Genomic DNA, 144,179 nt, shown 5'->3' on the forward strand with positions numbered 1-144,179 from the left:
CATACAGCACAAAGGGCAATCTCATCAGAAACTTAGGTCGGAGAGGATCACAGAACTCCACCTCCTACCTCTCTTTTTCATAAGTAGGTTTACAATATGGTGTTTCTAAATATTGGTCAGTACGTTTGATTGAGTGGAGTGGCTCACAGAATAGGTTGGCAAAATGTATGATTTTCTGTGTATTTCCCACATGTTTGATTAACAATATGCTCCACTTTCCAGCACACATGGCACCAGTTTGTGAGCACTCTGGATTGAGAACTTCCACAGTGGTGTAAACTGTATGGCAACAGCTGAAATTTTTTAACATTTAAAATGTTTGCCATGATTGGGTCAATCTTTGGTACTTGTTCAGATATGTATATTCCGGCTGTTATATGAGTAGTTGCGCATGCAAGGGAAGTTTCTAATAACAGGGAAGGTTGTGAAACTCTAGTAGGAGGGCCAAGCATGTTGAGCAATAGCTGCAAAATAGAGTTTCATATGTAAGGTCTGTGTGTGAGAGAATCGAGTCTCACTGTCACCAAGCCGAGGCCACCCTGTAAGTTAGCATCTAAAATGTCAGCTGCTTCATCCATCAAAAATTACGGTCATGTACAATGAATTCAGAGACTTTATTCAAAATTAAATAACCACAGAAAGCACAAAATACGTTTCACTGACGAACATGAGAGATTGAAATAGAAAGTCCTTGCAGTGACCTATTTTGTCCTGTGTTATTAGAAAAGTAGAATATCCAAAGAGGGGGACTATTGGGGGGCTTTTTTAATGAGGTCCACAGTACGAGCCCAAGGAGACTGCATGCAAACAAGGTACAATGTTCCTCAGATCTATAAAAAGGACAGAGAGAGAGGGTGGTATAGTGTTCAAGAAAAATCGCGAGGGGTGGGGGGTTCCCCTAGGTGGAACTAGAGCTCTCACACACCCAGCGAGCTAGGTGTCATGCTTCATCATATGAGCTATGCCCCTCGCCAGGTCGGCGCTGTAATACCCGACGGGTTCCCGAACCAGGGCTCTGTGGCGGGGATCTTTTGTTCCTGCCGGTTGGTGCAGTGGGGTTGACGGGCCTAGTATGTGTAGATGTGAGTGGAAGTGGATTAAAACAGGTCAGTCTGTCCTAGCCATTATTTTATTCATAAGGTAAACTGCCTGATTAAAAGGGGGGTGGAGAGTAGCAGAGTACTAGCTGTAAGGTGTCTAGTAATGTAGCTCTACTCTCAAGATCAACATGTTTCATGCCTCTTCGGTCAGGAGGATCCGGGCACTTCTTCAGGATCATGAAACAGAAACCTATCTACACTACATGGTTAAGTGAACTCTACATACCACGTTCACAGGTCCGTGACCTAGTCTGTTGCATTGAAATGCCAGCACCAGTCCTGGCGGTAACAAAAATGGACACCGATTGGGTCCAGCGTATAAGTTAAGCCGAGCCTAGGACCTACCCTGCCGCCAGGAACCGGGATGGTGTGAGAGAATCGAGTATCACTGTCACCAAGCCGTGGCCACCATGTAAGGTAGCATCTTAAAATGTCAGCAGCTTTAGACATCAAAAATTACAATCACTGTACAATAAATTCAGAGACTTTATTCAAAATTAAATAACCACAGAAAGCACAAAATACATTTCACTGACAAACATGAGTGATTGAAATATAAAGTCCTTGCAGTGACCTATTTTGTACAGTGTTTTAGAAAAGTACACATAAGAGAGCGCGGCACAGGGAGAATTTAGTACTAGAGAAATATTGAAGATCCAGCTAGTCCTATCTTTGGCCACTAGGGGAGAGTCCCTTAGTTGGAAAAAGAAATAGTATTTCAGTGAGGTGAGGTCACACTTTTTTAAACAATAAATAAACAAATAATAAATAACAATAAATACAAATTGCATTTTACAGTCCTTACAAAGTACTGATGAGGTACTAGGAAACAAGCATAATGCTTCTGGCCAGCCAGATGTTTCTGTATTTGTATTAGGTTAAAAGGGGACCTCACTGTACTGTGAGACATAACAGCACCTTTCATGAAAAGAGAGGACATAATTGACGCTCGTTGTTTTATAGAATGAATTGGTAACGTCCCTCTCCTTGAGTCGATTTTCAATCTTGTGTAAAACTACTTAATGCTAAGATAATTGCACCTGGTGGTTCATTTAAAGTTTTACTCCCACTTTGTGAGAGGGATTAGTTTTGATTGAACACGTTTACTGCAGGGAGGATGCCAGTTGTGAACAGTCCGCAAGGTTTTCTATCTCCTTCACCACCTCAATAATTGCTTGGGCCTGGTCTTGGTGGAGCACATGGGTTGCATTGGAGAGGAACTTCTCATGCAGTGGTTCTTGACTGAGGGGCTTCCTCCAGTGTCCATAGAAGGTGTCACATCTGCCTGTCACGATCTCACCGCTCTCCAGGAGCAGCACTACTTTTCCGTACATCTTGTCAAAGTTGGCCACATTGTCTTCAGGGTGCTCCACTACCACCTTCTTCAATAGGTTGATGAGGTCTGGTCTCCTGAGGCTGTCTTCACTGAAGGAAGAGATGCCCACCTCGCCATCCAGGAGGGCTGTGCAGGCGTTGAACTGGAAGGAGTGTCGTGCCTCGTGCTCAGACTCTGGGAAGGGCCTGTTGATATACTTGGAGACAGGGACCCTCAGAAGAACAGTGCGGATGGAAGCAGGGTTAAATGAGCCCGTTATATTGGTGACTCGGTTTCTGACTGAGATGGCAGCATCAGCCACCCAGTGCATGCCCAATGAGCTTGGAACCTCTTGAAAGCGATGTCTTGCTTCTCCAAGAGAAAGCTGTAATCTTGATCTGGCATTGCCAGCGACGAAGGCTGGTAGTCATCATAAAACGCACTGAACCCTGAGCAACCAGGCACATCATCCAAGATAAGTGGGTTGGCTTCCATCCCACGGGCAGCAAGAAGTGCTGCTTCCATCCCAAAGCGAGTCGCATTGCCAATATGGAGAGGCTTGGCAAGAGTTGCAGCATTGGCCATAGGTGCCCCTGCCAGAGAGGCAGCGATCACCAAAGCATGGGCACATTGTTCAGTATTCAATGAAAGGAGTTTTGCTGTAGCAGCAGCACTGCCCATAGTGCCAACAACTGAAGGAGGGTGGAACCTGAAGGAAATACAAAGATCTGCGTCAGACATGGAATAATGATAATAGCAAAATAGATTTAAAAGAGGGGTAATGTTAACAATAAGTGTGAACTACGGAAATATACTTAAAGCATGCCAGACAGTAATGCTATCATGCAGTACAAGGAAACAGAAAAAATTCTAGGATCTAATCAAGCATTTGACACAAACAAATAATCTAGTTACAATGAACAGAAAAATAAATGTTACCATGTTTACATTGTATTGTGTGATATCCACATACATGATTTTGTTTGAATCACAGATTCCTCTTGCGGATATTTCTGCCCTTTGCCCCCATCAGGCACACATCATAACATTCCCTCTCTCTATGGATCTCAAATATAGAACATGGAATATTTCTACCCTCTTTCAGCATCATAACCATGCCCGGGAGATACTGGAGCCCCCTATGGGCATCGTGTCTTGGCCATAGGATATTTCTGCCCTTTGTGCGCATCAGACAAACCTTTTAGGGATATTTCTGGCTTCATTGGAGAAACGCATGAGTCTTGCTTGCACCTCGATGCCCACGTTGAATGCCAACAGGAAGTCTGGGCCACTGGGTCGGAAACCCACGGGCAACATCTGGGTGGCAGCCATTAGAGCAGGCAGCACAGCACCTGACGGGTGAGTGGCAGGGTGCCAAGTGTCATCAAAGTTCATTGAGTGACTCTGTTAGAAGAGGAGTAGAGGATTAGAAGGTCTTTAAAGAAGGGTAGGTCAGGATGTGATGTTAAGCAGAGAGATTGTGTCATTGACCTATGGAAACAATTTACAGAAGTGTAGGATTCATATTCTAAGATTTGGTTGAGTGACTGTGCCTTTGCCCAATACAGACTGTTTACAGAAGTGGAAGCAGACAATATTTTACATTGGCGGAGACAGCATTTAAGTAATATTCTCACAAACTCATCGCTCTTAGTCTATGATTGATTGATAAATTGTTTTGCAGCTTTCAAAATCCTTACCGCTACTCCATTGACATATGCAGCCAGCGTAGGCGGGAGTCTTAATCCTTTCCTTCCGTACACAGAGCTGATGGCAGACAAGGAGTAAATGTCCTGTGAGAGACAGAATTAAGTTAGAAATGGACAGTGTGCCTAGCTACCTAGTGGTGGAACAACAGAGCTTGTGGGGATGTGGGTTATTCAACTCTAAACACAGGATGATTCAACCTCATACGTTGTGGTGTGTCTTAGAAGAAATGCAGGAGCAGGTAAGGAGTCTCTGTGAGTAGATGTAGTGTTTCTGAAGGACAGTTGTACAGTGGATCAGAGGTTGCAATGTTTATTTAGGTACCATAGTCCACAGTTAACGGCTTAACATCTGAAGGCAGTCTGGGGTGTGATTAGTGGATGAGTATTTCATGGTGGATGAGTAAATCATGGTGGATTTTGTGACTTTGGCTTTCTCTCTTGTTATTCCAGTGAGATGGTCACACTGTTGTTCTAGATGGTTATTTAAATGGGTGAGGAGTTCATGGTGTGTTGCTTGGTTAGATCCAAGATTCGGGTAACCTGGCAAAATATCATGGTGATACTGAACAACTAAAGTCTCAAAGGGGTTTTGATTAAGGGATGGTTTGAATCAAGAGACGTGGTTTTAAGTCAATGCCTCCTTTTCTCTTTGAGTAGCTCAAAGCTATGCAAACTTTCTGGGTTAATGCAGGGTGTTTAAATGCTTGTGTGTTACAAGATGTGTTGTTCATTTTGCTACCAGCCTCGCTTAACTGACATGACTCCTGGGTGATGGTGCACTCTGCTGATGTACAGGGTTTTAATGGACGTGTAATATTTGGTGTGCTTTTTGGCTCAGAGCCTGTCTGCTTTTAACTCATAAGGCCTCAAGGAAATTATGGGATAGTAGGTTTTTAATTGCTGGGTTGCAAATGGTGGGCTTGCTTTGGCCCATGTCTCAGGCTGGATCAAAGGTAGATGGTGTCCATTACTGGAATAGAGAGCTTTAATGGATGGATTTTACATTAGTGTTCTTTGGTGTGTTCCATGCTGTGGTGACTGTAGCCTTTTACATGGCAGGATCACGGGGATACAGTCACACTCTTGGCCTAAAAAGGGTTTGTAATTGTATTTTGCAAGGTGTGTTGCTTAGTGTGTTCAATGTCTCCTCTTACCTGGCAGTATCCCAGGGCGATGTTGAACACATGTGTTGTGCTTCCCACCAGTCCAACGCCGATGCTGTCCCGGATCATACGCTTGCTTCGGTGCCGCACAGTTCGGGACAGGTGATCTGTCTGGACTCCATGTATGAAGGAAGCAAAGCTGCTAGTGACCGCCTTCTCCCGGGGGCTCCCCTCCAGCACTGAATGAGTAGAAAAGACATGATCAGAACTACAAGCATTCTGGGCTGGCTTCAGGCACAAATCCATCTCATTTAGACCAGAACCAGATGATGTTTATATGGGACAATCATTACCCAGGACTCTTGGAGTTCTAGACTGATAGCAAACTCAAACCAGTGCTAGCAGCTCCAAAACAACACACTAAGACCATGGCATAAGGAACCCAAGTCAGGGTGAGTGACAGTAGAACCTATAACTTGGCCTTTAGGATACAGAACGGTCCGGGCACGAGGAGAGTGGCATCAGAACAAGTAACTGGGCCCAGGGTATACAAAGTGGCATCATAACAGGGAGAGTGACACCAGAACCAGTAACTGGGACCAAGATATAGAGAGCTGTCTCAGACCAGGGGATCGGACATTGGAACCAGCAACTGGGCAGAAAAGATACAGCGTGACCTCAGACCAAGGGTAGTGCATGCACCAAACACTTACCTTCCAGCGCCGCTGTGTGCACCTGCCTGTACAGTCTGAGGATGGCATTTGGTTTCTGGGAGAAGGAAGAAAGCAATATTAGCCAAGTTGTTTCATTGTATAAGAGCGTGGAAGGGAGTGGACAGGGCTAAAAGAGAGGAAAACAAGGCAACAGAGTCGAGAAAGGGAAGAGGACAGGGAAGGGGAAATAACAGAGGAGTGATTTGAGGGTTTTCACAGCTAGCAAGTGCAATCTGTCAAACTACAGTCCAAGACTGGCAAAGGAGTAACTTCAGCCTGGCCCATGGGCAGCCTCAGCCTGGCATATAAGTAATTCAAGGTTAGAGCATGGGATTTCCCAGCATGGCACATTGCTTGGCATATCAGCAGGTAGAGCATGTTATATAAACAGCCATAGACTGGCACATGAGCTGCAGCACTGGCACCACAGTAACTCCATCACAGGGGGGGACCAATAGCAGAGCAGCACCCGGGGAGGACTCTGATAAATGATGCCAGCGCCTTGGCATATGAAGTCAGCACACTGACATATGATGAAAGTACCCTGACATTACAGGAACCATCCTGGCGTATTATGCTAGCACCTTAAGTTGGCATACATCTGATCGCAGCACTATGAAAGGTGATGCCAATATTTTGGCTTGTGATGCCAGCAGGCTGTCGTATGATGCCAGCGCCTTACCACATACAACAGGCGGTCTCTGTTCTGGTGCAAGCATTCTGATTGGATGTTGGCAGAGAAGCCGTGTGAAGCATGATATCAGCTGGCACAGAGTGAAACTCTTTATTTTGCTTCTGCCGTAGATGCGAGAAAGACAATGTCTCTTGGGCCACAGTGTCCCTCCGAGGCACTGTGCATCAAGTGGCACATGCATGCCACCCGGGACACCGTATCTATATGGGCAGTTTTTTGATCGGCTAAAATTGTTTGTTTGAAAATTCCTCTTCAAGGGTACCTCGAGAACCTCTGACTGTAGGTGAACACTGTTTACGTTGTGCATTATTACACCTACTTTGAGAAACAGATACTTACAATAAAGTCCCAAACTCCTTTTAGTGCAATCTGCTGCTGCTAATACTGCGTTTTAACGAGCAGTTTATGCTTCACAGGCTGTGCTTGATAACAGCGACAGCGCTACAAACAACAGAACTGCAGCAAAACCCGTAGAGGCTTTAAATATTACTGTCTCATTTCTGAGAATTATCCAGCATGATAAAAGCCCCTGTCAGTGAGCATCTTTTAACAGACCTTAACTACCCGGGATGCTTCTGCAACGATCACGGTAGACAGACGCTGATATCATGAACATCACAGAAACACACGACAAATGGTCTCAGAACTGGCGACATTAAAACACGTGACAAAGTAAGAATACAAGGTGCTCTCCTTTTATTCACAAACATATATTGAAAAATCAAACAAATACGTATTAAGAAGTATGAGAATGTAAAAAATACATAAAAAGCATGAGAATGCCAAGATGAATAAAACGAATACATAAATTAAGGCAGTAATACAGCCACATACATTATCTAATAAGTGAATTCACTGTCTGTTGTAATTTAAAAGATACCGCTCTATAAAAACCAATACATGAATAGCGAGATCGAGAGAAAGGCTTTCAACCAATTTATTTGGACAAGGGGAAAACATTATGCCCCCAAACAGACGAAAAATATATACAAATCCAGCCATTAGAGGGGCCAAAACCTGATGCCTGTAGCAGGGGCTCACCTGGAAGGCGCATTGACAGATGGTGGCCGCCGGAACTTGGTGTGGCTCCAACTCCGGTTATGGAGTTGAGAAATTTGGGAGTGTGGCTGGACTCTACTCTCAGCTTTGTGGGGCACACCAAGAAAACCGCGGCATGTTGTTTTGGAGTCCTTCGGGGCTTAAGGCCTGTCCTTAAGTTTTTTGACCCCTCTATTAGGCAGATAGTGGTCCAGGCAACAGTTTTATCTCGCCTGGACTATGCCAGTTCGCTTTTGTTAGGGAGTAATCAGGCAGAAATTGTTCGTTTTCAGCGCGTTCAAAATGCCGCTGCCAGAGCCATTGTCGGCTTGCCTAGGTCTTGCTCGGCTTCCAGCACCCTTCGAGCATTACATTGGCTGCCGATCAAGTCGAGAATTCAGTTTAAAGTTTTATGTTTGGCTTTTAAAATTTTGAAAGGATCCGCCCCCCAGATTCTTTCGAATCTTATGTCCGGTTATGTACCGACCCGTTCATTAAGATGCTCGGGTCAAGCGCTTGCAGTAGTCCCGAGGTTCAGGCTCTGCCGAGTTGGTGGGCGCTCTTTTCGGATAAAGGCTGCAGCGCTCTGGAATTCGCTCCCGCTTCAGCTCCGTGCAATTGATGATCTTCTGTCGTTCCGGAAATCCTTAAAAACTTTTTTGTTTTAACTGCTCCTTCTGTTCTCGGTTTTGTGTTGGTTGTGTTATATCTTGTTGCGCGCCAGGACGCCCCTTAGCTGGGGCAGCTGTGCGCGTTATAAATGCTATTAACATAACATAACATAACATTGAAGCATGTTCCGCACTGGTGTCTGCCTCTGTCCTGGGAGAAGTTTTCCCTGTCTCTGCAATCAGTTTCTGTCTTTCGAGATGGACCTCCTGAGCCCCGCAGTCTATCTCTGTTGACCTGAGAGGGGTCTCTTTTGTCTCTGTCCTGGGACAGTCCTTCGCTCTGCCTCGCTCTCTCTGGTGCTGACAGGCAGGGGCAGGTGAGCTTCTAGTGTTGGAAGATGTTGTGTCTCTCTCCTGACAGAGGTTATATCCGCTGAAGAGGCGCGTGGCGTGAGATCCCCGCCGGGGAGCCCTGTGGAGAGTGACGCCACTAAAAGGGGCGGACGAGGTGTGACCAGCTCCAGGTGTAATCCTCTGGGAAAGACCACGGAGACATCTGGGAAATTCCTGGAGGAAACATCGTGGAAAAGACCAAAGAGAGGGGCCTATGGGAAATCCATGGAAGACACTCCAGGCTAATCCGCAGTGTGTCCGCTTTACCCTCACCTGGCTTACGAAAATGGAGGATGAATTTAGATCCTTCTAGTAATCGTGATATTAAGAGGCGTGCGCGCCCATATCAATCAAGGGTTTTGTAAAACGCGACATTCACACATTTGAATCCAACATAGGAAATAGTTCATGCGATCACCAGTTTAAGAATTTTATTTAAGTTTGCCATTTATCTTCGTGAGTGCGTATGTGTTTGTACGCAATTCTTCATCTCTGTCTCTATATGACTCTGTACCTATAATTCTAAGCATCTCTCTAAGAATCGGGGCTTTAAGTGGGCCGGGTCTTGCCGGTGCTGAGCACAGGCAGTTCTGAAAAGCAGGTGCTGAGACGGGTCCCTATCGGACTCTCCATTCATCAGGATAAAAACATATAAATCGTACCTCTGCAGCAGAACCATCCTTCGCCTCCTTTGGTGTGGCTTCAACTCGTTATAGTTCTTTTACAGTCTCACCATTTCAGAACTGAAGGATTTTTAACATGCTATAAGTATGAAGCCATAGTTGTTGCTTATTTATGCTATGCAACTAACAACCTTTGACAAGGCCAATAGTACTGGCTTGTTGTAAGTGTAATGTTACTTGCAGTATTATATGTTTTGATGTAATGACAGAAGTACCAAAACACCAGTCAGTTGACAAGCTAAGTATAGAATGTCAGCTTATGTGCTTACGTGCTTTTAAGCCACGCCCTTAATTATATCGGCCACGGCCCTTTGAAAGACCCCCCTAGTTTTTTCATTCTACTTACAGCTCTGCTAAAAATATACGGCGATTTTAGTTTACAAAAGAAATAGTTACATTCACACATTCAAACCCACATTAAATAATTCTCGCAAACCTCACTCTCTTAATTTAAGGGAATCATACATCATTTTTGTAAGGAATAACTAAAAAAATAATAATCATTCTGTGCTTTCCAAGGTTGGAATCAGTGGCATAGCAAGGGGGGGAACCCCCCCCCCCTTCTAATAAGGCTGCCACAGGGCGTCAAACGTAGAGACCACCACGGAAGGCCTAGCTACGTCACTGGTTGGAATGAATTCTTAATAATAATAGACTTTAAACAGTAAATGGAAATCATTTCCCCTTAGAAACCTATGACGTCATATCTCAGAAACGGAAGGGTAGCCGTTTGGGAGATGAAGATCCTACTTTAATTCCCCATAATAACCTTGACAATCCAAACAGGAAGTTCCGTCTCCTTTTGAGGGGGCTGGAGGCGGGAGTTCTCTCCAAGTAGCGCCCGCCCTGAGCCCTGCAGGGAGCTCCACTCACTTTCGCTGTTTCCGAAGTTAGGAAATCCCGGAAGTTACAGACAATAAACACCTCTCAGGGGTGTCCTTGTGTAGGGCACATTTCATACCAGCTCCTCCCTGTCTCCCACAGAGCTGGTTCCACAGGTCTGCGAAGGACCTGGAACGACAAATGACAGCACCTCGGTCTAAAAAGAGACAGTCTGGGATCCATTGACAGCAGAGACTTCAGAGCAGGGTGAGCTGTACCTCAAGTCCTCAACACAACCCCACACTCTAACCAGCGGTACCACTGGTCTGCAAACGCATGAACACGTCACATTATTGAGCAATGACAACACACCTATTTGGGTTTTTGAGCAGCCATACACAGCCCGTTATGCTGTGTCAAGGCGCTATGAGATAAAAGGTAAACAGAAAGATAGGGGAGCTGGTTGGACTGGGTGGCGGACAACAGTTCTAAAAGCGAGTCAATGCTTAGTGTTCCTTAAGAGAAGGAGGCCTTGAGAGGGTCAGGCCCTGCATGTGTCGGGATCTTCTGCCACATCCTTGCACTTGTAGAGCGGGTGGTTGGACTCTTCTGGTTAGCAGATCTCAGGTGTCTACTCAGGAGACTTTGGTTATATAGCCGGGAACCTGTCCATGGACAGATATATGGACACGATTAAGGGTATCAAATTGGGATCTCTTTTTGACCAGGAGCCAATGGAGTGACTTGAAGATCACCGTGATCTGGTCCTTGTGTCTATGGCCAGTTTTGGGTCTAGCTTTACAAGTCTCTACCACACGACTATGATTTTGAGGAAGACGGGGTTTCCCTGGCAGAAGCCTATCGAAAACTAAAAGAGTCAGAACTATGCTTTTTCAAACCCACGACACAAAACAGGCAAATTTGTTTGTATCACGGAAGAAGCAAAACCCATCTGATATAAAGTGTCGTTAGACAGAGAAGGTGGCAGTGGTTTAGAGCAACACAGCCAGACCCTCTGTTAAGTTTGCAATGTAAGACCTCAATATGTTTATATGGCGTGCTCAATGCAAATATTGTGCCACCCACATTATTGCTTAGTACAAGGTCAAAAGATCCTCCAAGTACATCAAATACAAAAATTCAAAGAGCAGAGCACAGCACATTAAAAGTTCCAACTGACGGACACACAGTCAGTGATAAGTTTATTTTCAGATGAAGAGCAATAGGTATGACACAATCTTAATGCAAATTGTTGACACATAGATGAAGCAAAATGACAGCCGACATGTGTTTCGTCGTTACACAACTTTTTCAAGGCTCAGACGCAAAATCCAACGGTATGTAGACTCAACACGACCAACATCATCGTAATGTTATATAGTGGATTGAAGTGCTACACCATCCCTCTGACCTTCGCCAAGTCCCATCTCTTGAGCTATTTACAAAAGAAATATAAAAGGTGATGCAATCCACTTTCCCTAAAGAAAATGACAATAGGCTGTCTCAAAGGCCCATCCCTAAAGCTCTTTCAGTAAAATGCTAATGCTATGCAGACACTTTCCCTACAGTAGATAACAACGATAAGGCTCATCCCTAGCAATGCACACACACATTTACTGTCAATCAAGCAATAACTCTAGATATACACCCTCACCAATTGTTGCAATTAGTTCATTTACACATTCTTTACACATCCAAACTTCTTACCATCATGTAAGTCCTCTCTCTCTCCTCATATTTTCCTTTTCTTTGTTACGCTAATCTTCATATGTTTCTTATTATATGTGTGGTGTGTGCATTTTGTTCACAGTACAGATGCTACAATGACTCAAGGGGCCTAGTTAGCTCTATATAAAAATGTATTAATACAGCCAAAAAACAGACATCATCAAATGAACAGGTATTGATTAACTGAAGAGATCTGTCTCACACTGCTGGACAATTCAGAGGACTTTAATCTAGTCGACCACTTCAAGTCACAAATAACTATATGAACTTACCCCTTCTTTACATATCACAATGAAACTCAGATATGGGATGGAAGTAACAAAGGCATATCCCATCAGATCTCTCTTGTCCCAATCATGCCAGCAAAGGACCACAAATATACAAACAAAATTTCAAATTGGACAACCCAGTGCAGTAGCCAGCAAAGCAGACTACAATCATAAGAAATAGAATAAAGGGACCTGCAGAACTTTTCAAAGTTGCCAGCTTACTGAAAACCATAACATTGCATGTCTGTCTCTCACAATTCATCATCCACCACACTGCTATGCACTGCATCCTGCAGCACGATAACCACACCTTGGTGGTCCTCACTCATCACATGGAAACATTTCCCACATAGGATCACAAAACAAGATAACGCCTTTGCAACCATACACTCTACATGGTGTAGCTTGATGTACATTTAGGTAAGCACTCAGTGCCCCACAAAGGGGCAGCTAGCACTATATAAATACTGCAATGCAGTACAATATATGAACCTATTAATAGCTTATATTAAAGCCCAATTTTATTTGCTTAGTAGAAGTATACCTAATAAAATGGCATTGGTTGTGTAACAGCATTGGTTAATGAAGCTAATTTGTAATACCATAATAAGTAATGTGATAAGTCCAAAATGTATTGAGCTCCATGTCGTAGTCAGAAAGCCATACTACATTTTTAGGTCTCGCCTACGCAGTGCGCATGCGCTACCTAGGAAAAAGACCTTTAGCCATTGAGTCGGTTTTGAGGCCAAAAACGTGCACGCGTTGCATTGCTTTCAATGGCAACGCGCGCACGTTTGGTTATTCCCTTGCGGGAGTGAGCATCTGGCGCCATATGTTCTCAATTATCGCGCCTTGCTGCTTGCTCCCACAAGGGAATCGCGCAGGCCCCCTCCCCTCTCCCCTCCCCCTGCTGCAGCACATGCTTGTGCTTGTTTAATCTTATGTTCTTACTTGTGTCAATTGCTAAAAGTCAGACCGGCCCAGTTTAAACAGTTACACGTGGCTCTTTTTTTGAAGGTCAATGCATTAATGTGCCAATCGCAAGTCACGCATGCCACTTGAAAAGTAACAGAGAGGTGCCATACTGAACCAAACATACCAGTCCCTGAAAAGTTCAAATTCACAAGCACATACGTTGCACAGAGTAACTGGGCGATGGAGGGTTACACCTGCTCTGTGCTGAGGGACGCCCTACCTACCGCCTGTGATTCAGGAAGTCCAGGGAGAAGGCTCCCGTCTAAGGACAGAGCAGAGGGACGGGCTTACCTGCGCCGTATCAAGCTGGAGCCGACTCGAGGAGGGGCATGCCACTCCGGGGGTCTCCGGCACGCGAAGGGGGCCTCAAGCAGCCGTCAGCGCGTGCCCATGGCGATACCTCGGGCCCTTCGCGCCACCTGACCCGGGCTCGAACAACCACCTCCCGGCCCAGCGCTGCCACCCGGCGCTCTGGACAGGAATTACCTGTTCGACAGTGAAGCTAGATAAACATCCACCGACTCAAGCCCCTTCAGGGGACGCGTGCGGTGAGCAGGGCTCATGCAGGTGAGCACACGGCAACGCCAGCACTTATTGGACACCCACGGAATGACTCAGGCTCTAAACACCACCACACGGACCGCGCTGTAAAGCCTGCGATAACGTGGCTGCGTTCTCTTTATAGAACAATTTAAGTCTTCTTTTTTTCAAGTATTTTCTTCCTTTTTTGTCTATATCATAGTTCAAAGTTTAAACCCAACCATATCCTACTTTGTGCTCTCATGAATCCTGGCCTCACACAACCAGCTTCATGTGTTCTCGCTGTGCGCTCACTAGCGGTGACGGAGGTTTATACAACTACGAGCCTATAGAAATGTGAATCAGGGACGATACAAAGATGAAATGTATACAATAGGCACGTAAAATGAACAGCACCACTTTTTTTATTATTAGAAAAGGATTAGTTCTTGAAAGCGTTAGAGTGGAGAATTATACTCTATGCACAAAGTGCACAACAACGCGTAACTATCTCTCTAATGACACCACTTTTAATGACATTTCGGTGCATCCGCTTCAAGCACAGGCTGGCAGTGCTAAGACGCTTGCATGATATTCCAAATATGCAAGTGCAACACTACTTTTAGAAGGAAACTCCAGCCTTAACAGGGTTCCCGAGGCTGAAAATCACCTGAGTCCATGACTCCACCCCAACATGACAACACCCCCAGAACTCTAACTTGTAGACCACAGTCCGTGTGAACAACTTCAGTAAGTAAAGCTAGCGGAGAGCTTATGAACGGACAACCTCTTGTTCAGGAAGCAGCTCTTCGTAATATAACAAATATGGAAAAGGTGGGGTCAGGGCACATGTTCTAAACAAGCATTGGCATAGCCAATAGGTCTCGCCTTTGGGACCTTATAAGTGTTAAGTTATCAAGCACAATATTCTAGGTGCAACAACATCAACTGTTGCATGGATAAACACTTATAAGGTCCCAAAGGCGAGACCTATTGGCTATGCCAATGCTTGTTACTATTAGGTCCACACAAAGCATTTCAGAACAGAACCTTTAGGTCAGTATTAAAGTCAAGAGATAGGAGAAGTAAGCATGCTGATGAATTATTTTACACAATTGGAAGTCTAATATCTTCCCTACCGGCTGTTGATGGTGGACATCCAATAATTTTAAAACATTTCTGTAAAATTCAAATGTAAATATGCGCAGAATCCTATTATCATAGAAATATGGTTTAATATAAATGGCCCAGTACCATCCTGACAGCAGGCAGATACAGCAATGACCAGGTTCTAGCCCTGTTTAGAATCTATACAAAACCTGGCAGGTGCCAGAACCAAATATATACAAAAGGCTTAAAGGAAAATGAACAAGGGATAACAGAATGTAATGTAACACATTTTCCTTCTTTGACAACATTAAGAACAAACATCTGCACTTTTGGCCACCCTCCTGACATTCCATACTTTACCATCCTGGGTAACAACACTGTTGTGAGGAACTTTTATGACCTTTATAGGTCTTCCAAATTTTGTCTCTGCAAAATGAGGTTGCTTCACCTTCATTCTAATGTCGTAATAGTGTATGCATCTCGATTGTTTCTCTTGCACTCTCAGGGCCACATCTTCTTTGTTCTCCACACAAAAACTTTCAAAATTCTTCTTCTTGAACCACCATGGGCACAACTTAGAGATAGGCTCCCTGCCTTTCAACAATTTGAAAGGAAAAACCTCAGTGGTAGAATGAGGTGTTATGCGGTACAACCATAACTTCTCTCTCAACTTATCCTTCCATTCCAAACCAAAATTACGTGCCCACAGAATATCCTGTTTCAAGACTCTATTATATCTCTCCACTTGACCATTACCTTGAGGGTCGTATAAAGCCGTGGTGACATGAGGAATGTTAAAAAACTTAAGAAAATCTTCCATTGTCTGTAATGAGAACTTCGGATAGCCTTCTTGGGCGAAAACTTCTTTGAAAAATTCAATCACGTTACAAGTATTAACATGAGGTACAAGCTTGATTTCAGGCCATTTAGAGTGGTAATCAACTATCACTAAAGCAAATCTGCAATTACGAGGTAAAAAATTAAATGGACCTGCAATGTCAAAACCAACCTTTTGCCACTGAAATTCAGGCCATTCCACAGATATAAGAGGAGCAGGATTACACTTGAGCATTTTTTCACTGATAACACAATCAGGGCATTCCCTTACAACTCTGTCCACAAATCTGTCCAAACCAGGCCACCAAAACACAGTTCTGACCATTGTCTTCATGGAAGACATTCCCAGATGACCTTCATGAGCCACAGACAAGATGTGATCACAAAGGGATAAGGGTGGAATGCATTTGCCTTGCCTGAATACTAGATCCCCTTCCATCTCTAATTCATCTGAGATTTTCCAGAAAGGAAACAAATCTTCAGAAATTTCACTATTGGGAGGCCATCCGATTCTCACATACTCAATTACCTTAAGAAGGAAGTCATCACACTCCATAGCAGTTCTCTACATATCTTTCGAAATGGTACCAAATCTCCCAGACACCACTTCACCAATATTGGCTACAACTTCTTCATCATCTCTTCCTTCATTTAAATCACAAGACAACTGTAATAAGTAAGATTCAGAAGACTGGAGACATATTCCAAATAGGATTTGTTCCAAGTTCCATACATATAGACCTCATACACAGGGGTGTTCCGAACAGCAACCAACAGGACTACAGTCTTCAGTTACAATGACATCAGGAGCTACTAGCTCCTAGGATACAGAATGCAAGTTCCTAGGTTACAGAACCACAAATGGAGATGGTTCTATAACCTAGGATACCACAGCAACCTAGAAAGACAATCAGCCATTCCATTGATTTTTCCCGGTACATATTCTACCATAAAGTTGTTCTCTTGTAACCAAGACATTAACCTAGTTATATGGGCAGTTGCATTCTGACCACCCCAGGAGACAAAATGGTTACAAGAGGCTTATGATCTGTTCTCAAAATAAAACGTGCTCCCAAACATAGTTTCTGAAATGTTCAACCGCCCACACACAAGTTAACAATTCTCTTTCGATAACTGCATAGCGCCTCTGAATCTGTGACATTAAGAGTGCGGGAAGCGAAGGCTGCATTCCACTCTTCCTTTCCAGCTTGTTGTGACAAAACCCCCTCCCCCAATCCATATAAACTTGCATCTACTGTAAGTATGCACATCCTATTCATACAATACGGTTTTAAAGCAGGCACAGTCACCATCTCAGCCTTGATACTCTCAAAAACCTTTTGCTGTCTTTCCTCCCACACAAATTCAACATTCTTTCTTGTAAGTTCTCTCAAGGGTTCCATCTTGGACGCAAAGTTTTTAATGAATTTGCTGTAATTTGTAGGTACCACTCCTTCTTTAGATAACGTGGGTCCCAAATATTATACTGAGTCTCGATAAAAATTGTGCTTATTCCTTTTGAGGGTTAATTCATGTTTTCTCAGGACATCACACACTTTTCTAAGGTGATCAGAATATACTATTTTATCACAAGAAAATATAAGAATACATCTTGAAAACATTTGACGAAAGATTCCATGCCTTTGAATAAATAACACATGGACCTTTGGAAGGCAGAAGCAGCAGAAGCAAGTCCAAAAGGCATCCTTTTGAATTGGATTAAAACCTTGAGGAGTGATAAAAGCAGTCATGTCACATGACTCTTCTGCGAGTTCTATTTGATGGTATGCAGAACGAAGATCAAGGGTAGAAAAAATGATGGCACCTCCAAGTATGCTCAAGACCTCATTAATATTTGGTAAAGGATGACAGTCTACCAAAATATTAGCATTCAAAGCTCTGAGATCAATGCATAGTCTCAACGATTTATCAGGTTTTCGTGTTAAAACAATTGAAGAAACCAATTCTGATGATTCCACTTCCTCAATAATACCACCTTCTAATATTTCCTTTAGAACACCTCCCAACTCTTCTCTTACATTGATAGGAACGTTCCTAAGCTTCTGTTTAACAGGACACACTACTTGCTTAAGTTTAATCAAATAAGTAAAACCTTTAAGTTTTCCCAACTTCTCAGAAAAAACTTCAGGAAATTCATCTTCAATTACCTTCCCACCAGTGTTATAGTCAATTATAAGAACAGATTCTTTGCTGGGAGGATTTAGTATTATTCCTTATCTTCACTGGTCTCTCCAACCCAAAACATTAACATCTCTCTTCGCTACATACAATTTTATGAAATCTGTCCTCCCTTTGAATTAGACATCCGAAGCAAAATAACCCATGAGATCAATGATAGAACCATCAAAACTTTGGGCAATGACATCCGAGGCAAACAAATCCTCATGGGTTGAAGATTTACCAAACTTTTCATTGAAATAGTTTTCAGTAATAATTGACCATGGTGATCCTGAGTCAGCCATAAGTTCTAAATCCTTGTGTAAAAATCGAACAACACACTTAGGAGACTTCATGACTTCACCTTCAGTAACACAAACATCATCAACTGATACAACAATCCCAGTTTCCTTCGTGGATTAATTGTCTTTATTACAGGCACATCTCACACACAAGACTTCATTACTTCTCGTGGGAAACATTTTCCCTTTGTTAATCACTCTCTTCTTATCATCTTTTCACACTCTGGCAAAATGACCTATCCTTCCACACTTAATGTATTCTTTACCAATGGCAGGACAGTGTTGAAAAGACGCTACATGGTTGAGACTCCCACATCTATAACAAACAACATTTTTATCACTTTTCTTCCCTGGTTGAGGACATTTCTGAGAAGTATTTACGACACAGACGTCATTTATAGTTTTGTCATTTTTAGGACTAAGTTCTTCAACAGTTCTCATCCATCTTTCAGATTGTTCAAAAGCTTTTGCAATAGCAATAGTATCATGCAAATTAGGATTACCCAATATCCAGAGATGTTCCTGTGTCTTTTTACTCTTGACATTAACTATAATTTGATCTCTGATCATTTCATCCGATATAACTCCAAAGTTACAAGAAACAAGTGATCTAAGTGCAGTTAAGAAATCATCAAAGGATTCAGATTCCTTTTGTGAACGAGCATAAAACCTATATCTATTGAGTGCAAAACTAGTTGTGGGTTTAAAGCTACACTCCATATGGGCTTGAGCTTCTTCAAAAGTACTTATTTCCCCTTGGACAATGAGTAAAGTTCTAAATACAGCTTGACCTTCTGACCCTAAACAGTGTAATAGTATATTTGTTTCTGTCATTACCCATTCTGTCTCCATCAATAGCTTTCATATAGGTTAAAAATGTCTCTTTCTATTTAGACCATGGACTGGGTGGATCACCTTTCGCTTGCAAACATTTTGCAGGAGGTTCAAACTACATTTTCACCCCTTCAAAATACTCACTACTGCACTAAATGTACAAACATTCAATAAGATTTAGGAAAAGAAATAATGAAATGAAATACAGATATATTAAATTATACAGAAAACTTAATAATCTTTAAACTAAGTCACCTGTGCACATTCATGTGAAAAATAATACAAACTCAAAAGGGAAACTAAAAAAAAAGAGTTTCAGCTGTGCACATCAGCGTGGAAAAATGTACAACTAAAAAAAAACTTTAATAATGTCAATACAACGTGTTCCACTCGTGTCCTTTGATATAGAAATGTTCTTAGCCGAGCACATCGGCGTGATATGCACAATATTAATCCTATGAACATTATGTGAGACACAGTCGTGAGTATCGACGAGTCGAACGTTGTGTGCAGTCGCGCGTAATGGCGAGCAAAATAATTCCATGAAACACATTGTGTGCAGTCGTGCGCATCGTCGTGTAAGAATCCCAAATTAAGATGGCTGCCAGGCACGTAACTTGATGACGGAAGGTCGTCAGGCGTCAAAGGTCAGGCATCTCTAATCAAGATGGCTACCAAGCACGTAAAATGATGACGACGAGTCTTCAAGCATCAAAGGTCAGGAATCCGGCGTCAGGCATTAGATGTCCTCCGACTAGGGATTCTTCTCTAAACATCCAGGTTCACCCGTCGTCAGACTTGGAACTCCTCTTCATTCCTGTTGCCATGCGGTGTTGCCAGGGTAATTGGAAGGAAGATGCGAGTCGCTTGTGCAGCTGTTAGGCAATTTTGAAAAGCGCGGTGAGCAAAACTCAACAATTGTATAACATTTAAGTATTCTCACCCCTGAAAATGGTAGAAATACGAGAAAGAGATCGTAGTAGAGCAAATAAGCAGAATAATCCAAAGGTGAAGTAAATCCAGCAGCAATCCAATAGTTTGGAAATCCAGTAGTTCAGAAAATAATGAAATTACATCCCAAAGTTAGTGGTACCACTCCTGTGCCAAGTAGGGTAGCAGGTACTCGTAGGATTACCTCGTCGCCAGTTTAAAATTCCACTGTAAATAAGCGCAGAATCCAATTATAATAGAAAGATGGTTTTTAATATCAATGGCACATTACCATCCTGACAGCAGGAAGATGCAGCACTGACCAGGTTCTAGTTCTGTTTAGAATCTATACAAGACCTGGCAGGTGCCAGAATCAAATATATACAAAAGGCTTAAAAGGAAATGAATAAGGGATAACAGAATGTAAGGTACCGATTTCCACAAAGAGTTTTAAAACTGATTTCCCTCTAATTTTTTATCCAACTATTTGAGAAGTGAGAGAGCTTAGAGAGTGTGAAGATCTTGTTGATTTGATTTCTGTTGTTTGGCACTGGGTATGTGTTTTATCCCCGTGGGATAGCTCTTCTGCACTTGTTACTTGCCAACTCCCTGGGCAACTTTGGTAGCCTCCTCTTGTGAGTATTAATGGAGAACCTCTGAAAATGAACACATTACCTAATATGGTGGATTAGATTACAGCTACAACAATATTCATGTCTCCTGTTTGGACTATAGGAACCTGCTTTAATCCAGCTCTTTGAACATACCAACTTCACCAGACTCAAAACAATACATCTGGGTTAGAAGATCACACATTTGGCCACATGTTCTATCCCATCAGTCTGGTATACTGGCTGCCTATTGAGTAGAGGTTAATTCACAAGACCTTGAATAGCAATAGTCATGCGTTCCTGAAGGATCAGATCTCAACCTATTGCTCTTCTAGGTTCCTACATTCCAGTAGGACATAACACACTGAAAATCCCCACCTTGAAGAGTGAGTGGAAAGGGGATTGAACTTTCTTGTGAAGGTTCTTTTCTCTCGATATTCCTTATAAACGTCTATTTTAAAAAACTGACGTTCATTCTCATCAGAATAATATTGGATATGATATTACTAGCATGCTGTTGATATCCAGATGCATATAACTCAACAATCACAGGAAAGCTGCAGCCCCACTAACAATTACATGTTTCATGTTAAACAATTGATCGGTCGTGGATTGCTCTGTATGAAAGAGTAAGAACAAACTACTCTACCTAGGCTCCGGCGATTCCACTACATGGGTGCCCTCTGTTATCATTAAGCTTTGTCATACGTTGTGGAGTTCTCTCCGAGATCAATCTTTCACCGGGCAAGTCAGCAATGTGACCAAGAAGATATTTGTTTACCTACCTTGCATTTGTGGGATTGTACCTAGACCCATTACTTAATCTCCTGTGGTCTCCCTGGGCCCTTTTATGCATCGACTACTATAATGTTATGTATTGAGTTCTACTCACACAAATGATGGAAAAATTACAAAGCACCCAAAACTTTGCTACCAAATTCATTTTCAGCTAAAAAAACATACCACCACATTTCACGTTTATTCATTTCACTTCACTGTACTGGTTACCAGATAGACAGAGGTTGGAATAGATTGTAAAGGTCTCTATCTGATGCATAATACGTTACATAGGAAATATCTGGACCTCCATTCTAAACTGTATATCCTTAATCAATCAACCAGATGTGTAAGATTGGATGGCAGAAGTGTTCATATCTCCTAGTAGCTCAATGCAAATTGTTTGGGGGAGGTTATGGTATTCTCATGGCTCTACCCAATGGAAACGTTTGCCTTTGTCTTTCCAATGCAAGGAAGCCTTTAGAGAATTCATCTCCTCCTTCAAACATTGAGCCTTGATTCCACTTAAATATCTTGGCTGTTGTTCCTCTTTCTTCCAGCAGCTGCTGCAATGAGCACTTAGGTTGCGCTTGCGCGTAACCAAAATTATAAATAAAATTAAATTAACTCACATTTTGATTTTAAATAGCCGTATAACTATTGGAGGGTCCAGGTTAATACGCTTAAGCTGTAGATTTACCAGTGGGGCTTGTGAGGATCCTTGCTTTTGAGTTCCTTGCCCCATTGGAGGCATTCCGAGGTTGTATGAAGCAGATTCTGTTGCTATTTTTATTTAAATGGACTATGTTTTGTGACTTTTGTTTAATATTGCACAACAAAGTGTCATTGAATTTTTGCAAAATGCCCTTTAAAGTAGGACTACTGTTGGTCATTAGGAAAACAATGTTCAGTTTATCACTTCCTACACTGACTGGCAGTGGGAAGAGTGACACTGTGCACAGGAGAGACACACTGCATAAATAATCCACTAATAAATAGCCTTGTTGAGCAAGTGAATCTTATTTTATCTGAGAGTGAGCAGACAGCAATTACTCTTGTCAAACATATAAAAAGTAGTTTGAGGGGAAAATGAAGAAAGTCAACTCAGGGGCTCTCACAGACCCCTGCCCCCACCATATCTGTAAACTAGGAAGAGCCACAGTCAGTGCTGCACTCGCTTCCATCATCAACACCTCCCTCATAACAGCCACCTTCTCAGGTAGCTGGAAACACAGCAAAATCAAAGCCCTCCTAAAAAAACACAACAGCCAACCTCGAAGTCCTCAGCAATTACCGACCCATCTCGCTGCTCACCTTCCCAGTCAAAATCATTGAGAAGACCATCAACAGACAACTCTCAGACCACCTAGAACACCACAAACTACAATGACTCGCAATCAGGATTCTGAAACGACCAGAGCACCGAACCAGCCCTCATCACATATATAGACGACATGCGCACCATCCTTGAACATGGATACATGCCAATCTCATCCTTCTCAACTTCTCTGCTGCTTTCGACACTGTCTCCCACCACACACTCGTCACCAGACTACACACAGTGGAAATACAAGGACCAGCACTCAAATGGATAGCATCCTTTCTCTCCAGCAGAACACTATGAGGAAGTCTTTCGTCGTTCACATTAGAACCCAAGGACCTCATCTGCGGTGTCCCAAAGGGATTATCATTCATCCCCGTACTGTTCAGCATATACATGACCCCTCTGGCAAACTTTATCAGATTCCACTAAATCAACCTCATCTCCTATGCTGACGAAACCAAGCTCATCTCTGCCCTCTCAGACGACACCATCACCACCAAGACAAACTTCAAACACTGCATGACCAGAGGGGCCAACTGGATGAAGAAAACTGCCTCAAGCTCAACACTGACACAACTGAAGTGCTGACCTTTGGGAATAAGAGCTCGCCTTGGGACTCCACTTGGTGGCATGCCGATCTTTGGCCCAGACTCACCCCAAACCAACTATGTTAGGAACCTAGGCCTCATCCTGGATACCAACCTCACAATGAAGTACCAGGTCAATGCCGCCACCTTCTCAGGCTTCCACATGCTCTGCATGTAACGTGAAATCTTCAAGTGGCTCCCACTGGACACCAGACATATTATCACGCAGGCTCTAATCACAAGCAGATTGGACTATGGCAACACAACCTATGCCGGCATCCTAACCCATCTCTTTCATGGACTTCGAACCATCCAACAAGCCACCGCCAGACTCGTCCTTGACCTCCCGCTTCAAACCCACACCACAACACACCTCAGAGAGCTCCACTGGCTCCCCATCCAGCAGTGCTGCCAGTTCAAACTTTTCACATAAACATTCATGTCATTACACAACACGGGCCCGCATACCTCAATCACCGGCTTCACTTCCACCAATCCACCAGAACTTTTCGCTCAGCATCATTTTCATTCGTACACACACCCTACATCCACAGAAGCAGAATGGAAGGTCGATCATTCTCCTACCAACCCGCCAAATCCTGGAACGACCTCCCCCTAGACATCAGGGCTTCCTCCTCACTTCTTGAAATCTTCAAGAAGCTGAAGATCTGGCTATTCAACTATTATTCTTTTGGGACCATTGAGACTGCCTGTATTTAGTCCCAGCCTCACCACACGCCTAAACTCACCTACTCAGCACCTGGATACCCTCATGGTGACAAGCAGCGCTCTACAAATCCAACTTCCATCATATTGCCAAGTCTTTACAACACATATGTATCTATCTGATCATCTCTCTAAATCAATATGTACAGATTTATCAGTCAAAACCTCTTTTTATTGATCCATAGTTCTAGATATCCAGACAATGCTCTGCAGATCTACTTATCTAGACACCGGCCTACCTGCTTACGTATACCTGAGTCTATATGATCATATACATCCGATCATGGACCCGCGATGGTGTTCATGTAACCCTTTCTTCCAACCACCACTATCAAGTCAAATCAATGCATTTGTCATAGCTCCATTCATATCTACTTACTGTTTTTTGCCATTTATTATAAATGTAGGGATCTTTGTAGTTCCTCAGCTAACGAAATTTGGACTCTAAATTCCCTTGGTCCCTTCCTCAGGAGAAGTACATAGCCTCAGGTTCCATTAACTCTCTGGTGTCTGTTGTAGGGAGCAACAATCATCTGAAGACACGTAGTTGGCTGGGAGATGCGTCAGCAGGCATGCATCACGATTACTGCTGGTATGCTGGACTCAACCAAGTTTATATGGCTAATTTACACTATGCGTGTCCCACTCCCAATTTACTCACCTGTCTAGTTTACCTACTGCCTTTTTAAAGATTTATTAAACATCAATCCTATTTACTTAGTCACATTATTATTTTCAAACTAAACACCATGCCTGAATTATTTCAATGTTGTTAATCCTATCCCTTTCTATTTATCCAGTTTAGCCACATCTGTAAACATACCCAAACTTCATTGTCTAAAAGGTCTTCCAGAGTGAAGACCATAAGAAATTTGGGGTTATCTTTGCAGTTCTCTCAAATAGGCTGGTTTTGTATGTGCCAGAAAAATACTTTTAGATCAAAAACTGGGATCCCAAGTAGATGGTGAGTGACAGAAACGGATCAATGGCATGTCACCCAGGGTCTTTTAATGTGTATGTTATTTATTTAGCTGTCTTCTGAAAATGTAGATGCCTCTCATAATTTCCCTGAAAGTGCTTAACAGTCCAGGCAGAGGTTGACCATAAGTCTCAGATGATATGGTTGAAGAAAGGCCTTCCAAGAACCAATAAGTAAATGCTGAAAAGCCGTGGAGAAGAGGGAACACACAATCCAGTAGGGAAGGAAGAATACTACCATAAAAAGGAAGAGCTAAGTTTTGAGACAGTTAAAGAAAGTGGGGATCACAAATAGCAATCTTGGCTGGTGGAAAACAGTCTTGATAACTTTGTTCACTCGAATTACAATGGGGATGTTGCTTTAAAACGTGTTGGTTGTGTGTTTTTGCTTTTCTGTAAAGGCATGAATGGGAAATCCAGGGCATATGGTTTGTTGACGGGAAGAGGTGTTGGATTGACCAGGCCAATGAATAGAATTTCTGTTTTATTGCCGTAAATGAAATGTGAGTTGTGGTGGACCCAGAGCTGTATATGCGTAGGGAAACTGCAGTCATGCTCTGATCCCTATGACTGTTGTCTAGGTTCAGATGTGGATGAGTGCCAACTGCATACATTATAACTTTGAACTCTTTAATGATGCAGCCGGAGGATTTGTGAAGCCATTAAAAATGATCACCAAGAGGGCAGATTCCCTAAGTATTACACAACTGATGTTATTGGAGTTGGAGAGGAAAGGGCACATTTTAACTTGGAGTGTTGGGTGTTTCAATAAAGAGAAAGTCAATCAAAGACAACTATCTAAATACCCGCTGACGTTTTTAGCTTGCCGTTTACAACGTCATGGTTTATGTTATCAAATGCTACACCTACATCTTCATACATGCCCATTAGTGTGAGCATGGAGGCTTGGAATCCATCTCAATGGGCAGGAGCTTTACTCTAATGTTTATTAGGGTGGATTTTTGCCCCTGTAATGAGTTCAAAAGCTAACTTTTAATAGCCCCTTTTCCAGGTGTGAGGAGTAGTAAGGTGCCATTGTTTGCAAGACTTTTCCAGTCTGATATTGACTTGTAGTTAGACAGATTCTCAGGTTCCATGTTCATTTATTTTATGAAATAGGCAGTGATTTATGTTTGAGAACTTCCTCTTGAGGCCCAGATCTACTAAGATTTTGGTTTGGGGTTGCATCACTTTTTGAGATTTACAAAGCTACATAAATCTGCGTGCAAATTTGCATGGCTTTGTAAAAAAGAAGTAGTACAAGGCAGAGCATAGTGCTCCCTTGCTTACCATGGATCCGATATGCGTTACATTGTTTATGAATGGGGTTCCCATGCACCTCCCTTTTTATTTTGATGCAAAACCATATTTACAAAAACTTGAAAACATGGCTTTGCACCAAAATGGTGCGCCTACCTGAGGCTGCGTAGCAAGGAGAAATATCTTTATTTCTTCTTATTTTTACCTTTTTGCATGTCTGGTGCATTCTGCAGAAGTAATGCAAAGAGGAATAGTTTCAAAGGAGAGTTTTTGTGCAGGAAGTTATCCTTCCTGCACAAGAACTATCCTTACTACAAAGCAGAAACCCTTGCGACATGATGTGAGGGTGCCTGCATTGGCGCTAAGAAGCCACAAGTGCGTCAGCGCTAGGAGAGAGCAGAACTGCGCAATATCTTTCAAAATGTGGTGAATTTCTTCTCTTTCTCTTTCACTCAGCGCACCGCAGCAACTTCACCTGCTGAGCTGCGCTGCATGGAATGTCAGTAAATTTGCCCCGGAGTATATTAGGCGATGGGAGTTCAGTTGGGGTGTCTGATTTGGAACTTTTGGAAGCCTGTAATACTTGTGCAAGTCATGCATTTACCTAACATTCTTTATGAATGACCTTCATTAAGTGGTGCACACCAGTAACTGCAACAGGTATGGACAGAAACGTTTAAGCACATTGAGTTAAGGTTTTGTGGCTACATGGGCCCTCATTTTGAGTGTCCTGGTATACAATTTTTTGTCTGAAACGCTAGTTTTTTGTTGGAATAGGAGTGCAAGTGGCTCATTAATATCGGGCACAGATCCACCTCATAAAAGAAGGTGGAACTATGCCTGGGAAATAGCAAGAATCAGTGTGTTAAAACCGATTTCAAACCGAATATGCCAAACTCATAATGGCCAGATAAAAGCAGGGAAATTCCTGTAATGCTGTGTAGGATTATTAGTGTTCTGTATTGCCCAGGCTCAAAGATTGATTGGTCTCCTCTCAGTTCCTTATTGCTGTATTTAGGTGTTGAACTACTAGTAACAAACATTTGGCCAGAGTTAACATATCAAAAGTTCAAAATAATGAAATACTATCACAAAAATGTGCCACATTATGCAGCATAATGTGCGTTTTCTTGATGCACAATTTGGTCAAGCTTGCTTCATAATTTGGCCGGCTCCTGCCCAATATTCCAGTGGCCCTACATATGTACAAATAAATCCTGGAAGAAAAATCCAAAAACGATAGACTGGGGCGCTCACGCCATCAAGCCAACAAATGATTTACTGGTGCAGTGCTGCATTTCTTTGAGGAGCTCCTAAAAGAATGAAATAGGTATCAGGAATTACACTCCATCTTATTGTAGTAATACAATTCCCATACTGTGCGGCTAAGGGCTACTGCACCCAAACACTAGATCAGTGTTTCCCAAACCTTTTCAACCCGCAGCTCCCTTGTCCCATTGGCCATTGCCTGTGGCTCCCCACTGATACTTTTTATGAAGGGTGGGGTGGATGTAAGCCCGGCCTTGAGGGTACTTGCATTTTTTCCCCTGAAAATAATTGGGATGAAGCTAATGAAGGTATTATAATCATCTACGCAGGGTGTTTCTTATTACTAAGGCGGCGCCTCTAATAAAATATTCCTAGTTACATTTCTCTGCCCATGCCTTTTTTAGAGTACCCTCTCAAACTTTGTTTATCCCACTTACAGTGCTAGATAACTCCCCTATGCATGTAGGGCCCATTGCCAAAGTGTTTGTGCACTTGAATAATATTTGCATGCACTTCTATTTCTACCTATGTCATGCGTGCCAACACACCTGTCTCAGCAGGGCGACTTATGATTTTTTAAACACATACAGCTTTATTTTTGCTGTCTCCTCCCTAAAATTGCCTCCAAATCAATGCAAGTAAAATAAATTCCTCTGATTTCTTTTTTTTAAACATCCCTCTTTCCTGCATCCAAATATTGGCATTATGCCGTATATGGTGTTTTACTTCCCTGGGCTCAAGGAGAGAGCAAGCCTGTCTAGAAATGTGTGAGTACTGAAAGAAATGAGTACTGGAAGTACCTATGATTCAAGTACAAATGTCAATACTTAATAATACTCAGTGTGTTTAATAGACAGGACAACTGTACTTTCCTGATAACTTGCATTGGTGGAAAAAGCATTTGGAAAAAAAATGAAACTATTAACGAGTGTAACAAAATAAATCAAGCATCATCCCCTTACTTTGGGAGTGTTGGAACGTGGGGATCCAGTGAAATATGGAGGTCGTCTACCTCGACATTCCAAAATTAAGCACTATGTTTACAGCTTTAGGCATGTCACTTACAAATCATAGACATCATGAGTTTAAGTCTAACTATTTTAACTGAAGCCTACAGACCCTTCAACATTAAATGCATTAAAGTGCTTGGTGCATGGCTCCCCTGGCTTGGTTTCACAGCTCCCTAGGGAGCCACACCACACAGTTTGGGAAACCACTGCACTAGAAAGAGGAATTTTATAACTGCATGGTACATAATTCAAAGCAAGACTAGAAACAAAGAAAGGGCTATTGAAGACATGAAGTTGCACCTGTAGGCAATGTGCTGGCCTGGTGGTGTGCTTGCCACATTCTGTCGTGTTTTTTCAACCAGATCCTGATTTGTAGACAGCACAGATGAACGCTGCCCATTCTAAATGTGGCACTCACTATTAAGCCTGTGCTCACTAGCAGTTGTTTTGCATACAGAAAACCCCGAAGAGTGACTCGGGCTGCAGAAGCTAATTTGGATTTACAGGAGACAATGGCGAGGACTATAAGAGGCCCAAGGCAAGAGCTGGAAAACACTGGCGTAGACGTTGGCGGTCTGAAAGGAAGCCACGCTAATTAACTCCCGCTCGCCTCCACCCCCTGTCTGGAGACCTCAAGGGCCTGTCACCAGCGCTGACAGGCATATTACCATTTCTCGGTTAGGGCTTGAAAACAATATTACACATTTTTCATCACGTACATTCAGCGCGAAGAATTGTGGACGGTCTGCGCTGCTCGAATCTTATTCGCCAATTATGTGGTGTTTTGAAGTTGTCGCCTTTCTCGCTGCCAGCGAGCGCGCGTGAGAGGAGAGAAAACGGAAGAGGCCCTTGCATTATTTACCGCGCGTGCTCTAATTTCTTCGACTCAGCGTGACTGGGGACGAGGGGAGATGAGGCAGGGAGGGTCGGGCTCTAACATGCTGCGCTTGTATCTCTCAGTCAGAGCAAAACAATGGGGCAAAATAAACGGAGCAAAGGGCTAGACATTGTGGGGCTTAAAACGGTGCATCGGTGAGAGCTAGACACATCTTGAATAAATAGTAAATATGAAGATACAGCGACGTGGCATCGCTCCCAGGCCACTGTTAATTGTTAAAATTAATGCTTGTTTTGATCATTCCTAGATGCGCTTTAGCCAAAAGGGATATTTTTATAATGATTGCGTTGAGGCAGAGGATTAATGCTATGAAATCTGTGACGCAAGAAAAGTAGCTCAGTGAGATCTACCTGTAGGCAGGGCCTCTGGAATTATGCAGCAAGGTACGGCCAAATTATATAGCAGGGTTGGATAAAGAGTGCACCAAGAAAAGGCAAATTATGCGTTCTAATGCGGCGCATTTTGTGATGGTAATGGAATTATTTCATTGTTTTGCACTTTTTACAGTGCGTAAAGGGTTCATCTAATTAGTACTAGTTTAGCAACCAAATACAGCAATAAGCAACTGAAAGGTGACCAGTAAACTCTTATGACGATCCTTCCACAGTGTGTGAACACGTTGCCACGTTTTTAACAACTTTTGATGCGTATGTGCTAAAAACACATTTTTAAATTTGGAATCTGCAGATTATGCAGCAGATGGTGGATTGTGTGGCAGATTCATGATTACGAAAACAGGGGTGCAGCTTCAGGAGTGTGTTTGGGGTGTGACACAACCCATATATATGTATTCTTAGCTTGGTAGTTGGGTGTGGAGGCCCGGAGCTGGGTCTGCTATGTCTGTGTTGGTTTTTAGGTCTCGCCTGACCCAGCGCTTTAGCGCTGCTCTGGCGAGACTTACAGTAAGCGACTTTTGGAAGTGGAAACGAGTGCATTTCAGGCCGCCAACTACAGTGCATGTGCTCCGGGCGCGCGCACCATTTGGCAGCCTGAAAGCATTTGTTTTCTTTCACTTTCGCGGCCGCACGGCCGCCCGCGAAAAGTGCTCACCATTTGCCAGCCTGCATTGCCTCTCTCCCCTACCCCCTCCCTTATCCCACTTCCTGCTTGTTTTTTATTGCGATTCTTGCAGGCTGGGCTCCTGCAGCCCGTCAGATTAAGAAGGGACCCTTAGCTGCTAATCCAAAACTGCCCTCGACCTCCTGCCCCCACACGCACCACCACCCTCTTTCTTGCCTTTCCCTCAGGCAGATCCATATTCTAAGAAATATCGCAGGCATACCCACACGAGTGCACTAATACTTAAAATACACGCCAAAAACCCAACCCAATTACACCCCCCTCTCCCCCCACCTTGCACTAACAAACACCAGAACTCGCGCTTCTCTCCCCCACCCCCCCACCATCGCGTCTCGCGCGTCCAATGCTTGTTCCTATTTCTTTCTGCTACTTTTATCCACCCTCGAGAACGCCTCTATTCTGAGTGTTGTGCCCCGTTTTGTTACTGCCGCTCCCCCGCCCCCATTGGCGCCTGCCTGTCCCTTCCTATCCCTGGTCCCCTTCGCTTTCTGTTTGTACCAGGCTGAGCACCGCTCTCTTCTGGCGCCCCTTCTCTCGCCCCCTTGTTTTTTGCTACCCCATAATCTGTCCTGTTCGCCTGTCTCTCCCTTGTCCCTCCGTCATATGCACCCCTCGCTCCCCGTGGCCCCATCTCATCCAGAACCTGGGATATCTCCTGCGGCCCACTGTTTTTTAGTTGGGGAATTTGAGATTCACACCTCCCGAATCTGTATCAGGATGTTAAGCAGCGGCAGTCGGTAAAGTTAGCAAGGAGGGGGGCTGGTAGGCAACACACGTGCACCTCTATATTCACACCCATGCATTCACGGATGCGCACACACACACACTCATTCACAACGCTCATTCACAACAAATTCATATTTACACTCACGCAATAAAAATTTTAAAAACATAAACGTTTACCTGTGCTGCAGCTCCCGGAGAGGGAAGCCTCGATAGTCCAAGAATGGTTGGGACTGCTGCCTCTTCTCATTGACAGACCTTAGGCCAGCCAATGAGAAGAGGCAGCAGTCTCTCACTCGTCATGGAGTGGGGTGAAGTCAGGGAGACTTCTGACCCCACCCCACTCTCTGACAAAGTTTCACTGAATGACATTCGGCCCTGGGCACTACAAGACTAAAGCGCCCAGGTCAGAGGCAATTAGTCACGCTCCCCCTGGTCAAGAGGGGAGGGCCCTGAGGCACTTTTGCCAGGCTGACGAGGTCAAGCCCACAGGGCTCATAAATCCTCAACCTGGCAAAGTTCAGCTCAGTCAGTTAGGCGCTTTTGTATTTAGAGCACATCTAGCTCCTGGCTGCCTGACCTGAACAAGAAGAGAGTCTGTCAAGCTGACCGTTGCTCAGCCTGACAGATACTCTTTTTGTCAGGAAAAAGGTGGGGGGCATGGCCCCTCCACCCATACGACAGACCATGACTGGTGTTAAGTACCTACTGCTGATATCTGCGTGAGACCTGCATGTTTCAAGTTTGAAACCTTCCAGGGCCAATTCAGCCTGTAGCCTTTGCTACATTGATAAACTTAAAACCATTAGACTAATATATATCTACTGACAGGACTTTAGGGTTGGCTGTATGACATTACAATGCATGCTTTACCATGCATGCCTTTACCATTCATCTTTCACATTGCATATGTTTACCACGCAACTGCCTTTACCATGCAGATATGTGTAGATAAGTATATATTATCTACTGGCGGTCGCCAGTAGATAGTTATAGTTAGGACCCTGTTTCCATAGGAAATCCGCAACATTCTATTTGGAATAACTTTGGCGCCGGTCGATGAATCCTAGCGAAATTTTCAAAATAGGTGGGGCGCTACGCTCCGCTCCTACCCTAAAAGTCTCGGGGGGATTCGTCAAGCAGGGGCTGAGAAAAAAGGGGGGTCCCAAAACGCGTTTTTCCCATGCATTTTTCCATAGGACCTTTAGACACAGCTACAGCCCGAACGGCTGAACAGAGTTACTTGAAATTTGGCAGAGAGGTAGTCCTCAGGTCAAGGAAGTGCCTTTTGTAGGTCTGGTGTAAATCTGTTCAGTAGTTCCTGAGAAAATAGCATTTAAATCAATATATATATGTGGGCGGAGCCTAACCACACATCTCATCCTGAGATCTGATTGGCTGTCAGCACTTCATCCAAGAAGTGTTGGCAGCCATCTTGGGACCAATATACATGATAGCACCTCATTAAAAAGCATTGCAGTTAATAGAAGGTTTTAAGACTTTAGTTACATTATAAATCATTTGTTGATGGTACCATACTCATTTTAGGAATTGTGGTATGTTCTAAGGTGATTTCACCATGTGAAAAAGCCTTCTGCTGGGATATCATGATTGAGAGAAAAATATTTTCTCATGCTTTTACCACAGAGGTTTGGAAGGTGATCTATAAGCTAAACTGAGAGCTTATTTTCTGTAAATTCACATTATCTTTCTCAGTCATGTGAGAATGAAGTCTGACATTCTCAGTAAAACATGTACATCCAACAAGGGCAGAGACTGTCAGTTGATTCCTTTGTGTTCTACTGCAGCTTTCCAGAGTGTTCCAAAGAACTACTAGAGCGCTAACCGTCCTACTTATGATAAATGTATGGCACACCTGAAGCCATCTTGCTTGGATTAAAGTGGTAACTCTTAAAACATTTAATTTAAAAAGGAACAAAATGAGGGGGTTCATTTTTCCATAAAAGTATGATTAGTGCTGCAGAAAGAAAAATTAGGGCACATTTTGAGTGACTTCTCAAATCCTCTTCTATTTCATTAAAAAATTCTGACATGCAGACTGAAACATGCACTTTCAATACCAGCAGCAGTTTTCCCTGGTGAGCAGTAGCTTTACTACAGTGATCTAATGAGCAAAAAGAGTGCTAACATTCTGATTTTATGGCAAATGTGTGACACATTTGAATGCCTTCTTGATGGAATCAAAGTAAAAAACTGAAAGTATTTCCTACTGAGGAGACTGCAGTAAATGAGGAAATTAGGAAACTTCATAACAAATAAGTCTCCCAAGATGGCCACCAGAGACAAAAGAGCCCAAATGTAGCCCAAATATCACCCAGATGTAGCCCAAGTATAGCCCAATGACAGAATGTCCAAGAATGTTCTTAAAAACAACTAGAGCACTTACTGTCTTCATTATGACAAAAGTATGGCACACCTGAAGCCATCTTGATTGGAATAAACTGGTAACACTTAAAACATTTAATTTAAAAAGGAACACAATGAGGGGGTTCATTTTGCCATAGAAATTATGATTAATGCTGAAGAAAGAAAATGAGGGCACATTTTGAGTGACTTCTCAAATCCTCTTCTATTTCATTAAAAAATTCTGACATGCAGACTGAAACATGCACTTTTAATACCAGGAGCAGACTTCCATGGTGAACAGTAGTTTTACTACAGTGATCTAATGAGCAACTAGAGTGCTAACATTCAGAATTTATGGCAAATGTGTGACATATCTGAATACCTTCATGATGGAATCAAAGTAAAAAACTGAAAGCATTTCCGACTGAGGAGACTGCAGTACATGAGGAAATTAGGAAACTTCATAACAAATAAATCTCCCAAGATGGCCACCGGAGACAAAAGAGCCCAAATGTAGCCCAAAATCACCCAGATATAGCCCAAATATAGCCCAATGACAGAAGTGTGCAAAACACTTATTATTTTGTGTTTTTGCAGTGTTATATAGTGCAGACTTGTCAGGTATTGGAGTGCTTTACATGAGCATTGGTTACATCACAAGAACAAATTCATTTTGGTTGTAGACATGGGGAGACTAAGTGATTTGACCAGAATCACAGAATGTCGAGCTGAAGCAGAAACTTCAACCTGGTTCCCCAGTTGCAAAGTCTGCAGTTCTGGAAGTAACACCACATCCTCTCCCCTATGTGCAACATTTAATCAAGTTGTCAACTAGATAAAAAAACATAAAGATAACAAATAATTTAAAAGTGCTTTGTCGCTATTTGAAAACTCAGAAAATATGTCCTTATTTTAGTCTTTTAGAGCACTAACCATAATTTTGAAGCCAATAAGACCCTCTCATATATGTAATTTCTAAAGGAATGCTCTAGGTATTACAGTTTTGATTACATTAAGATGATGTCAGGCGTTCCACACTTTTGTAATAAATATAGAATGTTAGCAATCTAGTTGTTCATTAGGATACTGTTGAGAGGCAGAGGCCAGGGGCACGGACTCTGAAAATTGAAGGCAGGTAGGAGGGTGCAAAGGCAACAATTTAACCACACTGAGCAGGCAGGAAGGGCCGTGGAAGCACAACAGACTATGGAGGGCAGTGGAAAGGGGGGCAGGGGCAACAAACCATCAATACAGGACTTGCAAGAGAGGCTGTTGGATGGAAGATCTATTACGGGTCAAGGAAGCTAGGGGCGGTCCCCAGAGCCCCGGGAGCCACCACAGAACTGAGCAGGAGAGTGAGTCAGGGACAAAAGGGGCACCTTAATTTGAGCCGGGGTGCCTAGGAACGCTTGCTCCAAAAATGAAGAAAACAGACATATGAGACATGGAATTGGAGGCAGAATACAATGGCAGTTTAATGAGAAGATGCAACTTCAAAGAAACCGCAGAATAGAGACATAAAGTACAAAATACAGAATCCAGATAATCATACAGCTGTCATGATATTCTCTGTATCTCAATTAATGGACTGACAGAGAGAGAGAGAAAACACATCTATAAATGCATCATGAGAAACAAGTTACACCAAGGAAAATGTTACCTAGGGACACTCACATTTACTCTTAGAGCAAGCATTCCTGCAATTACAATACAACATCTTTTAAATGCAAAAGTAAAGAGAACAATGGTTAAACATAACATGACATTTCATATAGGTAAAATAGAATAAGATACTTCAAGCAAAGCAGAGCAAGACATTTTAAGCAAAGGAAGACAAGAGCTCCCAGTTCTTGGGGAAAACCTGCACAGCCTGTTAACCTACATACAGACGGCGAGGTTGTCCGTCGATATCTGTGGGTGCTCCCTTTTTATATCATTTTGTGGGCTCCTTTGCACGCTACATCTACCTACGTATGCTACCCAAAAGCTTCGTCTGCAGATTTTACCAGACATTTCGTCATTTACCCACTTAATGCTGACAATGGACTGGGTGAAAAGGTCAGTCTCTCAGGCCAATCGCTTATCGTACGTTCCATAGAGCAAGCAGAAAATAATGGGTATTGTACAGGAATTCAATATATTCATGTATAAAATCTCCTCAGTTCTCCTAACTTGACGCTCTGCGGTTGCCACTTCCTTAAAAGCGGGAAACCTGCCCAGGAAGCAAGTACCAGTCCAGGATGCAGCCTACTGTATGTCGACAGCTTCAGGGGGATGTTGAACTTTGATAACGAGCACGGAGCACTCGGGTAGGGTGGGGGCTACTAGTTTGGAGCAGAAGGCCTCGCAGACCTGCCTTCAGACTGCTATACACTAAAATTGCAGAGCTATGGTCAATTTAACAAAGAGGCCTACATATTGAACAGAAGGGCCTACACAGGGGTTTTATGCTGGCTGAGTGGTAAGGATGTCTCAGGATAATTATATAGCAACACAGGACCCGCTGGTCAATTTAATACGGCCTACAAATGCGGCTGGCAGGGCAAGGACAAGGGTCTCATACTTCAGGTGTGGACAGAACGGGCCAGGGGCCCCCTGTGATACAAAATCTACCCTCCTTCAAGGCTGTGGCAATGTAATAGATCATTGTGGGCAGAAGGAAGAGGCAATGGTAGTACAACCATACATGCCAACAGACCCGATACAGCCAGGAAACGTCCAATGTTTTTAAGCTCAAATGGGCTTTATTTGATCTGTCTCCTGTCTACAATATCCTCTTTTTCAATGTAACTCAAAGGGGAAAATCAATACCCCAGTTTTTTTTCGAAATCTCCCTCTTACCAAGTTCAAAATGTTCGCAAGTATGGTACATTGGATCATGGAAGGAAATGGGATAGGGACATGGACTTGGATAACAGAGGACAGGAGAGACATGGAGAGGTGCACCAAACTGACCCTGCAGGGCAGGCATCAGGGTTTGCAGCAGCACAATACACCACACAGGGCATGCAGGACGGGAGTGCAGCACAACAATCCATAGAAAGCAAGAGGGAGGGGACAGGACCATGCACATGGACAACAGAGAACAGAGGGGCAAGAGGCAATGGTAGCTAGCTGACCATAATGGACAGACAGGAGAGAAGGCTGCAGCATAACAGACCATAAAGGGCAGGAGGGACGGATCAGGGGCATTACAATGGAACAGACAAGCCAGGAGGGAGGGAGTAGGGGTCTGCACATGTAAACAGAGGGCTGGGGGCAAGGGGGCAGGGCAGGAGCAGCAAGATAGCCATGGAGGTCAGGCAGGATGGGCACTAGAAGCAAGACACAACATGAAGAGCAACAGCGAGACTGTGATGGCATACACACAGACCATGGAGGGAAGGTGGGAGGGGGTCAGGGGCAGCTAACTGACCACACAGGGAAGGTGGGAGGGGCCATGGCAGCACAGAAGACCATGCATGGCAAGTGGGAGTGTTAGTGGCAGCACAATGGCTATGATGGGCAAGAAGGAGGGTGCAGGGGCATGCACAAAGGACGATGGAGGATAGAAGGGAGGGTCAGGACCTGTGCACAGACAAGAAAGTTCAGGGGAAGGGGCCTCACAACAGACCACACGGGGCAGGCAGGAGGAGCAGTTGCAGCACAACAGACCAGGGAGGGCAGAAGGGTGTGGCAGTACAATGGACCATGTAGGACAGGAGGAAGAGGATAGAGGCATGGCATGTGGACAGGCAGGGTGGAGGTGGCAGGGACAGGTTACAGTCATCTGACAATGCTAGGCAGGTGGGAGGGGAGTGGCAGCTCAACAGAACACTCAAAGTAGATAGGAGTGGCAGGTCCATGGGACATGGTGGGCAAAAAGGATGGAGCAGGGGCATGCACAAAGACATCGGAGGGCAGGGGGAAGGAGAATAGGGGCAGCAAGCTAAGCACAGAGTTTAAGCAGGAGGTCAATGATGGGGCATAGAATTGGGCAATGGAGGGCAGGATGAGTGGACTGGTACATCATACTAAATTGAGGGCAGTGGCAGCACATCAGACCATGCATGGCAGGAGGGAGGAGGCTAGTCCATGGATTCACACAACAGAGGATAGGGAGGAGGGGGATGGGGCAGCAAGCTAACTGTTCAGAGAAGGCGGGTATTAGAAACTTTATTGTTTTTAAAACATTTTGTCTGTGCAAACTACTTAAAATATGAACAAGTATGCAGCATAATCTCACTTTTATTCAGGAAGAAGAAGACGTTAGTGACTGTGACTCCGGGCTCACTTGGCAAAAACACCCCCTGACCCTCCACCCCCTATCGCAAAATGTAATGCCCGTGAAAAGGGTAGGTGAACACAGTGTTATATAGAACATAGTCCTGAGAGCACGATTGAAAATGAAAACTAGATATAGTGTATGGTATAAACTATGCACCAAAAAGTGTGATATAAGATGAACCAGGCGTGAAATATAATATGCAATACATTGTGCGCAATGACAGATATATTGGAGAGCGCGAGATAGCACAGGCACTAGCGCGTGCTATGCGATATGCGCCTTGGAGTGTAATATGCACAGGGCAGTGTTGTGTAACCTAACTAGTCTCTAAAGTTGTAATATAAAATATGTGCTGGGGAGTGTAACGTTGCATATGCACTGTGACAAAGATATGGATCCCAAATTGTAATATGTATGGCATAGCACTGTGCGTTATAACATAGGCATCGAGGAAGGCACGTTAGATAGGGCAATATAACCCGTGCGAAGACAAGTGTGGCATGACATTTTCACGGGGTGGTGTTACAGTGCACATGGGCTAGAGAGTGTCATAGCATATGCACTAGCTAGTGGAATACAATACAGAGGTGTGTGGCACTCGGCAGGCAATGGTGGGTGTAACACAGCATTGGGCTCTGTCAGGAGCGCGCTGTGACTCGCAAGTGATGTTCGTCCCCTTTCCAGAGAGTAAAATAAAAAGTATTACACATCCGGCAGTGGATGTGTGTTTTATTAACTGTGAGGGGGGGTTCTTGCATTGTTTTGGTCGAATTTTTGTCGAATCCCCTTTGAATGGCTTAGTGTGCATGTGTATTAAATGTGCCCGTCAATAGCTACCCATGTTTGTATAAATAAACGACAAGGGTGTCTACCGGGATTAGGCACGGTAGAGCATCAGACATGTCAGAGCTTCACTAGTGGTGTAAATACATTCCACGTGGATTAATTGCATGCATAGTCGCCTTTTAATGAATATCACGCAAATCGTCATGGTGATAGGTACGTACGGTTTGTCCAGCATGTCCTAGGTGTGTCTATAAATATATATTTTTTAAAAATAATAAAAAACAGTGGCCGGCCCTGGGGATTGGGGTCAAAAAAATATAATTAGGAGACAGGCCCTGGGGGATGGGGTCATCAGGGCCAATAAATTAGAATAAGAAGGGGAACCACACAGCCCCCCTTCTTAAAAAAATAAAATAAATAAAAGACTGGCATCGTCCCGGAGGCCATGCCCCCTCCATGCAGCACTCTGCAAACGCGCCCCCAACAGGCATCTCCAGTATGCGCCAGGGAGCTGCGCTGCAGACAGGTGTTCTGAGGCCAAGCCCCTTTTTACACCTCTCTGCAACGCAGCTCTGTGGCGCTTACTGGAGGTACCTAGTGGTCTAGTGTGACCCTAGGGACCCTTAGGATTCAAGGGGACTTAATCTCTCAACTTAGAACAGCCACAGGGCGCGTTTACACAGTGGTGAAGGGAGGGGACGGGGCCTGAGGTGACGTGTGCAAACACGCACCATGGCACGTTTTAAATTGGGGATTAATTTCCCTTCAATACTGAGGGCCCCTGGGGGCTAACTAGCCCACCAAGTGCTTCCAGTAAGCGCCACTGAGCTGCATTGCAGAGAGGTGGTCCAGGCCGTGCCACGTTTTACACCTCTCTGCAACGCAGCTCTGTGGCACTTACTGGAGGTACCTAGTGGGCTAGTTGGACCCTAGGGACCCTCAGGACTCAAATGAACTTAATCTCCCAACTAAAAACAGACACAGGGCGTGTTTACACAATGGTGAAAGGAGGGGACGGGGCCTGAGTTAACGTGTGCAAAAACGCCCTGTGGCCTGTGTTAAGAGGTAGTTTTAATCCCCATGCCCTATTATATACTAGGGGCTTATAGAGGAGGTAAGGCTAATCACAGGGGGACCCCAACGCATAATGTTTCCTAGTGTATGTAGGTGTTTTCACTGTATTCTAAGTGTCTTTGAACATAGCACTGGCTCTAGGACTGGTTAGTCAGACTCAGTTACCACCAGTATCCGTCAGAAAAAGTTGAGGGTACAGGATGATTTTGCAACAAGGCTTCTTTCTGCTCTTCTTTTTGTTCTTTCTGCACGTTATCCTTCTTCCTGCACTTATCTTCGTATTTGAGGACTTCTGTTGCTTCTTTCTGCACTTCTTTTGTTTCTTTCTGTGCATTTTTTCTTCTTTCTTCACATGTCCTATCTCTGTAGGCATAGTTAGAAATTAGAATTTAAAAAACCTTTGAAATTAACAGAAAAAACCATAGGTTTCAGGCACGTTATAGTTAGGAATTAGCATTTAAAAAACCTCAGAAATTCACTGAAAAAACCATAGGTTTCAGGGGTGTTATAGTTAGCTGGACTTTTCACTTGTACAAAACCATTGAAATTCCCCCGTTATAGTTAGTTCAGCTAACTATAACTCGCGCGCCCGCAATGCACTGCTGATGACGTCACATATTACATCACTCATGACATGGTCAGTGACATCACTCATGACATCACTGATGACATCTCAAATGACATCACTGATGACATCACTGATGACATCATCCTTGTGATAGAGTGGCAGACCTCCTCTCTCCCTAGTATAACCTTTGATACACACATTCAAAAATAGAGACTAAAATTTTCAAAACAATGGACATACCAATACCAGTTACAACAACCTCTTCAGTAATTCTAAGATCCACATACACATCCACTCATTCACCAACAGTCCAATACAGTCACTCATACATGTACTCACTCATCATATGTACTCATACACCTATACATCCTGTTACACAATGCCACTCATCCATAGAGTTACTCACACACATAGTCACTCATGCTAATAAAGAATCAAACATACATTTACTTGCATATACAGTTATACACACACCACCACACTTACTTCTACGGAAACTTACACATACTTAGTCTTTTAAACAATCACTTATAGAAACACATAATTATTCATACAGGAACTCTTTCAATCTCTCACTCTCACATATACTCACATATATACACCAATGGTCACATATACTAGTTTAAAACATATGTAGTTACTCATAAAGACACTATTGAGACAGTCATTCACTCACTAACACACCCATACACACACTCATCCACCCATACAGTCCTGCACACATACTGTGTTCAACACATACAAACAGTGAGTCACTCATTCATGCACCTATGCACTACGTAATACCCCCCACCGAACCATGCAGACACTCAGACTGATACTCAAAAAACCAACTAATAACCTATATAGACACCCATGTAGCTACTCACCAACCCATGCAGCCACTTATACACAAAGTGAGAGACTGATACAGATATTTACATATTTAAACATTACTCACTAAGCCATGTATTCACTATGATACACTTAATCAGTCAGTTACACAATCAATTTTTCAAAAACAAATCATCCATTTAGACACTTATATACCCATTTATTCTTCCATCGACCTTGAGATATACATATATAAAACATATTTAATTTTCAGAATAACACACATTCACTGGATGATGTCATCAGTGATGTCATCAGTGATGTCATTTGAGATGTCATCAGTGATGTCATGAGTGATGTCACTGACCATGTCATGAGTGATGTAATATGTGACGTCATCAGCAGTGCATTGCGGGCGCGCGAGTTATAGTTAGCTGAACTAACTATAACGGGGGAATTTCAATGGTTTTGTACAAGTGAAAAGTCCAGCTAACTATAACACCCCTGAAACCTATGGTTTTTTCAGTGAATATATATATATATATATATATATATATATATATATATATATATATATATATATATCGCCACTCGACCACTTTCATCTGAAGTAATCCTAGGACACAGCGGGGTAAGTTTCAGGAGTCCTTTATTCACTGCAGATAACAGCATAATGCATTTCGGCGACTATGCCTTCCTCAGATGCTGAAAACCGCCGAGTAACACCTTCTCCCTCTTTTGAATCTCCTTAGGCACTCCAATAGGTTGGAAGTCAGCTGATCCTGCTGTAGTTCAGGCAGAAGCAGTATAATGTCCAACTACCTCCCCCAGCATGCACCAGAAATTATCAGTGTGGCAGCCGGATCATGCTCATGTGAGCGCTGCGTTTTGCCATGCAAAAGCGGGGCCGTGTTGCAGCAGGCAAACTCGTGTATCTTGTGTTCAGGGCCCCCTCCAGTCCCCAACGTCTCAGCCCCAAGAAATAGAACAAGCCGGGCCGTGAAGCGGGAGGGATTCAACCCGCCTCCCCGTGCAGTCACGGTCTGCCATTGACAGCGGCCGGTGAACAAGCCCGTTCCTGGGGCGGTCCTGGGAACTATCGATCCCTCGATTCCACAACAGTTTCTTTGCCAGCAATGTCCCTGGACACATGTGAGACGGGTCCTAGTACCGCGTTCCTGGCAGACGCGGAAAATATCGCCACTCGACCACTTTTATCTGAAGTAATCCTAGGACACAGCGGGGTAAGTTTCAGGAGTCCTTTATTCACTGCAGATAACAGCAGAATGCATTTCGGCGACTATGCCTTCCTCAGATGCTGAAAACCGCCGAGTAACACCTTCTCCCTCTTTTGAATCTCCTTAGGCACTCCAATAGGTTGGAAGTCAGCTGATCCTACTGTAGTTCAGGCAGTAGCAGTATAATGTCCAACTACCTCCCCCAGCATGCACCAGAAATTATCAGTGTGGCAGCCGGATCATGCTCATGTGAGCGCTGCGTTTTGCCATGCAAAAACGGGGCCGTGTTGCAACAGGCAAACTCGTGTATCTTGTGTTCAGGGCCCCCTCCAGTCCCCAACTTCTCAGCCCCAAGAAATAGAACAAGCCGGGCCGTGAAGCGGGAGGGATTCAACCCGACTCCCCGTGCAGTCACGGTCTGCCATTGACAGCGGCCGGTGAACAAGCCCGTTCCTGGGGCGGTCCTGGGAACTATCGATCCCTCGATTCCACAACAGTTTCTTTGCCAGCAATGTCCCTGGACACATGTGAGACGGGTCCTAGTACCGCGTTCCTGGCAGACGCAGAAAATATCGCCACTCGACCTCTTTCATCTGAAGTAATCCTAGGACACAGCGGAGTAAGTTTCAGGAGTCCTTTATTCACTGCAGATAACAGCATAATGCATTTCGGCGACTATGCCTTCCTCAGATGCTGAAAACCGCTGACTAACACCTTCTCCCTCTTTTGAATCTCCTTAGGCACTCCAATAGGTTGGAAGTCAGCTGATCCTGCTGTAGTTCAGGCAAAAGCAGTATAATGTCCAACTACCTCCCCCAGCATGCACCAGAAATTATCAGTGTGGCAGCCGGATCATGCTCATGTGAGCGCTGCGTTTTGCCATGCAAAAGCGGGGCCGTGTTGCAGCAGGCAAACTCGTGTATCTTGTGTTCAGGGCCCGCTCCAGTCCCCAACGTCTCAGCCCCAAGAAAGAGAACAAGCCGGGCCGTGAAGCGGGAGGGATTCAACCCGCCTCCCCGTGCAGTCACGGTCTGCCATTGACAGCGGCCGGTGAACAAGCCCGTTCCTGGGGCGGTCCTGGGAACTATCGATCCCTCGATTCCACAACAGTTTCTTTGCCAGCAATGTCCCTGGACACATGTGAGACGGGTCCTAGTACCGCGTTCCTGGCAGACGCGGAAAATATCGCCACTCGACCACTTTCATCTGAAGTAATCCTAGGACACAGCGGGGTAAGTTTCAGGAGTCCTTTATTCACTGCAGATAACAGCATAATGCATTTCGGCGACTATGCCTTCCTCAGATGCTGAAAACCGCCGAGTAACACCTTCTCCCTCTTTTGAATCTCCTTAGGCACTCCAATAGGTTGGAAGTCAGCTGATCCTGCTGTTGTTCAGGCAGAAGCAGTATATATATATATATGTGTGTGCATCCACGAGGAGTTTTCATCTGAGGAGCATGGTTAATAATATTCCTTATGGGAGCTCCTTCAGATTAAGAGAAACTGTACAACACAAGTAGAGTATGACAGAGCTAAAGGGGATGCCTTTAATAGATTCAGAGCTTCAGAGCTAGAGGGTACTTCTCTAATGTCTTCCATGAAGCCAACTCCAAAGCAGAAAAAAAGTAGATAGACTTCAACTCCTGGTACCAAGAATTTCTAATACTGAAACTGGGTCCAGTGCCACTCCGGCCAGATGAATTACCCGCCACAATGTGAAGTCTTCTGAAGTACTTCAAATATTTAAGAAAAACTGGCATATTCTCCGAACTGACAATATTCTCAACAAAGTAATTCCCATGAAGTCGCTGATAACTTATAAGCGTTGCAAATCTATTGGAGACCACTAGGTGCACAGTCATTTGCATCCCACTACATATAAAACAGAGAAGGTGAAGGGCTTATTTCCCTTTTTAAAATGTAAAGCGTGTATATATAGCCACAAGGTAACAAATTATAACATCTCAGAAAGTGGTACAGAAAGAACGAAAATCATTAACCTACTTCTTAATTGTAACTCGGAATTCACTGTGTACTGTCTGGAGTGTCCATGCCCAAAAAGGTATGTGGCTAGTACTATCGATCCGGGAAAAAAGCACATACTCGAACATATGCGTGCTATTTTAAAAAAAGATGCCACCTATCCAGTGGCTCGCCATTTTGAGAATATGGGCAACAGTAACCATGATCTACTAAAGTTTTTCTGCATTGATCAAGTCCCCAAAAATGATAGAGGTGGGGATAGAACAAGATCGTTGCGGGCACTTGAATCCAAATATATTATAGACTTACAGACCAAAGCTCCTCTAGGCCTAAATAATGATGAGGAACTATGGGCTAACCTAGAACGATCACAACCGTTGTTCCTTTTTCACTTTCAATGTTATATCTGTTTTAGATATCAATACACATATGTGTTTATACATATAGGAATGTTCCTCATATTTTTCTTTTTCTATTTCCGTTTAGTAGGTTCACCCATTCAGGGCTTAATTGTGGGAACCTTTTTGTACTCCTTAAAACGAAAAACATTGTTTTTGACTTATGCGAATCAAATGATGAAATACATCTAAATATTATCATTTAAATTTGTAACATGAATTTGAAAGGCAATAACAAATAACTAATTATGTACGTATATATCAAGTTTTTCTCAATACGAATTGATTGAATTTACATGTTTTTTATAGGACTTCTGTCAGGAACATGTTCAAAGATGGCCGCCATGAATTTTACATTATGTATCAATGTTATCAGGCCGTCTTTGATGTCAATAGTTTTGTTTCATGTCATGCACTAATGTACTTTAAAATGGTGTTTATCAAATGTATACACTGACATCGATAAAGGCAGAGTGCCAAAACGCGTCTGTCAGAGCGGGGGTGCACCAGCACATTAAAAACAGCACTTTGATCAATATCCCGCGAGTGCTCTCCTTTTTGATCCGACCGGATTGGGTTTGGACAAGTGGAGTTTTTCAAAGCGGCTCACCACCGCAGGAGATTGTACCCAAAGAAAGGAGGAGCGGCGACGGTGAATTCCTATGTAATATATATATATATATATATATATATATATATATATATATATATATATATATATTCCAAAGTCCAGGTTTCACCCTGTTGCGCTCTGCATGGAAACGCCAACACAGTTGAGCATAAGAACCTCCTTTAATGTGGGCAGCAGGCACAGCACGTAATCCCTTCCACAAGTGAAATGCCAAACATGTTTCGGGCGCCAAGCCCTTGTTCACTGGCTGCAATCAAACACAGTCCCGATTTGCACGACTATGTCTCCTCAGGCTTCCACTATGGCTATTGAAGGACTACTTACCCCAGAAGGCTATTGGCTAAAAGAAGTCCCATTTGGGCGGGGACAGTGAGATAACAGTCCTCACAGCTGCCGGGACTGTGTTTGATTGCAGCCAGTGAACAAGGGCTTGGCGCCCGAAACATGATTGGCATTTCACTTGTGGAAGGGATTACGTGCTGTGCCTGCTGCCCACATTAAAGGAGGTTCTTATGCTCAACTGTGTTGGCGTTTCCATGCAGAGCGCAACAGGGTGAAACCTGGACTTTGGAATATATATATATATATATATATATATATATATATATATATATATATATATATATATTCACTGAAAAAACCATAGGTTTCAGGGGTGTTATAGTTAGCTGGACATTTCACTTGTACAAAACCATTGAAATTCCCCCGTTATAGTTAGTTCAGCTAACTATAACTCGCGCGCCCGCAATGCACTGCTGATGAGGTCACATATTACATCACTCATGACATGGTCAGTGACATCACTCATGACATCACTGATGACATCTCAAATGACATCACTGATGACATCACTGATGACCTCATCCAGTGAATGTGTGTTTTTCTGAAAATTAAATATGTTTTATATATGTATATCTCAAGGTCGATGGAAGAATAAATGGGTATATAAGTGTCTAAATGGATGATTTGTTTTTGAAAAATTGATTGTGTAACTGACTGATTAAGTGTATCATAGTGAATACATGGCTTAGTGAGTAATGTTTAAATATGTAAATATCTGTATCAGTCTCTCACTTTGTGTATAAGTGGCTGCATGGGTTGGTGAGTAGCTACATGGGTGTCTATATAGGTTATTAGTTGGTTTTTTGAGTATCAGCCTGAGTGTCTGCATGGTTCGGTGGGGGGCATTACGTAGTGCATAGGTGCATGAATGAGTGACTCACTGTTTGTATGTGTTGAAGACAGCATGTGTGCAGGACTGTATGGGTGGATGAGTGTGTGTATGGGAGTGAGAGATTGAAAGAGTTCCTGTATGAATAAGTATGTGTTTCTATAAGTAAGTAAGTAAGTAAGTTTCCTTAGAAGTAAGTGTGGTGGTGTGTGTATAACTGAATATGCAAGTAAATGTATGTTTGATTCTTTATTAGCATGAGTGACTATGTGTGTGAGTAACTCTATGGATGAGTGGCATTGTTTAACAGGATGTATAGGTGTATGAGTACATATGATGAGTGAGTACATGTATGAGTGGATGTGTATGTGGATCTTAGAATTACTGAAGAGGTTGTTGTAACTGGTATTGGTATGTCCATTGTTTTGAAAATTTTAGTCTCTATTTTTGAATGTGTGTATCAAATGTTATATTAGGGTGAGAGGAGGTCTGCCACTCTATCACAAGGATGATGTCATCAGTGATTTCATCAGTGATGTCATTTGAGATGTCATCAGTGATGTCATGAGTGATGTCACTGACCATGTCATGAGTGATGTAATATGTGACCTCATCAGCAGTGCATTGTGGGCGCGCGAGTTATAGTTAGCTGAACTAACTATAACGGTGGAATTTCAATGGTTTTGTACAAGTGAAAAGTCCAGCTAACTATAACACCCCTGAAACCTATGGTTTTTTCAGTGAATTTCTGAGGTTTTTTCAATGCTAATTCCTAACTATAACGTGCCTGAAACCTATGGTTTTTTCTGTGAATTTCAAAGGTTTTTTAAATGCTAATTTCTAACTATGCCTACAGAGATAGGACATGTGAAGAAAGAAGAAAAAATGCACAGAAAGAAAAAAAAGAAGTGCAGAAAGAAGCAACAGAAGTCCTCAAAGACAAAGAAAAGTGCAGGAAGAAGGATAATGTGCAGAAAGAACAAAAAGAAGAGCAGAAAGAAGCCTTGTTGCAAAATCATCCTGTACCCTCAACTTTTTCAGACGGATACTGGTGGTAACTGAGTCTGACTAACCAGTCCTAGAGCCAGTGCTATGTTAAAAGACACTTAGAATAGAGTGAAAACACCTACATACACTAGGGAACATTATGCGTTGGGGTCCCCCTGTGATTAGCATGACCTCCTCTGTAAGCCCCTAGTATATAATAGGGCAGGGGGATTAAAACTACCTCTTAAAACAGGCCACAGGGCGTTTTTGCACATGTTAACTCAGGCCCCGTCCCCTCCCTTCACCACTGTGTAAACACGCCCTGTGTCCATTTTTAGTTGGGAGATTAAGTTCATTTGAATCCTGAGGGTCCCTAGGGTCCAACTAGCCCACTAGGTACCTCCAGTAAGTGCCACAGAGCTGCGTTGCAGAGAGGTGTAAAAAGTGGCACGGCCTGGACCACCTCTCTGCAATGCAGCTCAGTGGCGCTTACTGGAAGCACGTGGTGGGCTAGTTAGCCCCCAGGGGCCCTCAGTATTGAAGGGAAATTATATCCCCAATTTAAAACGTGCCATAGTGCGTGTTTGCACACGTCACCTCAGGCCCCGTCCCCTCCCTTCACCACTGTGTAAACTCGCCCTGTGGCTGTTCTAAGTTGAGAGATTAAGTCCCCTTGAATCCTAAGGGTCCCTAGGGTCAAACTAGACCACTAGGTACCTCCAGTAAGCGCCACAGAGCTGCGTTGCAGAGAGGTGTAAAAAGGGGCTTTGCCTCAGAACACCTGTCTGCAGCGCAGCTCCCTGGCGCATACTGGAGATGCCTGTTGGGCTAGTTGGCCCTCAGGGACCCTCAGTATTGAAGAGGAATTAATTCCCCAACTTACAACTCGCCAGGGGGTGCGTTTGCAGAGTGCTGCAAGGAGGGGGCGTGGCCTCCGGCACGATGCCAGTCTTTTATTAATTTTAATTTTTTAAGAAGGGGGGCTGTGTGGTTCCCCTTCTCATTCTAATTTATTGGCCCTGATGACCCCATCCCCCAGGGCCTGTCTCCTAATTATATTTTTTTGACCCCAATCCCCAGGGCCGGCCACTGTTTTTTATTATTTTTTAAAAATATATATTTATAGACACACCTAGGACATGCTGGACAAACCGTACGTACCTATCACCATGACGATTTGTGTTATATTCATTAAAAGGCGACTATGCATACAATGAATCCACGTGGAATGTATTTACACCACTAGTGAAGCTCTGACATGTCTGATGCCCTACCGTGCCTAATCCCGGTAGACACCCTTGTCGTTTATTTATACAAACATGGGTAGCTATTGACGGGCACATTTAATACACATGCACACCAAGCCATTCAAAGGGGATTCGACAAAAATTCGACCAAAACTATGCAAGAAACCCCCCTCACAGTTAATAAAACACACATCCACTGCCGGATGTGTAATACTTTTTATTTTACTCTCTGGAAAGGGGACGAACATCACTTGAGAGTCACAGCGCGCTCCTGGCAGAGCCCAATGCTGTGTTACACCCACCATTGCCTGCTGAGTGTCACACACCTCTGTGTTGTATTCCACTAGCTAGTGCATATGCTATGACACTCTCTAGCCCATGTGCACTGTAACACCACCCTGTGAATATGTCATGCCACACTTGTCTTCGCACGGGTTATATTGCCCCATCTAACGTGCCTTCCTCGATGCCTATGTAAATGTAAATGTAAATGTAAATGTTGTAGACTTGTAAAGCGCACAGCTGCCCCAGCAACGGGGCGTCCCGGCGCTGTAGACCGCTGGGGAACCCGTCCTGGCTATCCCTGTGAGATGGTCCTTTTCTGGGTATCTCCAAGGTGAAACCAGGCATCCCCGGCGTCTGTGGGGGGCCGTTGTAGAGATGAGGCAAGCTTAATGCCCAGAGTTGCCGAGTGTGTTCCTGGTTAGAGTAGGTACCGAGGCGAGAATTATCAAGTCCGTTTTGACCCTGGTCCACGACCCTGCCGCGTCGGGAAGTGAACCCTGGTCCCTGGCCGATTCTCTGCTTACGGGTCTGCCGCCTCTAACTAGTGAGCCACACCTCTCCACCTATGATATAACGCACAGTGCTATGCCATACATATTACAATCTGGGATCCATATCTTTGTCACAGTGCATATGCAACATTACACTCCCCAGCACATATTTTATATTACAACTTTAGAGACTAGTTAGGTTACACAACACTGCCCTGTGCATATTCCACTCCAAGCGCATATCGCATAGCACGCGCTAGTGGCTGTGCTATCTCGCGCTCTCCAATGAATCTGTCATTGCGCACAATGTATTGCATATTATATTTCACGCCCGGTTCATCTTATATCACACTTTTTGGTGCATAGTTTATACCATACACTATATCTAGTTTTCATTTTCAATCGTGCTCTCAGGACTATGTTCTATATAACACTGTGTTCACCTACCCTTTTCACGGGCATTACATTTTGCGATAGGGGGTGGAGAGTCAGGGGGTGTTTCTACCAAGTGAGCCCGGAGTCACAGTCACAAACGTCCTCTTCTTCCTGAATAAAAGTGAGATTATGCTGCATACTTGTTCATATTTTAAGTAGTTCGCACAGACACACGTTTTAAAAACAATAAAGCTCCTAATACCCGCCTTCTCTGAACAGTTAGCTTGCTGCCCCATCCCCCTCCTCCCTATCCTATGTTGTGTGAATCCAGGGACTAGCTTCCTCCCTCCTGCCATGCATGGTCTGATGTGCTACCACTGCCCTCAATTTAGTATGATGTACCAGTCCACTCCTCCTCCCCTCCATTGCCCAATTCTATGCCCCGTCATTGACCTCCTGCTTAAACTCTGTGCTTAGCTTGCTGCCCCTATTCTCCTTCCCCCTGCCCTCCGATGTCTTTGTGCATGCCCCTGCTCCATCCTTTTTGCCCACCATGTTCCATGGACCTGCCACTCCTATCTATTCTGAGTGTTCTGTTGAGCTGCCACTCCCCTCCCACCTGCATAGCATTGTCAGATGACTGTAACCTGTCCCTGCCACCTCCACCCTGCCTGTCCACATGCCATGCCCCTATCTTCTTCCTCCTCTCCTACATGGTCCATTGTACTGCCACACCCTTCTGCCATCCCTGGTCTGTTGTGCTGCAACTGCTCCTCCTGCCTGCCCAGTGCGGTCTGTTGTGAGGCCCCTTCCCCTGAAATTTCTTGTCTGTGCACAGGTCCTGACCCTCCCTTCTATCCTCCATCGTACTTTGCGCATGCCCCTGCACCCTCCTTCTTGCCCATCATAGCCATTGTGCTGCCACTAACCCTCCCACTTGCCATGCATGGTCTTCTGTGCTGCCGTGGCCCCTCCCACCTTCCCTGTGTGGTCAGTTAGCTGCCCCTGACCCCCTCCCACCTTCCCTCCATGGTCTGTGTGTATGCCATCACAGTCTCACTGTTGCTCTTCATGGTGTGTCTTGCTTCTAGTGCCCATCCTGTTGCTCCTGCCCTGCCCCCTTGCCCCCAGCCCTCTGTTTACATGTGCAGACCCCTACTCCCTCCCTCCTGGCTTGTCTGTTCCATTGTAATGCCCCTGATCCATCCCTCCTGCCCTTTATGGTCTGTTATGCTGCAGCTTTCTCTCCTGTCTGTCCATTATGGTCAGCTAGCTACCATTGCCTCTTGCCCCTCTGTTCTCTGTTGTCCATGTGCATGGTCCTGTCCCCTCCCTCTTGCTTTCTATGGATTGTTGTGCTGCACTCCCGTCCCGCATGCCCTGTGTGGTGTATTGTGCAGCTGCAAACCCTTATGCCTGCCCTGCTGGGTCAGTTTGGTGCACCTCTCCATGTCCCTCCTGTCCTCTGTTATCCAAGTCCATGTCCCTACCCCATTTCCTTCCATGAGCCAATGTGCCATACTTGCGAACATTTTGAAGTTGGTAAGAGGGAGATTTTGAAAAAAAACTGGGGTATTGATTTTCCCCTTTGAGTTACATTGAAAAAGAGGAGATTGTAGACAGGAGACAGATCAAATAAATCCCATTTGAGCTTAAAAACATTGGACGTTTCCTGGCTGAATCGGGTCTGTTGGCATGTATGGTTGTACTACCATTGCCTCTTCCTTCTGCCCACAATGGTCTATTACATTGCCACAGCCTCTCTTGCAAGTCCCGTATTGTTGGTTTGTTGCCCCTGCCCCCCTTTCCACTGCCCTCCATAGTCTGTTGTGCTGCCACGGCCCTTCCTGCCTGCTCAGTGTGGTTAAATTGTTGCCTTTGCACCCTTCTACCTGCCTTCAATTTTCAGAGTCCGTGCCCCTGGCCTCTGCCTCTCAACAGTATCCTAATGAACAACTAGATTGCTAACATTGTATATTTATTACAAAAGTGTGGAACGCCTGACGTCATCTCGATGTAATCAAAACTATAATACCTAGAGCATTTCCTTTAGAAATTACATATATGAGAGGGTCTTATTGGCATCAAAATTATGGTTAGTGCTCTAAAAGACTAAAATAAGGACATATTTTCTGAGTTTTCAAATAGAGACAAAGCACTTTTAAATTATTTGTTATCTTTATGTTTTTTTATCCAGTTGACCACTTGATTAAATGTTGCACTTAGGGGAGAGGATGTGGTGTTACTTCCAGAACTGCAGACTTTGCAACTGGGGAACCAGGTTGGAGTTTCTGCTTCAGCTGGACATTCTGTGATTCTGGTCAAATTACTTAGTCTCCCCATGTCTACAACCAAAATGAATTTGTTCTTGTGTGATGTAACCAATGCTCATGTAAAGCACTCCAATACCTGACAAGTCTGCACTATATAACACTGCAAAAACACAAAATAATAAGTGTTTTGCACACTTCTGTCATTGGTCTATATTTGGGCTACATCTGAGTGATTTTGGGCTACATTTGGGCTCTTTTGTCTCCGGTGGCCATCTTGGGAGATTTATTTGTTATGAAGTTTCCTAATTTCCTCATGTACTGCAGTCTCCTCAGTAGGAAATGCTTTCAGTTTTTTACTTTGATTCCATCATTAAGGTATTCAGATATGTCACACATTTGCCATAAATTCTGAATATTAGCACTCTAGTTGCTCATTAGATCACTGTAGTAAAACTACTGTTCACCATGGAAGTCTGCTCCTGGTATTAAAAGTGCATGTTTCAGTCTGCATGTCAGAATTTTTTAATGAAATAGAAGAGGATTTGAGAAGTCACTCAAAATGTGCCCTCATTTTCTTTCTTCAGCATTAATCATAATTTCTATGGCAAAATGAACCCCCTCATTGTGTTCCTTTTTAAATTAAATGTTTTAAGTGTTACCAGTTTATTCCAATCAAGATGGCTTCAGGTGTGCCATACTTTTGTCATAATGAAGACAGTATGTGCTCTAGTTGTTTTTAAGAACACTCTGGGACATTCTGTCATTGGGCTATACTTGGGCTACATCTGGGTGATATTTGGGCTACATTTGGGCTCTTTTGTCTCTGGTGGCCATCTTGGGAGCCTTATTTGTTATGAAGTTTCCTAATTTCCTCATTTACTGCAGTCTCCTCAGTAGGAAATACTTTCAGTTTTTTACTTTGATTCCATCAAGAAGGCATTCAGATGTGTCACACATTTGCCATAAATTCAGAATGTTAGCACCCTTTTTGCTCATTAGATCACTGTAGTAAAGCTACTGCTCACCAGGGAAAACTGCTGCTGGTATTGAAAGTGCACGTTTCAGTCTGCATGTCAGAATTTTTTAATGAAATAGAAGAGGATTTGAGAAGTCACTCAAAATGTGCCCTAATTTTTCTTTCTGCAGCACTAATCATACTTTTTATGGAATAATGAACCCCCTGATTTTGTTCCTTTTTAAATTAAATGTTTTAAGAGTTACCACTTTAATCCAAGCAAGATGGCTTCAGGTGTGCCATACGTTTATCATAAGTAGGACTGTTAGCGCTCTAGTTGTTCTTTGGAACACTCTGGGAAGCTGCAGTAGAACACAAAGGAATCAACTGACAGTCTCTGCCCTTGTTGGATGGACATGTTTTACTGAGAATGTCTGACTTCATTCTTACATGACTGAGAAAGATAATGTGAATTTACAGAAAATAAGCTCTCAGTTTAGCTTATAGGTCACCTTCCACACCTCTGTGGGAAAAGCATGAGAAAATATTTTTCTCTCAATCATGATATCCCAGTAGAAGGCTTTTTCACATGGTGAAATCACGTTAGAACATACCACAAATCCTAAAATGAGTATGGTACCATCAACAAATGATTTATAATGTAACTAAAGTCTTAAAACCTTCTATTAACTGCAATGCTTTTTAATGAGGTGCTATCATGTATATTGGTCCCAAGATGGCTGCCAACACTTCTTGGATGAAGTGCTGACAGCCAATCAGATCTCAGGATGAGATGTGTGGTTAGGCTCCGCCCACATATATATGACTTTACTTTTGATTTTCTCAGGAACTACTGAACAGATTGACTCCAGATATTCAAAAGGCACATCCCTGACCTGAGGACTACCTCTCTGCCAAATTTCAAGTAATTCTGTTCAGCAGTTCGGGCTGTACCTTGGACTAAAGGTCCCTATGGAAAAATGCACGGGGAAAACGCGTTTTGGGACCCCCCCTTTTTTCTCGGCCCCCGCTTGACTAATCACCCCAAGACTTTCAGGGTAGGAGCGGAGCGGAGCGCCCCACCTATTTTGAAAAATTCGCGAGGATTCGTCAACCGGCGCCAAAGTTATTCAAAATAGAATTTTCAGATTTCCTATGGAAACACGGTCCTAACTATAACTATCTACTGGCGACCACCAGTAGATTATATATATATATATATATATAAAGTCTAAATCCCCACTCAAAGTAGAAGAAGGGTCCGACACCGCCAGGATACATTCAGGAGGATTTATTTCAGGGTAAATTCACTGCGCAAACAGGGTAACAATGCGGCATATATATACATACATATATATACTTACATTATCTACTGGCGGTCGCCAGTAGATAGTTATAGTTAGGACCGTGAATAACTTTGGCGCCGGTTGACAGATCCTCGCGAAATGTTCAAAACTAATGGGGCGCTCCGCTCAGCTCCTACCCTGGAAGTCTCGGGGTGATTCGTCAAGCGGGGGCTGAGAAAAAAGGGGGGTCCCAAAACACGTTTTCCCCATGCATTTTCCCATAGGACCTTTAGTCGAAGGTACAGCCCGAACGGCTGAATAGAATTTCAAAATAAAACTTGAAATTTGGCAAAGAGGTAGTCCTCAGGTCAGGGATGTGCCTTTTGCATATATGGTGGTAATCTGTTCAGTAGTCCCTGAGAAAATTTCAGTTAAAAGTACATAAATATCTATATGCGCGCACCTTAACGTGCGCGAGCGTAATTGTGATTGGTGGTTACATGTCAGTCAACATTCGAATCGTTCGAAATCAGGAAGTGTTGTCCGCCATTTTGTGTGTGACAGTGAAAAAGAAAGGTGGAGAACGTGAAAAGGGGGCAGGGTACAGAGTTTCTGACCCCCTAGCTCTTGTCAGGGGGTCCCTGAAGGACCATGAAGGGTGAAAAAAACATTTGTTTTTTTTTTTAAAAATCGCGGGGTGCGTGCACCGTGCACCTTGCGCGCACCATCGCGAGGTGCGCGCACGGTGCGCGCACGGCGGAAAAAGTCATTAAAAAAATAGAATTAAAAATCAAATTTAAGTGTTTAGATGTTATGTGGCTCTAAAAAGAGCCGTTGTGTTAATTGAGGAACAGAGGAACAAAAAAATGAAAAAAATTATAGGGTGCTGCATGTGTGCTGCTGTATCTTGCTCTCTATTAGGGGAATGCTGGTGTCCCCATAAGAGAGAAGAGCATTGCACGCATTGCACCGTATATGCACCCTCTTGAACAGAGGGTGTATATCCAGAGGAACAGAAGCAGGTGAAGCTGCCTCCGCAGATGAAGTGCTTGGCTGAGCTGCCGATGATGTGCTCGGCTGAGCTGCTGCGGATGTGCTCGGCTGAGCTGCTGGAGGGTTGTCTCTAGCAGCTCAAGCAAAAGCCACAGGATGTACTCCTTTAACGTGCCTGATCATAGTGAAAATACTAAAAGAGTGTTTCTTTTTAGGATCACCTCTTGATAAGACAACACCTCAAATAGTGCAGGTGACTTTTGGAGCATTCACCTTCTTCTGCCCCTCTGGAAATCTAAAAAATTGCCAGATAAAAGAGTCTTTCTGTTTCCTCTGTCTCACAAGGGACTCCTGCTCACTCCCAGAAGATGACTGCTGCTCTGCCATTCTCAAGTACTGGAGCACTGGGAAAGCTGCTCAGCTCCTTCTCCCAGGGAATCAGAAGAAATAATGAGGGGAGTGGGTGTGGTGTTGGAAGTTTCTGGAACTGAAACTGCTATAAACCAATGGAAAGTGTTGTTTCTTAATCACATGACCTGAAACTACTATAAACCAATGAAAAGTGTTGTTTCTAAATCACATGACATGCCGTGCGTGCACCGTGCGTACACAGAGCACGCGCGCATGCGCGTACGGAGCACGCGCGTACGGAGCATGCGCGCATGCGCCTACGGAGTACGCGTGTACGGAGCACGCGTGCATGCGCGTACGGAGCACGCGTGTACGGAGGACGCACGACGTACGCATGCGCACACGGAGCACGTACGCATGCGTGCACCATGCGGTAAAAAACCCTTAAAAAAAAAACCGGTGTTTTTTTCAGTGAATATATATATGTATATATTCACTAAAAAAAACATAGGTTTCAGGGGCTGGTAGTTAGCTGGACATTTCCCTCGTACAAAACCCTAGAAATTCCCCTGTTATAGTTAGTTCAGCTAACTATAACTCGCGCCCCCGTAATGCACTGCTGATGACATCACATATTACATCACTCATGACATGGTCAGTGACATCACTGATGACATCACTGATGACATCGGAAATGACATCACTGATGACATCATTAAGTGAATGTGTGTTTTTCTGAAAAGTTTAAATATGTTTTATATATTGATAGTGAAAGGCCTATGGAAGAATGAGTGAGTGTATAAGTGTGTGAATGGGTGATTTTCTAGGTGCGTAACTGACTCTATAAGTGAGTCATTAAATGTATCTTACTGCAGACTAGTGACTAAACTGTGTGAATGTCTGTATGTGTCTGTGTGTTGGTGTGTAAGTGGCTGCATGGTTTTGTGAATAGCTATATGAGTGTCTATATGGGTTATTGATTGGTTGTCTGAGTATCTGTATGGGTGCCTGAGTGTTTGTGTGGGTAGGGTGTGTGTGACTCTGTGCATAGATGTGTGAGTGGGTGATTCAGTGGGTGCATGGTTTTAAGAGTGCATCTGTGATGGATTGTATGGTTGGGTGACTGTATGTAAGGGTGTGTTAGTGATTGAATGTATATCTGAGTTGTAAATGTGTCAGTAACTACATATGTGAAACGCAGTGTATATGTGTGTAAGAGTATATAACTATCTATATGTGAGAGTGTGTGATTGCGGGAGTGGCTGTATGGATGAGTGTGTGCTTGTAGTATTAATAGTATAAGAGCGTCAGAATTGGTTAGTATTTTTATGAGTAAGTGAACTTGAGTGTGTTTAACTGTATAGGTGAGTAAATTGGACTGTGTTTAATTATTTGCATGACTGACTAGGTGTGTCAGTACCTCAATGGATGATTGGCGGTGTGTGAGTGTCTATATAGGTGTATAAATGCATATGATAGTCTTATACGGAGTGACTGTAAGTATGAGTGACTGTACAGGTGAGTGAGTGGAGATGTATGTAGACCTAAGAGTCAATGAGTGGGTATGTAGTTATTGGTATTGGAGTATCTATGGTTTTGAGAATGGCCGTCTGAAATTTTGAGTCGGTGTATCAAAGGTTATATTAGGGTGTGAGAAGATGCACTAATAAATAGAATAACGTGGATGATGTAATCAGTGATATCATTTGAGATGTCATCAGTGATGTCATCAGTGATGTCACTGACCATGTCATGAGTGATGTAATATGTGACGTCATCAGCAGTGCATTGCGGGGGCACGAGTTATAGTTAGCGGAACTAACTATAACAGGGGAATTTCTAGGGTTTTGTACGAGGGAAATGTCCAGCTAACTATAACATGTGTGAAACCTTTGGTTTTTTCATTGAATTTCTAAGGTTTTTTAAATGCTAATTCCTAACTATAACGTGTGTGAAACCCATGGTTTTTTCAGTGAATTTCAAAGGTTTTTTAAATGCTAATTCCTAACTATAACGTGTGTGAAACCCATGGTTTTTTCAGTGAATTTGCAAGGTTTTTTAAATGCTAATTTTTTTTTTTTCTTCTTTTTTTCTTTACATATTTTTATTTTAATTTTCTATCCTTTTTTAAAGACTATGGTTAAATTTTTAAAATTCTACAATATGTTTTTTTTTTACATTTTTTATAAAATAAACAGGTAAAATTTATTAGCAATACATTTTTGTCCTTTTTTTTATTTTTTTTTAGTGCGCGTACGGTAAGCTTACGGTAAGCGTACGGTTTACGCAATGTCCGTAATTTATCTACGCTGTTTGCGTATAGTTACGCAATTTGCGTAGTCGTGCGTACTCTGCGTGGGGCGCGTACGCGTGTACGCTACACGCGCACGTTACGCGGAAGTGTCGGGGAGTGACTGTTATGCGCATGCGCGCGAGCGCGTGTCTTTTTTACGCGCATGCGTACTTTTGCCGTAAGCGTACCGTAAGCGTACGGTAGGTCATGTGATCATGAAACACAACTTTTGATTGGTTGAAACTACTTTCAGTTCTAGAACTCTCCTACACCACACCCATTCCCCTCATTTCTGCTTGTGATCCCTTAGGAGAAGGAGCTGGGTTGTCTTTGTGATACGATGGCAGAACAGCAGAGCTCTTCTGAGAGTGAGGCTAGCAGCACTACCTTGAGGCAGAGAGCGAGGAAACAAAACACCTCTTACGTATGGGAGTATTTTACTTTTCCAGAAGGCCAGCAAAAGGTAAATGCACCCTTAGTGACTTGCAAGCTGTGTAAGCGTGTACTTTCAAGAGGTAATCCTGACAGGAAGTATTCCTTTGGGAATCACACCATGATGAGACACCTTAAGGATGTACACAGAAGGACACATGCTCGACTTACTGAAGGTAACCCTTCAGTAAGTCAACCAAGCACATCCACAGCAGCTCAGCCTGGACCATCATCTGCAGGGCCGCGTCCTTCTTCTGCAGGTCAGGTGAGCCCTTCATCTGTGGGGGGAGCATCTCCTTTTTCTGGTCCTCTGGAAATTAACCCTCGGTTTGCGAGGGTTGAAGTACGGTGTGCCACTTGTCACGATCTAATTACTTATAGGCAGACCAGTATTTCCCTAGTGAACAGTAAAATAGATCAGCACACTTGTCGTACCGTCTAATATTCCCAATCTTTCTTTCCTCTGTCCCTGCATGAACACAACGGCTCTTTTAAGAGCCAACCTTACCTTTCATCTATTTTTTTAAAAACACTAAAAATCAATTATCATTTTACAAGGTCCTTGAGAGACTACAATTAAAAACTGAAAATGTGATTGTAGAGAAGTGGAAAAAAGGGACCATGACATTATTGACTTACCATACCCACTCAAAAAAAGATTTATTCATTTAATTTTTTTTTTAATTGCTTTAAAAATGGTTCTAGTTTTCGAAAATTTTCTATCTCAATCTGAAAAAAAAGAAAAAAGTATTAATATTTAATAAAACATTTTATAATACAGTACACATATTTACATATTTTTCAAAAAATATTTTTGCCTTTTTTTTGCTGTTTTCAGAAAATATTGCATTTCACTATAAATTGTGAAAGCAATTGCATTCATCATTTAACAGCAGGCAAAAAAAAATTAACAATCTGAAAGATTGTTTTAAAAAAGCCCACAATCTCTTTTTGCATAAACATAACTTTTTAGAAATGCATAATATTCTTAAAAAATATCAATACTTATTTCTTTAAAATACCGTCTGATATTTTTGTTTCAGAAGTATAATCACAATAAAATATCTCAAATAACTCCACAATACATCTGGTTCCATTTCCTTTAGACCAAATAGTAATTTTAAAATTCTTTTTTTGTTTAATTTCCAATGGTAATCCAATAAAAATCTAAAGTTTAAATTGTACAGATGTCACCGATTCTCTGTAACATTTTGGTTTCCGAAAGATTAATTAATAATTAAATAAGTCCACAATAGAATTGTTTACTTTTCCGCATGGCCAAATAGTAATTTAAAAAATCTTTTTTGAAAAAATTTCCAATGGCAATCCAATAACATTCCAAAATTTAAATTGTGCAGATGTTACCGATTTTTTCTAAATTTTTGGTTTTCCAAAGTTTCCTTAAAAAATGGAAAAATTCCACATTACAATTGGTTACCTTTCCATTAGGCCAAATGATAATTTGTTAAATCTTTTTATTTGTAAATTCCAAATGGTAATCCAATAAAATGGTAAAATTGTTTTGTCCAGATGTTGTCAAATCTCTCTAAAATTTAGGTTTCAGGAAGATTAGATAGGAATTTGCTAAATCAAAAGGCAAACGTTGCTTAAAAATCAATTGGGAATCATTACACAGTGTCCAGCCTTTTTCACATTTAAGATAAACTGTGTAATGACCAGAAGTTACAGTAGGTCCATCATGGAAAATTATTGCAACTGTTACAAAAGTTTTTCCTGAAATTGATAATTGCTGTCCTGCAAACTTCTTTATTAAAGTATCCAATTTTGAACCATCAGCTCTACATCGTTGCATCATTAAAATTACATACTGTCTGTATTCCTTTAAAATTAATGTTGAAAACATGTCAGATTTACACTCACCGCATTGCATGCTATGATTAGCATCTTTAACTAATTTTGCAAAAGTGACTGTTTTACTCTCTGGCAATGTTAAATAAATAAACCTTTCAGAATCAACATTAGAGCCACATATATTATAACAGTTTTCACAACTATGTTCCCATTTATAAGAGAGACCAAACATATTTTCAATGGGAACCCCTTCTTCTTCCAGTACCTGAAGAAAATAAATCAAGAATTCCTGTGCGTCTTGCTGTACATTTTGAGAAAACTGTGTTCGTCCTGAACATACATCTAAAACTTTTCTAATTTCAGTAGCACTTTCTATTTGAGTTTTATCATTACTCAGCTTTTCAAAAAGGAGACTCAGCACAGAACAGAATCTTTTTCCCTGATTTACTATTATCTGCTCTTGCAAACTTTCCAGATAAAATGCAACATTCAGCACTACATTCGCGTAGCAGTTGACACCAGAGCTATTTTCAAAATAACATCCTACAACCTGTTCTTCATTTTCCTTATTCTTTTTGCTTGCAATTACATCACTCCTCTTTTTTTTCCTCTTCTCTACATCTTCATTACAGATATTCTCATTTCTCCTTTTACGAGAAACTACACGTTTCTCCAACACAGGATACTGACCTAAATGAGGAGCATAGCTTCTTCTTAATCTATTATACTCCTTTACACAATTTGTATCAGCACTAACTTTTGAATCATCAAAGTCTATCATGAATAAACCTGATAATGTTTTCACTCGTGACAAAGCAACATATGCCATACCTTCTTTGAACACAGTTGAACCAATGTTCACAAATGCACAATCTACAGTCAATCCTTGAGACTTGTGAATAGTTACAGCATATGCTAGCGAAAACGGAAACTGCTTCCTACGTACATATAAGTCTTTCACAAGCATGAAACGAACTGAACAACGACAAATGTCTTTAACTTCTTCTATCTGATCAAATTTTATTTTTAAACATTCAATTCCATCTTTTTTCTGATAATTAATAAAACCCACAACTCTTCCCATAGCTCCATTAACTAAACCTTTTTCAACATCCAAATTTCTCCTTAAAAATACTCTACAGTTCATGCAAACATATAGATTTTTTTCTAATCCAGCTGTTTTGGAAATGTTCTTCTCTAGTGAATCCAATTTTTTTTTCAGTGTGCCTGTTAATGTGACAGTAATTCTTCCATCCTCAATTTTGTCCACTGCTTCCAATTTCCTGATATCTTCCTTTTCCAATTTCAAAAGCTCCTCATTGAATATTGAGCATTCACGTAGAGTTGGCATTAAGCAGATGACACTTTTGTTTTCTGCAATGTTCTTGTATATCTTCTCTGCAACTATTTCTTCCTTTGGAAATAAATTATGTAGCAGCCGACTCTGTAATGCTTTTTTGCCAGCTTCTGTGAGTAGTCCAATCCTGATATCTTTCAGAATACTTCCATATTCTTCATCGTTTGCTTGCCTCATATTAGTTGTAAGTTCCTTGTACTCAAAGAAGGACCAAATATTTGTATTACCGATGCTTCCCAATGACTTCTTCGTGTCTTCATGTGTCACAGTATTAAACACTGGTTGTCCTTTAACTGGAGTAAGTTGCAAAAGATCTCCAAAAACTATGACGTGTTTTCCTCCAAATAACACGTCATAGGTGCCGATTACGATCCGTTAAAAACCGCGTACGAACCGTCGGTCGGAGCGAATTCCCCGTCCGACTCGTACCCGGTTGTAAAACTTCACAAACATGGAATTACGATTCGCACGGAAACACCATTTCCGTACGAATCGTAAAAAACACCGACCGACGAAAATATACATACGAATGTGATCCGGGAATGCTGCGACGTGACGTCGGGACGCTTTCAGGCAGCGTTTCACGAACCAGGAATTACGATTCGAACCGACAACAGTCCGGACGGCAATATTTTCACGGCACCCAAAAAGTGCCGCAAAAGCGAAGTACGGCGCGAATCGACCAGAGTAGGTGGCCCGGTACGCGCCGACCCCCCCCAGCCCCCGTAGGTACGCGCCGACCCCCCCCCCCAGCCCCCGTAGGTACGTGCCGACCCCCCCCAGCCCCCGTAGGTACGCGCCGACCCCCCCCAGCCCCCGTAGGTACGTGCCGACCCCCCCAGCCCCCGTAGGTACGCGCCGACCCCCCCCAGCCCCCGTAGGTACGCGCCGACCCCCCCCAGCCCCCGTAGGTATGCGCCGACCCCCCCCCCAGCCCCCGTAGGTACGTGCCGACCCCCCCCCAGCCCCCGTAGGTACGCGCCGACCCCCCCCAGCCCCCGTAGGTACGCGCCGACCCCCCCCCAGCCCCCGTAGGTACGCGCCGACCCCCCCCCAGCCCCCGTAGATACGTGCCGACCCCCCCCCAGCCCCCGTAGGTACGCGCCGACCCCCCCCAGCCCCCGTAGGTACGCGCCGACCCCCCGCGTGTACACCCGTGTACGGTGCGAACCCCCCCGTGTACGCTCGAGTCGAACCCCCACCCGTGTATGTACGGTGCGTACCCCCCGTGTACGCTCGAGTCGGACCCCCCGTGTACGCTCGAGTCGAACCCCCCCGTGTACGCTCGAGTCGAACCCCCCCGTGTACGCTCGAGTCGTACCCCCCGTGTACGCTCGAGTCGAACCCCCCCGTGTACGCTCGAGTCGAACCCCCCCGTGTACGCTCGAGTCGAACCCCCCCGTGTACGCTCGAGTCGTACCCCCCGTGTACGCTCGAGTCGAACACCCCCGTGTACGCTCGAGTCGAACCCCCCGTGTACGCTCGAGTCGAACCCCCCCGTGTATGTACGGTGCGTACCCCCCCGTGTACGCTCGAGTCGGACCCCCATGTACGCTCGAGTCGAACCCCCCCGTGTACGCTCGAGTACGCGCTGGGGGTACGCACCGTACATACACGGGTGGGGGTACGACTCGAGCGTACACGGGGGGGTTCGACTCGAGCGTACACGGGGGGTCCGACTCGAGCGTACACGGGGGGGTCCGACTCGAGCGTACACGGGGGGGTTCGACTCGAGCGTACACGGGGGGGTTCGACTCGAGCGTACACGGGGGGTCCGACTCGAGCGTACACGGGGGGGTCCGACTCGAGCGTACACGGGGGGGTTCGACTCGAGCGTACACGGGGGGGTTCGACTCGAGCGTACACGGGGGGTCCGACTCGAGCGTACACGGGGGGGTCCGACTCGAGCGTACACGGGGGGGTTCGACTCGAGCGTACACGGGGGGGTTCGACTCGAGCGTACACGGGTGGGGGTACGACTCGAGCGTACACGGGGGGTACGCACCGTACATACACGGGTGGGGGTACGACTCGAGCGTACACGGGGGGGTTCAACTCGAGCGTACACGGGTGGGGGTACGACTCGAGCGTACACGGGGGGGTTCGCACCGTACACGGGTGTACACGCGGGGGGGTCGGCGCATACCTACGGGGGCTGGGGGGGGATCGGCGCGTACCTACTGGGGCTGGGGGGGGTCGGCACGTACCTACGGGGGCTGGGGGGGGTACGGCACGTACCGGGCACCTGTTTGGACGTCTCCAATGGTTGTTATGGGAGTTCGGTGCGGACGGTCTTTTCACCATACGGTTGTACATTCGGACGCCCGGGATGGATCGTGATTCCCCGGTCGGAGTTCACCTTTCACGTTTGTACGGTGAATCGTACGAGGACGTGTCGGACACATTTTCCGACCCGAGGACGTGTGGGGAAATATTCCCAGTGCGGTTCGTATGGACTTTTTACCATGCGAATCGTGATTGCCAGTTCGTACGGCACTTGTACGATTCGTACGGTAAAAAGACCCGATACGAGTCGTACGGGGACATTTTTTACCGGATCGTGATCGGCACCATAGTCTGTCTTCAGAATTTGCTGCATTCTTAAATGCACAAAGGCAAGCATTAAGTTTGATACCATGCTCACCTCATCAATAATGAGAACTTGCATCTTCTTCAATACTCTTGAAACTTCCAAGCATGCTTCTCCAGTTAGCTTGTTGTATTGTATTTTGTTCTCATGCTCCACTGGTAACATTAGCAAACGATGTAAAGTGATTCCTTTTATGTTATATGCTGCTAACCCAGTTGGAGCAGTAACCACACAAGACAAAGTAGAATCCGTTTTTTGCTGTAGGTAGCTTCTGATGACTTTTATTAGGAAACTTTTTCCAGTTCCAGCTTGTCCGCTTACATACATCCTGATTGGATGAAATGATGTGCATGAGCACTCTTTTTTTTCATGTAGAAATCTGTGATCAATTTTTTTTCTGATCTCTTCATAAATTTGTTGCTGCTCTTCGTTCAGTTGTCTTTCCAAATTTTGTAAGTCTATAAATTCTCCTTGAGCTTGATTCATAGCCGTTTCCACTTCATTCATGGCTATTGATGCTTCATTTTCAACGATTGGTTGTCCTAGGGGATCTTGACTGAGTGTTCCTGAACTTTGGCTGTCCTGAGAACTGTCTCTAGCTATTTCTGCTGCAATTGTAGTTTCCTGTTCAATTTCTTCATTTAACATTTGCAGATAAGTTGTGAATGTATTGCATTGTATGCTGTCTTTGCAAGCATTAAAATAATCTTCTTAGCTTTGAAATTCTCCCAGTAGTTCATCCTCTGTACGCCATGGTTTAAACAGCTGTAAAAGAGCCAAGTAGTAAAATTCCTTTTTGTCAGTAGTGTCACAACTCAGCTTCCGGTGATTTATCAAACTTCCTTTTGTTTGCTTCACCAAACATCCTTCCTCACCAATGACTTTATATTTTCCATTGTTGATGTCTTCTGCGGCTTTCCGTGAATAAATGTAGTTCTGCAGCACTTCATAGAGACACATGTTCTCCAGATGATGACTTCTCTTGGGATAATATGTGTCCAACATGTTTGATTTCAAAATATCTGTACTTTCTGGGTCATTCTCGGCCAAATATTCAATTTCTCCAACAGATTTCAGTACCCGATTTCTCATTGCTGCAAGGCCTAAACTTGCCCAAATTATTCTTCTTGATTTCGAGTAGAGACTTGCAGAAGATAACCTATCTGAACATTCGTAGGATCCAATTTCTCGATGCGATAACATCTTCAAACTGAAACTGTACAGCTTCTTACTGACAGTTTTCTCGTGAGAAATCTCTTCCCACATTTCCTTCAATTCTGTTTTTTCTGATTTCGTAATGTAAGACGTTACATATCGAGCAACAGCAATGGAATTGTCAGCTACATACTGTATATCCATGTTAGCGTTCCACATGGATAAAATCACTGGGTTGTAGTCATTTATATTTTTTGATTCTTCTTTTCTTTTAAGGTTGTAGGTATTCTTAGGTGATTTTCTTGTGATAGTATGTCTCACAGATGACATAAAACTGTTAACTCTTCCATTTGAAAGAACAGGTCTAGGAAATCCAAATCGACATTTAGTGTAGTATTTATCTTTGCTCTTGTATTTCCGTCGACAGTATTTTCCACACCGATGACTTTGGAAACGTAAAACTTGCTCCTTTAACTTTTTCTCTTCTGTGCTTTTTGGTATAGCACATGTTGCATATTCTTCAATGTAAGATAACACTGCTTCATCAGCATCTGTTCCAAACTTTGGGGCATCCTTAATCCACAACAGCATATGAATATGAGGAGCACCTCTTGCCTGGTACTCTTTTCTCCAAAAGAAATCCACTACTTCTCCTAGAGGTGGATTTTTTTTATTGCAGATGAAGGACATCATAGCCTCAAATCTATGATTGAAATATCTGCAAACATTAACCGGATCCAATGAGCACAGTTCTCCTGCTGTCTTGTATTCGATGTTTTTAATGTTTGAATTTGCCTCTCGTAGAAAATCCAGTAAATCATCCCAAGCATACTCCGCACAGCTTAGGGTAAGGAACCATGTTGGTGTTCCTAAATTCCGTAACATGCATTTTAATTCACCATGGCGTCGGTACCAATATTCATTTGTCCCACGCTGACAAGCCATCAGATTGATCAGTTGTGTTTCCAAATGATCATCTCGGTGCTGCACTTTCTCCATAAAATCCTTAGCAGACACATTTTGTAAATGTACTCCACTTTTTAAAATGTGATTTACTGCATAAGACAGTGCAGACAAGTCGCTTTCAAATAAAAGATGGAACAAATAAGGAATACTTTGTCGAAATCTGGGATCTTCAGCATATAGTCTTGTAGTCCGATACTCAGAAGCTGGAATCTGTTCCGGACGTTCATCGTATCGTCCTCCTTTTCCTTTAGGAAACAGCTGGGGAAAACATCGAGCTTCCAAGCTCTCCTCCCATACACTCACGGGAGTTCCTTTTGCTTTCTTCATCTGAAACAGATCAATATTGTCTCCCATAACTTCTTTTGAATGAAGAGGATGTATACTAAAATGTTCATAAATTTCTTCTTCCTTTGACTTGTCCACTTTTTCAATTTGTCCAGTTGGTGTTTCTGTGTCTTCTTGTAAATCTTCTTCTTCTTCTTCTTCTATATAAATTGATTCATACCATTTGTTATTCCTTTTCAAATACAAATTTGCTCTTTGTACTTTCCGTACATCTACCAGCTCCTGCCAAATCTTATTATTCTTTGTAGGTACACCATTAACCAGAATAATTAATGGTTCAGTTTCCAAAGTATCCGCATCAATAGTTTCCATATTTTTTTTCAAATCCAAGGGCAAATACACCACTCTACCTTTTAAACCTCTCAGTAAATCTGAAGGAGGTAATTTACCAGTTTTGGGCTCCATACGTACTATGGTCTGGAACGGATGAACACATTGAATGAGTATAGACTCATATGTATTTAATTCAGAAAGTTCAGCAGGAATAGCATCCAATTCTAAATTATTATGTACAGCTCTGGTCGGCATTCTATTTTCCTCTAACTTGTTGTAACAGTATTTACAAATACGCTGAACTTCACCCAATTCAAAACAATTTTCAAGAAATATATATGTGGCAAAATCCTTCCACTTATAATTATCTTCATTTTCACTCTTTCTGTAGAGATCAACATACCTGGTTTGTTTTCTATAATGAGTTCTGCGGCAACAAATACAAGTAACATTTGGTCTTTCATTAGAGATTATTGCAAATTTTGTTATGTGATCATTAAATGTCTTACTTACAGAGGGTTCTACATTCTCTTCCACTTCTTCCTCATTTTTCTGTGTCCTTCTCTGCACTGTTTTGTTCAGGACCAAAGTAACAAAACTGAATTTCATCAAAAACCTTCTCTACATCTGATACCGTTCCACGGAACAGAGCCCTATTCAATTCATCTAACTTTATTGCTGGACTTTTAGCAAAATACAACCGTCTCACAAACTTTCTCATTTCAGTATGATGAACAGCCAGCATCCTAAAATGATGGAAAACACTATTACACACTTTTCTAGATAGACAAGCCAGAGAATGACCCTGCAAACCAGTATTCTCTCTCACTCTGCATGGATCCAAACTTTGAAGCACCTTAATCTTCTGTTTTACACTTTTTTTGCTATATTCTCTTAGAAACTCACGAAATTTATCAATAGATTCCTGACGCACAGTGCAAATACTACTACAATTCCAAGTGTACACTGGGGCTTTAGGACGTCTCCCCATAGCCTCATCCGCCATCACTTGTACCTCATCTCTTGGAACCATTATCTCCTTCTCCATTATGCAACCATTTTTCACTTCATAAGCACGACCTCTGGTGTCAACTGCATGCAGCAAACTATTACTTTGAAAATAACTCTCTTCATTAAAAAAAGGTTCACTACTTGAACTATGCATCCATTTTCCTAAAAACACTTTACAAAAGTTTGTTCTGTTCACTACTCTTTTCCTTTTGCTATGTGATTTCAGTACATTAACCATTTTGTCTAATGTACGCATCCTATTCAAAATTAAAATGAATAGTTTCCTTTTTAATTCTAATGCCTTTGCTGCAATGGCTTCAATTTCTTTTTTTCTCTTATAAAACTTTGCCTTTTGCTTATATTTCTTCACATCCTTTATCAAATTGGACATAACTCTTCTCTGAAACATTTTTCTACGTATCTCTTTAAACGCTGTTTTTCTGTTTAAGTTTATCTTTTTAGTTGCAGAAGGTATATTTGCATTAACTAAATTCTCAATTTTTTCCTGTGCTTTTCGATTGAAATCATTCTTTCCAGTACAGACATTTTGTACATTTTTCCTTTTTTTAAATATGTTCCTTAGAAAATTTTTTGTCTGCTTACCAGAAGATTTTTTCTTCTTCCCAACATGAGCATCTTCAACTAACTTAGGTCCTCCAGTTGTCTTCAAATATAGGTTTTTTTTGTGGTCTTTTTTTACTCTGGATTTTGTAGGCATCTTAAATTTTGTTCACTGCTCTTCAGCAATACCTGAAAAAAACTAAAAAAAAATTCCTTTATTTTAATTAAATATATTACTACATTTGTTTTCACATTAGTCACAAAACGAAATTTCTTTGCCAATTTGAAAGCACACTTACTGCTCTTTTTTTTGGCAAGTGATAAACACTTTTACAGACTGACACATTATGAATCCACTTTTCGGAACGAACTGCGTTAAGTGGGCGCGCACGCCACGAATGGCGTAAAGTAACTTAGCATTTAAAAAACCGTACAAATTCACTGAAAAAACCATAGGTTTCACACACGTTATAGTTAGGAATTAGCATTTAAAAAACCTTGCAAATTCACTGAAAAAACCATAGGTTTCACACATGTTATAGTTAGCGGAAATTTTACTGATAAAAAACCAATGAAATTCCCCCGTTATAGTTAGTGCAGGAAACTATAACTCATGCGACCGCAATCTTCTGCTGATGACATATGTGTCTTTATGAAAAAAAAATATTTGTAATATATGTATAGCTAAAAATTTATGGAAGAAGACATGGGCAAATAAGTGTCTAAATACAGTATTTTTACTTTGATTCAATGAAGAAGGCATTCAGATGTGTCACACATTTGCCATAAATTCAGAATGTTAGCACTCTTTTTGCTCATTAGATCACTGTAGTAAAGCTACTGCTCACCAGGGAAAACTGCTGCTGGTATTGAAAGTGCACGTTTCAGTCTGCATGTCAGAATTTTTTAATGAAATAGAAGAGGATTTGAGAAGTCACTCAAAATGTGCCCTAATTTTTCTTTCTGCAGCACTAATCATACTTTTTATGGAATAATGAACCCCCTGATTTTGTTCCTTTTTAAATTAAATGTTTTAAGAGTTACCACTTTAATCCAAGCAAGATGGCTTCAGGTGTGCCATACGTTTATCATAAGTAGGACTGTTAGCGCTCTAGTTGTGCTTTGGAACACTCTGGGAAGCTGCAGTAGAACACAAAGGAATCAACTGACAGTCTCTGCCCTTGTTGGATGGACATGTTTTACTGAGAATGTCTGACTTCATTCTTACATGACTGAGAAAGATAATGTGAATTTACAGAAAATAAGCTCTCAGTTTAGCTTATAGGTCACCTTCCACACCTCTGTGGGAAAAGCATGAGAAAATATTTTTCTCTCAATCATGATATCCCAGTAGAAGGCTTTTTCACATGGTGAAATCACGTTAGAACATACCACAAATCCTAAAATGAGTATGGTACCATCAACAAATGATTTATAATGTAACTAAAGTCTTAAAACCTTCTATTAACTGCAATGCTTTTTAATGAGGTGCTATCATGTATATTGGTCCCAAGATGGCTGCCAACACTTCTTGGATGAAGTGCTGACAGCCAATCAGATCTCAGGATGAGATGTGTGGTTAGGCTCCGCCCACATATATATGATTTTACTTTTGATTTTCTCAGGAACTACTGAACAGATTGACTCCAGATATTCAAAAGGCACATCCCTGACCTGAGGACTACCTCTCTGCCAAATTTCAAGTAATTCTGTTCAGCAGTTCGGGCTGTACCTTGGACTAAAGGTCCCTATGGAAAAATGCACGGGGAAAACGCGTTTTGGGACCCCCCTTTTTTCTCAGCCCCCGCTTGACTAATCACCCCAAGACTTTCAGGGTAGGAGCGGAGCGGAGCGCCCCACCTATTTTGAAAAATTCGCGAGGATTCGTCAACCGGCGCCAAAGTTATTCAAAATAGAATTTTCAGATTTCCTATGGAAACACGGTCCTAACTATAACTATCTACTGGCGACCACCAGTAGATTATATATATATATATATAAAGTCCAAATCCCCACTCAAAGTAGAAGAAGGGTCCGACACCGCCAGGATACATTCAGGAGGATTTATTTCAGGGTAAATTCACTGCGCAAACAGGGTAACAATGCGGCATATATATACATACATATATATACTTACATTATCTACTGGCGGTCGCCAGTAGATAGTTATAGTTAGGACCGTGAATAACTTTGGCGCCGGTTGACAGATCCTCGCGAAATTTTCAAAACTAATGGGGCGCTCCGCTCAGCTCCTACCCTGGGTGATTCGTCAAGCGGGGGCTGAGAAAAAAGGGGGGTCTCAAAACACGTTTTCCCCATGCATTTTCCCATAGGACCTTTAGTCGAAGGTACAGCCCGAACGGCTGAATAGAATTTCAAAATAAAACTTGAAATTTGGCAAAGAGGTAGTCCTCAGGTCAGGGATGTGCCTTTTGCATATATGGTGTTAATCTGTTCAGTAGTCCCTGAGAAAATTTCAGTTAAAAGTACATAAATATCTATATGCGCGCACCTTAACGTGCGCAAGCGTAATTGTGATTGGTGGTTACATGTCAGTCAACATTCGAATCGGTCGAAATCAGGAAGCGTTGTCCGCCATTTTGTGTGTGACAGTGAAAATGAAAGGTGGAGAACGTGAAAAGGGGGCAGGGTACAGAGTTTCTGACCCCCTAGCTCTTGTCAGGGGGTCCCTGAAGGACCATGAAGGGTGAAAAAAACATTTGTTTTTTTTTTTAAAAATCGCGGGGTGCGTGCACCGTGCACCGTGCGCGCACCATCGCGAGGTGCGCGCACGGTGCGCGCACGGCGGAAAAAAATCATTAAAAAAATAGAATTAAAAATCAAATTTAAGTGTTTAGATGTTAGGTGGCTCTAAAAAGAGCCGTAGTGTTAATTGAGGAACAGAGGAACAAAAAAATGAAAAAAATTATAGGGTGCTGCATGTGTGCTGCTGTATCTTGCTCTCTATTAGGGGAATGCTGGTGTCCCCATAAGACAGAAGAGCATTGCACGCATTGCACCGTATATGCACCCTCTTGAACAGAGGGTGTATATCCAGAGGAACAGAAGCAGGTGAAGCTGCCGCCGCAGATGAAGTGCTTGGCTGAGCAGCCGATGATGTGCTCGGCTGAGCTGCTGCGGATGTGCTCGGCTGAGCTGCTGGAGGGTTGTCTCTAGCAGCTCAAGCAAAAGCCACAGGATGTACTCCTTTAACGTGCCTGATCATAGTGAAAATACTAAAAGAGTGTTTCTTTTTAGGATCACCTCTTGATAAGACAACACCTCAAATAGTGCAGGTGACTTTTGGAGCATTCACCTTCTTCTGCCCCTCTGGAAATCTAAAAAATTGCCAGATAAAAGAGTCTTTCTGTTTCCTCTGTCTCACAAGGGACTCCTGCTCACTCCCAGAAGATGACTGCTGCTCTGCCATTCTCAAGTACTGGAGTACTGGAAAAGCTGCTCAGCTCCTTCTCCCAGGGAATCAGAAGAAATAATGAGGGGAGTGGGTGTGGTGTTGGAAGTTTCTGGAACTGAAACTGCTATAAACCAATGAAAAGTGTTGTTTCTTAATCACATGACCTGAAACTACTATAAACCAATGAAAAGTGTTGTTTCTAAATCACATGACATGCCGTGCGTGCACCGTGCGTGCACAGAGCACGCGCGCATGCGCGTACGGAGCATGCACGCATGCGCCTACGGAGTACGCGTGTACGGAGCACGCGTGCATGCGCGTACGGAGCACGCGTGTACGGAGCACGCACGACGTACGCATGCGCACACGGAGCACGTACGCATGCGTGCACCGTGCGGTAAAAAACCCTTAAAAAAAAAACGGTGTTTTTTTCAGTGAATATATATATGTATATATTCACTAAAAAAAACATAGGTTTCAGGGGCTGGTAGTTAGCTGGACATTTCCCTCGTACAAAACCCTAGAAATTCCCCTGTTATAGTTAGTTCAGCTAACTATAACTCGCGCCCCCGTAATGCACTGCTGATGACATCACATATTACATCACTCATGACATGGTCAGTGACATCACTGATGACATCACTGATGACATCGGAAATGACATCACTGATGACATCATTAAGTGAATGTGTGTTTTTCTGAAAAGTTTAAATATGTTTTATATATTGATAGTGAAAGGCCTATGGAAGAATGAGTGGGTGTATAAGTGTGTGAATGGGTGATTTTCTAGGTGCGTAACTGACTCTATAAGTGAGTCATTAAATGTATCTTACTGCAGACTAGTGACTAAACTGTGTGAATGTCTGTATGTGTCTGTGTGTTGGTGTGTAAGTGGCTGCATGGTTTTGTGAATAGCTATATGAGTGTCTATATGGGTTATTGATTGGTTGTCTGAGTATCTGTATGGGTGCCTGAGTGTTTGTGTGGGTAGGGTGTGTGTGACTCTGTGCATAGATGTGTGAGTGGGTGATTCAGTGGGTTCATGGTTTTAAGAGTGCATCTGTGATGGATTGTATGGTTGGGTGACTGTATGTAAGGGTGTGTTAGTGATTGAATGTATATCTGAGTTGTAAATGTGTCAGTAACTACATATGTGAAACGCAGTGTATATGTGTGTAAGAGTATATAACTATCTATATGTGAGAGTGTGTGATTGCGGGAGTGGCTGTATGGATGAGTGTGTGCTTGTAGTATTAATAGTATAAGAGCGTCAGAATTGGTTAGTATTTTTATGAGTAAGTGAACTTGAGTGTGTTTAACTGTATAGGTGAGTAAATTGGACTGTGTTTAATTATTTGCATGACTGACTAGGTGTGTCAGTACCTCAATGGATGATTGGCGGTGTGTGAGTGTCTATATAGGTGTATAAATGCATATGATAGTCTTATACGGAGTGACTGTAAGTATGAGTGACTGTACAGGTGAGTGAGTGGAGATGTATGTAGACCTAAGAGTCAATGAGTGGGTATGTAGTTATTGGTATTGGAGTATCTATGGTTTTGAGAATGGCCGTCTGAAATTTTGAGTCGGTGTATCAAAGGTTATATTAGGGTGTGAGAAGATGCACTAATAAATAGAATAACGTGGATGATGTAATCAGTGATATCATTTGAGATGTCATCAGTGATGTCACTGACCATGTCATGAGTGATGTAATATGTGACGTCATCAGCAGTGCATTGCGGGGGCACGAGTTATAGTTAGCGGAACTAACTATAACAGGGGAATTTCTAGGGTTTTGTACGAGGGAAATGTCCAGCTAACTATAACGCCCCTGAAACCTATGTTTTTTTTAGTGAATTTCTAAGGTTTTTAAATGCCAATTCCTAACTATAACGCCTCTGAATCCTTTGGTTTTTTCAGTGAATATATATATAGTTAGGACCTTTTTTCTATTCAAAAAGCGTTTTTTCTTTTCCCGATAACTTTGGCGCCGGTTGACGAATCTTCACGAATTTTTCAAAATGTTGGTCCAGCTCTGGTCAGTTCCTATCCTGAAAGTTTTGGGGTGATTCGCCAAGCAGGGGTTGAGAAAAAAAGGGGGTCCCAAAACGTGTTTTCTCAATGTTAATTCCCGTAGGAAATTTTAGACACGACTACAGCCCGAACTGCTGAATGGAATTACACCAAATTTGGCAAGAAGGTAGCCCTTGGTTCAGAAAGAGACCTTTGTTTTAAATGGTGTAAATCCGTTCAGTAGTTTCTGAGAAATTCAAAAAATAGAGGTCGGAAAATCATTTTTCCCATAGGAAACTTTAGACACAGTTACAGCCAAAACTACTGAACGGAATTACACCAACTTTGCCAAAAAGGTAGTGCTTGGTTCAGAAAGCGCCCTTTTTTTAAATGGTATAAATCCGTTCAGTAGTTTTCAAGATATTAAAGGGAAAAAACCTTTATGTATCTGGGCGGGACCTAAATACACAAGCACAAGCTTGGCTCTAATTGGCTGCCAACACTTCAATCCAGGAAGTGTTGGCAGCCATCTTGGTGCAATGCTTTTTAGGTCTCGCCTAGCGATGCAGCGCATGTGCTGCGCACTACACAAACACCACTGCACTGCCCTAAACCCTAAAACACTACCCCAGCACGACCCCCTACACTGCATGAAAACCACTGCCCTAAACCCTAAAACACACTACCCCCAGCACAACTCCTTACACTTCCCGAACACCACTGCACTGCCCTAAGCCATGAAACACTAGCCCCAGCATGACCCCCTACACTGCCCGAACACCACTGCACTGCCCTAAACCCTGAAAAACCACCCTCAGCACGACCCCTACACTGCCCGAACACCACTGCCCTAAACCCTGAAACACCACCCCCAGCATGACCCCCTACACTGCCCGAACACCACTGCACTGCCCTAAACCCTGAAAGACCATCCCCAGCAAGACCCCCTACACTGCCCGAACACCACTGCCCTAAACCCTGAAACACCAGCCCCAGCACGACCCCTACACTGCCCGAACACCACTGCACTGCCCTAAACCCTGAAAAAACCACCCCCAGCATGACCCCTACACTGCCCGAACACCACTGCCCTAAACCCTGAAACACCAGCCCCAGCATGACCCCCTACACTGCCTGAACACCACTGCACTGCCCTAAACCCTGAATCACCAGCCCCAGCATGACCCTCTACACTGCCCGAACACCACTGCACCGTCCTAAACCCTGAAACACCAACCCCAGCAAGACTTCCTACACTGACCGAACACCACTGCTCTTCCCTAAACCCTAATACACCACCCCCAGCATGACCACCTACTCTGCCTGAACACCACTGCTATGCCCTAAACCCTGAAACACCAGCCCCAGCACGACCCCTACACTGCCCGAATACCACTGCACTGCCCTAAACCCTGAAACACAGCCCACAGCATGACCCCCTACACTGCCCGAACACCACTGCACTGCCCTAAACCCTGAAACACCACTCTCAGCATGACCCCAAACACTGCCCGAACACCACTGCAGTGCCCTAAACCCTGAAACACCACCCCCAGCACGACCCCCTACACTGCCCGAACACCACTGCACTGCCCTAAACCCTGAAACACCACTCCAGCATGACCCCCTACACTGCCCGAACACCAGTGCACTGCCCTAAACCCTAAAACACCACCCCCAGCATGACCCCCTACACTGCCCGAACACCACTGCACTGCCCTAAACCCTGAAACACCACCCCCAGCATGACCCCCTGCACTGCCCGAACACCAGTGCACTGCCCTAAACCCTGAAACACCACCCCCAGCATGACACCCTACACTACCCGAACACCACTGCACTATCCTAAACCCTAGAAAGGTAACCACCACCCCATGCCCAATCCCCCTTACCTCTTACTCCTTGTGGTTCCTCTCTCCTTGTGGTTCCTGCTTCATGTCATCTCTGAGGGGCGGTGCACGTCGTTGTGAGGAAACGGAACAGCCTCTGTTTCCTTACAACGACGTGGATCGTCTACATTTTTTTTAGAACTCATGGTCATTTACCATACATACTTTTACAACAACATTCGTTGTAAAGGCCTGCGTGGTAAATTACCATGCGTTCTAAAAAAAATGCACAGTAATGACTTTGCGATGTACAACGCATGCGTGGTAATGCATGCGTTGTAATGGTAACGCAAAGTAAAAAAGTCATTGTAACGGCTATTTACCGATCGAAGCTGGCCCCTGTTCTTCAGTGAGTCGTTTATTTGATAAATTAGGAGGAAGGAATGTGTTTTGTTTACCGAAAAGTGCATTCCCAGCTGTTGGATTGTGAAAGTGTCCACGTGGCCTGGTTTCACTTCCAGTGAGAGAATGGAAGAGTCTGTTTGCATCTAATGGGGTCCTGCTGTTGGACGGTGCCAGTGCGAAAACACAGCTAATGGAAAGTGTTGTCCCCGAAGTGTGGAGCAGTGCCATGAGAGGTCAACGAGTGTTCATCCCACCTTAGTATGACCGTACCGCGTGACCCATGTGCCGCCTCCAGTGTACGGAAGGCAGAAGCGGCATCCATCGCAGGTTCTCTTGAAGACCGTTGTAGCACTGATTCTAAATTTTGGAACTAGGGCATTTTAACCTTGTTGTTCCTGCCGGATACAAAGAGAAGATCATGTGTTATTCAGTGCCCTCGTTACCTTTCCTGTCGGTAGTGGTGCTTGTCACTTTGCTGCCCCGCCGGTGCACACGACTGGGCTCCCCACCTCGTGTGCCATCTGCAGGGCCTCTTCACATGTATACATAGTATACTAAATATATATATATATTGAAAACATTCATGCCAAACAGTAATAGCATATTTTGGGTAGAAACAGGTGGACATTTGAGATGTCATCAGTGATGTCATCAGTGATGTCACTGACCATGTCATGAATGATGTAATATGTGACGTCATCAGCAGTGCATTGCGGGGGCACAAGTTATAGTTAGCTGAACTAACTATAACGTCTGAATTTCTATGGTGTTGTACGAGTGAAATGTCCAACTAACTATAACGTACCTGAAACCTATGGTTTTTTCAGTTTATATATATATATATATATATATATATATATATATATATGACAGAACACGGTAACTCACATGGGACACACTCGAGATGGCACCAGGTTACCAGCCTTTATTGTGATAGGTATGGATACACTCACACGCAGGTGATAGAAGCAGCTTTCCTTAACGCCACGCGTTTCGAGATTTCCTCTTCATCAAGGGCTCGGAAAGTTCGTGCTTTGGCGGGCCACCTCCCATCAATTTATACATAGTCCCACCCCTCATAAGGCGATTTGAAGACTTGTGGGAGTTGTAGGGCCCTTATTACCATTCAATTGTAGCGGCCTAATCCCTGCTGGATAAAGTCTAAAGTGGACCCCCACACGCTGGTATATCCTAAATCCTGGGTGTCAGCTCCACTTGAGGACATTGAACACCTTCCTCGTGGCCCCCTCGGTATCATGGGGTGGTGCAGTCCCGACTTTCCGAGCCCTTGATGAAGAGGAAATCTCGAAACGCGTCGGCGTTAAGGAAAGCTGCTTCAATCACCTGCGTGCGAGTGTATCCATACCTATCACAATAAAGGCTGGTAACCTGGTGCCATCTCGAGTGTGTCCCATGTGAGTTACCGTGTTTTGTCATATATATATATATATATATATATATATATATATATATATATATATATATATATATATATATATTCACAGAAAAAACCATAGGTTTCAGGGGTGTTACAGTTAGCTGGCTATTTCACTCGTACAAAACCATAGAAATTCCTCCATTATAGTTAGTTCTGCTAACTATAACTCGCGCGCCAGCAATGCACTGCTGATGATGTCACATATTGCATCATTCATGACATGGTCAGTGACATCACTGATGACATCACTGATGACATCTCAAATGACATCACTGATGACATCATCCAGTGAATGTGGTTTAGTTTGAAATTTAAATATGTATTATATATATACCAATCTGTATTGAAGATTGAGTGGATATATAACTGTCTGGATGGAGGATTTAGTAGCTGTCTGACTGTCTGTTTAAGTGAGTAATTAAAAGTATCTCACTTAATACATGGATTAGTAACTAAACTATGTGAATGTGTGCATCACTGTCTCTGTTGTTGTATAACATGCTGCATCAGTTGCTCACCAACTACATGAGTGTGTATATTAGTTATTGATTAGTTGGGTGAGTATTTGTATGGGACACTGAGTTTGTGTGTGGTTGGATGGTGTGTGTGTAACTCTATGCATAGATGTGTGAATGGTTGATTGACTAGGTGTATAGGTTTAAGAGTGCATGTAGAAACAGTTGTTTGGGTGGCTGAGTATATTTATTTGTGTGTTGGTGAGCGAATATATGTTTTAGTTGTACATCTTCAACAAAGTAAAAAAATAAAAGGCATTGTATGTGAAATTTGGTGTATATAAATAAGTATATGTAAGAGTCAGTGATTGTGAGAGTATCTATATGAATGAGTGTATAATTGTAATGGTGATTTTTTTAACATATTAACTATGAGTTACTATGTGTTTGAATAAATGAGGTGTTATTGGATAATTGTGTAAGTGAGTAAATGTAAGTGTGATTAATTTGTTTCATGAGTGAGTAGGATGACTGCATAACCGACTAAGATGACTGCTGATGTGTCAATGTCTATATATGTGTATAAGTGCATTTGATAGTGTTATATTAATTAGTGACTGCATGTATAAATGATTATGTTGTTGAATGGGTAGTTGTGTGTGTAGACTTAGGAATCAGTGAGTGGGTACGTAGTAACTGGTATTGATGTGTCAATGGTTTCAAATATGGTACTCTGTATCTTACAGTGAGTGATGAAAGGTTATACTAGTGTATGATGAGGTGTATCAGATTGTCACATGGATGATCTAATCAGTTATGTCATTAGTGATGTCATCAGTGATGTCACTGACCATGTCATGAATGATGCAATATGTGACATCATCAGCAGTGCATTGCGGGCGCGCAAGCTATAGTTAGCAGAACTAACTATAACGGAGGAATTTCTATGGTTTTGTACGAGTGAAATGGCCAGCTAACTAAAACACCCCTGAAACCTATGGTTTTTTCTGTGCATTTCTAAGGTTTTTTAAATGCTCATTTCTAACTATAACGTCTCTGAAACCTGTTTTTTTCAGTGAATTTCAAAGGTTTTTTAAATGCTAATTTTTAAGTGTGATAGTAGTTATACCTATTTTTTGTACTGATTTTCTACAGTTTTTTAACTGTTTATTTATAAATATTTTATTAATTAAATAACGTTATATATTTTTCTGAAAATTGCAAAAAAAATATTTTTAACAATTCGATCTGAAATATTGATTAGTGTTTTTGTTTTCATTTTAATATATTGATATTATTTTCTTTAAAAAAAGAAGAAATCCAATTTTTTTTTGAAGTCGCGCACCCAAAGCGTACACATCACGGTGGGTGCACGGATTCTAGACGCCATTTTAGAAAAGTCGTGAAGGATCCTTGTACGGTGTGCGATGGCTGTGTGTTTTTCAGTTACATCATATACATTTAATATTACGTGATGTGCACGATTGGTATGCAACCAGTCCGCGACTCCTGCTCCCGTGCATTCGCGACACATGCGCATTACGGTACGAGACACTTGCGCGGTGGCGGGTCCCGCATGATGTCATATACGTGCTGGGGCGCGCTGGGTGCGCGACTCCCGCAAAAAAATGTATGTTCTAAAATGATATGTATGTGTCTTTAATTTACATATTAGGGCCAGAGATTATCTAAGATATTCATAAAAATAATATATTTGTACTTATAATAAACTTATATTATTTTTAAATATATTTTCGCGAAGTCGGGTGCGTGCATTGTGAGCGCAGAGTGCGCGAGTCCCATGTGACCTCAAAAAAAAAGATTTTATTGGTTCATAACATTTCTCACTGTAACTATTGAAGGACCCCACCCATTTTAATCATTCTTGTTGGAGCATCTTTAGAGAGACATCTCTTTTCCTACAAGAACCCTTTTTGCTTGTTTTTTTTGGTGTTTTTCAAAAAATATCAAACAAAATGGCATCTGGACAGCAGCAGGAGGAAGTATCTTCTGAAGAAGAATTCTTGCAGGAGGCACCACGTCCACAAAGGCCGGAATCTGTTGTGTGGAAATTCTTCACTTTTCCACCTGGAGAGAAGAAAGTAAATGCGAGAAAGGTGACGTGCAAAATTTGTGACCGAGTCCTGTCAAGAGGCAGTGAAAAAAAATACTCTTGTGGCTCTGCTTCTATGTACAAACATCTCCGGACCACACATCCTCTCAATCTTGCTCGGGAGGAAATGAGGCGATCTGCTTTGAACCCCTCACCTGCTGTGGCAAGTACGTCTGGAGCGTCCTCAGGAACACCTACAATGGACATTAGGCCAGAATTCGCCTTTCTCGAGCAACACTGCGTGAAGTGTAAGAAACATATGCTTCGGTGAGCAGTCGGTGGATGCAGTTTGTGGTGTGCAACGCAACCATCGTTGTTAATTTTTTTTTGTTTTGTTTTTGGAATGATAAGTAATTCCAAAAGTTTCCTGTTTTATACGTTCTTTTTTGTTCATTTTTTGAAAAAAACACCCCAAAAAATTCAAAATTGTTAAAAAAAAAAAAATACAAAAGAAAAAGAAGAAAAAAAAGTTCTTATCAGAACTACCTTATCTGGTTAAAGAAAGAACTATAATTGCAAGGTAATGTGTGAAAGTTTGGTTGAATATATGTATACAGCATGACTGACTGAAAGAATGCACTAGTAGTGTACGGTGAATTTATAGGTGAAGATTTATGAGGAAGTACTGCAGCGTGACACTGCAAGTTCTTTAGCTGCACTGCACTGCACTGCACTGTGGCACTTCCGAAGCACAGGGATGTGACATATGTACATGAATATGTTGTAACTCTGTGCTTCCCTCTGCACTGCTGCACAAACTGCAGCCATGTGGTGACACCCTTGCACCATGGTACAAGGATGTCTGTGTCGTGCGGAGATTGTTTTTGTGCAGGAAGGGACACCTTCCTGCACAAAAACAATCAGTAAAGGCATTTTCCTCTTTCAATGTATGCAGTGGAATGCAGCATGCATTGAAAGAGGAAACAATGAGGAGAAATGAAAACAATTCTCGTTGTGCCTTGCTACACCAACTCTAGGATGGCGCAGCATTCAGACACATCTCCAGATTTACGATTTCTCATAAATCTGGAGATGTGTCTTGTTCTATGGATGTTGCGTGGGAACACCCGCAGCAACACCTATGGAACGCCCCTTCAATGCAAAGTTCTCTGTATGAAGGGGTCGTATTTACAAGGAGAGGAAAGAAAATGCAGGGTGGCTTTTCCACTCCTCGTAAATATGAAGCAGTGCCTGGCGCCATCACTACATTACAAAAAGTGACGTACTGGTGGCGCAGGGTGCTTGTAAATCTGCCCCATAAGTGCTTAGGTATTGACGGACTGATACAATACGAACATAGTGCTGGATGGGTGATTGAAGAATTGCATGAGACTGACAGGAGGTATCCTACGCTGCATGGGTACTACTTCAGTATTTAATGGAGTGGACCAATAGTATGTATCTGCTTAGAGATTTGTAGGGATTATGCACAGAATATTTTATGTGTACTTGTGTTGATGCCTAGGTCATTTTATAAGAATACCACAAGTAACTGGAATGATGACAGTGCTGCAAACAGAGTGAACACTTAATTTATAAGTGCTTACGTATTGGTGGAGTGATAGGATAAGTAGATAGTGGTAGATAAGTGATTAAAGAAGTGCATGGGACAGACTGGACGATTCCTACACTGCATGAGTACTAACTGGGTATTTAGAAGAGTGTATCAATAATATGTAGCTAATTAGAGGTCTTCTTGGACAGTGCACAAAATATTATAGATGTACTTGTGTTAGTAGCTAGGCCATTCCATAAGTTTATGACTAGTAACTAGAATAATTACAGTATTACAAACAGAGTGTATAGTGAATTTATAAGTACTTAGGTATTGGTGGAGTAATAGGATAAGTAGATAGTGCTGGATGGGTGTTTGGAGAAATGCATGTGACAGACAGGAGGATTCCTACACTGCATAGGTACTAACTGGGTATTTAGAAGAGCGTATCAATAGTTTGTAGCTGGTTAGAGGTGTGCATGCATAGTGTACAAAATATTGTACCTGCACTTGTGTTAGTGACTACGCCATTCCTTAAGTATACGACTAATAACTGGAGTAATTTTAGTGTTGCAAAGAAAGTGCGTGCTGAATTTATAAGTGCTTAGGTATTGGTGGAGTGATAGGATACGTAGATAGTGCTGGATGGGTGAATGGAGAAGTGCATGGGACAGACAGAAGGATTCCTAGACTGCATAGGTACTAACTGGGTATTTAGAAGAGCGTATCAATAGTATGTAGCTGGTTAGAGGTCTGCATGCATAGTGTACAAAATATTCTACCTGCACTTGTGTTAGTGGCTAGGCCATTCCTTAAGTATATGCCTAATAACTGGAGTAATTTCAGTGCTGCAAAGAGAGCGAATGCTAAATTTATTGGTGCTTAGGTATTGGCAGAGTGATGGGATACGTAGACAGTGCTGGATGGTTGAATGGAGAAGTGCATGGGACAGACAGAAGGATTCCTAGACTGCATAGGTACTAACTGAGTATTTAAAAGACTGTATCAATGCTATGTAGCTGATTAGTGGTCTGCATTCATAGTGCACAGAATACTGTAGCTGTACTAGTTTTACTGGCTTGGTCATTCCTTAGGTACATGACTAGTAACTAGAATAATTTCAGTGCTGCAAAGAGAGTACATGTTGAATTTATAAGTGCTTAGGTATTGCGGAGTGATAGAATACGTAGATAGTGCTGGATAGGTGTTTGGAGAAGTGCATGGGACAGCAGGAGGATTCCTAGGTTGCATGGGTAGTACTTTACTAAGTAGCTGGTTAGAGGTTTATATATATAGTGCCCAGCTGAATGTTGTTGTGCATTGATAGTGTTTGGATTACTTAATCTTACCTTGACAGTAGTACATATCAAAAAAAGCTAAACATTTGGATGGTCAGAGCCTTTAGACCCAGAGAACTAGGTCAGCAGAGCTGCTTTAGAGCCAGAGAACCAGGTCACAAGAGCTGCTTTAGAGCCTGAGAACTGGGTCAGGAGAGCTGCTCTAGAGGGAGAGAACCAGGGCAGCAGAGCTGCTTTTGAGGGAGAGAACCAGGGCAGCAGAGCTGCTCTAGAGCCTAATAACCAGGTCAGCAGAGCTGTTCTACAGGCAGAGAACCAGGGCAGCAGAGCTGCTTTGGAGGGAGAGAACCAGGGCAGCAGAGCTGCTCTAGAGCCTAAGAACCAGGTCAGCAGAGCTGTTCTAGAGGCAGAGAACCAGGTCAGTAGAGATGCTTTAGAGGGAGAGAACCAGGGCAGCAGAGCTGCTCTAGATCCAGAGAACCAGGTCAGCAGAGTTGCTTTAGAGCCTGAGAACCAGGTCAGCAGAGCTGCTCTAGAGCCTAAGAACCAGGTCAGCAGAGCTGTTCTAGAGGCAGAGAGCCAGGTCAGCAGAGCTGATTTAGATCCAGAGAACCAGGTCAGCAGAGCTGCTCTAGAGCCTAAGAAGCAGGTCAGCAGAGCTGCTCTAGAACCAGAGACCCAGGTCAGCAGAGCTGCTCTAGAGCCAGAGACCAAGGTCAGCAGAGCTGCTCTAGAGGCCAAGAACCAGGTCAGCAGAGCTGTTGTAGAGCCAGAGAACCAGGTCAGCAGAGCTGCTCTAGAGCCTAAGAACTAGGTCAGCAGAGCTGCTCTAGAGCCAGAGAAACCAGGCCAGCAGAACTGCTTTAGAGCCAGAGAACCAGGCCAGCAGAGCTGCTTTAGAGCCAGAGAACCAGGTCAGCTGAGCTGCTTTAGAGCCAGAGAACCAGGTCAGCAGAGCTGCTCTAGAGCCAGAGAACCAAGTCAGCAGAGCTGCTCTAGCTGACACTGACTGACAGACACTGACTGACTGACACTGACTGATTGACACTGACTGACACTGAATGGCTGACACTGACACTGATTGACTGACACTGACTGACACTGATTGACTGACACTGACTGACACTAACTGACTGGCACTGACTAACACTGACTGACTGACACTGACTGACTGACACTGACTGACTACTCTTTACTACTCTACTACTCACTCTACTACTCTCTCTCTCTCTACTACTCTTTACTAATCTATACTACTACTCTCTACTACTCACTCTACTACTCTCTACCACTTACTCCCTACTACTCTACTACTCTCTACTACTCACTCTCTACTACTCTTTACTACTCTCTACTACTACTCTCTACTACTCACTCTACTACTCTCTACCACTCACTCTCTACTACTCACTCTACTACTCTCTACCACTTACTCTACTACTCTCCACCACTTACTCTACTACTCTCTACCACTTACTCTCTACTACTCTACTACTCTCTACTACTCTCTCTCTACTACTCACTCTCTACTACTCACTCTCTACTACTCACTCTCTACTACTCACTCTCTACTACTCGCTCTCTATTACTCTCCACTACTCGCTCTCCACTACTCACTCTCTACTACTCACTCTCTACTACTCTCTAGTACTCAATCTACTACTCACTCTCTACTACTCTCGCTACTTCTCACTCTCTACTACTCTCTCTACTACTCACTCTCTACTACTCTCTCTACTACTCACTCTCTACTACTCTCTCTCCTACTCTCTCTACTACTCTCTACTACTCACTCTCTACTACTTGCTCTCTACTACTCTCTACTACTCACTCTCTACTACTCTCTACTACTAAACTACTCTCTACTACTCACTCTCTACTACTCACTCTCTACTACTCACTCTCTACTACTCTACTACTCTCTACTACTCACTCTCTACTACTCACTCTCTACTACTCACTCTCTACTACTCTACTACTCACTCTCTACTACTCTCTACTACTCACTCTCTACTACTCTCTCTCTACTACTCTCTACTACTCTCTCTCTACTACTCTCTACTAATCACTCTACTACTCACTCTCTACTACTTACTCTCTACTACTCACTTTCTACTACTCTTTCTCTACTACTTACTCTCTACTACTCTCTCTCTGCTACTTACTCTATACTACTCACTCTACTACTCACTACTACTCACTCTCTACTACTCACTACTACTCTCTACTACTCACTCTCTACTACTCTCTATTACTCACTCACTACTCTCTCTCTACTACTCTCTCTACTACTCTCTACTACTCACTCTCTACTCTCTATTACTCACTCTCTACTCTCTACTCTCTACTCTCTACCTCTCTCTCTACTATCTCTACCTCGCTACCTCTCTACCTCTACCTCTCTACCTTTACACCTCTACCTCTACACCTCTACACCTCTACCTCTACACCTCTACACCTCTACCTCTACACCTCTACCTCTACACTTCTACCTCTACACCTCTACCTCTACACCTCTACCTCTACACCTCTACCTCTACACCTCTACCTCTACACCTCTACCTCTCTCTACTCGCACACATATGCACATATATATGCATAGATATGCATATGCATTTATATAGATGTATGTGTATATATATATATTCAGTGAAAAAAACCATAGGTTTCACACATGTTATAGTTAGCTGGACATTTTACTCGTAAAAAACCATTGAAATTGCCCCGTTATAGTTAGTTCAGCTAACTATAACTCGCGCGCCCGCAATGCACTGCTGATGACGTCACATATTACATCACTCATGACATGGTCAGTGACATCACTCATGACATCACTGATGACATCTCAAATGACATCACTGATGACATCATCCTTGTGATAGAGTGGCAGACCTCCTCTCACCCTAATATAACCTTACCATACTCACTCAAAAAAATATTTATTCATTTGTTTTTTAAAAAAATAGCTTTAAAAATGGTTCTAGTTTTCGAAAATTTTCTATATCAATCTGAAAAAAAAGAAAAAAGTATTAATATTTTTAAAACATTTTATAATACAGTACACATTGACACCTTGACAAACCTGCCTTGCTGTTTGGATTGCCCGTGGATTCCTTGCATCTGCACCAACGCCTCGCGGAACCCGCTGCGCGGGTCCCGCTTCGCAGAGGGGCGCTCTCCTTCGTGGGCTGTTAGCTGCTGCTGGGGTAAGACAGGGGCTGAGGGCTGCGAGCAAGAGGGCTGGGACTACATTTCCCAGGAGTCTCGGTAACCCCGCCCGTTCCACCTGGGCTGCTCTCCCTCCCCGCCCCGCCCCCAACGACCGGGTGATCAAATACCGGCTTGCCCTGCACTTCGTGGGACACCTTGACAAACCTGCCTTGCTGTTTGGATTGCCCGTGGATTCCTTGCATCTGCACCAACGCCTCGCGGAACCCGCTGCGCGGGTCCCGCTTCGCAGAGGGGCGCTCTCCTTCGTGGGCTGTTAGCTGCTGCTGGGGTAAGACAGGGGCTGAGGGCTGCGAGCAAGAGGGCTGGGACTACATTTCCCAGGAGTCCCAGTAACCCCGCCCATTCCACCTGGGCTGCTCTCCCTCCCCGCCCCGCCCCCAACGACCGGGTGATCAAATACCGGCTTGCCCTGCACTTCGTGGGACACCTTGACAAACCTGCCTTGCTGTTTGGATTGCCCGTGGATTCCTTGCATCTGCACCAACGCCTCGCGGAACCCGCTGCGCGGGTCCCGCTTCACAGAGGGGCGCTCTCCTTCGTGGGCTGTTAGCTGCTGCTGGGGTAAGACAGGGGCTGAGGGCTGCGAGCAAGAGGGCTGGGACTACATTTCCCAGGAGTCCCAGTAACCCCGCCTGTTCCACCTGGGCTGCTCTCCCTCCCCGCCCCGCCCCCAACGACCGGGTGATCAAATACCGGCTTGCCCTGCACTTCGTGGGACACCTTGACAAACCTGCCTTGCTGTTTGGATTGCCCGTGGATTCCTTGCATCTGCACCAACGCCTCGCGGAACCCGCTGCGCGGGTCCCGCTTCGCAGAGGGGCGCTCTCCTTCGTGGGCTGTTAGCTGCTGCTGGGGTAAGACAGGGGCTGAGGGCTGCGAGCAAGAGGGCTGGGACTACATTTCCCAGGAGTCCCAGTAACCCTGCCCGTTCCACCTGGGCTGCTCTCCCTCCCCGCCCCGCCCCCAACGACCGGGTGATCAAATACCGGCTTGCCCTGCACTTCGTGGGACACCTTGACAAACCTGCCTTGCTGTTTGGATTGCCCGTGGATTCCTTGCATCTGCACCAACGCCTCGCGGAACCCGCTGCGCGGGTCCCGCTTCGCAGAGGGGCGCTCTCCTTCGTGGGCTGTTAGCTGCTGCTGGGGTAAGACAGGGGCTGAGGGCTGCGAGCAAGAGGGCTGGGACTACATTTCCCAGGAGTCCCAGTAACCCCGCCCGTTCCACCTGGGCTGCTCTCCCTCCCCGCCCCGCCCCCAACGACCGGGTGATCACCGTAAGAGCCATATATTAACGTGTGAATACCGCTGCGCGGGAGCTCGCGGGAGCTCGCCGGGAGAAGGCCGGGACAAGGGCGGGACCGTCTGTGGCCATCAGAGGCCGTGTGAGGCCGGGCCGGGCCACCTTCCTAACATTTACCACTCAATATTTATAACATCTCATGGTATCACCTAACAGACGTTTTAAATGTTTATTTTGTAAACATTGCATCTGACCATAACCAGGCTTGTGTCCTCATTGTTAGTATAACCGCTTTGACCTAACTTTGCCCATTATTGTACATAATTTGAGGTCTGAGGTTGGTGTTAATTTGGTTATTTGTATATCTAAAGATGACCCTAAGATCTGGCAAAGAGAGGCAAGTCCAGGTCTCCACCTCTAATGGCACTTTTACGGGTACAATTGACCAGTTTTTTAAACGCTCTACTGCCATACTGGAGAAAGAAATCGCTCTAGTTGAAAAACGTCTTTCACTAGATATAATTACAGGCAAGCGATCCTCTCTTGGGAATATTAATGAGGCAGTCTCCTCCATTCCGCTTTCCCTTTTAGACACTGATAGCAATGATGTTAATACAGATTTAGTGCTTGTAACTGTTCCTGAGACCCAAACTGTGGAGTTAGCGGGGATGGGTCAAGATAGCTCATATACCACTGCACATGATAATATGCTAAATGGAGGGACTACTATTTTTTTAGACCAGCCTGGAGAGAAATCAGGTCTCTCGGACTCACCTAATCTTAATATCAGTAAGGAGCAAGTGACTTCCCCTCCCCTTTCACAACTTCTACCCTCACAGAACCCTGGGAAACGTAAAAGGTTAGACTCTCCCGACTTAGTTGAACATATTGAGGGGGCGGGAAGTACTATTGATTCACCTATACAGTTGCCTAATACTAATGTGGTGGTTCAACTTGAAGACCATAATACCACAGTTAGTATTGCAGAAGGCATACTTCTGGCTAAGATAGAGTTACTAATGAAATCCCTGCTCTTACCACTATTCGAAAGGACAAGACTATTGAATACAAAAATGGATTCCTTGGATAGGTTGGTTAAAGATAATATAGCATCTACAAACAGAACTCTTGCCAGTTTAGCCCCCAAAGGCTTGCCCCCCACTGCCCTGTCATCATCGAAGTCTACTCTGGTGAATAACAAAGCAGGGGCCTCAAGTTCAAAAGTGGGACCCACTACGTTAAAAGCCCCGCAGCCAACAACTGTATCGGCCCCCAAGAAAACAGTTAGCTCTGAGGGCGCACCTAGACAGAAGGCCGCAAAGCAACCCCAGGCCAAGAAAACTCTTAGCAGTCACGACCAAAACATCCGGCCCTATATCAAACCTATCCCGAGGAAACAATGTGTTAATCTCCCCCCAGAGTCACAGCCTTACACCATCATCTTAACTGGCGTGGCTCCTTTAGTAGATGGTAAAAGAGAAACACACAAGGACCTCTACAATAAAGTAACATTCTGGCTTAATAAAAATCGCCCGCTCCCACCCAACATGAATCCTGAAATTCTTAATGTAAGAAGGGTGGATTGGATAGGTTATGGTAAGAAAGATCTTGAGGGGGACTGTGTGGTGATAAGTTTCAGAGAGCCATGGGTGGCTGAATTTATCAGCAGGGAACCTAGATTCGGAAGAGTTGGGGATGTGCAAACATTATTGTTGAATTATTTCTATCCTGCTTTATATACAAGTAGACCCCAAACCCCATTTCAACATTCTAGAAGAGACAGGCCAAGAGGGAGATTTCACTTTGATACCCCAGTCTACCCTTTGTTTCACCCGCACCTCACAAACCGGTTCGCTCCGCTATCCGGCTTGGAAGGTGTGGATTGACTTGACAATCTACTACCGATTCCCGGGCCGAGTGAAGTTGTACTGAGTTCCCCTAACCCTACTCCATCTCCCAGGGCTGAGATTGTAACAGGGCTGAGTGGTAATTCCCAAGGGGAGGTAGAAAGGGTAAAACTTCCAAATTCCACATATAGACCCCTGGTCCCTGAGGAGACTGTGAATCCATTTAACAACTTGCCGAAAGAAACAAGTAATACCCTCACAGTTTTGTCTTGGAATATAGCGGGATTAAAAGGGAAAATGTCTGAGGATGACTGGGGCTCTTATGTGGACTCTTTTGATGTTATCATTTTACAGGAAAGCTGGTCAACTGATGCTATCTTTCGGGTTGGCTATCTTAACTACTATAAACCAGCCTGTAAAGGACCTAAAGGTCGTCCTTCAGGTGGTCTGGTTATTTGGATCAGACAATCCCTAGCCTTTAAAATTATAGACATTCCTACCTTAAGTAGTGATATTCTTGCCTTGAAATTGTCTGGTAAAAATAACGAGGACTTTTTTCTGATTAACATATATGCAAGAGGGCAACCTGGTGGGAAGCCTGCGAGAGCAGCTAGCGATTTAGATTCCCTATTAAACAATATTATTAGCGACAAATGTATAATGGTGGCAGGTGATTTTAATTGTTCTTTTGAACCTTTTCCTAGTCTTGACAAAGAAGGATATGGGGAAATCGATCAAATTTGGAATATTCCACCATTATCCATCCCTCCAATTAAAAAAGTTACCGAGGCCGCAATGCAGTGGTTAGGCCTCTGCCTTGAATGGGATCTGCGCGCAGCTAACGGTAGAACTAAATCAGATTCGATGGGAAAGGTCACTTTTGACAATTCCCAGCATTCGAGCCGTATTGACTACTTCTTAATAAAGATAGAGTTTTGGAAAATCCTAGAGGATATGGAAGTAGTCCAAAGACCTGAAAGTGACCATAATCCCCTGGCAATTAAATTACTACTGAATGAGGGTCTCAGATTGGATTCTGCATCCACTACCGTTACAGCCGAGGCTATTCTCACGAATGATTGTAGAAGGGTACGCTGGACTAGGCTTATAGACAACCCTACCGTATTAGAAAGGGTTGCGGTGGAGGTCTCAGCAGCCACCAATTCGATGGTACCCATAGTTAATGAAGGCACTTCCCTGGAAGAAATAGGGTCGATCCATGAGTCTCTGTTTAATAAGATTAAAACTTTTTTTAATGAACCCACAAAAGGAATGAATAATGGTCCAGTACCAACTAGGACCAAATGGTATGATAAATCTTGTCGTCTTGCCCATAGCACCCTAATAGCTGCTATTAAATCCAAGTCAGCCAATGATATTAGGCTAGCTAGGGTTAATTACAAGAAAGTACTTAAAGAGGCAAAAACCAACTGGGACGAACAGCGCTGGTTAGATTTATACCAAGCAAGCACCTCATCTAACCAACAACAATTCTGGGAGGTTGTGAGGTGGGGTGGGACTGGGGACTCGAAAGTCCCTGTTAACCATGTGCCTGCAGAACAATGGGTCAAGCACTACGCAACGCAGTTTAGTAACACGGTACGGATCTCCCACACTTGGGAAGATGCCAGTGTACAGACTGCGGTGCCCATACTTGACCACATTGTCTTCACAGAAACAGAAACTGTAGTTGCTCTTAAACGAGTCCAGAACGGTAAGGCCCCCGGTATGGACTGTGTCCCAGCGGACCTTTTTAAGTATGACCAGGTGCATTGGGTTCCGTACATAACTACCCTAGCAAATGCGATAGCTAGAGGGACCAGGATCCCAAATTCATGGAAAGGGGCAGAGATCCTGCCCGTGTATAAAAAAGGGGACAAAACTGATGCTGGAAACTACCGACCCATCAGTCTTATTGATGCCCTACAAAAGGTAGTGGCTAGAATGCTTTTAGGAAAAATCGACACCTGGATGACCGAAGCTGACATTCTCTCTCCATTACAAGCTGGCTTTAGGGCTCACATTAGTACTGTAGATCAGATCTTAAGATTTGTTATGATCTACTGGAAAACTGTGTTTTTGAGAGGTGGCACGATATACGCTGCATTTGTGGACCTCAAATCAGCGTTTGATTTGGTCCCCAGAGGAAAGATGTGGGCTGCATTAAGAAAGATGGGAGTTCCTTCTGCGCTCCTAGAATTTACCATCAGGATGCACGAGGGAAATTTTGCTAGAGTTAGGTGGGGTCGCCAGGGCCAGGTCACAGAACCCTTCCCTGTGACTCGTGGAGTGAGACAGGGCTGCGTCCTGGCCCCTACCCTTTTCATACTTTTTATTAATCAAGTGGTTAAGTTTCTCTCAGAAACCCCTACCGATGCCCCATCACTGGGTGGGACTAAATTCCCCCTTTTAATTTTTGCTGATGACACGCTCATATTGGCTAAAACACAGAAGGGTCTGCAGGTAGCTATAGACAAATTTGTGGATTTCTGCAATGAGAACGATTTAGAAATTAACATCAACAAAACCAAATTTATGGTCTTCACAAAGAAAAAACCACAGAGGGGCAATGTTACGATGAACGGGTCTAGTCTGGAACAGGTTGAAGTTATGACCTATCTTGGTGTGACAATGGACTATAGATTACGCTGGAAAGAGCAAATAGCGGCGCTTAGCTTGAAATTTACGCGTCTGTCCGGTTGCCTGGTGAAGGAGCAGCGGAGTTCTCTGACCAAAAGGGTATTGCCCGCTCTTAAAATATATAGTGCAAAAATCAGCTCTGCCATATTATACGGGGCTGATATATGGGGTTGTGTGGACCTGGCTGTCCTTGATAGGATACAGAACAAATTTTTCCGAAACCTAGTCAGTCTTCCTCCATCAACACCCGCTCTACCACTATTGATGGATATGGGGTTCCATTCAATTAAACATCAAGCCCAGTACAGGATGGTGGCGTTATGGAGACGAATATGGTCCACACCGGAACTTGCCATGTTTGCCCAAGAGCTTCAGGATGTTAGATCACAACAGGGGGCAGGTGAAATTCCATGGTTTAAGTCAATTAGAAACACTCTTATCGGAATGGGCCTCCCCCAGTTGTGGTTTGAGCCGGGCTCTCACATCTTTCCCTCTAAGAAAGATTTTAAATCTCTCTTCTGGTCTATGGTTAAAGATGAACACGTTGCTCTTTCAGAGAAACCGAACCTGACCGGTCTGTTCCTGCTACATAAAATAGTCCCTCATACCGAGTGCTTTTGGGATGTAATTGTCAAAACCTTAGATAGGAAACTTTACTTTCAGTTCCGTCTAGGTACATTGCCATTACGGGCCTTCACCAGTGGTTGGCAGAAGCCGGCGACTTCACTTTGTCCATGTTGTACTGACCATAAAGAAACAATAGGTCATTTCTTGTTTGTTTGTAATGCTTACCGTGAACCACGCCACAAGTGGCTAAAGCCTATATGCTATAGATTAAAGACCCGGTCGAGCAGTGAAGCCTTGCTCATTCTAAGAACTAACACCTCTGAATGTCTTTCCATTGGATTGGCCAAATTCCTTGGATGGGCTTGGTTATTAAGGTCTAAGACAGTTTGTAACATACCGTCATGAAAAACCCATATAGTACGTTACTTTTCTAGATTGTGTCTCCGACCAGTATTGATGTTGTGTCTTTTTATATGCATTTGTTCAATAATAATCTTCTCTTGTCGTCTTTATGCACATATTTAATTTAATTGAGGTTTTAATCAATTCTTAATTCTTTTTGTTTTATTGTTCTTTACGCTTAATTTTCATATAATATCATTGATTATGTAATATTGTTATTATTTATATGTATGTAAATATTTTGTCTTTTATGAAGAATATTCGAAATAAAGACGTTAAAAACTGAACTGAACTGAGTACACATATTTACATTTTTTTCCCAAAAATATTTTTGCCTTATTTTTGCTGTTTTCAGAATATATTGCATTTCACTATAAATTGTGAAAGCAATTGCATTCATCATTTTACAGCGGGCAAAAAAAAATAACAATCACAAAGATTGTAATAAAAAAGCCCAGAATCTCTTTTTACTTAAACTTAACATTATAGAAATGCATAATATTCTAAAAAAATATCATCTAATACCAATAGTTATTTCTTTAAAATACCGTCTGATATGTTTGTTTCAGAAGTATAATCACAATATTATATCTCAAATAACTCCACAATACATCTGATTCCATTTCCTTTAGGCCAAATAGTAATTTTAAAAAATTTTTGGGAATAAATTTCCAACAGTAATCCAATAAAATTCTAAAGTTTAATTTGTCCAGATCTCACCGATTCTCTGTAACATTTTGGTTCACGAAATTTTTTTGAATAATTTATTAAGTCCACAATAGAATTGGTTACTTTTCCGCATGGCCAAATAGTAATTTTTTAAATCATTTTTGAAAAAATTTCCAATGGCAGTCCAATAACATTCCAAAATTTAAATTGTGCAGATGTTACCGATTATCTCTAAATTATTGGTTTTTCAAAGTTTCATTAAAAATTAAAAAAGTCCACATTACAATTGGTTATCTTTCCATTAGGCCAAATGATAATTTAAAAAAAAAAAATTCTACAAAATTGCAATGGTAATCCAGTAAAATGGTAAAATTATTTTGTCCAGATCTTGCCAAATCTGTCTAAAATTTAGGTTTCAGGAAGATTAGATAGGAATTTGCTAAATCAAAAGGCAAACGTTGTTTGAAAATCAATTGGGAATCATTACACAGTGTCCAACCTTTTTCACATTTAAGATAAACTGTGTAATGTCCAGAAGTAACAGTAGGTCCATCATGGAAAATTATTGCAACAGTTACAAAAGTTTTTCCTGAAATTGATAATTGCTGTCCTGTAAACTTCTTTATTAAAGTATCCAATTTTGAACCATCAGCTCTACATCGTTGCATCATTAAAATTACATACTGTCCGTATTCCTTTAAAATTAATGTTGAAAACATGTCAGATTTACACTCACCACATTTCATGCTATGATTAGCATCTTTAACTAATTTTGCAAAAGTAACTGTTTTACTCTCTGGCAATGTCAAATAAATAAACCTTTCATTATCAACATTAGAGCCACATATATTATAACAATTTTCACAACTATGTTCCCATTTATAAGAGAGACCAAAAAAAATTTCAATGGGAACTCCTTCTTCTTCCACTACCTGATGAAAATACATCAAGAATTCCTGTGCGTCTTGCTGTACATTTTGAGAAAACTGTGTTCGTCCTGAACATACATCTAAAAGTTTTCTAATTTCAGTAGCACTTTCTATTTGAGTTTTATCTTTACTTAGCTTTTGAAAAAGGAGACTCAGCTCTGAACAGAATCTTTTTCCCTGATTTACTATTATCTGCTCTTGCAAACTTTCCAGATAAAATGCAACATTCAGCACTACATTTGCGTAGCAGTTGACACCAGAGCTATTTTCAAAATGACATCCTACAACCTGTTCTTCATTTTCCTTTTTCTTTTTGCTTACAATTACATCACTCCTCTTTTTTTTCCTCTTCTCTACATCTTCATTACAGATATTCTCATTTTTTCTTTTACGAGAAACTACACGTTTCTCTAACACAGGATACTGACCTAAATGAGGAGCATAGCTTCTTCTTAATCTATTATACTCCTTTACACAGTTTGTATCAGCACTAACTTTTGAGTCATCAAAGTCTATCATGAATAAACCTGATAATGTTTTCACTCGTGACAAAGCAACATATGCCATACCTTCTTTGAACACAGTTGAACCAATGTTCACAAATGCACAATCTACAGTCAATCCTTGAGACTTGTGAATAGTTACAGCATATGCTAGAGAAAACGGAAACTGCTTCCTACGTACATATAAGTCTTTCACAAGCATGAAACGAACTGTACAACGACAAATATCTTTAACTTCTTCTATCTGATCAAATTTTATTTTTAAACATTCAATTCCTTCTTTTTTCTGATAATTAATAAAACCCACAACTCTTCCCATAGCTCCATTAACTAAACCTTTTTCAACATCCAAATTTCTTCTTAAAAATACTCTACAGTTCATGCAAACATATAGATTTTATTCTAATCCAGCTGTTTTGGAGATGTTCTTCTCTAGTGAGTCCAATTTATTTTTCATTTTGCCTGTTACTGTGACAGTAATTCTTCCATCCTCAATTTTGTCCACTGCTTCCAATTTCCTGATCTCTTCCTTTTCCAATTTCAAAAGCTCCTCATTGAATATTGAGCATTCACGTAGAGTTGGCATTAAGCAGATGACACTTTTGTTTTCTGCAATGTTCTTGTATATCTTCTCTGCAACTATTTCTTCCTTTGGAAATAAATTATGTAGCAGCCGACTCTGTAATGCTTTTTTGCCAACTTCTGTGAGTAGTCCAATCCTGATATCTTTCAGAATACTTCCATATTCTTCATCGTTTGCTTGCCTCATATTAGTAGTAAGTTCCTTGTACTCAAAGAAGGACCAAATATTTGTATTTCCGATGCTTCCCAATGACTTCTTCGTGTCTTCATGTGTGACAGTATTAAACACTGGTTGTCCTTTAACTGGAGTAAGTTGCAAAAGATCTCCCAAAACTATGACGTGTTTTCCACCAAATAACATGTCATAGTCTGTCTTCAAAATTTGCTGCATTCTTAAATGCACAAAGGCAAGCATTAAGTTTGATACCATGCTCACCTCATCAATAATGAGAACTTGCATCTTCTTCAATACTCTTGAAACTTCCAAGGATGCTTCTCCAGTTAGCTTGTTGAATTGTATTTTGTTCTCATGCTCCACTGGTAACATTAGCAAACGATGTAAAGTGATTCCTTTTATGTTATATGCTGCTAACCCAGTTGGAGCAGTAACCACACAAGACAAAGTAGAATCCGTTTTTTGCTTTAGGTAGCTTCTGATGACTTTTATTAGGAAACTTTTTCCAGTTCCAGCTTGTCCGCTTACATACATCCTGATTGGATGAAATGATGTGCATGAGCACTCTTTTTTTTCATGTAGAAATCCGTGATCAATTTTGTTTTTGATCTCTTCATAAATTTGTTGCTGCTCTTGATTCAGTTGTCTTTCCAAATTTTCTAAGTCTATAAATTCTTCTTGAGCTTGATTCATAGCCGTTTCCACTTCATTCATGGCTATTGATGCTTCATTTTCAACGATTGGTTGTCCTAGGGGATCTTGACTGAGTGTTCCTGAACTTTGGCTGTCCTGAGAACTATCTCTAGCTATTTCTGCTGCAATTGTAGTTTCCTGTTCTATTTCTTCATTTAACATTTGCAGATAAGTTGAGAATGTACTGCATTGTATGCTGTCTTTGCAAGCATTAAAAGAATCTTCATAGCTTTGAAATTCTTCCAGTAGTTCATCCTCTGTACGCCATGGTTTAAACAACTGTAAAAGAGCCAAGTAGTAAAATTCCTTCTTGTCAGTAGTGTCACAACTCAGCTTCCGGTGATTTATCAAACTTCCTTTTGTTTGCTTCACCAAACATCCTTCTTCACCAACGACTTTATATTTTCCATTGTTGATGTCTTCTGCAGCTTTCCGTGAATAAATGTAGTTCTGCAACACTTCATAGAGACACATGTTCTCCAGATGATGACTTCTCTTGGGATAATAAGTGTCCAACATGTTTGATTTCAAAATATCTGTACTTTCTGGGTCATTCTCGGCCAAATATTCAATTTCTCCTACAGATTTCAGTACCCGATTTCTCATTGCTGCAAGGCCTAAACTTGCCCAAATTATTCTTCTTGACTTCGAGTAGAGACTTGCAGAAGATAACCTATCTGAACATTCGTAGGATCCAATTTCTCGATGCGATAACATCTTCAATCTGAAACTGTACAGCTTCTTACTGACAGTCTTCTCGTGAGAAATCTCTTCCCACATTTCCTTCAATTCTGTTTTTTCTGATTTCGTAATGTAAGACGTTACATATCGAGCAACAGCAATGGAATTGTCAGCAACATACTGTATATCCATGTTAGCGTTCCACATGTATAAAATGACTGGGTTGTAGTCATTTATATTTTTTGATTCTTCTTTTCTTTTAAGGTTGTAGGTATTCTTAGGTGATTTTCTTGTGATAGTATGTCTCACAGCTGACATAAAACTGTTTACTCTTCCATTTGAAAGAACAGGTCTAGGAAATCCAAATCGACATTTAGTGTAGTATTTTTCTTTGCTCTTGTATTTCCGTCGACAGTATTTTCCACACCGATGACTTTGGAAACGTAAAACTTGCTCCTTTAACTTGTTCTCTTCTGTGCTTTTTGGTATAGCACATGTTGCATATTCTTCAATGTAAGATAACACTGCTTCATCAGTATCTGTTCCAAACTTTGGGGCATCCTTGATCCACAACAGCATATGAATATGAGGAGCACCTCTTGCCTGGTACTCTTTTCTCCAAAAGAAATCCACTACTTCTCCAAGAGGTGGATTTTTTTTATTGCAGATGAAGGACATCATAGCCTCAAATCTATGATTGAAATATCTGCAAACATTAACCGGATCCAATGAGCACAGTTCTCCTGCTGTCTTGTATTCGATGTTTTTAATGTTTGAATTGGCCTCTCGTAGAAAATCCAGTAAATCATCCCAAGCGTACTCGGCACAGCTTAGGGTAAGGAACCATGTTGGTGTTCCTAAATTCCGTAACATGCATTTTAGTTCACCATGGCGTCGGTACCAATATTCATTTGTCCCACGCTGACAAGCCATCAGATTGATCAGTTGTGTTTCCAAATGATCATCTCGGTGCTGCACTTTCTCCATAAAATCCTTAGCAGACACATTTTGTAAATGTACTCCACTTTTTAAAATGTGATTTACTGCATAAGACAGTGCAGACAAGTCGCTTTCAAATAAAAGATGGAACAAATAAGGAATACTTTGTCGAAATCTGGGATCTTCAGCATATAGTCTTGTAGTCCGATACTCAGAAGCTGGAATCTGTTCTGGACGTTCATCGTATCGTCCTCCTTTTCCTTTAGGAAACAGCTGGGGAAAACATCGAGCTTCTAAGCTCTCCTCCCATACACTCACGGGAGTTCCTTTTGCTTTCTTCATCTGAAAGAGATCAATATTGTCTCCCATAACTTCTTTTGAATGAAGAGGATGTATGCTAAAATGTTCATAAATTTCTTCTTCCTTTGACTTGTCCACTTTTTCAATTTGTCCAGTTGGTGTTTCTGTGTCTTCTTGTAAATCTTCTTCTTCTTCTTCTTCTATATAAATTGATTCATACCATTTGTTATTTTTTTTCAAATACAAATTTGCTCTTTGTACTTTCCGCACATCTACCAGCTCCTGCCAAATCTTCTTATTCTTTGTAGGTACACCATTAACCAGAATAACTAATGGTTCAGTTTCCAAAGTATCCGCATCAATAGTTTCCATATTTTTTTTCAAATCCAAGGGCAAATACACCACTCTACCTTTTAAACCTCTCAGTAAATCTGAAGGAGGTAATTTACCAGTTTTGGGCTCCATACGTACTATGGTCTGGAACGGATGAACACATTGAATGAGTATAGACTCATATGTATTTAATTCAGAAAGTTCAGCAGGAATAGCATCCAATTCTAAATTATTATGTACAGCTCTGGTCGGCATTCTATTTTCCTCTAACTTGTTGTAACAGTATTTACAAATACGCTGATCTTCACCCAATTCAAAACAATTTTCTAGAAATATATATGTGGCAAAATCCTTCCACTTATAATTATCTTCATTTTCACTCTTTCTGTAGAGATCAACATTCCTAGTTTGTTTTCTATAATGAGTTCTGCGGCAACAAATACAAGTAAAATTTGGTCTTTCATTAGAGACTATTGCAAATTTTGTTATGTGATCATTAAATGTGTTACTTACAGAGGGTTCTACATTCTCTTCCACTTCTTCCTCATTTACTGTGTCCTTCTCTGCACTGTTTTGTTCAGGACCAAAGTAACAAAACTGAATTTCATCAACAACCTTCTCTACATCTGATACCGTTCCTCGGAACAGAGCCCTATTCAATTCATTTAACTTTATTGCTGGACTTTTGGCAAAATACAACCGTCTCACAAACTTTCTCATTTCAGTATGATGAACAGCCAGCATCCTAAAATGATGGAAAACACTATTGCACACTTTTCTAGATAGACAAGCCAGAGAATGACCCTGCAAACCAGTATTCTCTCTCACTCTGCATGGATCCAGACTTTGAAGCACCTTAATCTTCTGTTTTATACTTTTTTTACTATATTCTCTTAGAAACTCTCGAAATTTGTCAATAGATTCCTGACGCACAGTGCAAATACTACTACAATTCCAAGTGTACACTGGGGCTTTAGGACGTCTCCCCATTGCCTCATCTGCCATCACTTGTACCTCATCTCTTGGAACCATTATCTCCTTCTCCATTATGCAACCATTTTTTACTTCGTATGAACGACCTCTGGTGTCAACTGCATGCAGCAAACTATTACTTTGAAAATAGCTCTCTTCATTAAAAAAAGGTTCACTACTTGAACTATGCATCCACTTTCCTAAAAACACTTTACAAAAGTTTGTTCTGTTCACTACTCTTTTCCTTTTGCTATGTGATTTCAGTACATTAACCATTTTGTCTAATGTACGCATCCTATTCAAAATTAATATGAATAGTTTCCTTTTTAATTCTAATGCCTTTGCTGCAATGGCTTCAATTTCTTTTTTTCTCTTATAAAACTTTGTCTTTTTCTTATATTTCTTCACATCCTTTATCAAATTTGACATAACTCTTCTCAGAAACATTTTTCTACGTATCTCTTTAAACGCTGTTTTTCTGTTTAAGTTTAACTTTTTAGTTGCAGAAGGTATATTTGCATTAACTAAATACTCAATTTTTTCTTGTCCTTTTTGTTTGAAATCATTCTTTCCTGTACAGACATTTTGTACATTTTTCCTTTTTTTGAATATATTCCTTAGAAAATCTTTTTTTTGCTTACCAGAAGATTTTTTCTTCCTCCCAACATCAGCATCTTCTACTAACTTTGATCCTCTAGTTGTCTTCAAATATAGTTTTTTTTTTAGCGTTTTTTGAACTCTGGATTTTGTAGGCATCTTAAATTTTGTTCACTGCTCTTCAGCAATACCTGAAAAAAACGAAAAAAAAAATTCCTTTATTTTATTTAAATATATTACTACATTTCTTTTCACAATAGTCACAAAACGAAATTTCTTTGCCAATTTGAATGCACACTTACTGCTCTTTTTTTTGGGCAAGTGAAAATCACTTTTACAAACTGACACATTATGAAACCACTTTTCAGATTTTTTAAAAAGCCCATGTCCAGACTGCTACACTCCAGCAAGGGCAACCAGCCTTAGTGATGCTGAATGTATTTGCATTACAGACTGAAACCTGAAAACCCCACTCGCTTGTAAATACTGTGCATGATTATACATGGCAAGCAGATGGGTGTGTGCTAAGAGTCTGCTTCTTCCCCCAAAAAATCGCTCCCCCTTTTTCCTACTAATGCAACTGTGAAATCACCAGACAAAAACGCAATAAATCTCTGCCTATAATTCCTCTTTGCACACAGAGTCATGTTTTCACATTAGTCCCAAAACGAAATTTCTTTGCCAATTTCAAAGCACACTTACTGCTCTTTTTTTTTTGGCAAGTGAAAATCACTTTTACAGACTGACACATTATTAAACCACTTTTTTGATTTTCTTAAATGCACATGTCCAAACTGCTTTTTCAGACCACCACCATGTGTAACCTGGGTGGCTGCCTACACTCCAGCAAGGGCAACCAGCCTTAGTGATGCTGAATGTATTTCCATTACAGACTGAAACCTGAAAACCCCACTCGGTTGTGAATACTGTGCATGATTATACATGGCAAGCAGATGGGTGTGTGCTAAGAGTCTGCTTCTTCCCCCAAAAAATCGCTCCCCCTTTTTCCTACTAATGCAACTGTGAAATCACCAGAAAAAAACGCAATAAATCTCTGCCTATAATTCCTCTTTGCACACAGAGTCATGTTTTCACATTAGTCCCAAAACGAAATTTCTTTGCCAATTTGAAAGCACACTTACTGCTCTTTTTTTTTGGGCAAGTGAAAATCACTTTTACAGACTGACACATTGTTAAACCACTTTTTTGATTTTCTTAAATGCACATGTCCAAACTTCTTTTTCAGACCACCACCATGTGTAACCTGGGTGCCTGCCTACACTCCAGCAAGGGCAACCAGCCTTAGTGATGCTGAATGTATTTGCATTACAGACTGAAACCTGAAAACCCCACTCGCTTGTAAATACTGTGCATGATTATACATGGCAAGCAGATGGGTGTGTGCTAAGAGTCTGCTTCTTCCCCCAAAAAATCGCTCTCCCTTTTTCCTACTAATGCAACTGTGAAATCACCAGAAAAAAACGCAATAAATCTCTGCCTATAATTCCTCTTTGCACACAGAGTCATGTTTTCACATTAGTCCCAAAACGAAATTTCTTTGCCAATTTGAAAGCACACTTACTGCTCTTTTTTTTTGGGCAAGTGAAAATCACTTTTACAGACTGACACATTATTAAACCACTTTTTTGATTTTCTTAAATGCACATGTCCAAACTTCTTTTTCAGACCACCACCATGTGTAACCTGGGTGGCTGCCTACACTCCAGCAAGGGCAACCAGCCTTAGTGATGCTGAATGTATTTCCATTACAGACTGAAACCTGAAAACCCCACTCGGTTGTAAATACTGTGCATGATTATACATGGCAAGCAGATGGGTGTGTGCTAAGAGTCTGCTTCTTCCCCCAAAAAATCGCTCTCCCTTTTTCCTACTAATGCAACTGTGAAATCACCAGAAAAAAACGCAATAAATCTCTGCCTATAATTCCTCTTTGCACACAGAGTCATTTTTTCACATTAGTCCCAAAACGAAATTTCTTTGCCAATTTGAAAGCACACTTACTGCTCTTTTTTTTTGGCAAGTGAAAATCACTTTTACAGACTGACACATTATTAAACCACTTTTTTGATTTTCTTAAATGCACATGTCCAAACTTCTTTTTCAGACCACCACCATGTGTAACCTGGGTGGCTGCCTACACTCCAGCAAGGGCAACCAGCCTTAGTGATGCTGAATGTATTTGCATTACAGACTGAAACCTGAAAACCCCACTCGCTTGTAAATACTGTGCATGATTATACATGGCAAGCAGATGGGTGTGTGCTAAGAGTCTGCTTCTTCCCCCAAAAAATCGCTCTCCCTTTTTCCTACTAATGCAACTGTGAAATCACCAGAAAAAAACGCAATAAATCTCTGCCTATAATTCCTCTTTGCACACAGAGTCATTTTTTCTCTTTAGTCCCAAAACGAAATTTCTTTGCCAATTTGAAAGCACACTTACTGCTCTTTTTTTTGGGGCAAGTGAAAATCACTTTTACAGACTGACACATTATTAAACCACTTTTTTGATTTTCTTAAATGCACATGTCCAAACTTCTTTTTCAGACCACCACCATGTGTAACCTGGGTGGCTGCCTACACTCCAGCAAGGGCAACCAGCCTTAGTGATGCTGAATGTATTTGCATTACAGACTGAAACCTGAAAACCCCACTCGCTTGTAAATACTGTGCATGATTATACATGGCAAGCAGATGGGTGTGTGCTAAGAGTCTGCTTCTTCCCCCCAAAAATCGCTCCCCCTTTCCATCTAATGCAACTGTGAAATCACCAGATAAAAACGCAATAAATCTCTGCCTATAATTCCTCTTTGCACACAGAGTCATGTTTTCACATTAGTCCCAAAACGAAATTTCTTTGCCAATTTGAAAGCACACTTACTGCTCTTTTTTTTTGGCAAGTGAAAATCACTTTTACAGACTGACACATTATTAAACCACTTTTTTGATTTTCTTAAATGCACATGTCCAAACTTCTTTTTCAGACCACCACCATGTGTAACCTGGGTGGCTGCCTACACTCCAGCAAGGGCAACCAGCCTTAGTGATGCTGAATGTATTTGCATTACAGACTGAAACCTGAAAACCCCACTCGCTTGTAAATACTGTGCATGATTATACATGGCAAGCAGATGGGTGTGTGCTAAGAGTCTGCTTCTTCCCCCAAAAAATCGCTCCCCCTTTTTCCTACTAATGCAACTGTGAAATCACCAGAAAAAAACGCAATAAATCTCTGCCTATAATTCCTCTTTGCACACAGAGTCATGTTTTCACATTAGTCCTAAAACGAAATTTCTTTGCCAATTTGAAAGCACACTTACTGCTCTTTTTTTTTTGGCAAGTGAAAATCACTTTTACAGACTGACACATTATAAAACCACTTTTTTGATTTTCTTAAATGCACATGTCCAAACTGCTTTTTCAGACCACCGCCATGTGTAACCTGGGTGGCTGCCTACACTCCAGCAAGGGCAACCAGCCTTAGTGATGCTGAATGTATTTGCATTACAGACTGAAACCTGAAAACCCCACTCGCTTGTAAATACTGTGCATGATTATACATGGCAAGCAGATGGGTGTGTGCTAAGAGTCTGCTTCTTCCCCCAAAAAATCGCTCCCCCTTTCCATCTAATGCAACTGTGAAATCACCAGAGCAATACGCAATAAATCTCTGCCTATAATTCCTCTTTGCACACAGAGTCATGTTTTCACATTAGTCACAAAACGAAATTTCTTTGCCAATTTGAAAGCACACTTACTGCTCTTTTTTTTTGGCAAGTGAAAATCACTTTTACAGACTGACACATTATGAAACCACTTTTTTGATTTTCTTAAATGCACATGTCCAAACTGCTTTTTCAGACCACCACCATGTGTAACCTGGGTGGCTGCCTACATTCCAGCAAGGGCAACCAGCCTTAGTGATGCTGAATGTATTTGCATTACTGAGTCCAACCTCAAACCCTTAAACTATTCTTTTTTTTTCCAGTACACCTTAATTTATTGTGAAAACATAGTCCATATTATTTTACATGTTCCTCACATTTAAATTTCTCCCAAAACAGAAAATGATAAACGCAACTTCAACAAAAAGAATTTCCATTTCTATTATTCATTTCTTAAGTTACCACATACATCCCCTCTCAAACTCATAACTCACCTTTAAAATTAGTTAGTTGTGAAAGAAATGTGGCACTCAAACAGCAGATTATCAGAGCCAGGATCTCTGTTGTGTTCACCTCTCTCCTCTCAGCAGAACCAGATAATGGCAAACTTTCCCTCTATGTTTCCACACATATACATGTAAGTTTCAAATCTCAGTGCTTCCCCCTTTTTTTCAAATGTAATCACACATTTCTATTGGTTGAAAACCAACCCTTTTCCAAAAGTACCCTGCCCCCAACTTGACTTCTGCCTAGTACCCTTCCCCCAACTTGACTTCTGCCTGCTACCATAGCAACAGCTCATGGAACACTGCTGTGTGGAGTTAGGTCAGAAGTTCGCCACACAATGTTTCAATTCCACAGAGCAAGAGTGCTTGACTTTTCAAACCTAACAGCAAATCCATAGTACTGTTCTTTGGTTACACATTTTTTTGTACCAATACAAAACATGCTTCTATTAATTTACACATACAGCCTAGTTTTTATTCTAGAATGGTATGAAACAGCCAATCAGTTCTTTTTGTTTTGAAAAAAATATGTATGCCTCCATTTTCAAACTGTCTTTCTTTTCGTATTGCCATTCTACTGAAAGACACCTCCTGAGTGCATCCAGTTCTCCTTTGAAGATGTTCACAGTGTGGATTGTAGGGCACAGCTATGTCTTCGGGAGTGAAAAGTTTGCAGAGAAAACAGATATGGTGAGAGACCTTGCTTTGCCAAATGTAGACATTAAATGGATTGGTCAGAGAGGGTTAAAGTGGCACCAATTGATGCCATTGGTGAAATCCTTCATGCAAATCCAACACCCTGACCTCATAATAGTGCACTGTGGTGGCAATGACCTAGGCACTTTGACTGGGGTAGGTCTGGAAATGCTTATGAAGGACACCTTTGCACAACTGTTTTCACTTTTCCCTAAAACTGCCTTTGTGTTTTCTAACATATGCCAAAGGCAAAAATGGAACTGGTCCAATCATTTCTGTCCGCAGATTGACAAAGCAAGAAAGCACGTCAACAAATCTGTTTCTGCTTTCCTCCGTGACTATGGTATGGGTGGCATTTACCACAACAACTTGCGTTATGACATGCAAGACATTTATAGAGGAGATGGTGTGCACTTCAATGATGAAGGGAACAGAGTCTTCCTCTTGAACCTTAGACTCTGCATCGGTACTTACTTGTAGGTACCACTAAAAAAATGACTTCATAAACACAACAGCTCTTTTTAGAGCTCCCTAATATCTAAACTCTTAATTCTGCATTTCATTTATTTTTTTTTATTTTTTTTTACCGTACGCTTACCGTACGCGTACCCCGTGATTTTTTTAAAAATCAATAAATGTTTTTTTTGTACTTTTCTGTCCTTCTTTGACCCCCTTACAAATGTTAGGGGGTCTGTAACTCTCCTCATTGCCCCCTTTTCTTGTTTTCACTCTTTTTTTTCAGAGTGAAATACACAAAATGGCGGCCGCCGCTTCCTGGTTTCGGCCGATTCGAATGTTTACTAAGATCTAAGTGCCAATCAGAATCTCGCTCGCGCACGCCATTTTTCTTCCGTACGCTTACCGTAAGCTCACCGTACGCGTACCCCGTGATTTTTTTAAAAAACAATAAATGTTTTTTTTGTACTTTACAGTCCTTCTTTGACCCCCTCACAAATGTAAGGGGGTCTGTAACTCTCCTCTTTGCCCCCTTTTCTTGTTTTCACTCTTTTTTTCAGAGTGAAATACACAAAATGGCGGCCGCCGCTTCCTGGTTTCGGCCGATTCGAATGTTTACTAAGATCTAAGAGCCAATCAGAATCGCGCTCGCGCACGCCACCGTACGCGTACGGTAAGCGTACGGTAAGCGTACCGTAAGCGGGCTCAGATATATATATTGATTTAAAGGCTATTTTCTCAGAATCTACTGAACAGATTTACACCAAACCTACAAAAGGCACTTCCTTGACCTAGGGACTACCTCTCTGCCAAATTTCGAGTAATTCTGTTCAGCCGTTCGGGCTGTAGCTCGTTCTAAAGGTCCTATGGAAAAATGCATGGGAAAAACGCGTTTTGGGACCCCCCTTTTATCTCAGCCCCCGCTTGACGGATCCCCCCGAGACTTTCAGGGTAGGAGCGGAGCGTAGCGCCCCACCTATTTTGAGAAATTCGCGAGGATTCGTCGACCGGCGCCAAAGTTATTCAAAATAGAATGTTGCGGATTTCCTATGGAAAAGGGGTCCTAACTATAACTACCTACTGGCGACCGCCAGTAGGTAATATATATATATATATATATATAGATATATAGATATATATATATACATCCACGATGGCAACACAGTCTGGGTCAACCAAGAATGAGCGCACTCACAAATTTTTCTAAGCAAAAGTGCTTTTAATGTGAAAGCCTCCTGCACTGACACACACGTTTCGGCACTAAGCCTTTATTGAAGTCAGTTTCAATTTTCTCACAGAGCCATTTTAATCAAAACAGTGCATCACGTGTCAATCATAAACAGAAAAGACGGTCCACCGATCTTAGTTAGTTGCCTGAATAGTGGCGGCCATCTTAAAACGTGTTCTAAAACATAAACATGTGCAAATAAAATGTATGCAAATCATAAGTGTGGTGAACAAATCAACATGTATAGATCATATATCATGTTGAATAACACAAGGGGGTGATTACAATTATTGATGAAAATCCCTGATGAATACCAATCATGTTCCCCTATACCATATGGCAAATGGCAGTTCAGTAATATTCGATAATTCTCTCATATACCTTCACAATTGTGACCTGTTGTTCTGGGGAAAAATATATATATGTATATAAAAACACTTTGGTCCCGTTTGACGAATCACAACAAAACTTTCAAAAAAGTGCTACTTTTTGACTAGTTTGTGCATGGATTGTTTTGTGGTGTTCAATCAAGCAAGACAGAGAGAAAAGGTGGGGGCCCAAAACGCATTTTCAACATTCATTTTTTCATAGGAACTTTAGACTAGGAGTGGGCAAAAAAATGTGCTTCGCCAGCGGAGTTTGTCATGTTTTGTCCTCTCCGCTTTCTGTTTTGGCAAAACTCCATGAACCGCCGCATAGTGGTATTTTTTCTCATGCGTGGCTCACCAACATTAAGTTCAATCAATCAATCAATCACAGAATTTGTAAAGCGCACCACTCACTCGCGAGGGTCTCAGGGCGCTGAGGAGGAAGAGGGGGGTTGCCACTACTGGTCGAACAGTTAGGTCTTGAGTCGCCTCCTGAAGATCAGCAGGTCTTTGGTATGTCGTAGGTTCAGTGGAAGGGTGTTCAAGGTCTTGGCAGCACAGTGGGAGAAGGATCTGCCACCGGAGGTGGTTCTTCGAATGCGCGGGACGGTGGCCAGAGAGAGGTCGGGGCGGAGCAGAGCTGGCGGTTGGGAACGTACAAGGAGAGTCGCCTGTTGAGGTAGGCTGTGCCGGTCTTGTGGAGTGCCTTGTGTGCGTGGATAAGGAGTTTGAAAGAGATTCTCTTGTTGACGGGGAGCCAGTGCAGGTCTCTCAGGTGGGGGGTGATGTGGCTGTGGCGTGGAATGTCGAGGATCAGGCGTGCTGCGGCGTTTTGGATTCTTTGTAGTCATTTGATGAGCTTGGCCGGGGCTCCAGCATAGAGGGCCTTTCCGTAGTTGAGTCTGCTGCTAACTAGGGCCTGGGTGACTGTTCTTCGGTGTCCGTGGGGATCCACCTGTAGAGCTTGCGGAGCATGCGGAGGTTGTTGAATCTGGAGGAGGAGACTGCATTGACTTGCTTGGTCATGTAGAGCGTTGAGTCGACGATGACTCCCAGGTTGTGTGCGTGGTCGGCAGGTGTCGGGGGTGCCCCCAGGGTCGAGGGCCACCAGGAGTCGTCCCAGGCTGATGGGTTGGCAAGTGCGATCAAGAATTTGTGTACCCTAACTCAATTTTCAGGCACTAGAAGAACACCTCCTATTGAGATTTCTCAATACGTGCAGTCTCAACAGGTCATGACAATTTGCGTTGAGAACGCTGCTGCTCGAGTAGAAAACCTAATCGAATGGCAGAAAAAAGCAGTGAACTCTGGCAAGCCGCATGGTGCCGTTCGCACTGATTTTACAGAGCGGAACAAGGTCCGGCACTAAAAATCCGCATGAGCAGCGTGATGTGCCGGATTCTGCTTCCTTGTGGAACTCCGCAGAGTCTCATAGAGTTATCATGTAACTCCGTGGAATTCCATGGAGTGAAACTCCATGAGTACAGCCCACAGCTACTTTAGAAACTGTTACAGCCCAAACCGCTTAACAAAATTTGCACCAATATTGGCAGAAAGCTAGATCTTGTTCCAGAAAGAGTGCTCCTTGTGTTTTGGTGTAAGTCCGTTCAGTAGTTTTGGAGATATTAAGATCCAAACAAATTGTATATTTCATGCAGCTAATCCTTCGCAATGAATCCAAGAGGCACACCTTGCATTGTGATTGGCTGACCGAAATTTGAACAACTAGTTGCGGCTGCCATCCTAGGACTCGGGGACTCTGTCCCTGTGTACTTGGTATACTTTTAAAAAAGGTGGAGGGGGCACTGCAGAGGTACCCTGAACCCCTGGATGTTTTGTGGGTGTTGGGAAGAGACCCTCGGTGTAGTAGAATGTGGTCATGAAATAATTTTTTTGATGATATGGTGGATTCGCGGATCCTATGTGGCACTCAACCCGGCCCCCTGAGACTTTGTGATGGATCCCCGAATCCATATGATCAAAAAGGAAAAAAGGTAGAGAAAGATACATACACACAAAGGTAGATACCCACACAAACAGTCATTGTCACATAGACACTGACACAATCAGACACACAAACACACACACACTACACACATGACACACTCATGCTTTAAACAAATGTCCCCCTTATACACCACCACCCCACACACCACACACAGAGTGACACCCACATTCACAATTGCATAGTCAAACACACACATTCACACAAGCTGACATACTGACTTACACACATACACTCACACACACACACACACATGTACATAATTGCACACACACACACATACTCACATACACAGTTTTAATTACCCTCACAATGACTAGGGCGGTCGACCTCGAATCTGGGGAACTGGGTTTGAGTCTCAGCAAAGATGCTGAACATCCTGTGATTCTGGGCAAATCACTTAATCTCCCTGTGCCTCACAGAAAAATTAATGAATGTGTCCCCATGTACAGCAACTGGTGCTATGTAAAGTGCTCTGATATTCGATTCGGGTCAAGTTTGCACTATATAAAACTGTAAAAAAAAACTAAAAAAACAACATACGTGCAGTGCCATATACAATTACATAATGTCATATAGAGACAGTCACATACACATACAACTCCAACACATGCTCTCATATTCACCTCAAAACTGCAGGCAGTCACATACATAGAGGCACATACACAATGTCACACATACATACTCACACACATAATCCTGCTCAAGGACCCCTCTTGCACAGAGTGACACCCACCTTCACAATCCCATAGGCACACACATATGCATTCACAGAAACACACATGTACACATTCACACACAGACATAGGTATAAACTTTCAATAACCATCACAAAAATAAACACACAACACACTCAAACACATACACACACATAGCCTCAGAGTGAGAGATACAGTTAACCCCTCCACCAAAACATAGAAACACACCCTACATACAGTCATATGCACTGTTAACTCCATGCGCAAACTTAAACCCAGAGGCACAAAACTCTATGCACTGATATACACAGAGACACATGCACATATGTATACAGGGTTGAATACATATACTACACATTCACACACAAACACCTCCTCACACAGACTAACACCCACCCACACATTCCAAAGCAGAGTCACACACATAATCACACTCCTCACATACTCATTGTTACTGGGATACACATATGCATAATTACACAGACACACACACTAACCCACTCAAGCACTCTCACACACAGAAACTTACACTCATGCTCACAATAGACATACTCACACTAACACACACAGCCGCACAATCTCATATTTTTATGAAGACACACTTTTTAACTTTACCCACTGAGTTACCTTTATCTCCCATGACACACAGCCCCACACGGGCAAACATACAGGTGTAGAAATTTGCACACAGTAATGCAATGAAACACATAGACCAACACTAGCAGACAGTAACTAACAACCACACCCACAGATGAACATTTACAAACACGAACACAAAGACACACAGCCTCACTCACTAACACACCTACTCACTCAGACACACAGGAGTAAATTACAGACACAGAGATAGTCACACATTGACACAGAAATGTTGTCACATACACAGTCACATAGTTCTCTATACACAAACCTCTATACTGACATACAGACTCCAACACAAACATGGATAAGACCTTTAAATGCACACAAATACTTAGTCACACACACACCTATTTTTTTAAATGTTTTTATTGATTTTATTGGTTTTGCAATGTTATCATCAGCGATCAGCACAGTTTGCTGCAACATGCTGCAGTTGCACATGTGCAGTCAAGCTAGTTCATCCATGTGTGGGTCGTGTAGCGAGTAGCATGTTGAAGCTAGTTTTGCTGTGGCGAGCCTGGTGTACCATTTTCCAACAGTAACTGGGGTGTGGGAGTCACACACACACCTATAGGCATACAGACACACACTCACACATAGAACAATACAAATTTCTACTTACAGTTCTTTCTGCAATTACTCTTACACACTGACACTCAAACTCACAGAGAGACACATACAGCTACATGCAGATATAGATACAAATCTAAACTGAGGGGGCACTCAGCCACACATACACCCTCACATATTCATTTCCACACGTACATTAATTAACATAAACTAAAATGCACACTGTCATGTACACACACACAGGGTCATAAACACTTTTGCAGACACACTTTTTAAACTGCTGAATTTCACTGGTTTTATACGAGTGAAACCTAAGTGTAACTATAACGTCCCTATAACATTTGTTTTTTTAATGAAAATATATATATATGTGTGTGTGTGTGTGTGTGTTCATTGAGTCATACTATAACTCACGCCCCCGCAACACACTGCTTATGACCTCACATATTACATCACTCATGACATGGTCAGTGACATCACTGATGACATCATCAAGTGACTGACTGTGAGTGTTTTTAAATGTTTATGTGTTAAATATATATACACCGAGGTGTACTGGTAAATCAGTGGGTGTATGAGTGCCTGTATGAATGATTTAGTGGTTGCGTGACTGACAGTATAAGTGAGGGATTAGGTGTCTCAGTGAATGTATGGGTGAGTGACTGGTTGCGTGAATGTCTGTGTCAGTGTGTCAGTTGGTGTCTAAGTGGTTGTATGGGTTTGTGTGCTGGTATGTGAGTGGTTGTATGGGTAAGTGATTGGTTGTCTGAGTACCTGTGTGGGTGTCTGGGCGTTTGTGTGGGTGGGTGAGGATGTGTGTGACTGCCTGTGTGGATGACAAAGTGGGTGAGTCCTGAGGCCCTCAGGAGGCAAGGGGATATCATCCCCCCACCAGCAATGTACCGAGAGGCGCACTTGCAGAGTGGTGGAGAAAGGGGGCATTGCCTTTTTTTCAGCATGAGAGGAGGGGGTCATGCGGCCTCTCTCCCGGGCTGGGTTTTGCCCCGGGGCCCCCAACTCCCAGAGCTGGCCCTTTATTTTTTTTAACTATAAATATAACACAAGGGTAGGGGGCTGCGTGGCCCCCCTCCTGGACTGATTTGGGCCCCTGGGTCCCCATGCCCCAGGGCCTGGCCACAATACTGAGAGCCCTTGTCCCACCCAGTAAACACAAAAAGATGATGGACGGAGTGCTGAAACTTTTCAGACACTCACCCCAGCCACAGATCTGTGTTGAATCTATCATCATTCTTTAGCTCACTTCACCACCCCAGTTCAGACCCAGCCATATGCAAATCATTCATGAGAGCAGTCCCGCCCGAACTGCCAAGCCAGATCTTCCCTGGACTGGAAACAAGCATCCTGGGACCGGTTTTGGGCTAACAGCCTTCATCAGCCAGGCTACCTTGAAACCAGTGGCAAAGTGAGCAAGGGACCCATGTCTGGGAATAGCCTGCCAACTTAGGATGAACAAAGCAAACACAAAGAGATGATGGACCGTGCTGAAACTTTTTAGAAACTCACCCCCAGTCACAGATCTGGGTTGAATCCATCATCGTTCTTTAGCTCAATTCGCCACCCCAGTTCAGACACAGCCATATGCAAATCAGTTTTGAGAGCAGTCCCGCCCGAACTGCCAAGCCAGATCTTCCCTGGACTGGAAACAAGCATCCTGGGACCGGTTTTGGGCTAACACCCTTCATCAGCCAGGCTAGCTTGAAACCAGTGGCAAAGTGAGCAAGGGACCCATGTCTGGGAATAGCCTGCCAACTTAGGATGAACAAAGCAAACACAAAGAGATGATGGACCGCGCTGAAACTTTTTAGAAACTCACCCCCAGTCACAGATCTGGGTTGAATCCATCATTGTTCTTTAGCTCAATTCACCACCCCAGTTCAGACCCAGCCATATGCAAATCAGTCTTGATCCTGTTCTTCATGAGAACAGTCCAGCCTGAACTTCCATGCCAGGTCTTCCCTGGACCAGAAACAAGCATCATGTGACCGCTTTTGAGGTAACACCTCTCATCAGCCAGGCTACCTTGAATCCAGTGGCAAAGTGAGCAAGTGACCCACGTCTGGGCATACCCTACCAAATTAGGGTGAACAAAGTGAAACACAAAGAGATGATGGATGGAGTGCTGAAACTTTTTAGACACTCACTACCAGGGCACCCAATTTTTCTAGTCCCTGCAGTCCCTGCCTGCTCCCCGAGTCCTGCGGGAGCCGGCATTGCTTTTGGACAGAGTGAGCTGCTAACATCCAGCTCCCTCTGTCCTAAAGCAATTGTTCTCTGCTTCAAGTAAGCAAGAGCATTTTCTGCTCTCGTTTACTAAAAGTGGAACAGTTTTTGCTATGGCTTGGAAGGAGCGGTGCTTCCAACAAGCCATAACAAAGTGCAATGTCCTGGAGTGGGTAACCTGGGTCATTGCTGGAGCAGGCCATGAGGTGTGGCCCTCCCCTGGGCCATTATTGGCTCCAAGAGGGGAGCCACACAGCCCTCCTCTATTGTGTGATTTAGCCCTACAGAGGTAGTGGTCCCTGGGGCTCCGGGGGCCACACGGCCCTCTGAATTATGCGTAATTGAAGTGCCGGGGAGGTGGCGGGCCTGTGGCTGTGGGGGGGTGCATGGCCCCTGCATTATGTGTAGTTAAAGCCCCAGGGAGGTGGTGGTCCCCAGGGCTGCGGGGGCTACACGCCCCCGCATTATGTGTAATTGAAGTCCCGGGGAGGTGGCAGCCTGTGGCTGTGGGGGAGTACATGGCCCCTGCATTATGCCTAATTAAAGCCCTGGGGAGGTGGTGGTCCCAGGGCTTGGGGGGGCGGTCCAAGATACACCCTCTTAATATAATTATAAACCCCGGGGAGGTGGTGGTCCTGGGACAGTGAGGGAGGCCATACTGGCTTCCCCCACATTTACTTGTAATGAAGCCCTGAGGAGGAGGTAGCAGTGTTTCTATCCTGCATATTCTCTTTTTAAAAAACCTTTTGCGGGACTCCTTTCAACTAAGTCCCAAGATAATTGCCAACACTTCCTGGTTGAAGTGTTGGCAGCCAATCAAATTTCAGTAGGGTCTCAGTATGATGTTGGGCTCCCAGATATCTATATTTTATAAACTTGAATGTCTCTAGAACTACTGAATGGATTTACACCAAATAAAAATAAACACGCTTTCTGGACCAACATCTATTTTTCTGCCAAATTTGGTGTAATTCCATTCAGCAGTTCGGGCTGTAGCCGTGTTAAAAAAATTAAATATCCCCATAGACATAACATAGGATAACGCATTTAGGGACTCCCTTTTTTTCTCAGCCCCCACTTGATGGTTCGCCCCGAAACTTTCAATACAGCAGCTGAACCAAAAAGGGGGCGTCTTTTTGAAAATTTCATGAAGATTCGTCAAGCGGTGCCAAAGTTATTGGCAGAACAAAAACTCTTTTCCTATGGAAACTTTAGTCATAACTATAACTACCTACTGGTGACCGTGGATCCAGTGCGAGCATTTATTTATCTAGAATCATGTTATATCCCTGGTAAAAGGCTCCGTGACAGATACGCGGATCTAACTTATACATTAGAGTTTGTGTGTGAATAATAACAATACACTTATTTCTTAATTGGGTGGCCCTAAAAGGAGCCTTTATGTTATAGTGTGTGTGCACATTTATAGATAAAACAGGATACAATCCTTGTTGTTGTTAAGGAAGATCTATTTCCCTTCTGCTGTGAAATGAACTCCTTCAGAACACTCCTAGCATGTCGAAGTGGATATTATTGTGACAACGGAGCCCGTCTTAAGGTGTTTGAGTAATGCTGAAATTGTTTTATTAACATGTTTCCTAGATTTCTCAATCTTTGGACAAAAGTCAGATGACCACTGCCACTTCTGCCTTTGACATATGTTTGAATATATAAAGGCAGTGTGAGTATATAGAGCCATCATTTGTACCAATGTCTCTTTCATTTGGAGTTCTATTTCAACCCCTGCAATTTTGCCCAGATCGTTGCCATTACAGTTCAGTATCATGCGGTTTGGGTTCTCGCAATCCAAAATGCTGTCAAGCATGTCCACTTGAGGAAATCCAAAATCTTTGTCATTGCCACAATGTTTTGCATGCTGTCTGGCTCAAAAGACAAAGCTGTGTCCCATAATCCACACTCATCATGATGCTTGTATTTGCACAAAATGTCAGTCCCTAAGTGTACACATCACCTATTACCAGGCCCAGTCACGTCTACATACAGCTTGCCACCTCAGCAAAGCTTAGAGCTCATTGTCTATTCACATGTGACATACGTTAGATGGTAAAAGTTCCAAGCCACTATCAAGTTTCTCCCAGACCACAGCTGAGTGTGACCACTCTAGTCCAAAGGCATATACTGTAGGGGAGTAGGATCTGCTTCTTATAGTTACCCCCACTTTTTGCTGATGTTTCACTGTTTTTCGACTTTAATCTGGCGGGGCCCCTGCTATCCAGGGCCCCAGCCTAGCTGCTTCCTCTCTAAAATGATTGCATGTACTTTAGGTACACTCTAGATTGGATTCTGGGGCACCCTTATAATTCCCAAGTATATGGAATACTATGTACCCAGGGCTTAGGTACCCCAGAGGCCTACCAGGGGCTGCAGCATGTATTGTGCCAGCCCGGGGAAGCGATGTAAAATGACACAACAGGTCTGCTACTGCAGCCTGTGTAAGGTGGTGTATGCACCCTTTACTGAGATATAGGTTCCCTATATCTCTCTGTCTCACTGCACATATAAACCTATCAGTCACCCCTATGGCAGGCCTTATCAATCCTGAAGGCAGGGTGCTGGGTTTATGAGAGAGGGTGCCCATGCATGAGCAGAGCCCCTCTGCAGCCTTCGGAACCTTTATTCCTAGGTTGTTTGTGATGCAGCCAGACCATATACTCTTAAGTACATTATAACCTCGCGGTAAATGCTGACTTTGGAATGGCTGCACGGAAACACGCCATGTTTGGTGACAAACACCTTGAAATCATACCTCCATACCAGTAACTGGTGTGGGAGGTGTGATTTCACCCTACTAGAGGGAGAAATATGACAGCACCGGAATACCCGGTACCAGCTTTGCAAGCCCTGGCATCTCAAAATGGATGCTGCCAGCCACAGACACGAGTCTGCCCTCCTGCTGCTGGACGAAACTTCGGCAGGGGAGGCCTGGACAATAGGACCACCTCACAGACAGGCTTTAGTGTATTGGGGCTGGGTGGGTGCACTCCAAGAGTGCTTTGAAGTCTGCACTGGGGGCACATTTGGTGTCCCTGTGCATAGTCCAGCTCAAACCGGATGCAGGGGCTAGCAGCCCCTGCTCTGGCGCAAAACTGGACAAAGGATATGGGTGTAGCCACCCCTCTGTCCAGACCCTCCCATAGGTGGGTCCCCAGAGTTTGTCCCACCCCTTCCTTGGGTATAAAGTAGGAACCCCTGACTACAGCGCTTTAGATTTACCTGGACAAAACTCTGCTACAGAGTCCCAAAACTTCTACTATCTACACGACGTTGGATGACCGAAGAATTTCCCTTGGAGAAAAGGAGTTACTCCCTTGCAAGGCAGGCACCAAAGATGCAACTGTCCGGTTGGCAACTACGCAGCTCCTGAAGGACTCTGAGATATTTGCAATGCAGGAGGTGGGTTCCAAGATTCCCCACAGCGGATCCATGCTCTCAGCAAACCCGAGATCCAAAGCCCTCGTGGGAGCCGTGCAACCCGAACCCCTGGACACCGTGACCATTTGCAGCACCATATGCTTTTTGGCAACCCCTAAGGCTGTGCATTGGGCAACTTGTGGTCCAGACCCCGAGCAGTGATTCCACCGAAGATTACTGGGTATGGTATTGAGTGATTCCTCTCGAGGTCCCTTCGCGATTCCTTGTCCGTCGAATTGTCGGTCCCTGAGAAGGGTACTTTAACTTTCAATGGGCTTTCCCGGATGCTCCAGTTGTGCCCTGACTCCCCATCGCTTGGGGAGTCCACAGGACTTTGCTGGTCCACACCGAAGCCATTTTCTCTCAGTGCATGGGTTGCCATTTCCAAGCTTTGTTGGTTTCCAATCCGGACACCGACCCCCCAGCACTCGACATCCTTCATGGGACAGCTCACCTGTGGACTGTGGTTGTCGTCGACGCCTCCTGGTCCCCGTGGCAGTGAAGTCAAGCTTCACCTCTTCGTACCTGAAACACCTGACATCGGTGGGCATTCGTCTATCATGCCCCTGGTCACTAGCAAGTGACCCAGACTCGGTCCCCACTGCTTTCAGGTTCTTCACATCTTCAATCCAGGCTTGCATCACCCCGGACACTTCTCCTTTCCACGGCAGCAGCACTTTGCAGCACATCACCATTGAGATCAATGACGATTCCCGACACCTTTTGACACCTAAGCACCCGGTTTCCCTGGGTGAGGTAACACGAGTACTCCAGGGCTCCTGTGGGTGCTGGCCCTAGAACCCACTAAATCTGAAGGGGTTTGCTCAAAGTCCTCTCCAAAGTGTCCTTATTCTTTAAAATTCCAACTGCAACTTTCCTATTGAATTGTACGGGGCTTGCGGCTGTGTTCTCACACTGCACACGTACCCCGTGGGTCTTCTGTGTCACTGCCTTGGGTGGTTCCTTGGGCTCCCAGCGATTCTACATGCTCTAGGCACTGTGTCTAGCCAAGTCGTGGTTCTTATACCACTTTCTTAATATATGGTTTGGTCTCCCCCTGGAGCCCATTGTATATTGTGCTATTTACTGTAGTTTAATATCATAATGTATGATTGTGTGCCTTGCTCTCTAATCTCATAAAGAGGTTAGTAGAGAGTGTTTAGAAATAAATACATATATTTTATATATATACCTGGTGTGGTTCTCCTTTCATTTAGTCATTCAGGAGGTTATAATCTGGTAAACCAAGCTGCTTTACACTCCTTCAAGACTTAGCCTGAAGGCTGCTCTCCATAGCTACAGCTAGGATAACTTTCAATAAAGGTTGTCTTAAACCTAATCATCAATAAGGGTTGTTTGGACTGGAGCAAGGTGCTCACTAGAACTAGTAGACAGCATATACGGACAGCATATACCAGGCCAACTTCTCACATTGGTGGCAGTGGTGGGATTCAAGCTTGCTATTTCTTTACATATACAACATGTACGGGTAGGTGAAACCACTTCCCCACAAAGAGCCTTCTCTAAAGAAAACTGTGCATCTAAAAGCCAGATAGCAGGTGCAGGCCCAGGAATTTCTGCATAGTACTGGCCCCCTAAACAAAGCTTACTGATCAGTCAGTACTCCCCTACTAGACATTTAGGATGATAAAAGGTTGAAGACCCTTTAAAATACATATTTCTATCCGAAGAAAACTTACAATCTATGGTGCAGTTTTAGACCATGTATACACCATGTACTAGCAGAAGAAACCACTTGCATTAGCTCTAACCTTAGCGAAAGCTCTCCATGAAAAGCCAAGTCCACAGACCACAGTTCTCCTACTACCAGGGTAAAACATTTATGCATACAAGTGTTCCCCTACACAAAACGTACAGCTCAGTGACTACTCCACTACTAAACATATTAGGTGTTAAAAGGTCAAAGATTTTTTAATGTTCAGGCTTATCACCGAACAGAGCTCACTGTGTACTGTCCAATCTGAAATCATACATACCATGTACTGTTAGGTGAATCCACTTGTACACAGAACTGTCACTTTAAACAAAGCTCTTCAAGAAAAGACCTCTCACCAAGAGGACAAATCACCTAATAGTAGGATAACACCCTATACTGGTACAGCAAGGTATTTGTACATACTGGTGTTTCTGTAAGTAAACCTATGCATAAAGTGCCGAGAATCCATGTTACAGTATAGTACACCTAGCCTGTCAAATAAACTTTACAATAAAGACACTATGAAGATGTAGTTTGTGAATAAAAAGACGTATTTTATCTTAGTTTATGATCTTTTGATAATATATTAATTTTAAAACAATTATCATTTACTGAACATAAATGTTTTTCCATTGTGTCTGCCTTACTCTGTAAGTATTTTACATCTTTTACAATGCCTACCAAGCTGCAGAAGAAGAAGACAACAAAACGTGACTACTACAAGAAAGGAAGTGACTTTATAAATGAAAATAATACAGAAGGAAGGCAACCGAAAAAATAATATTGGTAGGAGTACGTAAACATTTCTTAGTAAAAAGATATTTTCTACTAAGGGTGTAAAGAAGAAAGAAGCGTGTGATGCTTTAAAATTACTTGTAAATCAAGAATGTAAAATGGAGAGTATTGTGCACAAGAAATGTGAGTACTCTAATGCAAGGAAAAATTAATTCAAGGAGCTTAAACAAAGGTTTTTCCGCAAAAGAATCATAAATATTATTCTTAAATCAATGAAGCCGCAAAAGAGTAGAGGAAGTAGAAACTGTTGAAAAGAGTTTGTTGATAGCATTGTAGAGAAGGCTTTTGCACTCAAAAGGAAGTTATTCATTCTGATCCTGAATCAAATGAAAACTTTAGATTGATTGATCTCTTCTCTAAAAAAGAAGTGCAGACAAAATCAATTAGGGCAACTTTTGCAGCATCTTTGATGGGGAGTGGAAACATATCTCAAGTAGTGAGGTTTGTAATGAAAAAAGCTATTTTCAAAACAATAGCCTTTTGTTTGCTGTTGATACAGATGGTCTGTCTTATGAGGTTAAACAAGGGACAGCCATACCAAAGGTCAAAAAGGTACCTAGAAATGCAGATTCAGTCATCAGGAATTAAATTTTATAGCTACGCCCACCAGCTCCAGTGTATATATGGCAGTGCAGCAGTTTCTGTAACATATGGCAAGTATCAATTGACAAGCTTAAAGTCTCCTTGGCAACGTTTCAAATCGGAACTTTAAAACAGAAAGAGTGAGAACAATTTCTATACTACAAGGCCATTCATTGGCGTATCTATCCAAAAACATATGTGATATTATATGCCATCATTCTCGACTGCTATCTGTCCATCACTCATGAATTTGCAATCTAGTTAGAAGGTTGTATTTTGTCAATAGTCCAGCTCTGCATTTAGATACTTTAAATAAAGCTCTTTTACATGGTACTGTGTCTGAAATTAACAGTGTATATGAAGCAATCTGAATATCTTACTTTGGACCAGAAAGTCAGACAAAAGTACATGAAGTAGTTGCACCATCGACTTCAGAGAGTAGCAGTACTGGTATTACTTGATTAATTTCAGGAAATAAAAAAGACAATTTGAAGTTACATCTGCTGAGATTTCAAACAAGATATGTGTTAGTTGCCGACATATACACAATAAACCACAAACAAGAAAAACAGATATTTGTGCAAAAAGTGAAGAGGAAGATCTTATTCAGTGGTACAAACTTGCCCTATAATTAATTGCAGATGCACAGTTTGATTTATGTGTAAATCAAATAGTGTGTAAATACTGCATGACTAATCTTGGTGATAATAAAATGCCTGCGAGAGATATTCACAATAACTAAGCAAATGTTCCAGTTCCTCCAGAACTGAAAGAACTAAATGTGTATGAAAGTATTTTGATTCACATTTTGCACCCTGTTCAATCCATAGTGGGAATGGAGAAAAAAACTGCAAAATTACCTCAAAGTGAGTTAGTGAAAGGACAAAAAGGAAACGTTGTGTATTTACCACTAGATTTTAAACAAAACATTGAAACTCTTGGGATTGATTGAGAAATAGAGGAAACATTAGTGGTTTTAGTAAATTGTGTACCAACATAAAATAAAAAGATTTGACAAGAATTGGTCAGCATAGAGAAAGTAAGAAAAAGCCATCGAAAAGTATGTGACTTTACCAAGCACGCACACTTCAAAGTCTACTGAGAGTGGTAATTTAAAAAAAGTAGATACTGCTAAAGCGGAAGAGATATGAGTACCACCGTATTCATTCACTTTATTCTAGGGCTGTAATAAGTGATGCTTTAGAATGATATCAATTGAAAGAAGCCAAATGTGAACCTATTTGTGTGTGGAGAAAAGAGCTTCGAAGCTTGCTGCTTTCCACATCTCTTTTCAACTGGACAAGGAGGTCATTATGATGATCGCCCAATGCAGACACCTGCTTCAGGGTACAGATCAACTAAACAGTATTCGGAAAATCCCAGGTTTTGACTAAATATTCCCTGTTTCACCTTCTCTTTGAAATTGAATTGTCAGTGTTGTCATATGCTGTCACACATATTGTGAAAACATGTGCACGTTTTCAAAATATGAGTGGAAGAGATTTTTTTTAAAAAGGTCATGGAGAAGATGAAAATATTAAGAGTAACCTCATGAATCTCATGGCATACCAGCTTGGAACTAATCAGTACTGGTTTCGTCAGCATGGTGAGCTGAGCTGCATGTTGCGAAGATTAGGTGCACCTACCTAATTTTACCTCTAAGTTGTGCTGAGTATGATTGGGATGATTTGTATGACTTTCTTAGAGAATCTGACTGTAACATTCCAGCCATTCATTTTGAAACACCAGGTGAATTATGCTCAGTGGATCCAGCAAATATTTGCAGGTAGTTTAAATAGATTTCAAGCCATACTTCACTTTATCTGCAATAAAAGAATTCCTCTTCTTGGTGAAGTCACATGCTACTTTTGGAGGAATGAATACCAAGTTAGGGGTGCCCCACATATTCACATGTTGCTGTATGTTATGGTGCACCAACATCTGGAGAGGATGCTGATGAGTCAGTACTATAATTCATTGAGCAGCATCTAATGTGAGATTCCCAATGAGAGTCTCGACTAACGTCTTAGACAGCAAGTCCTGAGATTTCAGTCACATAGAGCGACATTGCCGTTTGCTATGACAGGACTGAAGCATGGCTTCCGCCCTGCCATATCAAACTCTGCTTTGCTTCATTGAAGCAAGAGCAGGAAAACCTACCAGTGCCAGTACCAGGAAGGCTAATTATCTCGGCAAGGAGGAATGTGTCTGAAAACATATTGCAATATACCACTCGCTAATGCCTGTTCTGCCATATTCTCGAACATTTCCTTGAGGAATTCTGTGGGTTCTGCTCTTTAGCATACATTATTCCTTTCATTATTTAACAGACGGAGGTATGGATGTGATTCTTCTTTCTCCCTCTGTTCCTTGTGTGACCTTGACTTCCCCTTAAAAAGGCCCCCGTTGGTTGTATTTGGGATGTGGAAAATGACCACGTGGGGGGGGTTCCATTGGTTGAAATGGATAGGGTGCATATAGAGAGGAGGGCCATAAATGTATTGCGTTAGATGTAGCTGGGGTCCATTAAGGGGTCCCCAGTTTCTTCCCTATCCATACATACCCAAATGCGTTCCCTTTGTAACCCCCTTATCTGTTCATATACATGTCATCTGTGGAGTCAGTGTCAGTATCAAAATGTGAGCTTCTTCGCATGCCTAAGTAATCACCTCTTATATAAGGGTATACACACTCATGCGTGCACCTGTTAGAATCTTTTTTGAGCTTCTGTAATTTTGGTTGTTTTAGGGAGGTCTCAAATTCTGTCATATTTTTATTGAGGTCCTCCAGTCTTTCTTTTCTTAAGGTAGGAGAAAGAGTGGTATGATTGTAGTCAAATTTCTATTGTGTGGATTTCAGTTTTGAGTACCTCCGATAGTCGGGCAGCTGTTTTTATTATGAGGATTAGCCAATCCAGTGTGCAATGTCAGAAAATTATTGACCAGTCCTTTCTTAAAATGTGGTCATGATGACATGGTTCATTGTTTTAATCTATGTTTTTTAAGTGTAGTTATTGGGTCCCATTCTTTCATAGCTGTTCCTGTATCTGTGTTACAGGTTCCCTCAAAAGAGGTGTTGATGCCAAAATCCTTTCTACTTCTGCCATAACAGTTAAGCCTGTAATATCTGCCATTGTTTACCCATTTCCCATGGGTTGCAGTGACATTTTTGATAGTATGTGATAATATCCTGGACTCCCACAGCTGTGCGCTCTGCAAATGTATTTCAACAATGCCATACACTCACTGGCAAATCTCACAGGAACACATACAACATTAAGAGAAGTGAGGCTTAATAACTCGTCAACGACTACAACCCTGTCATTTGATCTATGTGGAATGCAGATATCAACATTGAGTTTGTGGCAGATACTTTTATTGCTGTTGCACTCTATGTTCCTCTTACATTACAAAGTCTGAAAAGACAGAAATGAAAGAGGTGTGGGAAGAGATTTCTGCAGAAAAGTCTTTAACAAAGAAGTTGTATTCCTTCAGTTTAAATGTGCTTTCTCACAGAGAGGTTAGGTCTTATGAGACCTGTGACAGATTAAACTCTTGTAGTTTTATATGGAAATCTAAATTCATCATCTGGATTAGTTTGGGTCTTGTTTCTACTCGTACAGAGTATTGAAGTCTTTTAATGCGACTGAATACCTTGCAAAGTCAGATTCTGATAGCACAGAAATTGTAAAAACAAATATGCTGGATACTTACTACCCAAAAAGTGTTCATTTACAGATAATCTTTGCCTGTAAGAAGTAATTCAGTTCTACACATACAATAACAATGTGGAAGAAAACTTTGAAACTGGCAAATTCTCTGTGACTGTGTGTAAAGTTTGCTTACTTAGACACAATAAAGCAAGTCTCATCAACCACCACAAACTCTCCTTCCAAAGTGGTGATAAGAGAGAGTTATTTTATTTGGCTCTCCTACAGCTGTTTAAACCTTGGCACCATTAAGGACAACTGTTAGGTAATTGTGACTGTTCTGAAGATGCATTCAATGCAGTTACAGACCAGATTGAATGTTCAGTGTTTGCTACTTATTTAAAAATTTTGACTGATGAGATTCAATAAGAGGACACTGTAGCAGCAGTAATTGCAAAGGATAGTTCAGAAGGGAGCCAGAGTTCAGGATCTCATAGTCAAGATCCACTTGGCTAGCCCATTATTGATAAAGAGGCAGCCATTGCAACGAATAAGGTGCAGAATGTTATGGACCAAGTTAAGATTCAAACTGTAGACTTAGATGACTAGGTATTCCAACTAAATGAAGAGATGCTACAGATATGCCAGGAGATAACTGAATCAGTGTATCATTGCATTCAGTATGATCATTTTGAATGTACATGTACCACGTTCAAGCCTACACTTCTATAGGTTAGTGGACAGGCAGGAACTGGGAAACATTTCCTAATAAAAGTGTTTAATGAATGACCCGTAACAACTGAGAAGAAGGGTAAGTTACTTACCTGCCCTCACGTGTTGTACAGTTAGCAACCTGTTTAGCACTGGTCCTGAAGAAAGCCCCCAACCCAGTTGGGCGATAGAAGGGCTGAAACATGTCGACCATTCACATGGACTTACAGGTGCTATAGAATAGTAGCACTTCTATATATGCACCGCTTTGATTTTAACCTTGCCCCATGTCAAACTGAATAAAATTTCTCTGTTGTAGAGATGTTGGTAATTTTAAATTCACTTCACTCACATTCACTTCATTACTGATCACTACTGTTATGACCAGTTGGTCTGCCTCCGGGTGGAGGAAAGCATATTTATAATAAAAGACCCAATGATGATGCTTACATGTGACTTGAGAAGCGGAAAATCAAGATATACCGCTCCACCATTCCTGTGTGTGATTGAGGGTTTTTTAAGACAGTCAACATACCAGATCCTGGATGTAATACAGGTACAAGTGATCCATTATCCTCTGGTTGTATATCCTCGCAAGGAAGCCAAATGGATCTCAGTTTCTCACTCCTTCCTCTGATTAAATAACATTGAAGCAGCGCACAGCTTCGGGAGCTTCTCATAAATGACATATTGACGTCCCTGTGAGAACATTTCCAGTAGTGGATGTCCCAACGCCTCCATCATCGGAACGGCTGAATCGAAAGAGAAACACTCACCTAACAACTTACTAATACAAAACTGCAGAAAACCAAGGACTCAGTTATATAGATGCCAAGATCAACGCGATTCTATTGGGACCCTCTTTGTTGCAAGAGAATGAGCTCACACTAACTTTAGCGCAAACAAATGAATGAAACGAACTCACAGAAACAAAGAAAGAGCAAGTAAGGACAGCCATACATGGCCTGATAATGACCGAATACCTTTGCGCCAGTGCGGCCCCTAAAGGTCTGTGGGTCCAACGGATCTTCCTACAAGACATCACATTTGGCAAAGACTGGTCGCCCATTTCGTTAAAGTGCACAAGGGACTATTTAGTCGTAATCATAAAAACAGCCGCCAGACTTTCAGAAGCCCTAACAATAAAGATACAATTTAGCGAAGCCAAACTCAAAACTACTGTGCACATTTCCGTCTATAAGAAGAGCCTAGAAGAAATCAATTGAGAGATGAATGAAACCAGAGAATATATTACACAGAATAATACAAAAATTGGGAAAAGACCTCTCGCGATTTTCTCTAGAGAGGATGCACCCATATACTAAAGAAGACTACACCGCACCGGAACAAGCAAGTGACAATGAGTCTTCTGGGGGAAATTCTAACTCTGATTGGAGTGGTGATGACACACCATACCCAGGGCGAAATAGAGGTCAGAAGGGAAGTCAACAACGCCGTTGGCCGAACTCGTGGCGCACACCACAATTCAGCGATCACCCCCTACCACTATATCAACCCTTTGTACCAAACGTTCATGGATGGATGAACCCATACATGCAAGGTCCACCACCGATGGGACCTATGATGGGATCGCATTAAACACAGAGGCTGCCTTTTTTTGGGGAGAAGCCAGAACACCTGCAGAGGAAGAAGAAAAGAAGTTACCTGGACAGAACTTGAGCGCCAAGCGCAGCATGTCCAAAGAGACACTGGGACCCAGCACAAAAACTCACTCATAGTGAACCTGACAGACTGGACCTTGACGGAAGACCAAGAAAATGTCCTGAATAAAGGCTTGGGTTTTGTATCCACCCCACCACTAGATCTTTTCAAGTTACAATGCGAATTGGCCGAATTCTGCTGGAAAATCAAACTAAAAGCTTTCTTTGGGGGTAAGGAAGATAACACTGCTGAGAGTGACACTAATTTACGGAAAAAATCTAACTTCTGTCCCCCCAACCACTCAATTCCGTTTGAGATATAAGCCTTTGAACAGGCTATTCTCAAGGAAGAAGAAAATGTAAAATAGAGCACAAAGAAACCCTTCGTAAACATTACAAAGCAGGAACACCAAGCCCTGGAAAAACTCCACCAACACGAGGACCTGATTATCAAACTGTCGGACAAAGGAGGAAGCATAGTCCTACTTACCAAAGAGGGTTACGACAAACAATGTATGGACCTCTTATCTGATAAGAGGTTTTACAGAATAATAACCACGGGTCCAACAAGGAGACTAAAGCATACCATAGAGCTTATGGTGGATGAGGTGGAGATGAACCGTTGGATCTCCAAGAATGAAGCAGAGTTTCTAAAGACCAAATCGCCCAGAGTACCATATTTTTACTCACTACCTAAGACGCACAAAAACAAAACACCACCATCAGGACGCCCAATAGTCTCAGGTATTGGCTCAGTACTAGAGCCCCTCTCTCAATTTGCTGACCTTTTCCTAAGACCCTTGGTCCAAAGGACCCCCACGTACCTGAAAGACATCCAAGATTTACTGAACCAACTGTGAGGACAGACCTTCTATGATGAGACTATGTGCCTGGTAGGACTTGATGTGGAAAGCTTATACACAAGCCTACCACAACAGAAGACCCTTGAAACAAGTGAGGATATATTATTCTCACAGCAATGGGAACACAGCACACAAAGACATGTCATTTTAGAATGTTGACGACTGGCCCTCACCGAAATCTTTTTTGAATACAACAGGACATTGTATTTACAATGTCACGGAACTTCAATGTGCAGTATATTCGCCCCCAGTGTAGGAGGGTTGGATTTGAGAAATTTTGAGAGTACCCACATTTTCAATGACAATAACCCATATAACTCAAAAATACTTTTCTGGAAGCGTTACATAGACGATGTGATCATGATTTGGAATGACACCCCAGACAGCCTGCCAGATTTCCATGATTGGATTAACACTAGGGATGACTTCCTAAAATTCACATACACAGCAGACAATCAAAAACTGGATTTTCTGGACATTACAATTTACATAGAGAATAACACCAGCAACACAAAGACGTTCTACAAACCAACATCTAAGAACAGTCTGCTCTCATATAACAGTTTTCACCCACAACCTTTGCGAGATAATTTGCTATATAGCCAATTCCTACACATTAGGCGGAAATGTGGTAAACTAGAAGACTACAAAACACAGGCAAAGGACCTATGTCATGAACTGGAAACCAGAAATTATCCTCCTAGGACAATACACAAATGCCACAAAAGAGTGAGGCATCAACCCAGGGAAAGCCTACTTGAGACTATGGCAAAAGAAACAGCTGAAGATGTTCTCACTTGTGTATCGACCTACAGCACAGCATCGAACGTGGTGGAAAAAATCGTAAACAAGAATTGGAGAATTCTCACTTCAGGTTCCTTGAACTGGCCTAAACCCAGATTCTCCAACAGAAGGACCAGGAACATCAAAGATATCCTTGTGCACACAAGACCAATCACACCGAAACCCAGGATGGAAACGACTCCTGGATCATGGCGCCCATAATTGGTCACTATTCATGTGGATCTTGCTCTGTGTTCAAGCTAACCAAAATAACAAAGGTTCTACAACTTATATCAGATCTTCAATGGAATATGCTACATAACACCAATTGAAATACCACACATGTGATCTATATGATTACTTGTCCAGGCAACCTAAAATACATAGGGATGACCTGTCGTAAGATCAAACAATGGATTTGTGAACACAGGAGCAACATCAAGTGCAAAAGAGTGACAACAAAGATGAGTAATCACTTCCTCTACTTTAACCCCTTCGCTGCTGCGGACATTCCGCTGCAGCGCTGGGGGGGGCAGGGGGGCAGCGCGGCGGGCCTGTGCTCATGACGGAGCCGCTCCGTCATGAGCCACAGTTGAGCTGTGCTCATGACGGAACGGTTCCGTCATGACTCCGCCCATTTGCGTTGTCGCCCCGCACAGGCGGGGAAACAGCGCCGCGCAGGCGGAGCGGCCGCCGGCAGGATTGTCATGACGGAACCGTTCCGTCATGAGCACACGACAACCGTGGCTCATGACGGAACGGTTCCGTCATGAGAAGGGAAGGGGTTAATCACACCATCGATTAACTGAACTGGGTAGTCCTCGAGACACTAGAAATCAAAAAATCACAATGCCGAACAGATTCTTTACAAAACAGAGCAACGATGGGTGGACCGCCCAAAAACCTATGAAACAGGTCTGAATGAGAATATTCCTTGGCACACCCTCTCATAGTAATCTGTATATGAACACTAGTCACCATATGAAAGCTCAATGGAGATGTGACTTCAGACCAGATGACCCTGTAGTCAATGAGACACTGGGATAAGAGTAAGCCCCCTATTCTGTTCCAGTGCTCACCTGTTGAGGTTAACCAAACTCCCTCAAACACAGCCCAACGAGGAATTACGCTTTCATCAATTGGGAACAACTCAGGCTTGCCAACATAGCCTCTTGTGTTGGTCTGCCTATTTATGACCCATTCCTACAAGAATACATTGCGCTTTCTCCACTGGACACATTTAATAAAACCTTTTAACAAAATCGTCCAATTACATAAGTATGTTGTTTGGACCAGGAACTGTACTTAATTGCATTAGTTACGCCTTGATGTAGCCATGAGAGGTGTTAGGAAGAAAACACTAAACCGCAAAAGAACAAGGGACTAGTCTCTCTACCATTCCCAACACTCTACTTGAATAGGTAAAGAATGCTCACAACGGGCCCGCGTTTTTCGAGTGTGCAGTGTGGCATTGTGTAATGTCATTGCTATCTTTAGCCTAATAAAAAACACTGTGCTTTATGGCAGGCATGGAGGGAAGGAGGGATGGTCTTGGCTGCAACTCCGGCCTCATACAGTGCCCCTGCTATTACTAGTGAGTGAGAGGCACTGAGGTGGTGGTATTGGTATCGGTGGTGGTGGTATTGGTGGTGGTGGTATTGGTGGTGGTGGTATTGGTGGGGGTGGTGGTATTGGTGGTGGTGGTGGCATTGGTGGTGGGGGTCTTGGTGGGGGTTTTGGTGGTGATAGTACTGGTATTAGTGGTGATGGTATTGGTGGTGGCATTATTGGTATTGGTGGTAGTGGTATTGGTATTGGTAATATTGGTATTGGTTGTGGAATTGGTATTGATGGTGGTGGTACTGGTATTGGTGGTGGTATTGGTGGTGGGTATTGGTGGTGGTAGTATTGGTGGTGGTATCAGTGGTGGTATTGGTGGTGGTGGTATTGGTGGTGGAATCGGTGGTGATGGAGGGATTACTGGTGATGGTGGGATTGGTGGTATTGCTATTGGTGGTATTGCTATTGGTGGTATTGGTGGTGGTGGTATTGGTGGTGCTGTTGGTAGTGGTTTTGGTGGTGGTAGTGGTATTGGTGGTGGTGGTGGTGGTATTGGTGGCATTGGTGGTGGTGGTATTGGTGGTGGTGGTATTGGTGGTGGTAGTGGTGGTGATGGTGGTTTGGTGGTGGTAGTATTGGTGGTGGTATTGGTGATGGTGATATTGATGGTGTTGTTTTTGGTGGCGGTGTTGGTGGTGGTGGTATTGGTGGTAGTGGAGATGATGGTATTGGTGGTGGTAGTATTGGTGGCGGTGGTGGTATTGGTGGTGGTGGTATTGGTATTTGTGATGGTGGTATTGGTGGTGGTATTGATGGTGGTGATATCGGTGGTGGTGGTGGTATTGACGGTGGTGGTGGTATTGGTGGTGGTATTGGTGGAGGTGGTGGTATTGATGGTGGTGGTATTGGTCGTGGTGGTATTGGTGGTGGTGTTGTTGTTAATAAAACAAGCTTTTGAAAACAACCTGTCAAAAGGCTTTAGTACAAATGACATGTAACACAGATGTGCTGTTGTCAGCTTTAGCCCATTAGCACAGGATTATGTGCTAGGTGAAATTCACATGACTTAATTTGCCAAATCCATTTTACTTGGGGGCTTGAATCAGACACGAGATAATGCCGGGTTAAAGTGATTGACAGCGGGCGTCCGTTTTAAGGGGGCAGTCGTGCTGCTTAAAAAAACACAAGTGGTTTCAGCTGAAACAGCGCATGTCCGGCCTGCAGTAAGAGAACCTCAATAAAGTAAATAGTGCTTACCGAGTAAATGACAGGGCCCGTGTAACAGCTGTCGCCATGGGAGGATACAAATGAAGACAAGGCCATACTAAGGAGGGACTAACAAGCCTATTAACAAACCTGAAGGCAGCATTTACGAAAGACAATGACACAAGCCAATGAAAAATATGGGAGGAGAGTGGGTGCGGCTTCTCTCCCATACTCTACTACAGCAGTCTCGCAGAGCGAGCAGTGCATGCACACAGGCTGCTAGGCTCGACCTAAACAACTGCTCCATGAGCAAACTAAAAATCATTAGGCAGTATTGGAAGTGTAAACATTTGGTTGAATTTCCAATACAGAGAGCTCACTCAGAGTATGAGACATTCAGCAGATGTGGCGTATAGAGAAATTTTGAAAGACATACGAATAGGAAAACTCTCAAAGAAAACAAAATTAACTCTTCCAAACCACAAGTCTTCAGCAGCTGTGATGGAACATCTTCAAAAAACATACAAATTGTATTTCTCATGCAAACCTTGGATAATTGTGCAGAGTTTAATGCTGAAATGCTGACATTAGTAAATAAGGACATTATTTTCTTGCAGTGCAAATGTAAAGATGGCACATGAAGGATAAAATTTACAACTGTGTTAATCAGCGCTTACACTAGAGAAATCAGTTTCTCGAACAGCAGGTTTAGAGAAAAATCTAACCATCTGTAAAAACTGTAGGCTCTGCGCCAAAATTTGAATGTTGAATCGGGGTTTAGTCAATGGTGCTATGGGACGTGTTAGACTTGGGTGTATGACAGAGGCATGCATGGCTAAACCACGCGTGCCTCTACAACGCTGCCTGAACAACGAATGCGTCTGAATAACGCATTCCTTTACCGCGCATGTCTTTACCACGCAATGTTGTAGTAAAGGCATGACTGGTAAAGGGTTATGTGTGATAAAGAACACACCCCAGCAGCCCTGAGCTCTAAAAACTATCCTCCCCTGAGCCCTAAAAACTACCCTGACCCCCCTCAGCCCTAAAAACTATCCCGACCCCCCTCAGCCCTAAAAACTTCCCAACCTCCCCTGAACCCTAAAAACTACCCCAACCCGCGAGCCCTAAAAACTACCACAAAGCCCCTCCCTGAGCCCTGAAAACTACCTTCCCCACAATACCTAAAAACAACCCTGACTCCATCCCTGAAAACTACCTCAACTTCTCCAAGCTCTAAAAACTCAAATCCCCCCTGAGCCCTAAAAATTACCCCCCAACCCTGAGCCCTAAAAACTATTCCCAACCCCCAAAAACCCAGCCTCACCTACCTCTCCTGATCCTTCCTCTTCCTGTGCCAACCCATCCCAGCATCTAGACCATGCACTGCCTTATTCACGCAAATGCGTGGTTAAGGCATATGTGTGGTTAAAGCAAGCGTGGTTCCGCTTGCAGGGAAATGACACGTGTGGCTCGGCCTACATTGCAAAGGCCGTTTCCCATTAGACTTCACCACATATTCTAATAAAAGTAAGTTTGAGTACATTGCCATACAATATTACCTTATATATGAACCAAAACAATTAGGTAGGTGTAGTGCTAGGTTTCACTTGGTGAAAGATTTGTGTGTATGCAGAAAACAGTTTCCTGTTTGTTTGGCGTATGCAGTAACTATTCATAAATCCCAAGGATTAAGTCTAGATGTTGCACTTAGAAATGGAGGTCAAAAAGCATTCAGAAAGGTAATGTCTTTTGTTGCACTGTCATTTGTTAGTGCACTATCTGGACTGTACCTTGTAGATTTTGCTGAGAGCAAAGTAAATTCAGACAACTCATGTGTCAAGGAATACAATCGATTGAGAAGTCTGCATGCTTCTCATCTGGGTCAATACCCAATCTTTGAAAAACGACCCATCTGTATCATCAAACACAAACTCTGTAATCTCAGTGAGGAAAGACATCAACCGAAACAGGATGGTTTTAAATCAAAGGTATTGAAAAAAATGAAAATTGAAAATGTAGCACAAATGATTGCACATCAGTTCTCCACTGTATCTGTAGGAGACTGTCATTGCAATGTAGTACTTAATGTCCTTTTTGTGCTACCACCATTGCTAGAAAGAATTGAGGAAAACAAAGAATAGACATTGTGTAGATGACTCTTAACTTTACTAACGAGTGTACGATCCCAAAAAGATGTTTGTCACTCCACAACAAGTATATGCAATTGTGTTGACACATGCACTGGTGTCATACAATTTACTCTCAATACTTAAGCGGATGCACAAGAACTTCTAATAGAGATGTTAGACATTCTAGAAAATGAATATCTACCATTAAATGAAATATTTGGAATAAGCTACTCATGGCAACACGAATGTGATAAATGTCAATATATTACAAGTACTTACATCCAGTCAAAGCGATTTGTGTATGTAACCATCTCAGATTGCAAAACTGTACCATTTCAGAATTTAATACAAAAAGCTGTGCAAAATAATGTATGTCCAGAGCACAACTATTGTCAACGCTGAATGTTAACAACTGCAATCGATATGTCATTTTATTGCTACAAAGGTGTAGAGTAGATGGCACAAATATTAAAATTGAAATTTCAAAGCAGGCAAAATGTCTCTAAGAGGCAAAACATACACTACAGTTGCCATCATTTTGCATCAGGGAGACAGTACTAGGTCAGGTCACTGCATGATCTATTTGAAATGTGAATCTGGATGGACAGTGTGCAATGACACTTACATCTAAAGCCAGCATACCTTGGAAATTGACAAACTTATATCTAATTTTCCTTCAACCCTCGTTCTAGAAGAAATACTAATTACTGTAATAGGGAAGTTTTTTTCAAAGCGTAGTGGGTATCTTCTAGATATAAGTTGTCATGAGGCCTACACAGGGTGGCGGCTACTTTAGGCCTTGCATCCTTCAGAAGACTTTTTGATCTGTTGTAGTCTTATTTTTAGTAACATACACTGTTAAGAAAAAGAGTGTGAAAATGGAATGTGATTGGTAATGGTGTGCAATTTTATTTCTTTAAAAATTACACACTGGCATGCACAAATTTCATGGATTGTTTTCAAAATCAATATGATTTCCCCCTATAGTTCAAGGATGACATACATTTCTTTGAAATATTGCCAGTGTTCTGCATATTTGGATTCTTGTATTGAAGTTGAGGATCCACTTATTTTGAGATCACTGCCTGAGAACTTAAAAAAATTCAATTTGATGGAAGTTTAAATTGCAATGTTTTTTCCTACATCTACTTTGAAAATGTTTGCTATATTATTTGTTAAATATACACGTTTTCAAATAATCTATTAATGTCTCTCAAAAGATGCTATGTACAGTGTTATCTACGGTAAATCTTGGAAATGTCCATACTACTCTGTAAACAGCTCAGTCTTCCATTATGTATATTATGAAATATTACAAAGCAGAGGTTGAGATATTAAGGGCCCGACTCACAAAGCTTGGGCCGGATTCACAGAACTAACTTAAGACAAAATCCTAAACTTACTACCATTTTGGTATTCACAGAAGGCACTTACTCATTTTGGTATTCACAGAAGGCACTTACTCATTCCGGTATTCACAGAAGTTAGGAGTCCTAACTTTAGGACTCCTAAATGCCTTCTGTGAATACCGAAAGTCTTAAAATTAGGATTTTTCTCAGTTTAGTAGTAGTATAGTTAGGACTCCTAACTTTAGGACTCCTAAATGCCCTCTGTGAATACCAAAAATCTTAAAATTAGGATTTTTCACAATTTAGTAGTAGTAAAGTTAGGACTCCTAACTTTAGGACTCGTAAATGCATTCTGTGAATACCAAAAGCCTTAAAATTAGGATTTTTCTCAGTTTAGTAGTAGTATAGTTAGGACTCCTAAATGGAGAGGTGTGGCTCACTGGTTAGAGGCGGCAGATCCGCAAGCAGAGAATCGGCCAGGGACCAGGGTTCAATTCCCGACGCGGCAGGGTCGTGGACCAGGGTCAAAAACGGACTCGATAATTCTCGCCTCGGTACCTACTCTAACCAGGAACACACTCGGCAACTCTGGGCATTAGCTTGCCTTATCTCCACAACGGCCCCCCACATTCGCCGGGGATGCCTGGTTTCACCTTGGAGATACCCAGGAGGGACCATCTCACAGGGATAGCCAGGACGGGTTCCCCAGCGGTCTACAGCGCCACGACGCCTCAGGGCAGCAGTGCGCTTTACAAGACACATACATACATAAATGCCTTCTGTGAATGTCGAAAATCTTAAAATTAGAATTGTTCTCAATTTAGTAGTAGTAAAGTTAGGACTCCTAACTTTAGGACTCCTAAATGCCTTCTGTGAATACCGAAAGCCTTAAAATTAGGATTTTTCTCAGTTTAGTAGTAGTAAAGTTAGGAGTCCTAACTTTAGGACTCCTAAACTGAGAAAAATCCTAATTTTAAGACTTTCGGTATTCACAGAAGGCATTTAGGAGTCTTAAAGTTAGGACTCCTAACTTCTGTGAAAACCGAAATGAGTAAGTGCCTTCTGTGAATACCAAAATGAGTAAGTGCCTTCTGTGAATACGAAAATGGTAGTAAGTTTAGGATTTTGTCTTAAGTTAGTTCTGTGAATCGGGCCCGTAAACTGAAATGAAAGTCTAACTTTAGGAGTTTAGGTATTCACAAAGGGCATTTACGAGTAGTAAAGTTAGACTTTTGTCTCAATTGTGGTCTCAGTTTAACTTAGGACCAAAACATAAGTTTAATTGGGACAAAAGTCTAACTTTAGTACTCGTAAATGCCCTTTGTGAATACCGAGTCGTAAAGTTAGACTTTCATCTCAGTTTACCTTTGTGAATCGGGCCCTAAATCTTTGACTGCACATATCATCTACTAGTAGGTGTACTTTTTTTTCTTTAACTATATCACTAAGTAATCTTTAGAAACAATAAGGCAGCTGTACATCATTTACTTCTACTTATAGTTGGTCAAACATTATGGTGCCGATTCCGATCCGGTAAAAAGGCCCTACGAATCGTCGTACGGAGCGTTTTCTCTGTACGACTCATACCTGGTAAACTGTCCGTACAACCCAGGAAGTACGATTCGTACAGAAAGCCGATTTCCGTACGAATCGTACAAAAGACCGTACGGGTAAAAAAAACGTACAAATCATCTCCGGAACAGCCTGTACGCGCCGTCCGTACGGATGTAAGCAGCGTTTTACGGCCCAGCAAGTACGATCCGTCCCTATGGCACTCCGTACGGCTGTTTTTTTATGGGAGCCAAAAACAGCCGTAAAAGCTGATTCCCCAGGGGTACGGGTCGTACAGGCCCCCCCACCACCCCCCGTATGGACGCACCGTACTCCCACACCCCCTGTATGTACGCACCGTACCCCCACCCCCGTATGTACGCACCGTACTCCCACCCCCCGTATGTACGCACCGTACCCCCACCCCCCGTATGTATGCACCGTACTCCCACCCCCGTATGTACGCACTGTACCCCCAGTGCGTATGGGGGGGTGGGGGTAAGGTAGCGGGTAGAGTCATTCCCCGTGTACGGGCTGTTTTCCGTACGATTCGTAAATCGGATAGCCAGTCCGGATCATACTTGCACGCTTGGACTGTCATTTTACGAATCGTACGGAAAAGTGTCCGGGTACGTCTCGTACAACTTTTCCCGCTACGATTCGCACGGAGCTGGCCGATCCGTACGTAGTTTTTCCCGTACGAATCGTACTTCACGTGTCGGACGTGACTTGTACGATTCGTACGGAAAAAAATACGGATTCGAGTCGTACGGAAATTATTTTTAACGGATCGGAATCGGCACCTAAGTGTATATACCTGTATTTAGAAACAGAAGTATATGTGACCACATCTATTCAGTAGTAGACAGAATACTTCTTAATAGGTTCAATCTCATCTGCATAAGTATTTTACGTGAAGGAAGTTGTCCCTGAACACTTAATCTTGGATCACAGAATGTGTGTACTGGTAGGGCAATTGTCTTCTAGATACAGTAACTGGCTACTGAAAAATCAGAATGAAAATGTCCGTGTTAAACCATCTACTCTTCCTTTTAGATATAAACATTCAGTGTTTCCTTTAAGGCAAAAGTCTATATTTAGAGGAGAAGCCCCTAGTAACACACATTATATAGTTGAACATGTATTCTATTCTATAAGCAACTTTCTAGCTAAAGAATGCTTATACTAAATACTCCTTTCTCACAACCATAATGGCAGGTAGGGGTACTTTACAACTCTTCCACGTAACATGTCTGTGTGACATACTTCATTCAGGTATATATGTATCCTGACATTTCTTCAAAAATATCTAGGCAAATAATAGTTCATCATACTGTACCAAGCGAAGTAATGAAGTATAAAGAACTGTTACATGTTAAAGAAATGTATATGACATTTGTGGTTATAAAACTGTTTTCCATGTGTTTTTCACAGCTCTAAAGATCCATTAAATATATGAAGATTGTAAGAATGAGGGGTGTTCTTGAAATTTCTTTTCCTGTGTTGCATATATATCACATTCATAGATAAATAGTTTAGTAATTTCAAACTATCATAAATGTTTACTTCAGTTGCAACAAGAAGAAACGTCTAGAGAAGAGGATGAAGAATAGAGTGGTTGGAAAAAGTGGTTGGAAAAATACTGATTTAATAATGATTAAAAGCTGTTTCCTACACACCAATATTCACTTAATCATCAAAATACACACTCACACATACATTTATACTCTGAGAAAAACACACAAACAGAACTCTGTATACTGTTTTATTTATATACATGCATGCACAAGCAGACTTTAACACACACACAATGAGATATACACCTGCTCATGCCACCACAGTGATGAAATTTAAATCAAGAATCACCATGTAGAAGTGCAGTGAGACATATAGATTCTCACAGGGTTATGCAGACATATGGAATTACACTCTGTATACACACTTACTCACAGCCACAAACAGAATCACACATGCAAGTGTGATACACACATGTAGCTGCATACATTCTCAAATGACGTTTTCAGGTTCAGAAAGGAGATACAAACATGCAACCAGGCATTCAAAACAGATTCACTTTGCCAAACAGATGCACTAACTTACTGAACACAGTCACTCACTCTGTCACACACTAAAAAAGTCATTCAGTACCGCTATTGCACCAACACATAAGCAGAGTCATTCACTTGCTCTCAGTCAGATGGATACAGAATTGCAGGCACACATATATACCATACCATCAAACAATTATTAAGTCATATGAAATTACACTTTCTACCCACTCAGTCACTCATTCACACACATATACCTAACTACTGACTGTAACACACATGCTGATATGCATGTACACACATGATCACAACGGTCCATTCTCATTTACTTGTGTGCATGTACAGTGCTTCCAGGTAAACATACTCTAACACACTCAGGCAGACACATGCATTGATACTGTGTACACACACACACACACTATTTCATATATTCACACACACCCAACTGGTCGACTCTGTCAGATACACAGTAACATGAATGTACACTCAGGAGCACAGTCATTGAATTGCAGCCTGTGATTTGGATACAAAACTACACCCAGACATACACAGTCTGTCAGACACATCCACTCACTCTCTGCAGACACTAGCTCATTAACACATGCACATACACACACACACACACACACAGCCATCTAGTAACTCTGTTACACCAACACAAATATGCATTTAAAAAAACCAGCACATTCATCCAATTCTAATCAAACAGACTATTGCATCTCAACCAGAAACATGCACTCACACTTTCAATGTGCTCACTCACTCTGATACACACACACATGCAAGCAGGGACTATTTCACACAGAGAGAAACAGACATACTCAGACAACCTTAGACATTGTGTCACACTTACAAATTTAGAGCCACGCTTGTATCACAGATATATACCCTCACATATCACTCATATATATCCATTAATATGTTAAAAGCACTCACTCACACATATACACACATGCCGAACACACTTCCACACAGATTGACGGACAACAACATACTCACGTACTGTTATACATACTCTTGCAGTTAGTCACATAGAACTAGAACTGCACAGACCTATAGACTTTCACTATATAGATATCCAGTCACTCATTCATTCATATACAAACATGAAACACAGTAGATTATTAGACACACTTTCAGACTTCCACAAACAAACACATAACTGTGGAGTTTACTAAATGTAGAATGTAAGGCTTGTTGCTAGGATAGAATGTTCGTGTTTGAAGTTGCAGGAGTTAAACCTGTGAAGCTGGTGGAGGAAGCTGGAGGTACCTGCTGTTATCATCTACAATAAAGTTTCCTTCCTTCACATACTGTGTTGAGTGGATCCTTACACTGGCGACGAGCTGAACCCAGTCTGCGCAGGGGGCAGACAACCTGTACCTCCACCCCTGGTTAAACCTTCAAAAAGGACTGAATACTTTCCTCATTGTGAGTACCTACTGTGCATTTCTACTTCCCAATCTACTGCAGTGACTTCTTCACTTACAGCTTCTCTACTGCTGGGATGGTGAACTGTGTTCCTTGTGAAAAATTGTTTGCACCCTGCCTCCCTTCGCTTACCGCTTTGTGACTGTAATTGCTTCTATTGAGTGCAGTGTTGTACGGGTGCAACGTGTGCACACAGTCCGGTGTTCACCGTCATTGCCAAGAAGATATTGTTTGAGCGTATACACACAGTCGAGTATTACTGCTCACGTGATTGCCAACATGACATTGTTCAAGTGTGTGCACACTGTCCGGTGTTACTGTTCACCGCGATTGCAGAGTCAAGATTATTCAACGCGTGTGCACACAGTCTGGTGTTCATCGTGATTGCCGACATAGAATTGTTTAAAGTGCGTGCATGCAGTCCGTGTTACTGCTCACTGTCATTGCCAAAAAGAGATTGTTTGAGCGTATGCCCAAGTGTTACTGCTCACCACGATTACCGAGTCAACATTGCTTAAAAATAAGCTTGCCATAACAATTTCGAATCTTACCTCGTTCACATAGTATCCAGCGTTCGCGCCACACTTCTTGGCTTCTTGACTCGCGCTGACTCCAATGCACTGTGACCGCTTCTACGTGAGTTTCATGCTCAATTTCCTTTAAAAACTGAAGCAAGCGGCGTACACCGGCGGCCATCTTAAGAAGTTGGGAAAACCTCTCTGCTGAATATACAAGTCACGACATTCTCCATCTCCATGAACTTAATCATCGTAAAGGGCATTATTTACTCAACCAATCTGTTTAATCTTCAACGACTGCACAATGCACTAATCAAACAGACTATTGCATCTCAACCAGAAACATGCACTCACACTTTCAATGTGCTCACTCACTCTGATACACACACACATGCAAGCAGGGACTATTTCACACAGAGAGAAACAGACATACTCAGACAACCTTAGACATTGTGTCACACTTACAAATTTAGAGCCACACTTGTATCACAGATATATACCCTCACATATCACTCATATATATCCATTAATATGTTAAAAGCACTCACTCACACATATACACACATGCCGAACACACTTCCACACAGATTGACGGACAACAACATACTCACGTACTGTTATACATACTCTTGCAGTTAGTCACATAGAACTAGAACTGCACAGACCTATAGACTTTCACTATATAGATATCCAGTCACTCATTCATTCATATACAAACATGAAACACAGTAGATTATTAGACACACTTTCAGACTTCCACAAACAAACACATAACTGTGGAGTTTACTAAATGTAGAATGTAAGGCTTGTTGCTAGGATAGAATGTTCGTGTTTGAAGTTGCAGGAGTTAAACCTGTGAAGCTGGTGGAGGAAGCTGGAGGTACCTGCTGTTATCATCTACAATAAAGTTTCCTTCCTTCACATACTGTGTTGAGTGGATCCTTACACTGGCGACGAGCTGAACCCAGTCTGCGCAGGGGGCAGACAACCTGTACCTCCACCCCTGGTTAAACCTTCAAAAAGGACTGAATACTTTCCTCATTGTGAGTACCTACTGTGCATTTCTACTTCCCAATCTACTGCAGTGACTTCTTCACTTACAGCTTCTCTACTGCTGGGATGGTGAACTGTGTTCCTTGTGAAAAATTGTTTGCACCCTGCCTCCCTTCGCTTACCGCTTTGTGACTGTAATTGCTTCTATTGAGTGCAGTGTTGTACGGGTGCAACGTGTGCACACAGTCCGGTGTTCACCGTCATTGCCAAGAAGATATTGTTTGAGCGTATACACACAGTCGAGTATTACTGCTCACGTGATTGCCAACATGACATTGTTCAAGTGTGTGCACACTGTCCGGTGTTACTGTTCACCGCGATTGCAGAGTCAAGATTATTCAACGCGTGTGCACACAGTCTGGTGTTCATCGTGATTGCCGACATAGAATTGTTTAAAGTGCGTGCATGCAGTCCGTGTTACTGCTCACTGTCATTGCCAAAAAGAGATTGTTTGAGCGTATGCCCAAGTGTTACTGCTCACCGCGATTACCGAGTCAACATTGCTTAAAAATAAGCTTGCCATAACAATTTCGAATCTTACCTCGTTCACATAGTATCCAGCGTTCGCGCCACACTTCTTGGCTTCTTGACTCGCGCTGACTCCAATGCACTGTGACCGCTTCTACGTGAGTTTCATGCTCAATTTCCTTTAAAAACTGAAGCAAGCGGCGTACACCGGCGGCCATCTTAAGAAGTTGGGAAAACCTCTCTGCTGAATATACAAGTCACGACATTCTCCATCTCCATGAACTTAATCATCGTAAAGGGCATTATTTACTCAACCAATCTGTTTAATCTTCAACGACTGCACAATGAATTATTTCAATTGACTGAGCCTTACTCCAACATACCAAGGTTTTTATTTTTCTTTGTTATGTTAGTTTGTTTTGTGAACTAACATCTATTCCTTCCAGGTGGGACTTTTTGATATTTAACACTTTCCTTACAGGTAAATTGTGATTTTTGTACTGCCTGCTCTTAATTGTATTGCACTGTATTGTAGTAGTCATGGCTGATCAGGGTTTAGCTGCTCCTCCTTCTTTTTTTCCTACTCCTGACAAGCCTACTATTCCTTGGAAGGAATGGAAAAAGCTGTTCCTAACATATATTTTAGCAACTGGTGCAGATAAGTATGGTCAAGTGCGCAGGCAAGCCATTTTGCTCCACCATTTGGGCGTTGAGGGACACCGCCTGTATGAAAATCTTCCTGAGATTTCCCTTGGTATGGGCGATGGCCAACCTAGTAATGTTTATGAGATTACCATGCTAATGTTGGACATGAGATTTGTTACTAAGGTGAATGTCATGCTGGAAAGGCACAAGTTTTTCTGCCGTACACAAAAAGTGGATGAAGACATAACGACCTATGTCGCTGCTCTAAGAGGGCTTTCTTTGACTTGTCGTTTTGAAGGACTAGCAGATTCCCTTATACGGGATCAAAAAGTGAGATGTACAAATAATAAGAGGGTGCGTGAAAAGTTACTTATCAAAGATTCTACATTAGAGGAAGCGATACAGATAGCTAAGGGACTTGAACATACAGATTTGTGGATAAAAGCAATGGATAAGTGTAGTAGTTCAATGGCTTAAAAAGACTTGGGAACAAAGGATGGTGTAGCTTCTAAGGGGTCTGAAATCCATGCATGAATTGATGAAACTAAGTCTATAAAGTCTGTTGTGAAGCTGCAATCCAAGCCCTTAACAAAACTGGTGAAGCTCCTCATGCCACTACTGCTGCTCATGGAGTCGGAACAGGTGCAATCAAGTGTTATCGGTGTGGTGCTCCTGATCACATTGCTTCTAGCACTACATGTATGGCTAGAAATGCAATTTGTAGGGCATGTGGCAAGAGGGGGCATCTTGCGAAAGTGTGCAGGACAAAGACTCAATATGTGCAAGAAGTGGATGACACCTGTGAGAATGTTCGTGAGTTAATATTATGCGTTGATGACTCTTGTGTTCCTGAGAAAGTATGCTACAACGGTATGGTGGATGGTGGGATTACCACAGAGAGCACTGATAAATTAGAAAAACCTCACTGTATCATAAATGTAGATATGAATGATGTTAAGATGTTAGTTGATTTAGGAAGTTTGTACACCTTGTTGTCCAAGGAAATGCATCTCAAAGTTTGGGGTGGCATGTGCAAAATGGAGTCTTGGGAGATGCCTGATATCAAGGATGTAGGGTACGGTGGTAAGACCATTGACATCTTAGGACTTAAATAGATGGTAATTTGCTGTGGCGGGAAGAAAGTGTACAGACGTGTGTATCAGACAAAACAGGGGTCCAATTTGCGAGGTTGGCGCCACCAAAAAGACCTGGGCATTGTACTGAATCCTAATACTACTGAGACAGTCAAATCTACTGTTGTGCATGATGTTAATAGTTATGAAACAACTGTGATGGAAAAATTCTCCAAGGTTTTCTCTGATGAATTGGGGAAACTTATAAACTTTTCTCACTAAATTATTCTTGAAAAGAATGCAATACCTGTTATACATAAGGTAAGGAGTGTACCACATCTCATGAGAGGTCCTCTCCAAGAGGAGCTTGAGAAATTATTGAGACAAGGGATTACTGAGCCTATTGAGGCTTCAGAGTGGTTGGCGCCCATTGTAGTCGCGCCCAAGGATGGGGGGAAGATTTGTTTGTGTATCGACTTGCGCGATCTGAATAAAAATATATGGGTTGACAGGCAACCCCTGCCAAATATTTCTGAAATGTTGACTGCCATGGGTGGAGGGGCTGTGTTCAGTGTAGTTGACATGTCCGCAGTATACCACCACATTGATCTTAGTGATGAATCAAGACATCTTACCTCATTTGTAACACCGATGGGTGCATTTCGCTACTGCAGAATGCCATTTGGATTGGCATCTGCCTCAGCGGTCTTTCAAAGGGTTATGCAACAGATTTCTGTGGGATTGAAGGATGTTCTGTGTTTTCAGGATGATGTGTTGTTTGTGGGAAAGGAATACGAACACCATGATATGGTTTTGACTCGTATGGAGGAGCACGGATTAACCATAAATGTCAGTTGAGGCAGGATTGTGTGATATATCTAGGACACGAGATATCCAAAACAGGAATCAGGTCCAAGCAGAGTATCATTTCTGGTGTCAGGGATGCTCCTACTCCCCTCAATAAGGACCAGCTGAAGTCTTTCCTTTGGCTGGCGGAGTACTGCTCCAAATTTTGAGTGGCTTTACAGAAATTGTGGAGCTGTTGAGGCTACTGATGAAGAATGGTGTTACGGTTAAATGGGATGGCATTTGTGACAAAGCATTCAATAAGGTAAAAGCTGGTATTCTTCATGCACCCACTCTTGGACATTTCAATATCAAGGCTAGGACTTTTATTACTACTGATGCTAGTGCTGTGGGAATTGGTGCTGTCCTGACTCAGGTATACGATGGAGAGGAAAAGATCATTGGGTTTGTGTCCAGGAGACTTCAAGGAGAGGAAGCATCGTATTCTGTAATCGAGGAGGATGCTTTTAAGGTTCGTACTGATCACATTTGTTTAAAGGTGGCAGAGGTATTGAAGGGAATGTAACTCCCAGGATTTCCAGGTGGATATTGTCAGTGCTTGAGTATAACTTTGAAGTCAAGTATGTGAAAGGTCTAAAAAATGTGGTAGCTAACTATTTGTCTAGAATGCCAGTGGATGTTGTTGGGGAGGAAATGGAAGTTGCTGTTGATGTGATCAGTTGTAGCAAGGAACAAGCCTTTGACAAGGAGGAGTGGGACGCTGCCATGTTGAATGATGACATTCTGCAGCAGGTCATGAATGGTGTGTCTGGAGGATGGAGGGGCAATCTTATTCAAGATGCCTA

The 144,179-nt window shown here is 42.7% G+C and overlaps 1 protein-coding gene across 1 annotated transcript; it reads right to left on the reverse strand.

Annotated features, from left to right (window-relative positions):
• Positions 1-2,203: 2,203 nt before the first annotated feature.
• Positions 2,204-115,125, reverse strand: LOC146862253 (cis-aconitate decarboxylase-like). The gene is made up of 7 exons (XM_085643066.1): positions 115,009-115,125; positions 5,941-5,995; positions 5,279-5,466; positions 4,116-4,208; positions 3,614-3,819; positions 2,717-3,124; positions 2,204-2,621 (listed from the first exon to the last, which is right to left on the reverse strand). Exons 1-7 carry the CDS (start codon positions 115,123-115,125, stop codon positions 2,204-2,206), a joined length of 1,485 nt encoding a protein of 494 aa, XP_085499192.1.
• Between the last annotated feature and the right edge of the window lie 29,054 nt (positions 115,126-144,179).

This window comes from Triturus cristatus, chromosome 2_2, assembly GCF_964204655.1.
Source record: "Triturus cristatus chromosome 2_2, aTriCri1.1, whole genome shotgun sequence".
In the NCBI taxonomy this organism is placed as follows: Eukaryota; Metazoa; Chordata; class Amphibia; order Caudata; family Salamandridae; genus Triturus; species Triturus cristatus.

Bases quoted from the DNA above. Each gene is read 5' to 3' on its own strand.
- LOC146862253 (XM_085643066.1), bottom strand. From the start codon at position 115,125: ATGCTTGACAGCATTTTGGATTGCGAGAACCCAAACCGCATGATACTG. The intron at 5,996-115,008 runs GTACAAATGATG...TCCTTCTCCCAG, and splicing joins TCCAAATGAAAGAGACATTG to AAACCAAATGCCATCCTCAG. The intron at 5,467-5,940 runs GTAAGTGTTTGG...CTACTCATTCAG, and splicing joins GCACACAGCGGCGCTGGAAG to TGCTGGAGGGGAGCCCCCGG.